Source organism: Caretta caretta, chromosome 14 (genome assembly GCF_965140235.1).
Source record: "Caretta caretta isolate rCarCar2 chromosome 14, rCarCar1.hap1, whole genome shotgun sequence".
Lineage (NCBI taxonomy): Eukaryota > Metazoa > Chordata > Testudines > Cheloniidae > Caretta > Caretta caretta.
Window position 1 is genome coordinate 14712257 of NC_134219.1, and position 141701 is coordinate 14853957.

At 45.4% G+C, this 141701-nt stretch overlaps 8 protein-coding genes and 3 non-coding genes across 14 annotated transcripts in view; 7 read left to right on the forward strand and 4 right to left on the reverse strand.

Annotated features, from left to right (window-relative positions):
* The first annotated feature begins 2486 nt into the window (after positions 1-2486).
* On the forward strand, positions 2487-31933 carry CDR2L (cerebellar degeneration related protein 2 like). Of its 3 annotated transcripts, none has more exons than XM_048817902.2 (5): positions 2487-2581; positions 23049-23161; positions 24113-24261; positions 25176-25373; positions 28648-31933. In XM_048817902.2, exons 2-5 carry the CDS (start codon positions 23123-23125, stop codon positions 29531-29533), a joined length of 1272 nt encoding a protein of 423 aa, XP_048673859.2. In that variant the 5' UTR covers positions 2487-2581; positions 23049-23122; the 3' UTR covers positions 29534-31933. The 3 variants fall into 3 exon arrangements, with proteins under 3 accessions (XP_048673859.2, XP_048673856.2, XP_048673858.2); XM_048817899.2 differs by lacking the exon at positions 2487-2581 and adding an exon at positions 4837-5540; XM_048817901.2 differs by lacking the exon at positions 2487-2581 and adding an exon at positions 4850-5540 and having other exon boundaries at positions 25176-25340.
* Positions 31934-35946: 4013 nt separating this feature from the next.
* MRPL58 (mitochondrial ribosomal protein L58) lies at positions 35947-42043 on the forward strand. The gene is made up of 6 exons (XM_048817903.2): positions 35947-36175; positions 37563-37599; positions 38843-38902; positions 39712-39794; positions 40795-40964; positions 41822-42043. Exons 1-6 carry the CDS (start codon positions 35984-35986, stop codon positions 41904-41906), a joined length of 627 nt encoding a protein of 208 aa, XP_048673860.2. The 5' UTR covers positions 35947-35983; the 3' UTR covers positions 41907-42043.
* Positions 42044-46859: 4816 nt separating this feature from the next.
* Positions 46860-46932, reverse strand: TRNAR-CCU (transfer RNA arginine (anticodon CCU)). Its single transcript has one exon. It is a non-coding gene; the product is annotated as a tRNA-Arg (tRNA).
* Positions 46933-47123: 191 nt separating this feature from the next.
* Positions 47124-82863, forward strand: LOC142069038 (5-hydroxytryptamine receptor 3A-like). Its single transcript, XM_075119264.1, has 9 exons — positions 47124-47202; positions 74008-74165; positions 75144-75188; positions 75280-75389; positions 76371-76540; positions 78299-78459; positions 79962-80172; positions 80457-80624; positions 81111-82863. The coding sequence occupies exons 2-9, from the start codon at positions 74148-74150 to the stop codon at positions 81356-81358; spliced, it is 1131 nt and encodes a 376-aa protein (XP_074975365.1). The 5' UTR covers positions 47124-47202; positions 74008-74147; the 3' UTR covers positions 81359-82863.
* On the forward strand, positions 48146-48218 carry TRNAR-UCG (transfer RNA arginine (anticodon UCG)). Its single transcript has one exon. It is a non-coding gene; the product is annotated as a tRNA-Arg (tRNA).
* Positions 58045-58117, reverse strand: TRNAR-UCG (transfer RNA arginine (anticodon UCG)). The gene has a single exon. It is a non-coding gene; the product is annotated as a tRNA-Arg (tRNA).
* Positions 65490-71296, reverse strand: LOC142069039 (ATP synthase peripheral stalk subunit d, mitochondrial-like). Its single transcript, XM_075119265.1, has 3 exons — positions 71133-71296; positions 65822-65884; positions 65490-65671 (listed from the first exon to the last, which is right to left on the reverse strand). The coding sequence occupies exons 1-3, from the start codon at positions 71223-71225 to the stop codon at positions 65549-65551; spliced, it is 279 nt and encodes a 92-aa protein (XP_074975366.1). The 5' UTR covers positions 71226-71296; the 3' UTR covers positions 65490-65548.
* Positions 82864-94564: 11701 nt separating the features above from the next.
* Positions 94565-104430, forward strand: LOC125621111 (5-hydroxytryptamine receptor 3A). The gene is made up of 9 exons (XM_048817599.2): positions 94565-94730; positions 95005-95162; positions 96330-96374; positions 96467-96576; positions 97570-97739; positions 99301-99461; positions 102848-103058; positions 103343-103510; positions 103998-104430. Exons 1-9 carry the CDS (start codon positions 94685-94687, stop codon positions 104234-104236), a joined length of 1308 nt encoding a protein of 435 aa, XP_048673556.1. The 5' UTR covers positions 94565-94684; the 3' UTR covers positions 104237-104430.
* An 809-nt stretch (positions 104431-105239) lies between these two features.
* Positions 105240-110835, reverse strand: ATP5PD (ATP synthase peripheral stalk subunit d). 2 transcript variants are annotated; one of them, XM_048817602.1, is made up of 6 exons: positions 110712-110835; positions 109728-109858; positions 108303-108399; positions 106955-107026; positions 105603-105665; positions 105240-105452 (listed from the first exon to the last, which is right to left on the reverse strand). In XM_048817602.1, exons 2-6 carry the CDS (start codon positions 109847-109849, stop codon positions 105321-105323), a joined length of 486 nt encoding a protein of 161 aa, XP_048673559.1. In that variant the 5' UTR covers positions 109850-109858; positions 110712-110835; the 3' UTR covers positions 105240-105320. The 2 variants fall into 2 exon arrangements, with proteins under 2 accessions (XP_048673559.1, XP_048673558.1); XM_048817601.1 differs by having other exon boundaries at positions 110641-110788.
* Positions 110836-111009: 174 nt separating this feature from the next.
* Positions 111010-123864, forward strand: KCTD2 (potassium channel tetramerization domain containing 2). Its single transcript, XM_048817600.2, has 6 exons — positions 111010-111614; positions 114647-114755; positions 115516-115607; positions 116727-116822; positions 118886-119011; positions 120129-123864. The coding sequence occupies exons 1-6, from the start codon at positions 111303-111305 to the stop codon at positions 120156-120158; spliced, it is 765 nt and encodes a 254-aa protein (XP_048673557.1). The 5' UTR covers positions 111010-111302; the 3' UTR covers positions 120159-123864.
* A 6014-nt stretch (positions 123865-129878) lies between these two features.
* The window catches only part of LOC125621258 (E3 ubiquitin/ISG15 ligase TRIM25-like), a 20107-nt gene continuing 8284 nt past the window's right edge, over positions 129879-141701 (forward strand). The window contains exons 1-4 of the mRNA XM_048817970.2: positions 129879-130469; positions 135066-135161; positions 135872-136105; positions 139069-139231. Of these exons, the coding sequence (XP_048673927.1) occupies positions 129879-130469; positions 135066-135161; positions 135872-136105; positions 139069-139231 (1084 nt within the window). The remainder of the gene's footprint in view (positions 130470-135065; positions 135162-135871; positions 136106-139068; positions 139232-141701) is intronic.

A 141701-nucleotide genomic window follows, 5' to 3' on the forward strand; every position in this document is an offset into this window, starting at 1 on the left:
TTGCCGCATCAATTATGAAAGTAAAAAAATTGCTTGAGCCCTGGCACATTTTTCAGTACAAATTAAACACTCCCAGTCAGCCTATCTTCAGTACCTAGTAGGATAATGGAACAAATTGTTAAACAATCAAGTGTAAGTACCTGGAGGATAATAGGGTTATAAGGAACAGTCAGCTCAGATTGACAAGAACAAATCATGCCAAACCAACCTAATTTCTTTCTTTCATTCGTTACTGGCCTAGTGGATTGCGGGGGGGGGGGAGCATTAGTCATGATATATCTTGATTTTATTTAATAAGGATTTTGACACAGTCCCACATGACATTTTCATAAGCAAACTAGGGAAATGTGGCGTAGATAATATTATTCTAAGGTGGAGTGCACAACTGTTTGAAAGACTGTATTCAAAGAGTAGTTATCAATGGTTCACTGTCAAACTGGGAAGACATATCTAGTGGGGTCCCACAGAGATCAGTCCAGGGTCTGGTTCTGTTCAATATTTTCCTTAATGACTTGGATAATGGAATGGAGAGTGTGCTTATAAAAATTGCAGATGACATCAAGATGGGAGGGATTTTGCAAGCACTTTGGAGGTCGGGATTATAACTCAAAACAATCTTGACAAATTGGAGAATTGTTCTAAAATCAAAAAGATGACATTCAATAATGACAAGTGCAAAGTACTTCACTTAGGAAAAAAAATCAAATGCACAGATACAAAATGGGGAATAACTGGCTAGGTGGTCGTACTGCTGAAAAGGATCTGGGGGTTATAGTGGATCACAAACTGAATATGAGCCAACAACGTGATGCAGTTGTGAGAAAGACCAATATCACTCTGGGGTGTATTAACAGGAGTGTTGCATCCAAGACAAGGGAGGTAATTTCCATGCTCTACTTGGCACTGGTGAGGCCTCAGCTGGAGTGTCGTGTCCAATTCTGGGTGCCACACTTTAAAAAAAGATGTGGACAAAATGGAGAGAATCCAGAGAAGAGCTACAAAAATGACAAAAGGTTTAGAAAACCTGACCTATGAGGAAAGGTTAAAAAAAAAAAAGGGCATTTCTTGAAAAAAGAAGACTGAGAGGACCTAATAACTGTCTTCAAATACATTAAGAGATATTATAAAGAGGACAGTGATCAATTGTTCTCCATGTCCACTGAAGGCAGGGCAAGAAGTAATGGGCTTAATTTGCAGCAAGGGAGATTTAGGTTGGACATTAGGGAAAAATTCTAACTATAAAGGTAGTTAAGCTCTGGAATAGGAGGTTGTGGAATCCCCATCAATGGAGGTTTTTAAAAACAGGTTGGACAAACATCTGTCAGGGATGGTCTAGGTTTATTTGGTCCTGCCTCAGCACAGGGTGCTCGACTTCATCACTTCTCGAGGTCCCTTCTAGTCCTACATTTCTATGATTCTGCAGACAACTCTCTGCCATTGTGTGTGGGCAGGGAAGGGGAGAGGGGGACTGCTATGGTCTGATATAGATCTAGAAAGTTCTACCACACAGACAGCAGGCAGTACTTTCTCCAAACATCACTATATCAACCAATTGGTATCTTTGGTAGTGAGTCTTGCAGTGTGCTCAGGGATGACAGAGACCTGGCAGTGCTATAGATCTTGGGACAAATTAACTGCCAGGTTAGGTTCAGTTCTACTGACATCAATCCAAATGCATCCACTTCTGCCAGGGATGCGTTTGGCCCCCTGAGCTCAACTGCAGGTATCAAAACAAAACGCAGCTTTTCACATACCCACCTACATGTCAGTGAGACCTCTTCCTGTTCCCTTCCCTGATTCCCAGTCAGGCCTCTAAGGATTCTCATTTTTTTCTGAATTAAATTCCCTCCACTCTTGAGGTCTTGTATCACAACCACTATCCGCTTAGCCAAGGAAGACTGGATGAACTTCCCTTGAGAGCCTGTCAACACTATTCCTTAACTGGAGCAAGGAATTGATCTTGAACAAGACAAGACACTCCCTCACCTTAGGCTCAACCAGTCAATAACTAACTCCCAGCCCACAGACTGGCATTGCCCATTATTATTAATTATTATTATTTTAGCACCTAGGAGACCCAGTCATGGGCCAGGACCCCATTGTGCTAGGTGCTGGACACAGAACAAAAAGATGGTCCCTTCCCCAAAGAGTTTACAATCATTTGAACCCAAGTCTCCTCTAACTCATAAGGGCAGACTTAACGCACAAACAGCACAAACGCTGATTGCTTTGGGGGCTCTTTGCAGACTTTGCCACTTCCTAGTTGGCTGTCTCTTCCTCGTCTATTCCAGGACATCAAAGGGAGGAGGTTACTCTCTCCCCAGTTTCCCTCCTGCCTCTCCTCCAGCAGCTTGCAGTACTTCAAGACTGTAAGGCAGGATGGACAACACTGCCCCTGGCTGTACTAGGTGAACCTGATTGCACTGTATTTGATCATTCCAGAAGCAGCTGATCCAGACTAGAGCAGGCAGGGTGGGCAGTGTCTGGCCTGCTTTTCAGTGATCTGCACAAACTTCAGAGAGCTAGAGAGTAAAAGGAAAGCAACAGAAGCCTACAGAAAATAAAAACCCTGAACCCTGAGGTAAGTGCGCGCAGCAAATGCAGCAAAGCCATATGTGATGGTTTAAATGAGTGTGTGGAAGTGATAAAGGAGTATAATTTGCGCTGATTTCTCATTCAGTGGGTGTGCAAAATGAGGGTCACCCACATGCTGAGGAGGTGGACAAGGTGCAGAGCTGGAGAAGTAACTAATGGGGGATGTACAAAAGTCTGGGGTGTGTGGAGTTGGGGTGGGGGCTTGTTTACAGCTTCCAACTTGCTGTTAAGAAGAAGAAGAATTAAAAAAACAACTGGCTGAGCAGGATTGGAGGCCTCACTCAACTTGAGGGCATTTCTCTGATTGGACGTAACACCCTGACTTTTGGACACTGCACCCAATCAATTCCAGAATTTCCGGGAATGTTCTAGGCATTGTTGGGCAAAATCCCACTGACTTTTGGGGGGATATCAGAAACCTGGGTAGGCGGCATACAGGGGACACATAATGCCTCTGCCACCTGCTTAGCCAAGCCACAGCTTCAAGCACCTCTGCAATTGTCTGTAGATGAAAGAACGGGTTGATGGCCCCAATTAACACCTTCCAGCGTAACTGTACCGCATCTCATCTCTGCCCATCCTCCCAATAGAGTTTAACATGTTGACACCCTGAACGATTTATCCCCCCAGACAGAAAGGAGAGAAATGAGAATGGGGGGCACAGAGATCCCCTGGCACAGGGTGGGGCAGAGAATGGAGGACCCTGATATGAGGTAGAAGGGGATGCACACAAAGCCTCTCATATAGAGAATATGGGGACCCTGGTATGGGAAGGAGGGCATGGGGGAATGGGGGAGTACACAGAATCCCACAGCATGGGGGAGAATGGGTGCCCCTGAAATGGAGGGAATGAGGGCACAGAGAACCATGGTATGTGGAGGAATGGGGAGATCACAGAACCCCTGGTGGAGTACCCTGGTATGGGTGGAAAGGAGAAAGGTGAGGTATAAGGGGACAAGGGGGACATGGAGGAAAGTGGGGGATGGGGACACACACATAGCCCCTGGCATGAGGGAATCCCTGAAATACAAGAGGATGGGGAGGTGGCACACAGGCAGATTGTGGGGAAATGAAGGAATGCAAAGAACCCCTGGTCTGTGCAGTGAGCTCAGCCTACAGACGCTACAAATGTGTGACCTCAGTTATTATTAAGAATGACTACAGACCCTAGAGTCCCATTGTATTAGGCACTGTACATACACACATTATGTGCCCTACAGAGCACACAGTCTAAACAGACAAAGGATGGGAGGAAGGAACTATTCTTCTGCCAAATTTACAGATGGGGAACTGAGGCACCCAGTGACTGGCCCAAAGTTAGAGCCCTGCATGGATACAACATTTGTATCCACGTCCCATCTGCAAGAATGGTCTGCGGCTATCCGCAGATTTGCAGGGCTCTACCCAAAGTCACCCAGGAAGTCTGTGACAGACCCAGGAATTGAATCCCGATCTCCTGAGTGCCAATCCGGTGTCTTACCACCACCATCCTTCCCCATTTCCCCGCTAGGCCCCTGTCACACAGTGTAACATACACCACTTGGGGTGTAAATTACACTGGTTTTGCACACCCAAATGGCTGCAAGTTACACCCCTCCTCCGCTGCTCACATCACCAGGCTCTCCTGCCCACTATCAGGAGTTTGCCTACTGACTTAGATGTCAGCTATCAGTTGCCTCCGCTGGCTAATTGGTGCTGTCTCTGCGGGGAAGAGCTTGCCCTGCAGCAATCCTTAGCGCACCTCTTCCTTATTGCCACTTCTTACAGCTGCCATGACAGTGATATTGGCACATGGCCTATCCCGGGCATGCTCCTTGCTGAATGCACAACCGCAGCCTCGGCAGTGTTTTGAATGAAACGCTCTCCCCTCCGCTGGGGAGAATTCCCCCCACCACAGCAAAGCAGCACAAATGATCAGGATGTTTTTTCCCTTTCTCTGTGCAACACGATCCCACTGCCTGCAAAGCAACATCCGTGAGGACAGCTGGAGCCAACCCCTCCTCCCTCTAACGTGCATATATATCCCTACGTCGCCTGCCTGGCATTATTACGGGTGCAGCCCCTGCGCTGGCTATCTCGGGGGAAGGGGTGGGTGGGACTTGCACGCCTCAGATCCGCCTCGCTAAAATGCCTCTGAATTGCCTCTGATTAAAGTGTGGGGTGGAAGAAGAGGGAAGGGAAGGGAGACCCCTCCCCATGCGTTGTGCATGGCTTTACATGCAGCAGTACCATGCTAGAGGTCTCCACCGAGCTGCAGAAACAGGAACTCGCCGCCTAGGAAGGTTCCTCTTTCTTTTGTGCATCTCTCAGATATCCCGGTGCAAAAAAAAAAAACCACTCACCACCCCTGCAGTCTCCAGACTCCCAGTTAATCCATACAAAACCGCCCCTCCGGCCTGTCGGACTGGGAGCAGAGGGAAGGGAAGGGACGCCTGCCACGTCTTAACCCCCCTTCCTCCCCCCCGCTTGTCTCCCCCTTACAAGGGCAGATGGATGATGGAGACGGACAGCGAGGGTGATGCAAGAGCAGAGCGAGCGTTTGGAGCCTGGTACCAGCTGTAGCAGTCCCCAGGACAGCTGCATTGTCCCAGCTCTGCATCAGCGGGCAATACCGGCCAATCTCAGCCCTGCCGCCCGGCCCCCGGTCCCTACCCGCCTCCGCAAGCAGAGCTTCGATCCGCTGGAGTGTATCCCGCCCCCCCAGTTAGTCCTTAATCACCCCTGCTCTCGCTGCAGCAGTAGCCCCTTCACGCTCCCAGCCTCTCGTGGGTTTACGGCTGTAGGGGTTTTGGGTTTTTTTTTTTTTTTTTTTTGGGGGGGGGTTTGGTTTTTAATTCTGCGTGTCCTTCTGGGCTGCGGGTGCTAAATGCTGAGCGCTGACAGGATGGAGGAGTTTCCAAGTGAGGAAGAGGAGCCCTGGTACGATCAGCAAGACCTGGAGCAGGGTAAGAAAAGGTTTGAACCCATAGCCGAGCCAGGGGGGGAACCTTTGGGAAGTGCAGAGTGCAGACATGCTGCAGAGGGGATAATGAGCGGGGAGCAAATCCTCTTTCTAGGGGGAAAACAGTCTGTTCCCCACCACCCACACCCCCCCCCCTCATTTTGAAATCTCATCAACTCTGGTGCCTATCAGATACCAGATGGAAATCTAAATGTAACCGCAGGTATTTAATAGTTCATGGGAAGAGCCAATGTAAAGTTCAAACCCTGGGTATAGTGAGAGAGTCAAATACTGCTCTGTTACACTGATATCAATCTGGTGGAACACCATGCACTTCAGTGGAGTTATACCGGTGTCAAATTGGCAAGGGCAGAATCCAGGCCAGAAAGTTAAAAAAACCTAGACAGACTGTTTAAACTTTAGAGAGATTAGATTAAATTAGAGAGAGTCAGGAGAGGCAGTTCAAACAAAAATCAGAAATGACTTTTCCCAAATTGAGGACATATGGCAAATTTTCCAAAAGCTCCTGCAAGATTTAGGACCCTACATGCAATAGGACTTAGGCTCCTTAGCCATGTAGGCACTTTTGAAGATTTTACTCATCTGCCTCAAAGGCAGCAGAGAACCGGTGAAGAGGAGAAATAGCAAGTTAAAAAAAAATTCTGACTATTCACTTGTGAAGTTTTGTTTTAAAGCAACAGTCTGTATTCATAATTCCACCTCGACATTTGCATTTGTTCCATATAGTTTTCATCCTAAAGACTGGGGGGGGGGGGGTGTTAGTGGCATTGTGTGTTTGGTGGTTGTTGTTTTTTGCTTATCTTCATATTTTGAGTCAAACTTCAGTAAATAAATGACTGGAAAAACTGCTCTCCCATTTCAGACCAAAGGCCCATGAATTAACTTAACCGACTATCTATGCTCAATGAAAATCAATGACACTAAAATAAGGTCACCAGTGTAATGTTTTGTATTATATGCATAGATTTGAGGTTTTTAAACAGTGAACGGCAAATAAATAGTTGATACGGTTGTCCAGCTGCATGTGTATCGCTAGTCAGTCATAACTACAGTAGATGGTGTTGTGATCTAAAGTTTTCACAACTTCAACTGGAGGGCAGGGGCTGAGGAATTAATGAAGACAGAGCCCTCCAAATCAGTTTCCAACTCCGCTTTCTCAGCTGCTGGAAGAGAAATATCGCTGCATAGCAGAACCTGTTTCACAAGATATGATGCCTGAACTAAACTGGGACCTGGGTGGCCCAGACTAGTCAACTAAATAAACACTATGAGTTCTTGAATATCCAGGATTCACTTAGTTGGGGGCTTCTTCCCATAGCTCCTAAGGGACCTAGGCCCTGCTATGGAACAGAGATGCACACCAAAAAACAAAAATTAGTGTAGGAAGCTTAGAACAATGAGGGGCTTGTTTATTTTAGCCTTGTAACTAGTCTGTTTCATGAGTCAGCATTTCTAATGTAAAACATTTACAACACTAAAAGAATCTTAAAACCAGGTCAGATTCACATCTCCATCACTCTGGTGTAATCCAGAGTAACTCCACTGACTCCAGATTTACACCCACATAACAGAGATCAGAATCCAGCCCTCAGTTTTTAGGGGATGGAAGAAAACAATGTTCATTTGAAGGGTTTGCGGTCTTCTATGAAAGTGGGGGCTATATACAAATATTTATATCTAAGCTAACTCTGAAGGGGAGTCAGAGAAGCCTTTAACTGAAATCAGTGAAATGGTACTGCAGGGTAATTACAACAGTAATTAATCTGTATGATGCACAAAGCTCTTCAATAAGGACGCTGCTATTACAGCATTTTTGTTACAGCCTAATAATGTATGGTCAAATCTTCAATGACAATGTGCTGGTCATGGTGCTGTTAGTTCTTAGGAGGTGGCAGAGTGGAAGGGGAATAATTCAAGATAGAGTGAGATTATTAGGCATTATGCATTACTAAGAAGATCAAAATGCCAACGGCCCAGGGGTCATGGAGAAAAGGCAGTGCGTGGCAGACAGTGAGATGATAAAAGGATATTCTACAAGACCATTTATTTGGGCAAGGGATGGGAGGCGAAAGGCAAACTAGTGCCAGGAGAGTGGAGGAGGTTTGGATGAACCCATTGGTTGCTGGGACTTTATCATGATTTAGCAGTGCTATCAAATATTTACTACATTTATGCCCAAAACTGTTTGCTAAGCAACGGGCAGCTTAACTGGGAGCTCTCGGATGCTTATGTTTATTAACTACTTGGGTACCGGTAAGTGTGGAGCGTAAATCACAACTCCAGCGCTGCTCTAAGCACCTGCTTCTTTCCCAATATGCCCTATGGAGCCTTCAGCACTTTAAAAATGTTGCTGAAATCATCTATTTTTTAAGAGAAAATAAAACCCCAATCATTTTCTTTCTGAAGCACCCTCGTAATTGCTAATTATCCACCAGGCGCCATGGGGGTGCTAACATATAAGAAGATTCAGTCTCTACCCCTAAAGAGCTTGTAGTATGTTCATACACAGACAAAACAATTCTGATGCATGATTTAGCTGATTTCACTGCAGAATGGTCTACGGTGCTGTACTAAGGTCACCATCTCCCCTAGAGGTGCAGATTCAAATTCCAGCCCTGAAATCTGACAGCTTGTAAAGTCAAGCAAGGAGATGGACCAGAGGATCTAATTGGACTGTTTCACGCCTATGATTTGTCTCTGGAGATGCCTTTGTGGTTTTTAAACAAACAACAACAAAACAAACTAAAAAGGCTATTCTGACACAATTAAAACAATGCTACTGATTTCTGGGTTGTGCTTCACCAATTCAAGCAACGCTTCCTTCCACATTGTTTTAACACAAACGACATTCCATAGGAGGATACATGCAGTTTGAGCTCAGTTTAGCTACAGCATCATGTTCCATGGCCTGGGGAAAGGCCTATTGGGGCAGGTGTCTTGTGACTTTAAGAAAGGAATAAAACAGTAAAGTATTGACAGTAAAGTCATAGAGAAAGGGGACAATGAGCCCTCCCGAGCAGCTGGAAAAGGATGATGTGGTTAAAGTGACCTCATGCTCCATGGAATGCCCATGCTGAGAGAGCTCCAGGGAGTGAGGATGAGCTGGAATTAGAAAACCCAACCTGGAGAGAATAAGGGACACCTTTTCCATTCATTAAAACGGCATTTGCACTAAAAACAAACAAATGAACGCATTTAAAGTAAATTGCACTTGGATTCAAACTAAATGGACACCGAATCCAACAGCTTTTTCTACTCCTCTCCCAGAGTTCCTTTATCTTCCTTCTACAAATCTCCCAAATAAGTCCTTCTCTCTGTCATCCCTCTCCCTAGTCCTCAGAGTTCTGCAGCTCCCCTCAGTGGACTCCTTGGTCATTCTCTTAGCTCTACAGCCAAAAAGCACACAGTGCAGTTCAGGAAGAAGGCTGCAAAGATGACATTTGCACTCCCCTGATCCTGGGCCAGATCCCCCTACTGTCAATCAGAACAGCCTGGAAGCTGCTCCAAGTTACATCAGCTGCTAACAGTTTCAAGAGGCTAACACAGCAACATGGGGCTTGAGAGAAGTTGAAGGAAGCCCTGGTCATAATCCCTTTCCCTCAGACACCTCTTCATGCTGGCAGCAGGGACGGGGGTAGCATAGAAACCACTAAGCGAGATCTCTGCCACTCTACATTCCCCTACATTGGTGCGATCCTTCCGTGGCCAGTTTTGCAGACTGTGCCGTTCTGCACCGGTAGTGTGGTGCAAAGCAGCCTCACTACAATGCAGAATCTGGGCCTTGCAGCTTCAGCATCCCTGAGATCTCCAGGCCTAAGTATCCTGCCTTATTCCTCCCCTGGGCATTTGTATTGCTTATTACATTACATACTCAGAATGAAAATTACACAAGGTGCTAAGCACTCACAGCTCCCATTGTCTTACAGAGTTGAAGGTGCAGAGTCACAAGTGTTCAGCACCTCTAAAGATCAGGTCCTATGTGTTGCCATGGACCCAAAAACATCATGGATGTGTAGTAGGATTAGAGTCTGCATTAACTAACAACCACAGCCCCTGGTGTGCCTAGGAGACCCAACCCCCAGTTTTCTATCATAGTCTACATTAAAACATGGTGGTCTATAAAGCTGCAACTACCAATCAGTTCATCCAGTAACGAACTAATCACTGCACTGGGGTGCACAGAACATCCCAAGTTCCATCCCTCCTGATGCAACAACCCTGGCTGCACAGCTTTGGAGAGAAGTCACAATGATCGCCTGACCTCCTGGATTACAGTGGTGGTTTCCTCCAAAGCTGCACAGTTGGAAGGACCCAGGATCTTTTATATTTATTTATGAGTGTGACACTGAATGTGTCTTTGGGTAATGGAAAGTTTTCGGTGACTAATTGCTGAGCCACTTGGAAATCAGATGCTTAAAACAACAAGCACAGCACAGCAGACCGGATGGCCAGATAAGATGTGGAAAAGGGAGCATATTTAGCTCTGCATCTCAGCTGGGGAAGAATTGAGATTCTCTGAATCTGAAAAGTTCCCTGTATAAAAATCCCCAAATCAGCTGTAAAAAGCAGGACAGTTGGGAGTAGGAGGATCCCACATAGAATCTGTTTAGGAATCTCCTTTCATAATCCCACATAGAAGCTCCTTTCAACACCATCTGTTAAAATTTAGGCTCATATTTCCAGATGTGGGAGGCAGTTGAATTAGAAGAGAGGAAAACCAGATTCTCTGTGTCTCCAGCCCAGCTGACCAGAGGTATTTCTCCTTGGCTAGGCTGTGCCTGGAGGATTTGCTGTATGAATGTTAAAGGACATTCCAGCCATAGCAGGCCACATTATTGCTGGGTCTAAGAAAGTCAGAGCCTAAGAGCAACCGACCATTTAGAAACAGCCCAGTCAGTCTGATGCACCATTCTCCCATGGACATGACTTCGGTTCTTCATATTTTTCCTCAGTACCAGACAGAGTTGGCTGGTGACAGGGAGATGGATTTTATCCAGCAGACTGAGGGGGAAAACCACTCAGAGCGAGAAGGGAAAAGGCCCAATCTTGCTCCCACTAAGGCGATGGGAGCTTCCAGGTTGACTTTCCACATGAGGTGGTGGGGGATCAGGCCCTAAGTTAGAAACAAGGCAACCCAGCCCAGAAAAACTAGTTCTAATTACAATATTTAATTAATATTTAACAAATTATTAGTGTTAAGATGGGGGCTCAATCCTGCTAAGTGCTGAGTTCTCATCAGTGATCAGACTCTTTGCATATAATGGGACAGTTCTGTTTAACATGTTCTGCTGTGCACACTTCCCTCGCGCATTTTCAGAGGCCACCAGCCTCCATTGCTACCAGAGTGTTAAATGAAGAAGGGCAGGGGGAAGCAAGCTCCCCCGTCTCCCTGTGGAAGCCCCTAAGCATACATTTCTTTCTGACCAGTGGGACTTAATGCCGCTTTGTGACTGCAAGGAATGCATCTTTCTGATAGAGCTGTGCTGCCCTTTAGACACACTCTACAACCCAGGGCTTTAAGGCAACGTGCAGTAGCAATGTTCAGTCTCTTCTCAAACCCAAGCAACCTGCTGGGCTTAGCTGCAAAGCTGGTGTTATATGTGCTCTTTCATCCGTGCACCCCATTGCCTGGAAAATGTTCTGGAGGAGAACGAGCTCAGGGCCTCAAATTTCTGATCTTTGCACCTAGTGCAGTTGTGTGGGGGTTTTTTTGTTTTGTTTTTTAAAGTGAATTTAAAGTTTTTGTAAAAGGTGCTGGACGATAGCCCTAGAGACTGAATTACTCTGTGTATCTACGCAATAGGTCAGCTCCCCTAATGGTATAAATCAGCACTCTTCCACTGACTTCAGTGAAGCTATATTGATTTGCACCAGTCAGGGATCTCACCCGCAGGGTACAGGATGGCCACTAACAGTGCAAGCTTCCCCTATACAGCCCTGCTAACGTGCCTCGTCCTAGGAGTGAGAGGGTTCAGTCTCCAGGCCCATTCAGTCATCTCTGACCTCTCTGCCATTTATGGCAATATTGTTATTGTAGGTGTCATGTTACACATAGTCTTCCAAGTTCGTTTTCTAAGTATGCAAGCAAATGTTCAGTCCTGGGAAGACATGCTTGGTTGTTGTTAGACCCTTGCATAACTTCAAGCTATGTAGAGGTAGTGGTCCTTGGAGGTAGAGTTTGTGCAAGCAGCAGAGGAATTTGCTCTATGCCTTGGGCTCTGGTTAGAGTCAGTTCTTGAGACAGAGCTGCTCCCTGGGCACTGGTGTTGGGCAGAGACTCCTGAAAGAAGGTATTGCCCTGCATGTTGTTTGTGTCAACCTCTGTTCCAGGACTGGGAAGCCAAACAGCAAGGCCCAGACATCTGCCACCACAAGGGACAAAAATATTGGAAGAAGGGGCAACAATATTTTTATTTATGTGGATGCTTGTCTCAGAGTTGCAGGGCTAGCTGCACTTCAGACCCCTTTTGTAGTCTCAGTGCACCCCTTCAGGTTTCTGGCCTTGTACTTTCACCTCTCACAGAGTGAAATCCCAGGATCCTCCTGCTCCTAGACTGGGTGCTTAACTACAGTAACGTATGTACCAACCATGATTACTCAACATGTCTGACTAGACTTGGGCGCCTCTGGTTCTTCCCTTTGGGAGCTGTGACTAGCAGTGAATAGAGACCCAAAACAGCATTCTCAAAACAAAGTATTGTTTAATCTTAACTGTAGAAACACGGCACAACATAAGGGAAAAGGATTTTTAAAGCAACCAAAGATCTCCACACAGCTCTCTTACCTGGAGTCTTTGGCAGGCTTAATTTTTCCCAGGTTTCTGTTTAAGACCCACTTCTCATCAGCAACTACCCACTTCCTGATAGAGAACTTTTTACCCCTAAACAGTCCTTTGTCCCAATTTTCCTGGGCTTGGATCCTCCCTGTGGTTACAAGCAGGGACCCCTTGCCCGCACTCTTGATGAACTGGTCCATTGAACTCAGCAGGGCATCAAAGGTGACACTTCAAAGTGTCTGGCTCTAGCATTGTCCCTGGGGGGTGGAAATGGGTGGCTATCTGAAGCCATTGTCCTCCTTCCTGCATATGTGCAGCCAACCTCTTCTTGAATTAACCCCTTGTATTCACACTACAACCCCTTCTTACAACAGTCAGACTTGACCCAAGGAAGCGCTCTGTGTAGCTCAAAAGCTTGTCTGTCTCACCAACAGATGTTGGTCCAATAAAAGATACGACCTCCCCCACCTTGTCTCCCAATATCCTGGGACTGACACAGCTACAACAAGACTGCATAGAACAGTCCGACAAACATATAGAATTCATTCATTATTACAGGCAGCTCCAAATCCATCACAGCTTGTCCACCAAGAACTGGACTGAGATCACTCATTCATTTCATGTAGGTCACTCAATCGCCTCCAGTTGATAATGACTTTCTGATACTAATTGCTAGGCTGTATTTGAACTAACAATCTAGAGCAGTGGTTTTCAACCTGTGGTCGGAGGCCATAGACTATGTCTAAGGCGTCTGCGAAAGGTTGTCGTTACCACAGAACAGTGGTTTTCAACCTGTGATCTACAGACCTCGGTGGGATGAGGGGGTGTCTACAGACTACGTCTAAGATTTCCAGAGCGGTATGCACCTCCATTCAAATTGTTTAGGGGTCCACAAATAAAAAAAAAGGTTGAAAACTATTGATCTAGAGGCAAATGGCTTTATAGCCTATTCGCTACCCCTGAAATAATTTATGCTAGAAGGATTGTGCATGGCCCGAGTTGGGAGGTATAGATTCAACTGTGGGTAAGGGTCCCTCAAGCCCAGGCAAAAGAGGGAGAGATTCTGGCCTTACACCCCCTGTATTATCTTTTCCTCTACTGGCCACTGACTGTAGCTTTGGACTAATGGGACTTCTAGACATTGAATATGTGGCTGTGAAAAGACAGAGAACAAAGGAGATAAATGACAGGCAAGAATGTGGTGAGGATGTGTGCACTGTTTCTTTAAAACTAAAGCAAGAAGCCAGGCAGGAGGGGTACTAAGGGAAATTCTAGGCAGATGCTTTCTGGTATAGCAGAGAGAGAAGGTAAAGTAGGGATAATTCTGTTTTCCTTATTCTTCTGTTAAAGTTCTTTGTTCAGTGCTAAAAGAAAGTGACTCTTTCTATACACTGTCATCCCATGACAGAGCACACGAGGCAATCGGAGGCAGAAGTGCTGGTAGGTAGGTGGCTTCCAAGGTTGCCACATCCAAAGGACTGCTGCTGGAATAGCGTGGGTATCAGTGTGGTCACTCATCAAGAGGCCAGCCACTAACTGCTCTGCATCCATTGTCCCCTCCTGCAAGAATGCTGCTCAGAGGCTTGGAGCCAACTCTTGCTGATTAAATGGAAGGCAAAGACAATAGGGCTGGTGGCGATGGCCCGGGAGAGCCGGAAGCACTGAAAGACATCAAATCAATGTAATACGAAGTAGAAGGGAAGGAAGAACATGCAAGACACTTGCATAGACAGCCAGAGGCACGAGTACAACATTAGGGGCATGAATCTCCTTTAAAACCAGTGCAACTCCGTTGGCTTCCTGACTTACACCAATGTAAGGGAGAGGAGAATCAGACTGTCACCGAGTGGCTGGCCCCAGTAAATGAAGCCAGTCCAGCTCCCTGTGCCAGAGCAGGTGGTTCCATTTGACCAGTTAAGAGGGTGGGGCAGCACTTGGGGGCGCCAGAAGGTCAGGGAGTCAGAGCAGACTGGTTCAGTCAGGAAGGGCAGGTGAGAGCTGCCAGAGAGCAGGGGAGTGTAGGAGTCCCAGAGTGAGACATAAAGTGGTTTTTGGCTGGCATCCGCAAGCCCACGAGCCAGGGCTGGAGAGGGCAAAAGGCAGGGGAGCAGCAGAGGTGCTAACCCTTGGTCATCTCCGGGGACAGACAGCTGGACCCATAGGAACGACGCGGGGGCCAGGGGGAGTGAGGGACACTCCCCTGGAAAGGATGCTCCCAGAAAAGCGGTTGTGGGGGCTCCTACTGGGAAGAGCAGGGCTGCGCTCCACTTTGAAGGGCTAGGGAGGCTGTGCTAGTCTAGGGACAGGAAAAGACAGACAGAGTTGGGGCTGTACTGGGGGGCGGTGAGAGGCGCCACGGCTCGCCCTGGAGGGCAGCGGTGTGGTGAGGGACAACAGGGCTGTATTTGATGCTGGGGAATACCGGACTGTGGTTGTGGGGATTTTGTTATGATTTATATGCACAGGGGCCATTTGCCCTAAGAAAGACTGTTGGATTATTTCTGGGGACACCTAGGCAGGTGCACTTGTCACATGGCAGCTTGCCACAGGAAGGTGCTCCAGGCCAGGCCACCTTCTGATGCAGACCCTTAGCAGTTTACACGGAGGTGTTTCTCCCTGAAGAATTTGTCAATGGGCAGGAAATCTTATCAGCTGATCTGGCTAGGGAAGCTTCTTCTCCTTTCACTGTAGAGCTGCCTGGAGGACACTGCACAGGAAAGTTTCAGCACCCTCTTATCTCCTGGGCAGCTGAGGGTTTTATTTCTTTATGAAACGTTTATAATAGGGGCCCGATAACGAAGAGTCAAAGTGACCAATCACTGAGCCACTTTGAAACCACTGTGCCTAAAAGACAAACACAGGCGAGAGGCTGTGACAAAGTAGATGTTTAGACAAGAGGTGGAGAATGGCACAGAAAGACACTGCTCCCATTGGAATCAGTGGCAAAACACAGGGTGCCTTCTGCAGGAGCAGGATTAGGCCCACTGGGTTTATATACGTGTGTGCACACAGGCACTCACAAAAAGAGAGAGAAAATTCCTGTGATAGGTTAGTTCCAAAGTGACCCCTGCCGGGAAAGTCTACATCTGTGACCATTCAGAGAGGAATTTCTCCATGGGGTAGAGAGTACATGGAGGGAATAGGTAGAAGAGAAGCTAATGGAGGGACAAAAGAAGCTATTTCTCTGATCCATTAGCAAAAGGAGAGAGATGGGGAAGAGGGAAGGAATATAAAGAAGGTGGGTTAGATTGCAAGAGAGTGAGCAACAGATGCTGGAAAAATTGGAGAGGGCAGATTTACTCAAGCGGCCACAGCGAGATGCAAATTATACTTCCCTGAGCCAGCCTTGCCCCTGTGCCCTGGGAGGGTAGGTTGGGGTTTTCCACTCGGTGGATGATGGCAGCTTAGGGTCTGTCTGCACTACAAGACCTAGAGCAGCAGCCACACCCTCGCAGCGTAGACTGAGCGACAGAAGGGGTTTTCCCATTGCTGTTGTAAATCCACCCGGGGGGGCATAGGCCGGCTTAACGATGTCTCTCAGGGTGGTGAATTGTTCACAGCCCTGAGCGAAGGAGCTAGGACAGCCCAAGTTTTAGATGTGGACCAGGCCTTAGTTTGTGGCTGAGGCTCCATAGTAGCCTGTCACACACAGGCTCTGAAGCACCTGGCATTGGCCACTGTCGGAAGACAGGATATTGGGCTAGATGGACCATTGGTCTGGCCCAGCATGGCCGTTCTTATGTTCAGGCCCCTGATTCAGCACATGTCCCAGCTGCCCAAGCCATGCTCCAACCCCAGCCAGCTGCTCACTTTGTGAGCTGCACTGGCTCCCACTCCTGGCGAAGGGGAGGCTGCAGCAGGAATGCACCAGCACTACCTCTCCCTCTGTGGATTTTCCACTGCCAACAGCCTCTGCCATTGGGCTGGGGGATAGCAGAATCCAACCCAGAGGCTACACAACAGGGTATGAGGGAGTGAAGGAAGTGAGGCCAAGAAAGGACAAAGAAAAGGAATGACAAAAGCAAGAAAAAGTCCCAGCAAATCTCATTAGATCAGCAATGACATCCATATGCATCAGGGTTGTTCATGATCATTATAACCTATTTGAGATGAAGGAAGGAAATCAGGGGGAGTTGGCTCTGCCTCTGGTGGATTTAATGACTAGAGCTGGTCAGAACACTTCCATTTTGCAGAGACTTATCAGTTCCTACGAGGTTTTTGTTGGTGGGGGGAGGAGGAAGACTGTGTGTGCATGCCTGCAACCTGGTAGTTACGGTGATCTGGGATGAAAAACTCTGCTCTAAATCAGGCAGAGAAAGGACTTCATCCTGGATCTGATACACCCAGGACACGGACACACACACCCCTTCCCAAATCAAAAAGCTTTGGGTTTGATCCAAAAAAACCCCAAAACCCAGAAATTTTTGCAGACACCAAGTGTTTTGGTGTCATTCCAATGCAAAACTAAACCAAATCTCAAAACCTGCCATGGAACAGAACATCCTCAAGCCATGCCCTTCTCCTGGCACTACTCCACCTGTCTCTGCCATCCCTGCCTCAGTTATTTTGGCTTTGAACTGTGCCAGACTGCACCGCACATTACACCTATTTAAGAAGCGATTCCCCAGGGCGAGCACACCTGAATCACCCTCCCCTACAAGAGCTTTATCCACCCTAGTACCCACACTGCAGATTATTCAGCGTCTTGCAGGTTGCTGTCAGCTGGAGCCTGTTCTCTCTGTACACTGGTGAGTTCCATTGTTAAGGTTTCTTGGGAGCTCTAAGCTCTTCACGTACAGACTCACTGCATCGCCTGTGGTGGAGCAGCAACCATGATAATACAATATGCAAAGCCTCACTGGAGTGGATCCCCACTGCAATAGGCCCAGAATGTACAACCCCCCACTAACATATTGGGGCAGATCCCCAGTTGCTGTAAATCAGGGTAGTTCTACTTAATTAGATTTAAAATTATAAAGACACTTATCCAAGGCTCTTGGGGCCCTAACATTGTTAATTATACAGTAAATACAATTAAATTCAATCTCATCAGCATTCAAATCATCTGTGCCAACTACCACCTTCAGCAACTAGGTTGCAGACCCTCAGCCTTCTCCAGAGACATTCTCAAGCAGGTGCCTTTTGCTGCGGGCCTGGAAAAAAATCACCAACTTTGACCTATTTCAGACCAAGGTGGGGAGCAAATTCCGGAGTCCCAGAGCCCTCCCTGCCAGATGTTCCCTCTCCCTTATAGCCAGAGGATCCAACTCAAGTGCCCTAGCTGACTGTAGCTGTGGCCACATGGCACAGAGAGAAAGCCGATACCAGGTCATAGGGCCTTACACTCCACCTGGAGACCAATGAGTGCCCTTAAATCAGTGGAGCGACACCAGTTTACACCAGCTGAGGATCTGGGCCTTTGATCCCTGTTGTAAATGGCTAGACTTCAGCATAATTCCATGATGGATGAATCTGGCTCATTACAACAAGCAGTGGGGGGTTTGGGGCTGGGGGTGGGGGGGTGGGGAGGGGAGTTAAAGCTGTCAAGCACCTGCTCCTCCCTTTGGCTTCCATTAGAATTGCAGGTGACTAGCCCCTTTGAAAAATCAGGAACTTATTATGCAGGGGCTGCTTTTTGTAGCCTACATAGCTCAATTATCTAAATGTAAAAAGAGAAAAAAAAATATCAGAACTACCTGCTCTGTATGACACGATCATATCCTCCTGCATAAGGCCATATTAATAAGGAACCCGGCACAGTTAAAGGATCACAATTCTAGCAGCAGGGAGTAGGCAAAACATCTCTACGCAACATCAGACCCCAAATCCCCCAAACAAACCAATGTCTTGTCAGATGGTGAAGGAAAATACCCCTCGGGGTTGGCCTCTGCACCAGAGTCCGTGTTCCACAGACTCGGCCCAGAGGGTGGGGGGCTACGTGACATTAAGTCACCCTTGTGCCCTCTCTATCGGTGGTTGCTGTATGCAGGCTGGTGCAGCACCTAATGTAAAGCACAGTAGCCAAGAGATGCTCAATTCTATTTCATGGTAACCCTTATATGCCGGCGATGCATGCGTCTTTGGCTATGCCAGGATACCTGTAAGAAAGAGCCACCTGGGAATGCCCCGGACATACAGTCTGATCCACCACCCATTGAAGTCAGTGGAAAGACTCCCATTGCCTGCAGGAGGCTCAAAGGGGGTTTTCCCCATGAGGCATAAGGCCAGCAGAATACCTCTACACTGCCCTCTCTTTCAGATCCCAGGGTAGGGGTACCCTAAGCATTTGGCCAGATCTGTCCTGGGCTGCTGCAATAGCCTTGGAGTAGTTTTAACTTATCCTGGAGACTGGAACATTCCCCCGGCTGCCTCCTGAATCCAAGGGGGTGCAGACTAAAAAGACAGCAGTGAGCTACCTCTGTTTCCTGCCCTGAGTTCAGCCTAGCAGCCCCTCAGAATCAGAGCCCTTCTCCCTTGCCCAGTCCCTCCACTCATCAAGCCCTGGCCTTCTCTCTGCCACTCCACACAACCTGATCATTGTTAATGCCAGAGCTTTCTCCTCTGCAGCTCTCGGCATCTGCAATAACCTTCCTGCATCTCCCAACCCCAGAGCAAAGTACACCTTCCCTCCCAGGGCTCTTATATCTGTAGAATAGCCTCGGCTACTAATGCCTATTTAACTCTGTAGCTGTATCACCTAGTTCTCTGGTAGGGGCCAAAGGAGGCCCTGAAGAATGAAGCTGTGCTGCATGAACTGCAGTGGCCATGTCAGAGCCCACTACCGAGGGCGAGCGGCAAGAGAGCCTTACGCTTGGTCGACACTTCACCGGTTTGTCAACCAAAGTCAGTCTTGTCTGAAATGCTCCTCCCGCCGATGTAACTCCCCTGCTCTGTCGACATCATAAAAGCACCTCAATGAGCCGCGCAGGGCTTATGTTGGTGTACTTAGGGTGAGTTCTTCGCATCGGCTGTTGACTGGAGCCGTGAAACTGACAAGAAAGTGGATACCCGGTCTCTGCTTCAAGGCGGGCTGCCACCCAGGCTCCAGGCTTAGGCTGCCGCTTGGGCTTCCCAGTCAGAGCCCTGCTGCCCTTGGGGTCCTGACTCCCTGCTGGAAGCACAGCAGCTGACTGGACTCCTGATGCAGATCTCCCCTCCGAAGGCAAGAAGGCCCGGGCCGCTTCCCCTCTACTCCTGGCTGGGAACGTGGAGGTGAGAAGCCTGGGGGGCAGCTGGGGTCCTGGTGGGGAGCTGCACGGAGCTGAGAGCCCTGGCTCTCAGCCCACACTGCCCCTCTTCAGTCAATGGAGGCGCTCCTGGTGAGGATGTGCACCTCCAACAGAAGGAGGGTAACATGGACATCGGCCATAGCAGTAATTAATGTGGTGGCTGTAAGTCGACTTAACATAGGTCGACTTATCTTTGTAGTGTAGACATAGCCTTAGTTTGTATCTGGATTGTTGCACCATAATTTCACACTTGCTGAAGGGGTGAGTTCTCGCACGCTGTGTGGAGAAGGGGAGTGGAGGTAGGTTTCAGTATAACAGCTAAATCAAGGAGATGTACACAACTGTTCTACTAAATCCTTGTGTAACACCAACCACCCCCTGAATGATCTGTGGACAAAAATACAACAGGCAGCTAGTTTCCAAGGTCTCACTAGCTAAGAAAAAGGGAATGGGGCATCTGAGTCCTGCTGAGCAGGAGACAAGCTTGGCCATAGGTCCAGCTGGGACCTGTGTGAAGGAAGATATTAGGGAGCTGCCTCCAGCTCCCCGCCTGCCCATGCACATCCATGTGCCAACAATAGATCTTAGAGGGAGGGAAGAGCCAAACAAGAGACCAGCTGAAGTGGATGAGAGGAGACCCAGATGTGAGAAGAACTAGAGACGAGGCAATATGGTCAGTGGCACTGCGGCTGGTGGGTGTGTGTATGGTCCCTGGATGAGCGGAGGACTATAGAGTTGAGTCAGGTTACAAGTACCAGGGCAGATGATCCTCTTCTTTCCTGCCTTGTGTCTCTTGGCCCCTTACCCATTCTCTTTAAAAACAAAACCAAAAAAATGGGGGGAGGGGACAGTTTTCCACCTCTGAGCTGTAGAATCTCTTTATACATCTCCCCAGACACTGCCTGTTTTCTAGTTCAATTATTGCTGACAGGGGCCTTTAAATTATGATGCAGGATCCTGTGAGGCCTAATCCATTTAACTCAACCCCAGCTGATTAAACTGGATGCCATATTGTGGGAAAGAGCTGATGTAATCCCGCACAGAGCGGGAGTCTCTTGCCTCATTGCCTGGAGCGCAGCGTGGACTCCTCTCTCAAGGTTTCTCTGTGCTGGGGGTGCCTTCCTTGCCAACCAGATCAGGCTGGACAGGAGGAGATTTGCGACATGTCTATGATTGGCAAAAATAGATGATCTGGCGAGGGATGGGGGATTGTCAATGGAAAATGCGGTTAACCACAAACCAAGCAGCTGAAGGAGAAGCAATTCTCTCCAGCCCAGCTGGAGTCTAACATACCATTCCCCCGTCTCTGTCAGGCGCTCAGTCCCCTGAGAGCACTCTGGAAATTGGGAGCTGTTCCGTGGCTAAAGGAAGGTGAAGGTCGTCTACGTACCAGTAGTTGTGCCGATATATTGATTACATTCATTCCAATGATTGCAGCCCTCAGACCCGGTCACTCGGATAATCGTTAAAAGGTCAGATCTCAGACTAACCCCCACAGTACAGTCCATGGCTGGAGAGCAGATTCTCAAGGAAAAGGATGTAACTGCCAGCCAACCAGTACAGGACAAGATCCAGAGAGCTAGCCCTATCTATAATTTGAGGTCTCCCAGCACAACCAGCCAAGGTGCATCGCCATTCGCCACATGCACACAATCACTCTTCCCACATAAGCTCCATTATGTCTACAGGTAAAATCAGAAACTGCCAGAACTGATTAGTAATAATAAAAAAATACCTTGCACCATCAGTGGAGCATCATTCCTCTGAAGATCCCCTAACAAGTGGTAGATATAATCCCCACTTTGCAGAGCGGGAATCTGAGAGGTTAAGTGACTTTCCCTAAGTCATATGGCAAGTCAGTGGCAGAGGAGGAAATACAACCCAGGAGTCCTGACTCCCAGGCCATGTCTTCACTACAAAATTATGTCAACCTAACTTACGTTGGCACACAGTCACTGCAGTAATTAAATCGCTTACGTATGTGCACGCTTGGCTCCTTGTGTTGGCGGTGTGCGTCCCTCACCAGGAACACTAGTATCGATTGTATTGTCAGCGTGGAGCATTGTGGGATGGCTCCTGAAAGCCAGCAACAGTGAACTTAAGCAACGCAGCATCTACGCTGACACTGCGTCGACTTAATTATGTTGACCGTGACTCTACGCCGCTCAGGGAGGTGGGCGTTACTAAATTGGCGTAGAGAGGTACTTACGTCGATGGGAGCCAAATGTAAGTGAAGACAGTTCTGCAACGCATGGCAGCTTACATTCACCTAACCACATAGTGTGGACCAGACCTTCGTCCCCTGCTCTAACAATTAAATATCGCTGCCTCCTAATCAACTGCCAAGTCAAATTAACCTCTGGAAGAAGCTGCAAATGCTTTAGGCTACAGCATAGCTATCCTGAAATTCATCCTACATTTGGTTATTTAGGGGCCAGAGTGGGTGTTGTAGCCTGTCGGGTCTACATTTTCAAGGTTTTCTCTTCAACCATGAGGGTTAGCAATTCACTTTTTTTTTTTAAAGCTGAAAGTCTCACATAATCACGTGACTCCAGGAGCTGGGGCTTTAAGGAAAAACACCAATTATTGTGAGACTCACAGAAATATTGTGAGAGTTGGCAACACTGTGTTACCAGGCTGAAAGGCAAAGGGCTTGTTTTTATTTACCACGGGGAGGCTGCGGGGGCAGGGGGAAGAACAGTGAGCATGTGCAGAGTTACCAGCCCTATTTGGGGAACTCAGCAGATGCCAGTGAGAAAACTCACTGCCCTGATTGTACCATATTAGATGCAGCCTCGCCAGCACATCTAAATCCCGTGGAAGCTGGGTGCAGTTCCATAAGAGCTAATCACAGGGAAGGCATTTGGAACAAGAACTCGCTAATTCCATTGTGAAAGCTGAGGCCTAAGAGTGTGGGGGGGAGAGCAAGAGGGGCTCTGGTCTCTCCGTCCTACCACGGTAACAGACTCCAGCAGTGATCACCCAGAGGGGCTGCTCATTAAAGTGCAGTGACAGCAAGCCAGAGAGGGTGGGATTCAATCAGTGCCAGCACTGTCCCCTCTGCATCCCGCCAGGGTCGGGAGGGATAATTGGGACAGCTACCCCTGCTGCTCTCCCAGTGACTAGGTGAGAAAGGCTCGCCTGGAAAGACAGGCAGATTCAGGAGCTAGCCAAGTGTCTGAATTGCATGCCTAGAGGATGAAGAACTTGGGAACCAGTTCAATGGCCAAATGCCAATTTTCCCTCCAGGCAGCCATTCCACACTGCAGCCTCCGATGCCCAGTGGTTTGAGCATTGGTCTGCTAAACCCAGGGTTGTGAGTTCAATCCTTGAGGGGGCCATTTAGGGATCTGGGGCAAAAATTGGGGATTGGTCCTACTTTGAGCAGGGGGTTGGACTAGATGACCTCCTGAGGTCCCTTCCAGCCCTGATATGCCATGGTTCCAGGGAGCCCCAGTCTCAGCAATTTGTCCCTTTTACTTTTCAGACCTGCACTTGGCAGCCGAACTGGGGAAGACATTGCTGGAGCGTAACAAGGAGCTGGAGGATTCACTGCAACAGATGTATGCAACCAATGAGGAGCAAGTGCAGGAGATAGAGGTACAGATGCTGCCGAAGCCCAGGATAACTCCCTACTGCTGCTGCTGCCACATCTGAGGGGCTCAGCTGTGAGAAAGCAGGGGACATTTTAGCCGCCTCACTGTAGCCAATGGGAGCTGCTAGGCTGTTAAGAGAGTGGAGGGATGTGCTGAGGGGGAGGGGAGTTAAAGCCACATATGGAAGGGATTGAACCAGTGGTGGATTAAGTCCTAATAGAGCAGATCAGCCAGTCTGGGCTCCACACTCGGAGGGTCCCTCTGCCCTCCCAATTGGGAGCCTCTGTTTTGGTTGGATTTAGGTCATGTTCAGCCTTATTCTGTTCCTAAACCAGACCCCAAACCAACTTCTGTTCAGAACAGAAGAAAGGGTGCGATCATTCCAGTGCTTCCCTGCCTGATTCCAGTTATTAGTGACCGTGTTTAGTAGCCAACTGAGCATGGAGCCCCACCGTGCTAGGCGCTGCACTCATGCAGAATAAGCGACTGTCCCTTCCACAAAGACAAGACGGATGCAGGGCAGGGAAAAGGGAGAGGACACACAAGAGCAAACAATGCAATTGCTGAAAATCTCACGTTGTGGGAAAATAAATGAATAGATTCCACAGTCCCTCATCCCACCCCACAGGCAGAGAGGAAGCATTTTAATAGCAGCCTCTTTCTCAATGGTTGGCAGCACATCCCTGTTCTTTGGCCAGCAGAGGACATTGCAGACACTCAGAGAATAGCGTTTGGGAGACAGGGTTAGAGTGAGGGTAACGTGGTTCCTTTAGGCAGATGAACCAAAAACCTGAACTTCCCTGGAAGTCAGTGGACAGTGAGGGATCTCAGTACCTTGCAGGATCAAGTCCCCTTGATGACAAAGTGAAAAGGGAGGTGGTTCAGGGATGGACTTTGTGCACAAGCACAGGTCTTGGATCGCCTCACATTTAATGGACTTCTGAATTTTTTGCAGTACCTGACGAAACAGCTGGAGATGTTGCGCCAGATGAACGAACAGCATGCTAAGGTCTATGAGCAGCTGGATCTCACAGCACGGGACCTGGAGCTGGCTAATCAGAAGCTTGTGCTGGAGAGCAAGACATCCCAGCAGAAGATACAATGGTAATGCTCCCCATTGCTTGTGCTGGATTCCTTAGGTCAGCGATCTGATTGATAGCCAAGGGACCAGGGTGTGGTAAGATGCTTTGCCTTGTAGGGCAGATGACTGGCAGTCCTGAACAAGAACAGATGAGTCTGTTCGGAAAACACCTGGAGTTCCCCCATTCCCTGAACTACAGGATCAGAGGCATGTCAAGAAGCTCTAGAGGAGAATAATGCCCACCAGTCAGTACCAGGATACTAGTTTCACCTCTAGAGCAGCCCAGACTAGGATATTTCCTGCCAGCTAACACCAGTTTATCAATAACATTTTCCCTTCTAAAAGGAGACCCTGACCAAGGTGAGTCCTTGTGAGCACCAGATTGTTACACTTGTACAACACAATATCTTTTTAAAATGGCTATACAAGCAGAAAGCTTTAGTGTCACAGATCTACATACTGTTTTACAAACTGCATTCACAACTGGTGTAGAAACCACCCCGGCCAGTCTCTGCATTTTATTTCTTTGGGAGAAAGAGAAGAAGGAATAAACTCGCTTTCATCCTACTTTAATCTTTTAAATGCTGAGATATTCTAGGATTGAGCAAATTCCCAGGAGGTTATTGTTCTAGCCAATTGATTCAAGAATAGAATCCCCAATTATTGCACTCGTCTGCCTCCTCCTCCTCTACACATATGCACCCCTCATCTAAATCAAGAGTGAAAACAGTCAGGCAGAATTCATCACAGTTAGAAGTGCACCCAAAATTTCCCCTGTCTAGGACTTTGGTGTACACAAAGAATGCAGGGTCTGCCCTCAAAGGAGTGCACTCTTCCCCTACTGTGGGAGGAGATTGTTAAACAAGACCTTCGGCAGATGAGCGCCTAAACTTCCTTGTTGCCTCACCTCACCTCTATTTCTCTCTGACCCTGGCAGCCTGACGGAGACCATCGAGGGGCTTCAGAACCAAGTGGAGGAGCTGCAGAAACAGGTGGAGGAGCTGCGGAGCTTAGAGCAGCTGCGCATACGGCGGGAGAAAAGGGAGAGGCGCCGAACCATTCATACCTTCCCCTGCCTCAAGGAGCTGTGCTTGAGCCCCAGGTATCACCATGAAGCAAGGAGAGGGAAAGGCAGGTGCGGAGACTATGGGAATATCATCAAGGTCCTGGGAATCAGCAAATACGCCTTTGCCTTAATTACCCTGGATTGTATGTGGAAAGCGTTTCCCATTAAAACTGGCATTTCTGCTGAGAGGGGAAGGGGAAAACCAGCAGCACGAGATGGAGGCAGGTTTCATTCCTACCTACCCCAGTCCATTAGAGTAGCACAAGTCAGGGAACACTGTGGGTTTGACTCAAAAAGAGGAGCAATATTAACACAGGATTTGCCATTTACCATCAGTTTAGCATCTCACCTCTGCAAGGGAGCCCAATACGTGATGCTTGAGAAAAAGGTGAGCCCCACCCACAGCTAATGCGCACAGTTGTACAGTTCTGTAGTTGGTAGGGTTCCTTCCTGGTCATATATTTGCTGATGCCTTGAATCATGAGATTGATTACCCCTTTGCGGGGGCTCATATAGCCTCTTATGAAATGGAGCTGCACCGGGGCAAGGAAAGAAGGTGCCCGGCCCAAGTGGGAGTGGTTCTACCTTTCTCGTGCACGCTGTTTCCTGAGTGCTGTAGGGAAACACATGTTAGGCAGCAGGGCTGCATCTACATCTAAAAAGCTGTAGCCTGTATTCTCCCACTGTGATTCTCCCACCACTGTCTAGTGCGTAGGAGGGCGAGGCCTCACCCCTGACAGGCTCCTAGTGGGGCAGCTAGCACAGCCAGCACCTCCCTATCAACTGCACCCAGACAGATGACGTAGAGGTGTGTGAAATCCTGCATCCTCTCCTGCTGCCACAGCTATAGTAGAGCAGCCATGTTTTTTGCACGCATATTACTGCTATTTATTTGTATTGTAGTAGCACCCAGGAGCCCAAGTAATGAACCAGGCCCCTATTGTGCTGGGTGCTGTACAAACATGTTATTGTTCATCCCACCCTGTCTAAAATCCAGCCACAGTATTAATTCATTGACCTCCTAGGGACATTTCTTGCTCAGCTTCCTACATGATGGAAACTTCTCTAAATAGAGAATCAATAAACCTGCTATCCTATAGGAAAGTATTGCACTGCCAGGGGATACAAATGCACGGCCTTCTACTGGAGCAATGAAGGGGATGTTACAAGGGCATAATCTACCTCCAGGCAAAGTCTACTCAATATCTATGTGGTTGTTTTCCCACCATGCCCCTGTCATGCTTTACCAACATTGCCTCACTGCATAGTTTGGCTTTTAAATTTGCATTTGGGTTTTGCAGGTCACTCTGACCTACAGTAATTAGGAAATCTGTTCAATACCCCCCATCACCATCCAAGGCCTAGAGGGGAAGGGATGGTATTTTATCCTTTCCAATCTGTTCTAACTCAGGTGTTTATTGGGGTGGAGAAGAAAAACAGATTTCCTGACCGCAATGGGGGAGAATATTTCATGTGGTTTCCATGCCACAGAAGCACTGAAAGAGGGGTTACTCCAGCAAGAGGCTTTTTCCATTACCCTCATTTTATAAACCTCCTCCTACTCTTTCTGGAGAGCTGGCACTTCCTGGACACAGAACAGCACAATCAAGTTTTGTTTGTTTTTCAGGGAGGGATGAAGCTCAGAGGCTGCAACACACATTCCACAATTTTACTACTTTGTTGTTTTCAGAAACACAGTTCTTCAGGGTGGGTTCTCCCACTTTTGTCCTCCCTTTTTTTTTTTGGCTTTGAAAACATTCTTTATTATTGCATTAAGTAAAAGATACCTTAGCCCAGGAAAGCAACAGGCACTGCAAGTCAGTGTATCATACGTAACGAACACAGATTCCTACTAACATTGGAACCACTGCACTTCACTCCTGTGCGGGGCACCAAACATTACTGGTGGCTTTCAGCCTCAAATTGGTGGGCAAAGCCAAATGCCAGATGAGCACAGATTCCACAGCAGCAGCTTACAATGTTAGCCTTTGGCACGGGGGAAGGGGAGATGGGTAGCAGGTTCCTAGTGCACTAACTTTGTGTATACTTTATTCCCATTATTGCCAATTCCTCCTCTCCCTCCAATCCTAGGTGCCATCAGTGCTTTGCCTTCCTTTCAAACAGAAGGGGTGGGAACGGACTAAGACCCTTCCCTGCTGACTAGGCCAGTGTTGTTCAATCACTACCGGAGAGTGGGAGGTAGGCAAATACTCCAGAAGCAAAGTGACTAGCATTTGGCTCATGTCCCCTTCCTTCTCCAGGACAGAAAGTTGATGCAATGAATCTCTACCAGCCCAGGCGGGAAAAATCTCAAGCCCTGTATTTTCAGCCCAAGTTGGTAGTGCCTTGAAGATATTACTATGAAATGGCTGTGAGGGGGCTTGTGGAAAATTAATTTGGCGGCTGTCACTCATGTTGCCAAAAGTGAAGGCCTTATCTGCATGAGAAAAGGTGCACAGGTTTAAACTAACGGAGTGGTTTCGTTTAACCAGCGCAGGAATCGGAATAAGTCACAAAGCCAGCTTAAGTTAAATTGGTATGACTCTCATGTAGACAAGGTCCAAGCATCCAAGTCACAAAAGTGCAGCCCCAACTGGCAATCCTGTCAGCAATCTTAGCAAAGGGACCAGTGACCAAATATGGGTCATGGAGGGTGAACAGTCCTCTCATCTCTACCGATAGTTCTCCAGGACAGAGTGGGGGCACATAGCAGGTGCAGAATGGGGAAGCTAACATGGCCACTGACTGAGCTATACCGAGTCTGTATACAGGGAGACAAGTTCCATCTCCAGTGCTCTTGGTCAGGTAGCATTTCGCCAGATCTGTATAAAACCCAGATCCTTTGCAAAGTAACAGTGATAAGGGAGAAGCTGACAGCTGCTGAATCCATGATACAGGTTTCCATGTGAAGGGAAAGAATAAAGCAGCCTGGGTAGGGCACTGGAGTGGGACTCAGAAGTCCTGTTCCCATCTCTACTACTGACCTGTATGTCACCTTGCGCAAGTCACTTCCTTTTTGTGTTTCTCCCCTCCTGCTCTTTTGTCTCTCGTATAATTAGATTGTAAACTCTCTGGGGCAGGGACTGGCTTTCATGTGCATGTACAGTACCTGGCACAGTGGAGCCCCAAATCTTGATTGTGGCCTCTAGGCATAACAGTAATACAAACAACGACAAAGCACCCACAAGCCAAATCTCGCTCTGTTATGCCAGTGTGTATCCAGGGTAGCTCCTCCATGGACTTCAGTGAAATTACTGGTTTAACTGAGAGCAGAATTTGGCTCCAGTATCTTTAAGGGACCATTATTTTGTCAATAACTCACTACAGTCTCCCTTTGCCACAGATATGAAGATGCGTTCCAGGTCCACAGCTCTTCAATGGAGCTCAACCAAAACCCTGTGGAGAGGGAGAATGAGCATCTCCAGGCCATGGTGACTTCCCTTAGGTCCCAAGTCAACCAGGAGAAGCAGCGGAAGGAAAGGGTGGAGCGCGAATACACTGCCGTCATCCAGGAGTACTCAGATCTCGAGCAACGGGTGTGCGAGATGGAGAGCTGCAAACTGCGCATCAAGGAGTTGGAGGCCGAGCTCCTGGAGCTACAGCAGATGAAACAAGTCAAGAAGTATCTTCTTAGCAGAGAGGACAACCTGTCTGAAGCCCTTCTGGAGCCATTAAACAATGCCCCCGAAGCAGATTACATTGACCTCTCAGAGGAAGATGGGAGTAAAACTCACAGTGCATCCATGACAGCTTCCCCAAATCACCCTGTCCGGAAAAGCTGCAGCGACACTGCCCTCAATGCCATTGTGGCCAAGGACGCCGTGAGCCGGCATGAAGGCAACTACACACTGCACGCCAACAACGTGCGTAAGCGGGGCATGTCAATCCTGAGGGAGGTGGACGAGCAGTACCACGCCCTGCTGGAGAAGTACGAAGAGCTCCTCAACAAGTGCCGGCAGCACAAGGACAGCGTGCGCCACACCGGAGTCCAGACCTCCCGCCCCATCTCTCGTGACAGCTCCTTCAGGGACTTCCGGGGAGAGGGTCACGAGCTGGAAGAGCGGAAGACAATAGAGAAGAGCCTTAGCAAACACGTGGAGGCTGTGGACAAGCGGCTGGAACAGAGTCAGCCAGAGTACAAGGCCCTTTTCAAGGAGATCTTCTCACGCATCCAGAAGACGAAAGCCGACATCAACGCCACCAAGGTGAAAAACAAGTCTAGCAAATGAATCCCACTGCCACGGTGTTTCTTTTGCTCCCACATGCAACCTCAACAACCAGCTCTTCTCTTTTGCTCCAGGAAATATCGAGCAGCCCTGCTGCCTTGAGGCCTCTCACTTTGTTTTCTTATATAGGAAGGGGGCCTACGTGGCTCAAAGGCAAGAAAGTGCCATGGAGACTCAAGTCACTTTTTAAAGTTAGTGCTCCAAGCGAACCCAGCTGCCAGGGTTTCTGAACCTGCTGGAAAAGCTGTATATTGTAGTTCTAGATTGTTTCAGAAACTTTACAATGAATTCCTGCATGTGTTGCTACAGCAGCCAGAAATCACAAACACCGGAAACTAACAACTACCCACCCTTTCAGCTTCTCCTCCAGCTACTGTGTTTGATTATCTGCAGGCAAAAGCTTGGATCTCCTGCAGCGTCCTGGAATGGCATGGGTGCAGTGTTACAAAAAAAGCCATCAGAACTTCCAGAGACTGCTTCAGAACACCCAGCCCTTCTCTTTCTCTTTGGTTTACTGCAAAGGACCCACAAGTATACCTGAGACACTTTAGTTTGACCTTTCTGTTCCCCAAAGGGCCGTATGTTCTTCCTATTTAAGCCATTCTCTTTTATCAGTCAGGTTTTTCAGAGATTTACAATGCAAACTCATTGCAACTGGAAAAACTTGAAGAGAAATGTAGAACTGGTTACTGTTATGTCTTCATCAGCCTCCCCGGATGAGTCAGTCTATAGTCTTAGGATTTTAAGCATATAGGATATCCTTCTTTTACACTCCAGGTAATCACAGCCTGGTTGAATTCATCTAATGGTTGAAACTGATGACCAAGGCTTTCCCAGAAGCCAAACAAGAAGTGCTGTTACTGGTTCAGAGAGATACCCCTCATCTCTAGGTTTGGGTATTGGTCCTCTGTGCCTTGCTGTTCAAGAAATATCATTGCCGCTCCTAGCAAACTCGTAAAATATGACTTGTCTGGGTTTGCAAAGACAGATTAGCAGTGACTCACCCGTAGAGGGATAACAACAAAGCACCACATTCTTAAAGTGTTAAGAGCAGTGATTACCAACAACAGTATTTATCACACTGTCCCCAGACCTTCACCGTTAATACTCCTGACTGAGCTGACAGACGCGGAGTTTTCTGCTGACAATAATCCAACCTGGCTGAGCTGCCTTTTCCAAAGGTTGTCACCTGCCATGGAGTTTTAAATATTCCAAATTAATTTGCCAGCATCAGAATCTCTCTACTTTCTTCACATGCCCACCAAGAGATTCAGACAGAGACACACACACACAAAAGGCCTCCCCAGTCTCAGGAATCATCAGTATCTGTTTCTCGGAAACCAAGAGTGGGCCTTGTTTGGTCAGACATTCGTACGTGGAATCTTACAGGGCTCATGAATATATGCAGATAAATAGCATTTCATTAGAGCTTCAGATACACACCCAGAGCGCTCAGCTGCATGGGAGGATGCTGACAGTTGGTATAAGTTACTGAAGTTATAAATTACTGAACAGTATTCAACATGCACTTAAAGAAACTTTGGGCTGGACTCTGATTTAATTTACATCAGCTTAAATCCCAAAGTCTGTTTTTCTGGAGTTACACTGGTAAAAATGAGATCAGAATCTGGCTTTTGGTTATTTTTTTAGCATAATTTATCTCATTTTCTCCCCTCTCACTCCCCGTCTTATTTTCCAAATTCAGGACCTGACCCCATGAGAAGCCAACTGCCCTCTGCTCCCACTGAAATTAGTGAGGATTGAGGGTGCTCAGCACTTTGCAGAATCGATCTTTCTTTGTCCTTTCTTTTCAAAAGGCTGCCATCATGGCAGTTTGCAAAGGTGCGACCCCCAAACCATCACCACTGCTGCCTCTTAGATTGGCCGGCCAGAGGGGCCCAGTTCTGCAAATACCTTCTCCCAACCTACCCAATGCCAAAAGCTTCTCTCTTGCACCCTTGACATTTTCAGATGGCCAGTGGCCCCAAACTCAGAAGTATTAGGAGCTATACACATGATTGTGGCTATCAGTCTGGTAACAGTATGGAGAACCTTCATGCCTTATTTATAATGGAAAGCAGTTGTCTAAAAAAAAGTAAGTGTCAAGTAGATTTTCTCAGAGAATTCACCATGCTCTTTGTTACCACTGTCATGATACTTGGTGTGTTGATTATTAATGTTCCTTTACTTAAATCTTTATACTAGGGGACTTTTGAACCTATGTCTGTTCTAAAGTCATCTGTTTGTTGCATCAATGTGAAGGGGATCACTATCACTTTCGGTTTCAAACACTGTAAAGTATGAACCAGCATCTCAGTTTAAGTGTACATCAGATAAATATATTTAAAAATGCTTTATTCTCTTCCTAAATAAAAAGAAACCCCAGTATTCTGAAAGCTGAAACTTCCTTTGTGGCTGTTTTTGATTCCAAGAATATCAGGTAGTGTTGTTTCTTTGAACTTCTGGCATGATGTAGGGCAAGAAAATGCTTTAGGCTCTTTGGGAGAAGGTGGAGGGAATGCAGCAGTGTGAATATACAGCTATGGTTATTTATATAACCTACATTTCATGTATCTGGGTAATTATCACCAGCCAAATCATGAAAATGCACCGCCTTATCAATTCTCAACAGTCCGTTAACTTGCAAAATTCTGAATACCCAACACAAATGCTGATTTATTTTTTTATTTATTTAAAAACAGGATCCAGAAAAATGATTCATGCAAGTGACAAGATATTAACACTTGTCTAAACAAAGGAACAGCTGCAGTATATCAGCTGCTTGTACAGCAAAGCGCTGAGAGCATCCTTTCTGTATCCAAAAATATTGTGATTCACAGTCAGTTGGGGGAGGGAATTGTTCGTTTTAAATGAGGGTTCCAGTGAACTGCATCCCTACGAAAAGGACAAAATAAGCATCCTTTGCACTTGGACAGAATCTTATATTTAAGGATCTCGAAGTGCTTTACAAATATTAATTAAGCGCCCCAACACTATTAAGAGATAGGTCAAGAAGATATAACAATCGTTTTACCCACCATTGAAACGTAGCCAGCTGTCTAATGGAAAGTGGCATCTGTGTAACACCACACAGAAACACCCTTAAACAGTTTAGGACAGGAAGTGAAGAACAGACTGTACCCAGTTGCAATTGCAGGGGAAATTTAGAGCAGCGGGATCAGAATTTGGCCAGAAAACCTAGGTTCAGCAGAATAGGGGTATTAGAATTTTTAATGACCACAAGTGGTCTAGAACTCAGTTTTACTTTGCATTTGAAAGACAGCACTTACACCCAGCCCAGCTCCATCGGCACCACTCTGGGACAATGAGTTGGCTCCAAATCAAGTCCCGAATCAGAAAAGCCTCCGTAATCAGGAATAGATGGATTTCCTTAAGCACAAGCTTAATGCTTCCAGAACTGAGACCTCAGAGAGAAAAATGCCATCTACGGCGTCAACTGCATCGCTTCCTGTAGCACCTATGGTTTCTATGGAAGTTTCCCATCCAAGTATGGACCTGGCCCAGCCCAACTGGCTTGTGAAATCTGCTAGGATCACAGTGCAAAGTGTGAATACATCTTTAGGCACATCAGCCCACCATCACAAATAATGGGATGGTTTTGTACAGCCCCTGCTCCCCAATAACATATGTCACCAGATGTAATGAACCTGCTTTAAAAACAAGCCCCAACATTGGTGGTTTAATTCTCCATGCTTCGTTAAGCCTTAAAAGCCTGGTTCTGTTTGAGTTACAACAAAGTCGAGTCTTATCCAAACCCTCTCTACATGCACACCCTGCCCCTAAACAAGAGAAAGGTGAAAGGGTGCTGGTTGTAACCCAATATCCTCTCTGCTTCACACAGGGTTCTTGTGGCAGGGCTCTCAACTGACACAAGATGGAAAAAGAGGAAAGGTCTCTTCATTCAAAGTTTGGGTTCAGTTGGGTCACTTCAGTCACCTTCGTTCTGATGTCCTCTTGGCATGCACAGCCAGTGAGACAATAATGCTGACAGGTTTAACAACAGTTGGGAAAGTGAATCATCCTGCTACAGCTATTTCTTCTCCATCCCTTCGGCTACAAATCATAAACATTTACCTGCTTGTTGCTTGAAATTAAGGTCACCAGATGGCATGACTTGGCTCTGATGACTCTGACTTTTTTTCTTTAAAAGCATTCAGTTATCAGAGCAGAAGTCCGCAGGGTCTCCATTCCCAAACAACCTGTGTTACCATGGTACACAGATCAGATTAAAGCAGTGTCCTCCATGGCCCATCAGCACTGCTTAGCATCAGCTGTAGCAGGACATAAAACATTTAACTCCTTTCCGAAGGAGCTGAGCATGCTGCCTCAGCAGCAATTACCAGAGACCCAAGCTCAGATCCCTATTACACAGCCCCTACGCATGCAGAGTAGACTCCCTCCACACCAACTTTTCAACCGTGTTGACTTCGTTCTGCAGTTTAAACTAAGGTCTCTGATACCATTTCTACTCCTGCCAAAACGTAAGGGGCTCTGGCAGTACTGTGCCCACTTTGCCCATTACCCTACTGCCAGAAGCAGTGACTCCTGACCATCTCTGTCAAGTAGTAAAGTTCCTATTTCAAAGGAAATGGAGGGTGCTCAGCACGTTGCATGAGGCTCTTAGAATCTCACAGGATTAGGCCTTATCTCTGTTCTACTGGAGAAGAAGTCCATGTGTCCAGAAAACACTTCATTATTACTATATGTAATCATTAAAGAGGGTGTAAGGACATATAACTACTTGTGATATGCACCTTCTCATTTTTACAAAAAGAAAATACTCTGGGATTTTATAGCGATTGGCCCAAGATACTGTAATAACATTAGCATATGATGTTGGGACTAGGGCTTTTACTGTAAAATATCAATGTTACCAACTCTCACAGTTTTATGCAAGATTTAATATACTTTATGTTTTTGTTAAGGCCCTAGAGCCTGGAGTCATGGAAATACACCAGAAACTCAGCTTTCATATTTAAAAAAGTTTCTAGCCATCATGATTGCAAAGATAAGCTTGAAGACAAGACCACTAACCATAGAATCATAGAATATCAGGGTTGGACGGGACCTCAAGAGGTCATCCAGTCCAACCCCCTGCTCAAAGCAGGACCAATCCCCAACTAAATCATCCCAGCCAAGGTTTTGTCAAGCCTGACCTTAAAAACATCTAAGGAAGGAGACTCCACCACCTCACATGCAAAAGCCAGAATGCAAATAAAGAATTCCAAATCATTTTTTTCCTTCAATCTCATTATTTTTAAATCAATCCTATGATTTGAGAGGGGAGAAGGGTATTCATGATTTCTGAACATTTGGGATTGCCAAAACAGAAAGATTGCTCATTGCACAATACAGGGCTAAGTAACATCTGCACACAAAATCGAGACATTTGTACACCCTGCAATACGCAACGTTATCACAGAGCCACACCACCAAGTGTCACTGCACTGTCCAAAGGAAATTAGGGAACATTTTCTGGCCTGTGTTAAACAGTCACCCTCGATCAGTGGCTCTCAAACTTTTGTACTGGTGACCCCCATTTACACAGCAAGCCTCTGACTGCAACCCCTCCTTATCAATTAAAAACACTTTTTTTATATTTAACACGATCATAAATGCTGGAGGTGAAACAGTTTGGGATGGAGGCTAGCAGCTCATGACCCCCCATGTAATAACCTGTGACCCCCTGAAGGGTCACAACCCCAGTTTGATGACCCCTGACCTAGATCATCACAAGGATCCCTTCTGGCCTTAGAATCTATGACACACCTCTGCTTGGCCACACAACCCCACCACCCTTCCATATCCAACAGTTCCAGTGGTTAAAGCCAGATGGCGCCTGTCCCCAGGAGGGTGGGAAACCCTGTCTGCCCCTGGGGAGAGGGAGGCTGCAAGGTTGGGTCCTGACCCCCCAAAGGGTGGGGGAACGGGGGGGGGGAGAGGGGGAAGGGTGGTTGCAGAGCAAGGCTGCCTGCACTCACCCCTCTGTGGTGGCTCCTGCCCCATGGGCCTGGCTAGACATGCACGCATTGCAAGCTGGCCCTGGGGTCAGGGTGTTGCTCAGGTTTGGCCCAGCCTCCCCGACGGGGGGTGGGCAGGACACAGCTGGGCCAAATTTGAGCGAGTGACGATGCAGCCCCCTGTGTAGGGGCAGGTGTGGAGGCATAGGGCAGGGGCTTGGCTATTGGGGGTCAGCGGGACAGCCCCACGCAACCAGGCCTGTTGAGCGCTGGGCCCACGCCACGCCATCCTGCAGGCGCCACGCGTCGTGGGCGCCCCTAGCGTCCGCAGCGGCTCCCACCCTGCAAACCGCAGCCCTGCACTCACAGCAGCACGGGCCGGGGGGAACTCGCCCCGGAACCCCCACAGCGCAGTTGCTGTTTCCCGGCCAGACGGCGGACACCTAAGGGGAGTGCACGCAAAGGGCCCAAGATGGCGGCGCGCGTGCTGCGGGGCCTTTGCCGAGCGAGGCCGGCGCTGCTTCCCGCCCGGACCCCGCCCGGAATCGTACACCGAGCCGCCGCCGCCGCCGGCGCCGCCCCCAGCTCCGAGTTCCGAAGCGAATACGCCCTGGACAGGCTCTATCTGGAGCAGGCCAGAAGCGACCCCGCGGAGGGCACCCAAGTGCGTAGGGCGGGGAGGAGGCGGAACGTCAGGGCAGGGGCGCGGCCAGCGGTTGAGGGGCGTGGCTTGATTGCAACGGGTGGAATCTAATTGAATTGGGTGGGGCTTGAGTGCAATGGGTGGGGCCTGATAGAAGTGGGAGGGGACAGAGGCGTGGTCAGACTGCCGTGGGTGGGGCCTGATAGTAATAGAAGATGATGGGCGTGGCTTGAGTGCAATGTGGGGTCGTAGGGGCAGCAAATAATAGGCGATGTCAAATTATATGCAACTGTTGTTGGCCCTTGTTTTATTCAAAGCAAATCACCCTTTAGCAGCTACGTGGTGCCTGTGGGGTAGTTTCAGAATGGTCCCTCTGGGCCATTGCCCCATGACATTATCCTGTGCTAGAGAAACAGCCTTGCCGCACAGCTTCATATGATGTCTCCTGGCTGTAGAAGTTACTTTGAGGACCTGTTTCTGTGCTGGGATTTACAGGGAGCAGAACCTCAACAACAAAAAACAGAAGACTCTAAGGGGTTTGTCTTCACTAGCAACGTTAAAGCGCTGCCGGCACCAGGGGTGTAGTCGCAGCATCAGCGCTGGGAGAGAGCTCTCCCAGCGCTGTAAAAAAACCCATCTCCATGAGGGGAGTAGCTCCCAGCGCTGGGAGAACTGTCTACACTGCCACTGTACAGCACTGAAACTTGCTGCCCTCAGGGGGGTGTTTTTTCACACTCCTGCGCGAGAAAGTTGCAGCACTGTAAAGTGGCAGTGTAGACCAGGCCGAAGATAAAAAGAGAGTAACAGCATCCTTGGTGATGATAGTTTGGTTGTGGTGTCTGTCTTGGCAAAGATGTCACTCTCCAGTGGGAAGCTGAAAAAACATCAAGTGACATGTAGCTTCATTATGGAAAAAGGGAGAGCAGTGGAGAGGGATAAGGTGAGGCTGTACTAGTACAAGATGTATGGAATGTCTGGATGGCATATTACAAATGACTAAAATAGACCATAAAAACAGCTAGTGTGGAAAGAGCCTATAGAGCAGGATTGTGTGAGACAACATGAGCTAATCTGTTCACAAGGGAAAGAGGAAAATATCCAGCATGGATACCACAGGTGAAAGGTGCAAAAATGAGAATTATAAACCAGGCCTCTGCAGCAACCCACTCTCAGATGCATACACTAGATAAAAGAATAGTTCTAGGTCTAGGATATACAACAGATTACAGGGATGTTTTCACAAAGCAATTTCGAACATGTCGTTTTCTGAAAGATAGAGTAGTTATGTAGCAATAGCTTCTGTAATTATATTTTCTTCTAAACTGTGCTCTGGAGACTGACTTTATTGCAAAAATGCTTTCTGGAGCATCAAACAGCAGTTGTTTCATTGTGTGTGTGTATTTTATAGGATGGGACAAAACAAACTTCTCCTGATATTCCTATGGGTAAGTCTAGCATATAAGAGAAATGCCTTTTCTTTGTCCAAGTTGCTTTCAGTGGGGTTTTATTGCCAGTAAATCAATTAAAATCTAAAAGATTTCAGTTACCTGCGCAGAAACAACAAAAAGCAACAAAAAGCAAAGTAGTAAGTCATTAGCAAAGTATTAATTTCTACAGCTTCCATTAGCATTGAAAGGTTCCCCATAAACATAAGGAATTAATCATAGAATAAGTTTTGTGCACAAGGTGTGTTGATGACTGAAAGAAGAGAGGGGAGGAACCTGACAAACTGCATTAATCCTGAGTTTATTTTGTACACTATAAGAGCTGGAAGAGAGGCTATATGATGATTGATAGAAAATGGGATAGGTGGAGGAAATGTAATGCAGAAGGACAATTAAAATTTAGAATGACTTGCATATGGCAGATAAGTATTTTAATATAAAGCAATGAGACTGAAAATCTTGCCTATAATGGTTAAAGCCTTTCTGAACCTGAGCAAGAAAAGTATTTTGGTGGGGCGGGATAAGATGGAATTCTTTAACTTTCATTTTGGGGATTAACAGCAATAAAGTAGTGGTCCAAAACCCACTCCACTGACTTCAGTAGGGTTTGGATCATGCCCTAACGGATTATCTAATCTGTAAGCATGCTTCCTTGCAAAAAAACAGTGGGTTTACACATAGAAATATCAAATACCTCAGAGGATCGTATTTATTGCAGCTACCTTTCCACTTGAGGAGCTGTCTGTTAACTCTACCAGAACTAGTCAATATGGATTGTGAGTTGGCCATCTCAACTTTCAACTTGCATTCTCTCCCCCATCCCCACATCACTTAAGTGGGTCTCAACCAGGAGTACATCAGTATTTGCCTAGTTTTACAACAGGCTAGATAAAAAGGTCAGTACAAACTAAAATTTCATACAGACAACGATTTGTTTATACTGCTCTATACGATACACTGAAATGTAAGTACAATATTTATGTTCCAATTGATTTTATAATTATATAGTAAAAATGAGAAAGTAAGCAATTTTTAGTAATAGTGTGCTGTGACACTTTTTATGTCTGATTTTCTAAGCAAGTAGTTTAAGTGGGGTGAAACTAGACGCAAGACATATCAGACTCTTGTAAGGGGTACAGTAGTCTGGAAAGGTTGAGAGACACTGATTTAGATAGTTTCTTACTGTGTGATTAGTTGTAGATCTGGCTGTGGGGTTAAGTACTCCTGTGTTCTTGTCTTCTAGACTGTCTGTCCATATCCTATTGCCGGAGCAGTGGACCCGGAGGCCAGAATGTTAATAAAGGTACAAAAAATATTCTATGGATTTAAAAATATATAGACTGTACAACAACCTGAAAACTTGGATTTCCAATGCTTTTTAAAAATCCTAATCAAATTTGAGAATGGCTTTCTGCTTGTTATTCATTTTTCATTATAGTTAAGACATTTAAAGGGACATTAAGACCTGCCAAGCTTAACCCAAAATTTAAGTGTTGTAAAAAGAAGTCATTGCAAAACTTAAGACCAGTAGAAATGTTTAATAATTTATTTTTATTCCAATAGAAACAATTTTGTTTAAACAAAACAGGTCTCTACAGTGTTTGCAACTTGAACTGTGCAGCTCTGCAATGCACGAGAACCTGAAAGTGAAACTAACTAGTCTGTTTTCGTGATACAAGCTGAGAAAACATGCAAAAAGTAATCAGAGTTTTTAAAACCAGATTAAAAAAAAAATACACCAACTTCCAGTTAACTAAGGAATTACTAATAACATATGGAGGAAAACTTTTTTTATAAATGCAAATATCAGGATAATTTTTTTTAATTAAGTATTAAGCGATTTAGTCTTTGTAATTGGAAGTAGCAGTTAGATGCTATTTGATAACGCCCTGGTGATCAGATAGTGGGGTGAGGTCCAGAGAGACACCTAGGTAGAGTTTTTCTTTAACTGTGGCATCGAGAAGAGCAGGAAAAGGGTGTAAAAAGAAGAAACTGCTGTGATCCTGCTGCGCACTCAAATGAGAATCGTCATGGCAATCTAATCACCAGCTGCGTTTAATGTGGATTGCATGAGATGAATTAAACATTCCCTTCTCTGTCTTCCAATCACAGTGAATAGTAAGGCAGAAGTTAGATTCCATTTGGCATCAGCAGATTGGATTGCAGAAGATGTGAGGCAGAAAATAGCAGTGATGGTAACTGTCAACCTTTTCCTTCCCATTCCAACCACTTTGTTTAACTTTACAACCTTCTGTCACAGTTGAGGGCAACTGCACTTGTATTTTCCGCTCATGGGCTAGGGCACCCAGTCTAGGCTTGCAGCTCCTCAGCCATCACCTCCTTTGGGTGGAGACCCGCATCTTTCTCTCTCCGGACTTCAGTTTTTTCAGGCTGCACAGTTCCCTACCTACATTGTGATTTCCCCAGCAAGTCAGACTGCCTAAGCAGGCTTGCTTTGCTTTCTCCTCAGAGGCTATAAACAGCATCATTGTTCACAGTTATAAATTACCAAACAGTCCTTTCCAAGCCAGCACATTTATTCTTAAAGTGAAAGCATTGCAAAGAAGACATTAAAAACCTACACACATGCTTCTAAGCTTACTAGAGATCACTCCCAACTTCATCAAGGGCTCTGGCAGGTGATCAGACCTTCAGACCCCACGAGGGGGTTTTCTGTGGTTACAAGTTCATAACAGCTTAAACCTAGCACACACATGCATAGGTTAGCCTTTCCTTTATGCAGGTTGTGTCTTTGATCCTCAGAGACCGTGCATAGGTAATGCATCAGATTATGGTTCTTTCTTCAGGGCTCAGCTTCAAAAAATTGGGTCCAGAGGTTGGAATTTGCATTCTTTTCTACACCATTATTTCCTAGGAAACCCACTTAACCATGTTTGTCCCAAAAGTTCCTTCTTGTCTGGCACATTGTTTAAAATAGTCCTTTGAAGCTCATAACACTTCCCCGGGGCGGATGCTGGCCACATGTGTCCCCTAAAGAAGTCACATACAGTCCCACAATAATACATACATTTTGTATTTATAATACAATGGATTTCAAAGCTATTTAAACTTAATTCAATAGATTTCCCCAAGATTTTGTAGAACATTGCCATATCTATCACAGCTTCTGTGCCAGTAAATGATACATTTGTAACAGTGTTCATGGTCAAGTATTTTCTCTCTTTTTCTCCCCAGCACAAGAATAAAATAAATAAATCTGGCGAGCTGATCATAAACTCTGAAGTGAGTCGCTACCAAATGAAGAATCTGGCAGATTGCTTGCAAAAAATCAGAAACATGATTAAGGAGGCTACTCAGAAATCCAGTGTGGTATCCAAGGAGAATTCCCAGCTCCTTATAGCCAGGTATAAAACAAAAATGGGGCTCCACTTCAACTAGATTTGGATTATCCTGACAAAATCCAGATACAATCCAATTGGAATTTGCAGGTGGTTTAAAGATAGGCTTCCCTCGGCAGGGCTATCGTGATGCTAGGAGGGACTGTAGCAAAGCTACAGCAGGGTGGCAATGGATCAGGAAGGGCTGCTCTAGCTAGATCATTCTATGTAACTAGCACTGTTCTATCACTTCTGGACCTGGAGTGTTTTAATGTAACTTTATACTGTGCTAGCCACTAACTTTTTTCATACCTGCTCAGACCACTGGTCCATCAAATCTGGTATCCACATTCTACAAGTGACCAATACCTGATGCTCTAGAGCAGCAGTTCTCAACCTATTTACTGTTACGGCGGGCCACATATGCAGCTTTCTATTTGCTATATGGGCCACATCCACACAGTATATAGACTATCTGTATAGCACTGAGGATGTCAATGGGCAGCAGCTGTATGCCGATTGGGCCACAAGCAGCCCACAGGTTCAGAACTACTGCTCTAAAGGAAGATGAAAGATCCCTATGGCCAAGTGTGTAATGTTGTTTTGGGGTGAGAAGGGCTGGAATTCCTTCCTGGCCTCTGTGATAATCAATTTACACCCTGAGACATGAAATTTTTCCACTCCTATCCTAGCATGAATAATTCATTATAGTTCAGCAATTTACTTAGATTACAATATCCAAACGGCAGGGATTGTCTCCCTGCATGCATGTACAGCACCTAGGAACATGTGGTGTGTGTTATCATAAGACAAGTGTGGAATAATAGTTGTTTTTAAATGTTTCTAGGGGTAGGCTGTTTAAAGCACCTTTTCTCTGTTTTTAGGGTGCAAAAAATGAATCGTGAACGACTGCGACAGAAAAAAATTCATTCGACTATAAAACAAAGCAGGAGGGTAGACTTTGATTGAAGACAACAACAAAATTCCCTGGATGTTGTATTTTTAAACACATTGGCCTGGAAACTGAAGAGGATACACAAATTATAAACGGTCTTTAAAAAAGTCTTTGCTTAAAACATGTAAAAATAAAATGTAATTTAACATGAGCTTTCTTGTATTTAGTAAAGTGGGTTTTCACTAACAATATTTGCAGTAGAATATTAATGTCTCAGAGAAATTGTCCATGCTTTAAAAGAAAGCCAAATGCTTAGGCTTTCTTCTGCCGTAATTTTTTTTTAATTCCTCCTGCCCCAACTGTAGACCCTTTTGTATTCATGTGTGAGAGCGATCCCTGCTTCTGTGGAAGCAAGTAAGTTAGCCTTTAAGCAGAAAAGTTGCACACCCAGAGATTTAAACAAAAAAAGTGTATTAGTAATTGCCAAGATACTTTAGCAAGCTTCGGCTGCTGTTACTGGTCTTTCTCTGCTACAAGCAGAAACTCTTCTGGTGAAGTGTCACGGTCAGGTGAAGGTGAGATTCTTTTTGCCTTACATCCCGTTATTTAAACTTTAGTTAAACAGAATATACATGAGTTAGGTTTTGTTAGATTTCTCATAACACATACCTAGTGGGTCACCAAATGAAATTAATAGCAGCAGGTTTAAAACAAACAAAAGGAAGTATTTCTTCACACAACACACAGTCAGCCTGTGGAACTCCTTGCCAGAGGATGCTGTGAAGGCCAAGACTATAGCAGGGTTCATGAATTTATCTAGTTCTTTTTTGGAGGATAGGTCCATCAATAGCTATTAGCTAGGATAGGCAGAGATGGTGTCCTAGCCTCTATTTGGCAGAAGCTGGGAATGGGCAACAGGGGATGGATCACTTGATGATTACCTGTTCTGTTCATTGCCTCTGGAGCACCTGGCATTGGCTGCTGTCGGAAGACAGGATACTAGGCTAAACGGACCTTTGGTCTGACTCAGTATGGCCATTCTTATGTTCTTATGTTTTTAATCTACCAATGTAAAGTACAATCATCTAGTTCATATTTGGATAGAACAGATTCTGGTTCATACTTACTTTTTAAGCAGCTCGCTCATTCTATCAGTCTGCTGATCCTAAGTGTTAATTAACAATTGTGCACTTTTTAAAATAAGTTATGAAATTGTCCTGGTAAGCATTCCATCAGAAGGATGATTGCTTAAGAGATGTCAGAGACAGGGACTGTCTTTTGCTACTACTTTGTGCAGTATCTAGCAATGGGGGGCCCTGACCTTGGACTGGAGTTATTAGGTGCTATGCTTTAGGTGGGATTTTTTAAAAAAATCTGCAAATGAATGTGTCTAAAATACTATCTTCCACAGAGTCTGTCTGTTGGGGTCATTCTTTGGGATCATGGGCAGTGGGTAGCATAGGCTGGGGGAGGCTGTGCATCCCTGAACAGCCAGGCGTGGCCCTGCCATGCGCCACCCCCAGCTCCTCCCTCCTGCTTCCCGCTCAACATGGCTCCAGCCTTCCTGTGGTGTGGCCCTGGCTCAGACCGCTGTGCACTCCAGGGCTCCACTCCACTAGCTCCCTCCTGGCACTCCAGGGCTGGGGGCAGTGCTCTGGCCTCTAGCCAGGGGGTGGAAGGGGCAGGGTCTTGAGCAGAAGGGGGCGGGCTGGGGGCTAGCCTCCCCGAGAAAGCAGTTCATGCACCATCCATGCAGAGGATGGTTAATGAGAAGATGCTGAGCCCAGTCTTACGCTCTTCTAATGCACTTCTATGGGAATTGTGTCTGTAAATGAATTATTGACTGGCTCTTTTTTTCCATAGCTTTTGGTGGCAAACTCTGCTAAGGGAAACTGAAGATAAGCACTTGTATGTGCCCACAGTGGCCTAACGGCCTCCTAAACCAGGGATTGTGGGGTTGCTATAGTTCAAGTGATTTTAGGAGAGAGTATGTTCCCTACAGACTAATTTGTTTTCTCACAGCACAGCTTTTCCATTTCTCAAAGTTACTCCAGCCAAATGTATGCACATACATGAACGCTATACCTGGGTAAAACCAGGACGTGAATGATTTAATTGCATCTTATTTCCCTTCTTTTCAAATCAGTTTATTTTAATACTAGGGCAGCACTGAAGTCCCCAGGAGGTTTGCTGGCATCATCTTCATATTTCCTTACATATAGGGTGAGTTTGGTATAGTAAAAGGTTTAACATTTTACCAGACTGCTGCAGTACATCAAGAACTTGAACCCTCACTTCTGTGACGTGAAGTCAGAGGAGCTATTATACAGCTCACTCCGTTAACATAAAGCCACATTTCTCTCACTGATACTTCGATGAACTTTTCAAGCAAAGAAGTGTAACTTAAGTTTTCCTCACTCAAGAAAGGCAAACATAATTACCAGCTGACAGTGGGTATCTGGGGGTTAGAAGAGCATAATGGGCGTATTTGTCATCCTTGCATGAAAAATGACCTATAATAAAGTTACATACACTGGTGTAACTGGTGCCAGCTCTTGTGATTTTATCACAAGTCTAGTAACATTTGGTGTTTTACAATCCCATCTCCTGCAAACTAGTGATTACATCAGAATTTCAGCTTTTGTTAAATAGAAAAAAAATGTATAGCCCTCATGACTGGTGGGGGGGAAGAAGCTGGAGAAGGTGAAGCAAGGGTCAACGAAAGGCTCAGAGCCCAGAAACCAAAGAAGAGGCACCCCATGGGGCTTTCTTAAGGACATTGCTTTAAAGCCAAACTCATGATTTTTTGTACAATTTGTGGTTGTCAGTACCGTAATTGTGAGGGTACAAACACTTCAGAGCAAGGGAGCTACATTTGCTTAGGGCTGTAGAAACCCCTAGCATATTGTGGGCGCTATCAGAGTCTAAATAATGAATAAAAAAAAGCAGCAAAGGCAGTTTCAGCTGTAAAGGATGTCCGCACTCGATTGATTTGGTTGCCATTAAAGTGCCTTGTGGGTATAAAGGCTATGTCCCGAGCTCTGTTAGAGGCATGCCTTGGCTGCTGCTTTTATGGTTAATGGAAAACAGGACACATTTGAATAGCAGCCAGTGAACCCGTCCATGTAAAACAGAAAAGGAAAAAATCAATAGGAGAGAATAAAGTTTTCACAAAACTCCTTGAGTGAATCAAGAAGCCACACGATGGCGCCCTGAGCTCAGAAATGGCAAGGAGCTAGCGCTAGGAACTGCAAAAAAGGAAAGAATGAAGTGAGCTGTAGCTCACGAAAGCTTATGCTCAAATAAATTTGTTCGTCTCTAAGGTGCCACAAGTCCTCCTTTTCTTTTTGCGGATACAGACTAATATGGCTGCTACTCTGAAACCTGTTGCTAGGAACTGGTCTCTCTCTGCTATAGCTTTAGCCCAGGGGTTCTCAAACTGGGGGTCATGACCCCCTCAGGGGGTGGCGAGGTTATTACATAGGGGTTGCAAGCTGTCAACCTCCACCCCAAACCCCGCTTTGCCTCCAGCATTTGTAATGGTGTTAAATATATTAAAAAGTGTTTTTAATTTATGAGGGGCGCATTCAGAGGCTTGCTGTGTGAAAGGGGTTGCCAGTATAAAAGTTTGAGAACCACTGCTTTAAAAGCATGTTTTGCCCCGAGTGAAGGGGTAGGACCAGTGAAATAGGAAGCTGCTCTACTAGAATGGCGCAGCGAGGGGCGTTGGTGGAATAGCACTGAGACTACCATGGTCCACTAGCCAGGCCCAAACTGCTATTCTCCAGAGGCAGTTGGCCCATCCCCTTCAAAAAGGCATCCCTGCTTCTAGTCCCTTTGAAGCGATTGCTGTCCCGAGGGCTCAGGGTCCTTTGTCCTTCTGTGCCTAGTGCCCAAGCGTCAGGGATGTAATGGATGGAAGCCGCACAATCTGGAGACAGCAGGATCATGCAGGGAAGGCAGCTGGGGCCTCCCAGAGAGACGGTTCCCCCTTGCCGTGCAACTCGCAGGCTTTCCTGTAGCAACCATGGTCCCTGTGAGACCTCAACAGCGCGCAGGCTCCTGTCTAGGACACCCAAATCCCTGAACACCTTCAAGGCATAGCCAGGTCCTGTGCCACCCCACGCCACGCATCTTCCCTCACCCCTCAGTGAAGGGAGGATCTGGTTGCCTCTTTCACCTCCACTGCAGAGAAGGGAGACGGAAGAAGACCGAAAACTTATTTAATGCTCATTAAAATGGGGGGGGGGGGGCAACAAAAATGAGAGCTGAGGTTAAAGCAAAGCTCACCTGCATGAAAAGGATTTTAAGATGGAAGGTGGCTGCTGAATAGAGCTATTTTCCTAGCAAGAGCAAAAATTCACACCAGAGGGGATTAGCATAAAAAAAAACCCCAAAAAACCTAGTGGGCTTGAATGATGTGTTTCAGAGTAACAGCCGTGTTAGTCTGTATTTGCAAAAAGAAAAGGAGTACTTGTGGCACCTTAGAGACTAACCAATTTATTTGAGCATGAGCTTTCGTGAGCTACAGCTCACTTCATCGGATGCATACCGTGGAAACTGCAGCAGACTTTATATATACACAGAGAATATGAAACAATACCTCCTCCCACCCCACTGTCCTGCTGGTAATAGCTTATCTAAAGTGATCATCAAGTTGGGCCATTTCCAGCACAAATCCAGGTTTTCTCACCCTCCACCCCCCCACACACAAACTCACTCTCCTGCTGGTAATAGCCCATCCAAAGTGACAACTCTCTACACAATGTGCATGAGTGTTTGTAATTCATAGACACAGTGATTGGCATCATACTATGTTGTGCTGGAAAAGGGTAATCAGTCTGCCAGGAACTGTTTACACAGATCCACAGTCCCTTGTTGGTTTACCTTTTATCTGTTGAGAAAACTGGAGACCAACAAAGAGGATCATGCTGTGCGGTTTAAATCTGTAGCCAGTAATGGAATTTAGACACCACCTAGAGATGGAGATATGGTTTACTTTAGACAGGAAAAAGAAAAAAGCTTTTCACCCCAGATGGGACTCGAACCCACAATCCCTGGCTTAGGAGGCCAGTGCCTTATCCATTAGGCCACTGGGGCTGGGTGAAAAGAGACGTCTCACACTGTTCCTTAACTCTGTGGTGGCCGAACTTTATTTCTCCTCGGTATTCTACATATTCTGCCGCTAAGAAACCATTGGACTTGTCCTCCATAAACCCCTAACATCAGCCTCGTCTCCTCGGGCGCTCCCCACCCCCCAGCCCCTCCTGAAATCAGCCACGGGGAAACAGCTTTCCTTCCCTGGCCTTGTTACGGAAGAACAACGCCTGCCCGGACTAGCGTGACGTCCCCTTGCCCACAAAGGGACAGGTTAGTAAAGCGCTGGCTGCTTGGGCCTGAGGGCACGGGGAGGGGCGGGCACGCGGCTGCCCTCCCGGCCCTAGCCTGGCGCGCGAGCCCAAGCGCGGCTACGGCGCTTTGCGTCACATACTAGTTAGCCCAGGGCGCCGGCGGCTACCGCAGCGATTCCGTGGTCTCGCGGAAAGAGCCTTCTCGTGTGAAGCAGTAAGTCAGGCGTTCGAATCCCGCGAGTCAGCGAGCCGCTTTGCATTCGCCAGTGCACGGCCAGCGGCTTACCTTGTGCCCGTGGAAAACTCCCAGGGCGGGCAGCAATAAAGGCGGCTTGGCTGAAAGCACCAGCCAGTTGGGTGCACACGCCACAGAGGTAGATGGGTTCAAACCATCAGTCACGTTCCATCTCCCTCCCTAAAGGTAGTCAGAAGGGCAATATTTTTATCCATCAGTTTCTTGGCGTGAGCTTTGACTAATAAGAAGCCGGGTGACTGTCACAACCCTGGGCAATCACCTTTACTGTTACACCAGGACAATTAGTCCTTCAATTCGGAGCACAGCCGGGAGTAGCCTACGGTAGGGTGTAAATCGTTATTTTGATTCTTAGAAAGCTAAATGAACTGAAATAATCTCTGAAAGCAAACGAGGGTTTGCCTAGAACAAAAAATAAAACTTAAAAACAGGTTTGGGGTTTAATTCATTGTTTTTATGGCCAATGCATTTTTAAAGGGCTCAGAGGAGGAGTTTTTCCCCACACCCAGTACAAATGCGGAAGAGATGCAAAAGGTATTGTGAGCTTCCCTCGCAGCACAGGCGTAGCTCTCACTAGCATGGCAGGATCCTTATAAATACGTGGAACTCCCCAGCTCTTACCTCCAAGGATCCCCGATGCAGGCGACAAGTAACAGCTGCTGGCTAGGATACATGTTCTCTTCATCACTGCTCTTCCGTTATCTAATGGGACCGCGTGGCCTAATGGATAAGGCGTCTGACTTCGGATCAGAAGATTGAGGGTTCGAGTCCCTTCGTGGTCGATTTTATTTTAATGGAGGTAATTTCCAACTAGCATGGAAAGCTCTGATGAAGTGAGCTGTAGCTCACGAAAGCTCATGCTCAAATAAATTGGTTAGTCTCTAAGGTGCCACAAGTACTCCTTTTCTTTTTGGAAAGGTTAAAGTGTTCAATGGGAAAAATGAGGCGGAGTGTGTTAAAGAGATTGTCTAGAGGAAAGGCCATGGAGATTGTTTTGAAGTGTGATTTGCCAGGAAGCAGTTGTGCACATTTGGTCCCCTCAATGCCAGGCTGAGAAAGCAGCTTCCCCAGAAGAGTAGGGAAAGCAGAGTTTAGCTCACAGACATAACCATCCTGCCCTCCTCTACCCATTCAGAACTGATCCCTATACATGAGAAATAGGTCCTATTATTATAGCCCTTATTTAACCCTATGCATTTGGGAGAAGTGCATGATGTCAGCCCAGCGTCTCTATAGAAAGGTGGGGAGGAAGATAAGAGGGGAAAACAAGAGGCGATTGGCATTGTCTTGCTACAAATGCATGTCTAAGGAAGTAACATGAAAACTACCCAGAATTTGGCCTTTGAAGATTTTGCCACCAGATGTGGGCATAATGAAAAAGAAAGCTTCAGGACAGAGAATGCGTACACAGATGTGCTACACACTTAAGTCATCATGCCCAGCCAGGCCATGTACAATTTAAAGGGCTTATGTCCAAATGCCCACCCAGAGTTAAACATTCACAGAGAAATGAGCTTGTTACTCTCAGGGTGATTCGCTTTCTTTAGTGAAAGTGTCAAAAAGAAAAAGAAAAGGGCTGGGATATTGTTCTTGTGAGCTAGGTGTGGGAAAGATGTGCTGTCTGGCTCCTGGGTCACTGTCACTCTGGTATGAAAGCAGTTACCTGGTACCAAAAACGAATTGAGTAAAGACTCTTGCAGATGCATTTGGAAGAAGCAAAAGATAAAGAGCTACTTGCAGTAGAAGGGGACCAACCGGGCTTAGTGTCAGCACAAGGCAGAAAAGGGACTTGAAAGAACAAAAATCTTCATGCGACTATATTTCAGAGCAATATGAGGAATCAAGTGGCAAATAATGCAAACTCCTTTTCACCCAGTTCTAGTGGCCTAATACAGGCACTAGCTTCCAAACCTAGGGATTAGGGGTTCAAGTGTCATCTCTAGAGAGAAGGGTTGCTTTCATAATTGTAAAAAAAAAAAACCCCAAGTGTTTTAAACCTCTCTGTCATCATTTTAGTTAGAGAACATTTTAATTGAAACACATTTAAGGCATCTTTTAGCCTAATTATTGTTTCCAGGAACAATAAATAAAACTATTTGAAAAACTTTAAGAACTAACTATTTTGGAAAGGATATCAGAATACTTTTTATTTACTACAGACCAAGATGTAGTAGATTTAGTCAGTGAGTGATCTCATCTGTCTTACAGGGATAAGCTATCCTCTTTTTATTTTATATGTTCTATTTTATTGGCGTTGCTTTCATATTAAATAATAGAGAGTCTGTCAACAGAACTATATCACTAGCCACCTCATTCACGGAGATTGGAGATCTGGCCATGAGGACTTTACTTGTAACTCTCTCAAGGCACTGCACATGATTTTTGAAGGTTACATCCTGTCTCATTTTTAAAGCAAATTTTTTTTCATGTAAAAACTGAGCGTGATGGACAGACACACACAAAACTTAACATTATTGGGGGAAGGGTCAGTGGTCACACACTTTATAGCTTCTGTGGGCGGAGATCATTGCACACACAGAGTCCTTGATGTATCCTCCATTCCCCCAAGTGCCACCCTCCCATTGCCTTCTATTTCAGGGACTTCCTGTAAGCCCCCCAATTCCCTCCTTGCAGGGGTTGTGTGTGTACCCCCCTCCCCCAGATCAGGGTCCTTCAGTCTTCTACCACCACCAGGGGTTGTTTATGACCCTACTCCCCACAGCTGTGTGTGCCCCTATTACTCCCCCCCTCCCAGAGTCCCCCTGAGAGGGGCTCTGTATTCACCCCCTTCTCATCACCTCACCAGAATCCTCCATCTCCTGCCTCCACCCACTCCCGTGTCCCCCATTCTCCTCCCATGCCAGGTGCTCTGTCTGCCCCCCTGCCCCCATTCCCACCTGGATTAGAACAGCCTTACTAGAGCACCCTCTCACAGCATCAAGCAGCACACCAGCCACTCCAACTTCATGGGTCCTCCACTGCTCCACACACTCTCTAAAGCCTCCCAGATTGCAGCTCTGTAGCTCTCCAGCTAGGCATCTGACAGCTCTACCCCTTCCAGGGTTCCCACCCACCAGCCCACAACAAGCATAAAGAAACCAACTCTTCCCTTTCCTCCAGGATACCCGACCACCCATAGTCTCCCTGGGCCCAGCCACCATGAGCACCCACCCTACACCTGCTCACCCAACCTGCCTCTTAGCAGCAAAACAGTGCTCTCATCTCCTCTTTAATACCTCCCTGGTGTTGCAGAGCAGGTGGATTGCATCTCCAGTACCCCATTAACTCTTTCCTGCCTTGGGTTAGGTTTGTATGCCACATTGCACCACCTTTCCTCCATGCTAGGGGGTTCTGTGTGCCCCCTCAGCCCCTACAAAGGTCCACCATGAGGGGATGAGGGGTTTTGGGTGAAGGGGCTCCAGGTTTGGGTGGGGGCTGGGGTGCAGGCTTACCTTGGGCGGCTTCCAGTCAGCGGTGCAGCCGGGGTGCTAAGGCAGGCTTCCTGCTTCTCCTGGCACCACAGACCACATGGTGCCCCAGAAGCAGCCAGCAGCAAGTCCTGCTCCTAGTCAGAGGCACAAAAGTGGCTCTGCACAGCTTTCACCCGCAGGCACCGCCCCCACCCCAGCTCCCATTGGTCAGGAATCAGCCAATGGGGGTGCAGAGCTGGTGTTCAGGGCAGGGGCTGTGCATGGAGCCCCATGGCCCTCCTGCCTAGGAGCTGGACCTACTGCTGACCGCTTCCAGGGTACAGCATGGTTTCAGAACAGGTAGGGACTAGCCTGCCTTAGCCGGGTGCTACCAACAGGGCTTTTAACGGCCCAGTCGGCGGTGCTGACCAGAGCCACCGTGACCCAGTGCTTAGATTCCGTGACTCAGTATTGGGTTGCAACCCGTAGTTTGAAAACCACTAGTCTAAATGATAGGCTGGGTAGGGCCCATTCAAATTGGATGGCCCATCAGGGGAACACTTAGCTCACAACAGACTGTGGAAAACACCCATCTGCATCTAACGGGCTTTCCTATAAACGTTCTAACTAAAGTATGGATAATGTCCTCTGCTATGACTAAGCGAAGCAGCCATGGGCACATGACTTGCCAGTGTAATTCTACAAGAACATGTGACCAGGTTACCTGGTACTGGACTCCATCTTAGAATACCAGAGTTTTTTTCACTGGCTAGCGTGGGAACCTAGCTTGGAGACAAAGGGTTCCTGCCCTATGCAAAAGCTATTTAAGGCTGGGGAGTGACATCACTGTGGTTCTTCACTGACTCCCCACCCACAGAGACTCTTGGAAACACCTGAGGAACAAGGACTGAATTGCGGGGAAGTGTTGGACCCAGGCTAAGGGATTTTTAGCCTGTGAAAGGAACACCTGGGGTTTCTAAGCTGCAAGCCAGTTCAGCTTGCGCCTTAAGAATCTGCAGACTGCTTGCATCATCATCATTTAGGGTGAGAATTTGCATTCATATCTGACCGATGTAGCATATTAAGCTTAGTTTGCATGTTTTGTTTATTTGCTAGGTAATCTGCTTTGATCTGATTGCTATTCCTTATAATCACTTAAAATTTATCTTTTGTAGTTGTTAAACTTATTTTTGCTTTATCTAAAACTGGTGTGTGGAAGTCATAACTTGGGACAGAAAGCTGTGGCATCTCTCTCTCCACATTTGAGGGAGAGGGTGAATTTCAGGAGCTTACGCTGTACATTTCTCTGTGCAGTGCAAGATGGTATCATTTTGGGTTTCCACTCCAGAGGGGGGTGCGTGCCTTAGGAACGGAGTAGTGCCTTAGCTGTGCCTTCCTATGCAGGGGCTGGTTAAAGAACCTGTGTGTATGTAACTACAGCTGGGTGTGTCCCTACCTGTGTATGTACTGGAGTCTGGGAGAGGGCTTGGCAGCAGTACTGTGTGAGTAGAAACCCAGGCTGGTGAGTCAGGACGGCTGACTCCAGTTCCAGGCAGGACCCCAGGGGGAACCCGTCAAAGTGCACCCTAGATCTCTCACCTAAGAGAACACTTGTAGCCAATCCTATTATTAACTAACTAAAGATGTATTAACTAGGAAAAAGAAACTAGTTATTTACAAGATTAAAGCAGGTAAATATACATACACAAATTAGCTAGTCTTGGGTTCCAAAAGGTGATAGAAAACTGCTGTAATATGCAAGCTCTATAGATCCTTTAACCAGGGGTGTGCACAAGAGGGGGCAAGAAGGGGCAGGCCTTGTCCCCCCAATAATCTGCAGAGGCCCAGAGCTCCTTCAGCCCCAGGGCCGCGGCAGGGACACAGAACATGCCCCTCCAAAAGTTATCACATTTCAATTCCTTTGTTCACCCCTGGGGCTAACACAAGCTAAACAGCCAGAAATCCTTTGCTTATGCTTTGATTGAAGTCCTGCCCTCTCTGGGAAGTCCAAACAGCATATGGATACAGTTCCTTCGTGCCAGGAATTTTTATTCCCGTCCAAGTTCAAACTGATGGGACGAGGCCTTGTGCACATCTCCTGTTCATAGGAGTTAATTGCTTCTCCACCAGCACAAAGTCTTTGTCTTTTGATATTTCACAACGGATCATTTGGTTTCAATGGACCTTCTTGTGTGTAGGACCAAACACCTTTGGTAAGAAAACCAGTATTTTACATTATGACAGGTTTCAGAGTAGCAGCCGTGTTAGTCTGTATCCGCAAAAAGAAAAGGAGGACTTGTGGCACCTTCGAGACTAACAAATTTATTTCGTGAGCTACAGCTCACGAAAGCTTATGCTCAAATAAATTTGTTAGTCTCGAAGGTGCCACAAGTCCTCCTTTTATTTTACATTATGTAACTCAAACAGGGAAGAAGCATTAAATAGTTCGAGGTTTACAACACAAACACTTAATATAACCTTAACATGGGGTACTGATGTTAAGAAAGATTAACATGTGCAGCACCCTACAAGCACTTCAAACACTAAACATATTCTTATAACTCTAATATCTATTTTACCTATACTAACACAAAGGTTAGCCAGACTGGTTTCCAGCTATGCATGTGCCAGTGTTCAGTGAGGGTTAGGGGCCTTGGCATGAGTGGACATCTGCTCTGCCAATGTCACAAAAACAATGAGAAGTAACAAAGCAAGCTTTTAAATGGAAGGAACCAGCCATGCGAGATTTTTTTTTTTAACTCTGAGCTATATGCTTTCACCCATACATTTTAAAGTCAGCATGGGTGGGGAGGAGGAAAATCCAAGCAGTACCATAAACTCTCCTACATAGAAGAGAATCAGAAGCATGAAGAATAGATGGAGGCACCTTGACAAATTGTATCTACAATCTGGTTGACAAGTCCAGCAAGCAAAATCCAGTACCCAGCCTCCGCTCTGCAATTGTGCCAGCAGCAGGTCAACTGTGGTTAGGAGTGGAATTTCTACCCAGTCACTGAAGTTAAATGGAGAAGAAATAAACCAGAGATGTGCACCTCTGCTTTATGTTGAGAACAATTAAAACAAAACAGGAAGTTCCTCAACATCATCAGTTTTAATGATCTCTGTAGAGCCAACTGTAACAGGTTCCTCTGAGCTGCCACCTGGAACTGGGGTACCACTGAACCCCCCTGACCCACCAGCCTGGGCTCCCTATACATTGTACTGCTGTGACCAGCCTGCCAAGCCCTCTCCCAGGCTCCAGTACACATACAGGTAGAGACCCATCCAGCTGTAGTTACACGCACAGAGGTTCCTTAACCAGCCCCTGCCTGGGAAGGCACAGCTAAGGCATGCACCCCCCTCTGGAGTATAAACCCAAAATTATAGCATCTTGCACTGCACAGAGGTCTGTACAGCGTAAGCTCATGCAATTTGCCACCTCCCTCAATGTGGAGAAGGATATGCAACAGCTTTCTGGCCCAAGTTATGACTCCCACACACTGGTTTTAGACAAAGCAAAAATAAGTTCATGACCTACAAAAGATTTCTGTCCCTTATAATCACTTAAAAGCTAACAGATCAAAGCAGATTACCTAGCAAACAAACAAAATAAGCAAACTAAGCTTAATATACTAAAGAGATTGGATACAAGTAGCAAATTCTCATCCTAAATGATGATGCAAGCAGCCTGCACTTGCTTACATCTTAAAAACCCCAGGTGTTCCTTTCACAGGCTAAAAATCCCTCTAGCCTGGGTCCAGCACTTCCCCCAGTTCAGTCTTTGTTCCCTCAGGTGTTTCCAGGAGTCTTTCTTTGAGTGGGGAGTTGGTGAAGAACCATGATTATGTCACTCCACTGCCTTAAATAGCTTTTGCATAGGGTGAGAACCCTTTGTCTCCAAGCTTGGGTCCCACGCCAGCCTGTGGAAAAACACTGACATCCCACGATGGAGTCCAGCACCAGGTGACCTGGTCACATGTTCCTGTAGAGTCCATGGGCAAGTCACATGCCCATGGCTGCTTCACTTAGTCATAGCAGAAGCCATTACCCATAATTTAGTTAGAATGTTTACAGGAAAGCCCATTAGATGTAGAGCGGTGTCTTCCATGGTCCATTCAGAGCCAAGTGTTCCCCTGATGGGCCATCCAACTTGAATGGGCCCTTGCCAGCCAGTCATTTAGACTGAGAGCTTTTTGCCTAGTGGGTGCTGCCCAGGAATAACTACCTGAAATACAAATACACAGTCAATATTCCTAACTTCAGATACAAAAATGATCCAAGCATACAAATAGGATCAACATATTCAGTAAATCATAACCTTTTCAATCACTACAAAAGGTTTTTTTTCTCTCCTTCTGGTAATAGCTCACCTTACCTGATCACTCTCGTAACTCCCATTGTTTCATGTTCTCTGTGTATATAAAATCTCCCCACTGTATTTTCCACTGCATGCATCCAATGAAGTGAGCTGTAGCTCACGAAAGCTTATGCTCAAATAAATTTGTTAGTCTCTAAGGTGCCACAAGTACTCCTTTTCTTTTTGTGGATACAGACTAACACGGCTGCTACTCTGAAACCTTTTCAATGATATCTCACATACTTATCTTGCATGAAATACATCATGATTATGCCATACTCATAATATTGCTATGAAGAATATGGGGTATAGTGTCACACCAACTGAACCTCCAGAAATGTGGGATGCTTTGGGAAAGGTTTGTGTGGGAGCAGTCCTTTCACACCCCACAAAAAGAGATCTCTTCTATGGATACAAGTCCATGACAGCCTCAGCTCAGAACTTGCACGCAGACTTTTGGGGCCTCAATAGACCCAGTCCTTCCAACCCTACCCTAAAGATTGGGGCTGTTGGGTGAAAAACAAGATCCATTTCAATTTAGGCTTAAACAGTTTATTTTAGCCTTTATTTTGTATGGTTTAAGACCATGCTGTTGTCACCTATGAATACGTACTAAAGCAGGTCAGGCAAGAAAGATCATTGAACAAGTTAAGTCTCCTGGGGACAGGGCAATTCTCCAAATCTCTGGTCTTCTCCACTCTCCTATTGTCCATCACCTATATTTTATCCCTTGTCCCAAAATTTTGCACAGACTCAGTTTACCTAGTTACCTCATCTGTGTACCTATGTACTCTAACCCCCTAATTAAAACATTCTCATGCATAAATCATGACAACTTAATACATTTTTGCTTATCCTAAGAATAAGAGAACGGCCATACTGGATCAGACCAGTATCCTATCTTCTGTTAGTGGCCAGTGCCAGATGCTTCTGAGGGAATGAACAGAACAGGGCAGTTATTGAGTGATCCCCCAGCCATCCAGTCCCAGTTTCTGACCTGCTAAAAATTATTTTTTCCTGTCTACTTCTGTCATCTATTCTTCATTGTCAGCCCCACTGGCTCCATCCAGTTTTTATTTTACAGGTCTGTTTTTGTGGCCTTTAGTTATTACTTGTTAAAGTATCTTTTTGGGGGGGAGAGATGGACCTGAAGTTAACAATTCCCTCAGGACACTCTGCTTCACCCTGCTATTTACATAGACCAAGGATTTTTACAGACAAGACACACAAGCCAGTTTCCAGTTTACATCGTCCTTTCTTGACTCACTAATCCTCATGCAGCACCAGGTCTGAAAGCCCAACACTTATTCCATAGGATAATGTCACTCAGAGGGCAGCTGTAGTGCTGTAGGAGCTTCAAGACTCACATGATCTTTAGTGCTTTATTCTATTAAGTGGGACATAGAAATCTGGGTGTCCATTAGGAAACCAGTGTCTGGGAATGATAAATGGAAATATCCCTAAAATCAGAGTGCCCAGGTGGTTTGTTTTTTTAAACCTCAGTGTTGTTCCGTACTTTGCCTTCCCTGACCCAACAGACACATTTATTTTTTACTTGCTGTTTTCACGGATATCTGATCTGGGATATCTGGGGCTGACAGAGATTGCCCAGGTCCCCAGTTGATCTCCAAATGGTTTTTTGAAGTGTGATCATGTTGGTGTAGTTAGGCTACAATGAAAGTTCAGCTCTCTATTGAGGACCTATAAAAGTGCACAACAGAGTGTGCTTCATACTTTTTCTATGCTAATTAATACTCCTTAGGGATGAAGGCATTACAGTCAGAGGCACTGTGCCAAAGAAATTAAACAGGACAGCGGGCTACCCAACATGGGACTTTCCCAAGGTGGAGAGTTTGGGCTAGAGTGGGTCTACCCAAATGCACTGCCAACCCTTCATCTTTAGTGATAAACTATTATGGGTCTGCGGCGCATGCATAGAACTAGAAGTCATGTAGTTTTCATTGGCAACAGTCCCAAACTTCTTAGATTCCCCCTTCTTGCAAACCTGTCCTGGTGGGAGTCCTCTCTCCACCCCACCATCTTCCTTCATTATAACTAAAGCTGATGTCTCCTTTCCTGCCATCATGGGTGCTAACTAATGCTTCTTAACTAGTCCTTCTTTAACAACTTCCGAGGGGAAAGGAAGAAATCAGCAAGTTCTGATCTGTGGTCTACAGAGGAAGACAGCACAAATCCAGGTTTTCTCACACACACCCCATACACACACAAACTCACTCTCCTGCTGGTAATAGCTCATCCAGACTGACCACTCTCCAAGTTTAAATCCAAGTTAAACCAGAACATCGGGGGGGGGGGGGTAGGAAAAAACAAGGGGAAATAGGCTACCTTGCATAATGACTTAGCCACTCCCAGTCTCTATTTAAGCCTAAATTAATAGTATCCAATTTGCAAATGAATTCCAATTCAGCAGTTTCTCGCTGGAGTCTGGATTTGAAGTTTTTTTGTTTTAAGATAGCGACCTTCATGTCTGTGATTGCGTGACCAGAGAGATTACTGTAGCTCACGAAAGCTCATGCTCAAATAAATTGGTTAGTCTCTAAGGTGCCACAAGTCCTCCTTTTCTTTTTGCGAATACAGAGTAACACGGCTGTTACTCTGAAAAGTGTGTTATTTGTTCTCTTAGGCTCTGTAATTCAAACTAGGACCCTATATAAAACTTCACTGGGATTAGCCTTCCACTTATGCCAATGCATAAAGCGCGGCTTTCTAGTGGCGCCTCTGAGATCAGTTGGGTGCACTAAACGCTCCTTCAGCAGCTAATTTTGCATGGGCAAAGACTGGTTCTGCAAAGGACATTTCTCCGAGGGGAAAAAAACCAACCGACCACGAAGGGACTCGAACCCTCAATCTTCTGATCCGAAGTCAGACGCCTTATCCATTAGGCCACGCGGTCACCGTGGGTATGGTCCTGGCACATCCTAAGAAAGAGCATCCCTGCCACCTGCACCGCAGAGGCCAATACAGAGCCCCAGGCCTGCTTCTGGCACACGCAGCTTGTCCAGTCACCCACCCACGTGCTCTCCCAGCGCCCAGCTTTGTCCAGGAAACCAGGGAAGACATTTTTGCCCTGGTGCAGAGTGGTCCACCGTGTGCCTGGTCTGCAGGGGCATTCCGGGGGGAAGGGGCGCCTGACCTGCAAACAGCCTGGGGCGGCGGGGGCGCAGCTGCCCGGTGTGGCCCCCCGCCGACCGGCGGCTTTGCTCTGCTCCGCCCTCTGTCTCCCCTCCCCGTGCCCAGAGCATCCTCTGCAACCCCGCCGCTTCCAGAGCGGGACACGGAGCAGCTGCGGGAGCCTAGCCTGGAGCTGCGGTCCCCGCCCCGGCGGCTCTGCGGGGATTTTTCCTTCCCAGGCTCTCTCTCCTCCGCCCGGAGCAGCAGGCAGTACATGGCTGCATCCCACCTCCGCCAGCCCCAGATCCCGCATCAGTTGCGTCCCTGGATGGATACCCCAGGCTGGCAGGAGTCCCAGGGCTCAGAGCCGGCTGGCCCGTGTCCACACTCTGCCCCCAGAGCCAAGGGGGTGGGCCGGCATCGGGGTCCCTCAATGGAGAGAGGAGCAGATACAAATTGGCCCAGCAGCCCTGGCCTGGTGTATAGTGGGGTTGCTGAGAGCTATTGAACCAAACTTGAATCCTGTGTGTCAGAAGTATCAGGGGATAGCCCTGTTAGGGAGTATCCACAAAAACAACGCGGAGTCCGGGGGCACCTTAAAGACTAACAGATTTATTTGAGCATAAGCTTTCGTGGGTAAAAACCCCACTTCTTCAGATGCATGGAGTGAAAATTACAGATGCAGACATAAATATACTGACACATGAAGAGAAGGGAGTTACCTCACAAGCAGAGAACCAGTGCTGACAGGGCCAAGTCGATCAGGGTGGATGTAGCCCACTCCCAACATAGATGAGGAGGTGTCAATTCCAGGAAAGGCAAAACTGCTTTTGAATGAGCCAGCCACTCCCAGTCCCTATTCAAGCCCAAATTAATGGTGTTAAATCTGCAAATGAATTAATACATCCATCCTGATCGACTTGGCCCTGTCAGCACTGGTTCTCCACTTGTGAGTTAACTCCCTTCTCTTCATGTGTCAGTATATTTATGTCTGCATCTGTAATTTTTACTCCATCCATCTGAAGAAGTGGGTTTTTTACCCATGAAAGCTTATGCTCAAATAAATCTGTTAGTCTTTAAGGTGCCACCGGACTCTGCGTTGTTTCTGTATATCAGAGGTTCTCAAACTGTAGTCCGTGGACCACCAGTGGTCTGCGAGCTCCATTCAGGTGGTCCACAGATCGTTCCCCCTAAGGTGCATGCCTGGGAGGCAGCACATGAGAGAATGAAGGGCCACACACCTCATTAGTGGAGGCGTGCAGGCGTGTCTCCACTAATTAGGTGCCTGGACCTTGGAGAAGACGCACACGTAATGTGAGGTGGTGGCCTTTGGGGGAATAGGAGGGAGGGGGCAGTGGGGTGAGAAAAGGGAGTGGGGGGAATTTGGGACATGCAGGGCTGCAGTGGCCAGAGAAAGAGGTGACTTTCCCCAGCTCCAGGGCTGCTGCTGCCGGGGAGAGACTGCCCTCCTTCCCAGCCCCAGCTCAGGGGCTGCTGTGGTGAGGGAGACCCCCCCTTCTTCCCAGCCCCAGCTCAGGGGCTGCCACGGTGGCGGAGAGAAGGCACAGCCATTGCATTAGAAAGGTAAGACTACTGATATTAAGATATGAGTTGTGTGCTTTTATTTGTAAAATAAAAAAACTTTAATTATTATTTTTTTTGAAACAGTGCTTTTATCCAAAGTGCTTTGCAATAGTTAGCTAACGGTACAAACAACATTTGGAAAGATCATTAAGTGGTCCGCCGAGACCCTCAGCAATTTTCAAGTGGTCCACGGGGAAAAAAGTTTGAGAACCACTGCTGCATATGATGAAAACAACTTCGCCTATGCACCAGGCAACTAGAAGCTGTGAAAGCCAATCCAGCCTTTTAGTCACATGACTTAGGGTTTTTTCACTGCACAGCTGTTGTGGGGGTGTTGGTATTCAACACATGCACCCCGGGAGGTTTGATTCTGCTGGGTGGGCTTTTTGCCAGCATCTCTGCTGGGTGAGGTTGCCCCATCCTAGCCCAGCGAATTCACGCCTTGGGTTTTAGAACACTGACTCCCGGGCTTGGGGGATGGAATCTGGCCCATTATGTACCAGTTTATGGTCCTCCTAGGACTCACCCTCCTTTCCAGCAGCACTCAGTTTAACCTTGGCCATGCGTGGGCTGTTTGGCTAGTTTCATCTTTCCAAGGCACCCAGGCCGAGGGGGAGAGCAGAAAAGGCTAGTCCCAACTGCTTCTCCTTTAGATCAGCCTCTACAGGGGAAGACACTCCTGGCTGGGCACCTTCTCATCCCGCTCCCAGCCCATGGAGGGCTGGCCGCGCAGTGCAGAGAGGGATCAAACCATGGAACCCCCGGTGATCTGTACCCCTCCTTTGCTGCAGCTGGGAGGAGTGAGGAAGTTCAGCCTCCAAGATCTAGCTGGGACAGAGACGTGGGCATTCTGGGCGTGGGGTCCCCCATTGGGGAGCTCTGCCAAGACCTAACAGAAGCAGGATTTGGCTCCATGGTTTACAAATACCGAGGATTTTGGGGAGACGGGGCGGGGGGAAATGCTACAGAGGCTGCATTAGAGCCTGGCTCCACTGTGGCACTTATACCCCACACACTGTATATTTACATATAGATACACATATCCAATTGAACCTCAGACATACAGGCATATGAGGCAGCTGTGTTTGCGAGACAATAAACTAGTGAAGGAGCAGTCGTGTTCAGCATGGAAGGATCTTCCACATGAAACAACAAACCAGAGAATGCAGAGACAGTCAGAGGGACCATGGCAGGCACGTGAGAGCTTTGCAAAGTCTCACTAACAACCAGTGTGCTCCATTTGCACAATTGCCACCATAGTGAGTCTGTGCAGATGAGGGCCAGATAGTAGCTACTCCCAAGTATTTATGGAAGCACAGGAAAGAGACAGCCACTGCCAACTGCTCCTCTAAGTGCTTAATTTAAAGCTCACTGGCATCAGTGGAAAGACTCCCACTGACTTCAATAGGATTTGGATCCAGGCCATAAGATGGGAGACAGAATTTAACCAAATATCCAAGACCAATGGAGTTATGAAACTCCTACTGTCAGCAGACATTTGTTCCCATTAAGCAGTGACCTTTGGGCTGGATTCTGATCTCAGACTGGTATAATTCCATTGATTTCAATGAAGTTTTTCCCAGTTTACCCTGGAGTAAGACTCAAGCTCCAAGTATACAACTAGTTCTGTTTTGGGCAAGAGATGCAATTTTCCCACCAAGGGTGGGTGGGTGGGTGATCTTGACCTTCTCTTCCCTCCTTCTGAATACACACCTGGACTATGGCAACAGATTTGAAATCCCTGTACGGAGAAAGGAATGACCTTTAAACCACTCTGTCTTCACTTTCTTTGCTCAAACAGCAACAGACCTAATTCTCCGGTCCAATCAGACAACAGATGAGGTGAATAAAAAAAGCAAACTTTATCACTTGACCAATGGAGAATGGAAGTTCACAAACATAAACATTTATACTATACAGATTAGAGGATGAGGAGGAAGTCTTTACTGGGATCATCTATGAGGTATTGCATCATTAGTGTATTGCACACACTATATACTGGATTTCATTCATTGATTTATCATAAACACACCCTTCAGAACATCAGGGCTCAGCTACAAAAACTAAAAACATAACCCAAGGAAAATCTAGTCATCTTTAAAAGGACTAACTCCCACAATTACAAATACACATTCCCCACCAGGCAAAGCACTTCATAAAGTACAGGTATTTTAACAAAAGGTCCAGGGAGATGTATATTATTTGCTTACATCCAAGAGTTAGTATTGCTATCTTAGCAACTTTGCGGGAGTCTGAAATCTCAAAACAGAATGATCTGATAAAAATGAAAGTTACATACCTCTAAATGGAGGTCTCAGAATGTGTCACCGCTGCAGCGTCTGCCTGACCCCTACAATGTAGATCTGTAGAGCGAAATCAAGAAAGAGCACGATCTACTGCTCATACCAAGTGCTGTGTTCTACAAGGAGTTCACAGGGGAAAATAGGCAACTCCCATGTCTAAATGGGAGAATTACAGCAGTCTCACAAATCCAGCAGCACATGTGCCCAAGACAACTCATGCTAGTTCCATTGCCACATTCCTAGCATCTCTCGCCTGACAATGCAGGAGAGAAGGCCAACAAGAGAGTGGAACCAAAGCAGTCTACTGTGCAAGCCCGATCATGCTTCAGCAAAATGACCTTTGACAGTACAGCTCTCATAGGAGCATATGGAATTAGATACTAATGCTGGCAAGTCGCTGGAGTCCTTCATAACTGGTACCAAAAAGGAATTCTTCATGATATAGAACTACACAGTTATGGGTCCAGATCCTCAGTAGGTACAAATGGCTATAGCTCCACTGACATAAATGGAGCTACCCTGATTATACCAGCTGAGGATGTGGTCTAAGGCGGTTTCATCTTCCTTTGAGATCTAGTATAGGCCACTCTGAGACAGCTCACTGCACTAGATGGACCTTTTTGTCCGCTCCAGTTTCAATGTGCGTCTTTAGGGGAGTAGAAGAAAAAAAACAGACAAGTGAGGGCCTATGTATTCAGTGGGCACATGTGCATGAATATTCATACAGAGAATACCAGCAGGAAAATAGCAAGAGTGGGTAGAAGAACACAGGGCTCAACCCAAAATGAGGGCCAAGAGGGTTAGGTGATGTGGCTGCAAGTAGGTGGTAGAAAGAGATGGGCAGGTAAGGAAGAGTTAGCAGGACAGGTGGAAAATGGGTCAGATTATGAAAGGAGGGGAAATTGGGATTAGAGGGCAGGGAGCAAGTAGGAAATGAAGGTAAGCAAGCAAGGAAAGAAAGCTGGGGATAGGATCAAGGCGAGTACTTATGGCTGGCACTTGAAGCATGGACTGCATCAGAGGATAGGAAGCCCACTGGGGCCTGTTCTCTCCTTTGAGTTGATAGCTTGGACTCCAACCAAGGGAGGAAGAGTCTGTCTCATCCCATTGAGATCAGCACTTATCCAGCCCATTCAGTTATTTCATGTTTGCCTTGTTCCCTCCAGATCTCCATGAAGAGACGACCCATTTCATACGTTTTGAACCTTATCTTCCCATCATGTGCTCTCTACTTATTGGATATGACTATTTTGTTCAGCAGCAGCTCTTATGAGGACAACATCAGCTTCCAGCTGTCACTCATCATTGGAGAGTCTGTGTTGGCTCTGATTCTTAAAGACATTCTTCCCACTTCTTCAGATGACCCACCCATAATAGGTACTTGTCTTTATTGAGTAAAAGTCACTTTATATTCGACATGCACTGGATATAAGGAAGAGAGCAGAATACAAACATGCCACCTATTCAGAGATAGTAAGAAGAGGAACACGTAGCCACTGCAGTAGAGCTGTAATACTATAAGTCCCTATTCAGAGCAGTTTCTGGACTTGGGGCACTATATTTCTTCTATGAACAGAAGCCCACAGTAGAAAGAACCATGGATCTAGAGGAAGGAAAGGCAGAGAGTTTATCAAGCACATTGTCTTCATCTTGTTTTGCAGTGATGTTTTTCATAGGTGTCTTTGTCCTAATGATTATGGGTGTATTGGAGACCTGCCTATTAATGCAGCTGAAGAAGAAACCCCTCCACCCTTTCCTCAAGGCTATGAAACTGCTGAGATGCCGTGAGCAAGATAGAACATCATCCAGAAACCTCCTAAGCAAGCAGGGTTGGTGTTTGGTTACCTCCATTTGAATATCCGTATCCAGTGTCAGGGTTGTGTCAGTAGGGAGCCCCTTATCTCTGGAAATCAATCATGCTAGCAGGCTTAGAACCCAAGTCCATTGTGTTTCAGGCCACATTTGATCATACATTTGCACACAGTTAAGACACCTACCTCTCAACGTCATTATGGTGCAAATATTATACAAATCAAATATATATATAGGAAACATATGTCTACAAAAGAGCTGCACCTGCTTTTATCACTACTGTTTAGCATCATCATTATTGTACAATGGAGCGGTTAAATGTGGGCTAACTGCCTTTTGTAATGCTTGCCTCAACCTCCTCCCTAAAAAGGTTTTCCTGCTTCTTATGCTTGAATTAAGCTGTATACTGCATGTCTGAATAACAGTGCAAGCTCTGCAGGGCAGGAGCCTTTTCTTGCAAGTGCTTTGTAAAGCAATGTGTACACCTAGGGCATCCCATCAGCAAATAAGTTACCTGAATAAAATACATTCATGGAGCCAGTTCCAGCTGACAGGGAATTACGGAGGAGGTGTAAGTCATCTTAGCTGCACCTCTCAAAAGTGCTGAACTACCCGTGGAGATCTGGGGGGAACAAAGCAAACATGAAATAACACAATGGACTAGATTAGTGCGGGTCTTGATGGGATGAGACAGGCTCCTCCAACTGTCATTGGAGACCAAGCTACCACTATCAACTCAAAGGAGGGAACAGGCCAGGGAGGGCTTCCTACCCTCAACTACAGCCCAGGATTCAAGTTTAAAGGAAAATAATGAGCTCCAGAGGAAAAGGTATATTTACCATAGCAAAAATCCCAACCAGTTAGTGCTGGTCACAAGACATGCTGTCTTACATAAACATACCATGTATCTGATTTTTGCAGACCACTGGAAGTGTTTGCCTTATTAGTACTGCACATTACTAACGGGAGACCTGGATCACCCAGAAATAACAAACGCCAGAATGGTCACGGCTTTGGCTGAAGGTGAAACCTACCAAGTAGAATCTTACGCTCCTCTCAGAAGGCGCGTGTTGTGAAGCTGCTCTCCTATTCATTTACCTACATTCCCGAATGCTACACACGACCTTTAGATCAAGAGCAGCATGTCTGCCTGTTCTTTGATGGGTTCATGTAACCAGTCCGTAATATTCATCTGGCCGTGCGATGGAAAAGCCCTCCCACATCCCTGCCTCTACAGCCAGGGTGGCCCTCTCCTACGCCGTGCTGAGGCAGCATGGGCTAATTGCACAGCTGCATAAGAGGTGCTGAGGCACAAGCCCATCTGGCACACTGAGGCTGTGGGGGAAAAAAGCTGGTGGAGGTTTGTAAGGTTTTGCCAGGTTTGTAACTCCTAGTGGATTTAATCTTTTAGTTTTGAGATCAAGATGAGACACATTGCTGAAGCCCTGTACAATTACTTTATTTAAAAGATTCTAGAGACTTTGACAGTCACCAGAAACTGCTTTCAGACAGATTTATAGGTCTTCAATAGGCCAGGATGGATACTTCTCCTTGTCCAGTTTGGTTTCAGGGAAGACCTCATTCAAGTCCTCAAAAGTCATCTGATCAAATGGAATCATGGTTCTGAACTTCTCAAGCTTGGAGTGGGAGGAGAGACAAGAAAATGTTAAAGTCAGATGTAAGCCAGCATTCAAATTAAACTAGATGTACAATTAGAAATTAAAACAAGGTTTCATACCAAACTGCCTTAAACATGAAATTCACAGGGTAGAACCCGTCAAACCTACCTGTTTCTCATGCTGGACAATACGGGATTTAGAAGCCTGCACATATTCAGCAGCACTCTTTGTCTGCAAGAGAACAAAGGATTTGGTGAGCCCATTAATTCTAGATTGTTTCCTGCAGTGAAGCTGTGACTCTCATCCTATTTCACTTTAACCATTCTCATCTTGCCTCTTCCTTAAAGAGGCACTGACCTTAAAATAGCATCTGCTTTAAATAAAATAGGTACAAATTCTGACAAATTCTCTGGCTAAAGACAACATCAATGACCAGAGTACAACCCCTGGAGTTTATGTTATATCCACCCTCTTCTTTCGCACAGAGGGGGAGCCCATAGAATAGAAGTCCCACTATGAAATGCTCCATCTTGACCCATGCAATCTCCAAGAACTCCAACTGCACATTAAAAAGGAGTCAGGCCTATTTTATACAATTTAGGTGCATCCTTTGGGCTCCTGACAAGGTGCCAGTAAGATCCTCAGCGTATATTTTGCCCTTTTCCCCTTGCAGATGATAAATATGAGACTGCACTCACTGCATTAAAGAATTTTTTTGTGCCAAAAGTGAATGTAGTAGCTAATCGCTACAGATTTTGCCAGTGTGAGCAGAAACCAGGGAAAACTATAATGCAGTATATTGCTGATTGTAATTTGTGACTTTGGGAATATGGCAGATGAGATGATTAGAGACCAGCTCATTGAGAAAACAACTATGCTTCATGTAAGAGAACGCTTACTTCTAGAACCACAACTTACACTAGAAAAAGCAATAACCATTGCTACTCAGATTGAGTCAGCTACAGCTGAAGCCAAAATAATGAGCATGGGTACAGGAGGCACAGTCCAGGCTGTGACTTCTTTGTAGAAAAGTTCACTACCACTGCAGACACGCAATTGCAAGAGGAAAACTAATGAAAAACCACCGAATCAGCAAATTCAAAATACAGTAAGAGCATGTTTTTGCTGTGGATCCCCACAACACCTTGCAAGCTACACAGGATGTCCAGCAAAAGTAGCTCAGTGCAATCATTGCAAAAAGATGGGACATTTTGCTAAAGTATGTCGCAGGAGACAGTTCAATCAACAGGTGCATGCAGTTACAATATCAGATGTCACTGTGGACAAAATCACTACTGTACATATTCCAGAACAGATAAAGTGCACTGTAAACATTTCAGCCATACCCTCAGGCAAACCACACTCTATTCAGCTAATGTTGGGCACTGGCTCAGCAGAATCTATACTACCTGATTCCATCTATCTGCATTACTTTAAAGATGTGCCTCTTACTGAACCCAAACTTCACTTTGTGTGCTATTTGAAAAACCATATTCCAGTACATGGCTACCTGCCAGTAACAGTTACTTTTGGTGATTGCTGTGTAACAGATGGCTGATGAATCTTGCCCATATGCTCAGGGTTTAGCTGATCGCCATATTTGGGGTCGGGAAGGAATTTCCCTCCAGGGCAGATTGGAAGAGGCCCTGGAGGTTTTTCGCCTTCCTCTGTAGCATGGGGCCTGGGTCACTTGCTGGAGGATTCTCTGCTCCTTGAAGTCTTTAAACTACGATTTGAGGATTTCAATAGCACAGATATAGGTCTGAGGTTTTTTGCAGGAGTGGTGGGTGAAATTCTGTGGCCTGCGTTGTGCAGGAGGTCACACTAGATGATCATAATGGTCCCTTCTGACCGAAATATCTATGAACTGCAGAGTTCTACATTGTGCCACAAAGGCACTCCTATCCTTGGCAGAGATTTATTGGCTGCTTTAAATTTCAGGGTAGTTAATGGATTAATTGATCTTCCTCAGCAAAGCACTCTTGCGGTACACACACCAGTTTCAGCTGGGACCCAACACCAAGTTGAGGAGAAACTCGGCTGTGCTTATGGGTTTCTGCATAAAGTTAAAATGCAGAATAATGTGATGCCTGTACGACAGAAGTTACGGCGCTTACCATTTTCAGTCAGGGAAGCTGTTTCAGAGGAACTTAGAAAACTTGTTCAAAAGGACATTATTGAAGAGATCGACTCCTCGGAATGCGTTTCACCTATAGTAGTGATGCAGAAGAAGGGTGGAGGCATTCGCCTTTGTGTGGACTTAAGGGAGCCAAGTAAAGCTATTGCGATTGACAGCCATCCTCTTCCTCACATAGAAGAAGTATTTGCAGAACTCCATGGAGCAAAGATGTTTTCTACTCTTGATTTGCAGAGCGCACACCACCAGGTTATGTTGCATGAAGAGAGCAGAGACCTCACAGCATTTATTACACATGAGGGACTATTTCGTTTTAAATGTGTTCCATACGGTCTCGCATCTGCCCCAAGTGCCTTTCAAAAAATGATGTATTGATTCTGAAGAATCTACATGGAGGTCAGTGCTATCTGGATGATATTATCATGTTTGGAAATACTTCTGAGGAGCATGACAATAACCTGCAGTGTGTACTAAACTGCATCAGCACAGCAGGCCTCCAGCTCAAGAGGTCCAAATGCAAATTTAGACAAACTGAACTCTCCTTTCTGGGGCATACAATTTCACAGGCTGGACTAAAACCTGATCCAGATCATATCCTGGCAATTTCAAATGCTCCTCCTCCAACAGGTTTGCAAACCTTACGTTCCTTCTTGGGTCTTACCTCCTGGTATGCAAAATTCATTCCCAATTATGCTTCTGTCATTGAACCATTATGGGAATTACTACAGAGAAGTTCAACCTTAGTGTGGACAACGGATGCACAAGCTAGTTTCGAAACGGTGAAAGACTTGATTGTACATAGTCCAGTACTTGCACTATTCAGTCCTGCATTGCCCACAATTGTAACTACTGATGTTTCTGATTATGGACTTGGGGCTGTTCTCACACAACTGCATGAGGACAACACAGAGAGGACTGATGCATTTGCTTCAAGGACACTAAGTAATGCTGAGAGAAAATATTCTACAGTCGAAAAAGAAGCACTTGCTTGTGTCTGGGCTACTGACAAATGGAGAACTTACCTGTGAGGCTGCACGTTCAAGTTGCACACAGACCACAGCCCTTTGACGACGTCGCTCACCGCGGAAGGACTGGGAAGAGCAGGATACCATATTGCTCGATGGTCTGCAAGACGACTCTCTTTCAATTATGAACTGGAATATAAGCCTGGAAACCAAAATGTGGTCGTTGATTGTCTTTCTCGCCTGCCTTTGCCTTCACCAGATGGTCCACCGGAGGATGAGGATGTCGTGGTTGCGCTTATTACAAGCACTCTCACTGCAGTTACAAGAGAACAATTTCAAGCTGCTTGTGCAGCGTGTCCAATTCAACAAAAACTACGGGAATTTCTGACAAAGAGATGGCCCAGTCACCCTAAAAACCTTGACCCAGTTTTGCTGCCTTATTTTAGAGTTCGGGATGAACTTTCTTTGTTAGATGGCTGTGTGCTATGAGGTACACACCAGCTCCTTGTGCCAGAAGAATTACAGTCAAAACTCATACACCTGGCACACGATACCCATCAAGGAATTGTCTGAACCAAACAGCGACCACGGGATCTGTACTGGTGTCCAGGGATGGACTCTCAAACTGAAGCACTCATAAAATCTTGTGTCACTTGCCAAATGCATGATAAGACAGCAGTGACATGTACCCCTCCATTACAGCCTGTTCCTTTTCCTGAATCTGCATGGGGAAAAAGTGGCGATTGACATTGGAGGACCCTTTGATACTGCTCCAATTGACTGCCATTATGCCATCACTTTAATAGACTATTTCAGTAAATGGCTTGAGGTAGCGTTTACATAGCAATTCTCTTCTGCTACAGTAATTAAGTTCCTCTCTTCAGTTTTCAGCAGGGAAGGTAACCCCAAAGAACTGGTTTCAGATAATGGTAGTCAATTTACTTCCCTGGAGTTTGAAACTTTTCTAGCACAGAGGAACATTTTACACAGAAGGTCATCCCTACATTACCCTCAAGCCAGTGAGGAAATCAAACAGTTTAACAGAAGTTTGAAAGAGAGTTTGCAAATGGCTAAACTGGAAGGGCTATTGTGGATACCTTTCACTACTGATTTCTTGCAAGCATACCAGGCTACATGACATGCCACAACGCAAAGATCACCCGCAGAGTTACTGCATGGGAAACAGATGAATACTAAACTGAACATTGCTGGATTGTTGAAGGCACGACCTGATGCCCCAAACAAGGATGATGTGAGAAAAACAGTTGAACAGAACCAAGCAAAGTCTAAGGCTTTCACAGACAAGCGGCGGGGTGCTAAGGAACCAAAGTTTGAGTGGTTGCTTCGTTAGAATATGAAAACCTGGAATTTTATGCAAAGGGGACCATAAATTCACAGCTCCTCTTAAAATCATAGAGAAGAAGGGACCTTACACCTGTCAACTTTCTGATGGGCGGGTATGGAATGCGTCTTATCTTGCACCTGCCTATGCACCAAAAGGGGATCATGCCAACACCCAGTCTGCATTGGATGACTTCACCGTGGTACCAACACAACAAGACATTGCACTGGAACCAGGGCTTAAGAGACGGCCTGTCAGACCCAGACGACCACCTGTCTGGACTAGAGACTATGTTATGTAGTATCTACAGTGTTTTCAGTGTAATATTTCTGCCAACATTTCATATTTGTTCCTGTGGTTAGAACAATGATGTTTATTTTAATTGGGAGAATTTCTTAAGAGAGGAGGGAATGTGGTGTTTAGAAGTTGCTTGTAATTATTAGAATTGGGAGCACTAGCTGTTGGGAGTCTGAAAGGTCAGGAAACAGGAAGGAGGGGGGAGGAGTTGAGAGGCTGGGAGAAAGTTACAGAGGGTGCAGCAGCAGCTTGGTAAAGAGGTTTTCCACTTTGAAAATAAAGTCCTGTTGAAGCTTGTTAGTACCTTGCCTGGTTGATGCAACAATATTTCCCCAGTAGCCAGACTAGTGCTCTTTGGATGTTGGGAATCAGCAGAGAAAAGGAAAGCTCTGACCATATACTCTTTCCTCAGGCCACTTCTACACCGACAGCTGGGAAAACCTATGCAGGCTGTAAGAGAAAAAAGCATTAGCTTTATGCCACTGGAGGATCCCCGTCCACTAAAATGACCCTTCCTATCATTAGCTATGCCAGCTTTTGGGCTGCTTTGTGCTAGCAGTGTGATGCAAAGCAACTGCACACCACAGCACAGGACCTGGGCCAATACCTCCTAATAATCTCACTTAGCAGCCTGCTCGAGGAAAAGTTCACAGTTCTGGGTCTTGTGCATCAGACATGAGCAGCCTCCACTTGGATTTCAAAACAGCAGCAACATCTAATTGAGGACGAGAATCTCACCTTCTTTTCAAACTCATCCACCATGCCAGCCTTAGCAACTGCAGCCTTGTAATAAACCCAGTCAATAGCCGGGGGCTTCTCTGGCAAGGACATCAACCAGTACAGGTGGAGCAGAACAGCTGAAAGCACAACCCCCAGGAATTTCAGAGAACTCCCAGTTCCACACCAGGCAACTCTGCAGTATCCACTGCCCCGCCCATCATCAGGCCCCAGGGTAGCAACTATGCTCATTTTAGTTGCCGGTATTTTCAGTCTACTCATTAACGTGGAAATGGCAATAAAGCAGCCACACAAAATTCTACACGCCTACATTTGCCTTTTTGGGGCGGCGGGGGGTGGGTGGATGGGCAAGTACAATACTCTCAGTTTTTTCATCATGAACACTGGTAGGCGCAGACAACGAGAGTTTGTGAATGGGATGGTTAGTTTTCTTTATAGTTTTGCAAGCCTGACAAAAGGTTTAAAAAAAATAAAAAGAAAGATAATAAACATGGAAACCACTTCAAGCCAGGGGGTGCAGCAGCACCCCTCGTTCCGCACCTATGGAGCAGGCAACCAGAGGCTCTGAAAGCCAATCTGCCCTTTTAGCCACATGGCTCAGGGTTTGTTCACCACAAGGCAGTTGGAGGGGGTGGGTATTGCTATTCAAGACATGCACCCCGGGAGGTTTGATTCTGCTGGGTGGGCTTTTGCCAGCATCTCTGCTGGGTGAGGTTGCCCCATCCTAGCCCAGCGAATTCACACCTTGGTTGTTACCACACTGACTCCCTGGAGGGGGGGGGGGGAGGGGAATGCACTGGGGTGGAATTTGGCCCATGATGTTCCGGTTTATGTGGGGCCAGTGCAACCACTAGGCAAACTAGGTGGCCGCCTAGGATGCCAAGTGGTTGGGGGTGGCCAAAAGCGCACTCCGGGGAGGAGGTGGAGCGGAGGTGAGCTGGGGCAGGGGGGCACGGGGAGGGCCGCCTGCAGCAAGTAACTGAGGGGGGGGCGGCGTGCAGAAGAACCGATTCCCACCCCAGCTCACCTCTGCTCCGCCTCCTCCCCGAGCATGCCGCCTCCGCTTCATTTCTCCCGCCCCCCCAGGCTTGCGGCGTCAATCAGCTGTTTGGCGCCACAAATCTGGGAGGGAGAAAAGCAGAGCAGGGTGGCGTGCTCAGGGGAGGAGGCAGAGCAGAGGTGAGCTGGGGCGGGGAGCTGCTGCATGGCTCCCCAGGCCGAGGGCGTGGTGCGCAAGGTGGAAGTTTCGCCTAGGGCACGAAACATCCTTGCACCAGCCCTTATGGTGCTCCTGGGACTCACCCTCCTTTCCAGCAGCGCTCAGTTTAACCTCAGCCATGCATGGGCTGTTTGGCTAGTTTCATCTTTTCAAGGCACCCAGGCCATGGTGGAGAGCAGAAAAGGCTGATCCCATCTCCCCCACTTTAGATCAGCCTCTACAGGGGAAGACAGCCCTGGCTGGACACGAAGTCTCACTAACTACCACTTTAGCCTCTCTCTCCACAACACCTAAGAGCTCCTCTTCTCATGCCTTTTTAGTTTTTGAAAGGGTGTGTTTTATAAGAGGGATCTGGAGTCATGAGCCTCTGGGGTTCCTATGCTTTGTATAGGCTGTGAAGCACACAAGTTGGGGATGCAGGGAATCTGAAGTCAGGAAGATTGAGCTTTAGAGCTGCACCAGATAAAGCAGGGCTGGGCAGCCGTGAAGGCGCCAAGTCTATGGAGCCTAAACAGTGCAGAGAACGGTGAAGAATGGACATCAGGATATGGCTGGCACTTTAAGCAGAGGGAACTAAGGTGGATAAACTGCCAGCAGTGAGAGACCATGTAACTTTCTTACCAGGAAGGTAGTTTGTTAACTTCATACAACTTTAGAGGTAGGTGATGTTTTTAAAAATGATTGACTTTTCGGCTGGCTGGCAGTGCTGAAAAGATAAAATGGGCTTTTTTCCTCAAAACAATCTGAAAGTCATGAAAAATTTCAGTGAATCAAAAAAGTTTATTTCAGATCAAACAAAATATGTTTAACCCAGAACATTTTGTTCCCAAGCATTTTCAAAGGGCTACATTCACAAGACTGCCAAAAGACAGCCATCCTTAGTTCTTAGGGAATTTGCCTGAGATATGGAAGACCAGGGCTCAGTTCCCTTGTGGAAGAGTGCAGCGGCAAATCTGTCCAATAAGCAGCAAGACCCACTTTGGACAAATTTAAAAACAAAAAAGCCTCAATTTGTTTTGAATAAATAAATCCCAACAACAAGCAATATCTTCCATGAGGGACTATGGGGTTAAAGCAAACTATTTCTACCACAGCATTGGTCCCGTAATATCAGATCCATTAATGGTAATTTCATGAGCTGATCCCCAGAGCCATCTGAGTGCATTGAGCCATTATCACGGAATTCTTCATAAAAAGAAAAAAAAGCCTTCACTTATATAAGGTTCCTCCCTACACCGATTAATATCAAATCACATCCGGCACCTCAGCTGCTAGCCACTGGCAACTAGCTGTAGCATCAGCTGTATCATTTGCCTCATTAGGAAAAGGGGAACGATGTGGGACGCATTCTTAACTATTCTCACTTTGTCTTTGGCAACAGGTAAGTTAAATTGGAGTAGGACCAGGGGAAAACCGCTGAGTAATTTATATTCTCATACATGTATGAGGAAGATTAAGACGGGCACCCTAGTCCTGCCAGTGTGAAAGGGGACAAAGATCTGACAGGGTTTTCTAGCAGCTACAGCCCAATGTCTTTTAATCCTCTGATGCATTCCCATTCCATAAGCTGGCTGTGTGGTGTATGCTGAGATCCTGCTCAGTATTGCTCTGATAAAATGATTTGGACATAACCAGACTTTCATTTTATTTCCACAGGTGCTGCCCCAGAACAGCTCTGTAAGTACGATAACGTTATTCAGTATCTGAATATCTCCTCTGAAAAGGCACCCGCACTACATACAATACCCAAGGAAAATTGGGAAGAGCCGTTGAAAGTGGAGGTACAATTTATATTGATGTCCATCCTCTCAGTGGTAAGGAAACAAACTCTTTATTATTCTGTATAGTAGGAAATATTGTGGAGATTGAAAAGCTGAGGCAGCTGATGATCCTAAAGTGAGTGAATGACTTCTCTCACTCATACCAGCACAAATCGGGAGTAACTCCACTGTTACTGCTGCTGATGTGAAGGTCTTCTTCTCCAGCCTTTATGGCTGTGGTTTGAAAGTAGAATCCAGAGCAATGTTTGTTGGAGGTGCCAGGAGAAAATAGCTTGTCACATCTGCACAAATGAGAGGGTTATTTAAAATTGCTTTAGTCCTCATCCCATGTTGAACGGGGTCACATTAAAATGAGCTCTAAAAGATCAAAGTCCAGGGCAAGATTAATTTCCCTAGCAGCCTCCTATCCACTTTTTAATTGGCCTGTTAAGCTGCACTGTGTTGCCAAAGCACTACAAAGTTGTCCAAGAATACTCAGGAATTTGGCCCTTGATTTGCATTTCATCTGAACTTCTCTCTTTTTCTGTTTCCTCCAAAAAAGCCTCTTACAAAGGAAACAGCTCTGCTTAGCCTCGGTAAAGGGAACCCACGATATTAGCTGGTGTTACAGCAAAGTGGAGTTGGGGGGAGAGTGAGGAGAGACTTGGTAATTCTTGTTTGGTTTTGCCCTCCTTATACATCACGGATCAATTCTGTAGGCTCAATTTCCCTGAGCCGTGTTGCAATTTTTGTCTCATTCTACTGCTCTGGATCCTGTCCCAGCACAGATTTGCATAGCCAGGTGTATTCTATCAGGCAACTCTTTTTTTCCAAACATTGAACTTGACCCTTCCAGTCTACTCCTCAGTTTGTAAGACCAAGAAAAGTACGTGAATGGCCTGCCCTGATTTTCTCATATCTCTGACACCCATCACGCCATCATTATAAGAAAAACGCTGAACAGCCTCCAAGCTCGGTACCTGCCTTAGTTAATGAAATCATGATAATCACTTTTCCATTTTGTTTCTCTAGACTGAAAAGCTACAAACTGTCACTGTCTATTTCTTAGTGACCATGGTAAGAGATTTTTTTCTGTAAAATCAAAGCTATTTCCTGTGTGCTGTGAGTCCAGAAATTGTTTCCATTCTGTGATTTTTCTTTCCTCTAGAAGTGGAAAAATGTCTTTGTGACTTGGAATCCTCAGGATTTCTGTAACATTTCCAACCTCGTTCTGCCAGTGGATACATTTTGGTCCCCATATATCATCATTTATGAACAGTAAGACTCCCCTTGGCCGATTTCAACTTGCTTCTGTAAGAAGGGTAATTATGAGGGACATGATGGGAGCCACTGAAATCAATGGGACTAACTCATCTGAGTGAGGATTACTCCATAAGCAAAGGTTTTGCAGGATGAATTGGGTGGTGGGGGATGGAATAGCTAAGAATCAATTAACTGATCTCATGACAATAAGAAAACATTCATTAAATAAAACAGGGTTTTTTAGTCCCTAAGTGAGGGGGCACTAGGAGAACATGTGCAGGGTATTGGAAAACTATCTGACAGGCAGGGAAGCCAATCAAAAGGAGACAGACTCCAAAAGTATATTTTAGAGGCTCCTGTCACTTTTTAATCTGGAGGTCCAGGAGATGCCCACTGTACTGTGATATTTGGTATTGTCCCTAAATGGTTAATTATTCATGATTATTTGTTAAGAAGCAGCTGTGTGCTCAGCACTGCACAAGACACAAATAAAGACATAGGGCCTGATTCTGCTCTTACTTACATGGTGGAAATCAGGAGTAATTCAGCTAAAGTCAATAGTTAGGGGGTGGAAGCTGTGTGAGATCAGAATTAGGCCAACAGTCCCTGGTCCAATGCGGCAAGTGGTTCATATGTCCTTGAATGTCTTTCCTCTCTCATCTAGCATGCTAATGGGGTCCACTACAAGTCTTAGCGTAGATGGGGGTTATCAGCCCTTCTCTGCGCCTCAGACTTTCTCTGCTTGCTTTCTCTCTTCCCGTCTCTTCTGTCTCCTCCCACAGCCTTTTTGTCCTCCCCTGTTTGTTTTAAATCTCTCATCCCTTGTTACTCGCTGTCACTCACCCTCTCTCTTCTGTTTCCTGTTGTATGTAGTAAGATTCACTGACCGTTCAAAGTCAGACTAACAGCAAGTTTGCAAAAAAAGATTGTCTTCGATCTGCAACAAGCGTTTTGTCATTTTACTTTTCATTGTTGTTCAATCATTGGTTCCTTCAGAGTGGATGAAGAGAAATCGCTCAGCAGGCCCTTTCTGTCCATCACTCACAACGGCATCATTAGCACAACCCAACAGCACCAGGTGACCATAACGTGCAACCTGGAGATGCACAAGTTTCCATTTGACACCCAGATGTGCAGCATAAGCCTCTTCTCATTTAATCATCCAGGTATTTCCATTCTTATTCACAACTAGACTGGATTGGCTGGTGCTGGCCCCTGTCCCCAACTAGTCAATGGACTAGATGGATCACAGGTCTGTTCGGCTATTGAATTTTTATGTTCACTACTCAATAGTGTCCGTTGTGTTTTTTAAAAAAAATTACAATGTAAGAGGGAAAGTGGGCTATGGAACCATCTCCCGCTGTGGAGTCTCCTGTATGTATATCTCTGGAAGCATCCAGGATCTGCCTCTGTAAAGCCTTTATTCCCAGGAGTGGTCAACTTAGTCAAATGACTAGTCCCACTGACTGCAATAAGGATTACTTGAGTTTGCAAGGTCTTGTCCTTAAAACGTTCATGAGGATCTAGATTAAAAATAGAACTCCAAGAGATGAAGTTGAGAGGACTAATCACATGACTGAGAAAGGGCTGCAGGATGGGATCCAGACTTACCCAGAGATTTGAGTTCCAGACTAGATCTAGTTTTCAACTGCTGCATGCTTTCTTATTTTATCCCTATGGTAGTTACAGAAACGGAGAGGCAAGACTTACTTTGAAGTATGATCTTTTATTGTTTGCATAGCACAGGTTTCCATTTAGCTACAACTATTCTAATAATTCAGTTTCACTTGAAAAGCAATTGGTTTAGTTAAAGTAAGGTATCAAATGTTTCATGACATTCCTAGACTTTAAAGCCAGAAGGGACCATTAGATCATCTAGTCTGACCTTCTGTCACAGGCCATTAAATGTCACCCACTTACCCCTGAATTGAGCCCAATAACTTGTGTTCGGCTAAAACAGCTCTTCCAGAAAGTCAGCCAGCCTCGATTTGAAGAGGAAACTCTTTGCAAGTAGTAACCCTGCCCAGTTCACATCCGGGAGTGAAACATTCCAGGGAAGGGGGCTAGCCATCTCAGTATCAAGACCTTGATATTTTTCCCAAGAAAATGCTCCATTTGCACCATTGCCACCGTAGTGAGTCTGTGCAGAAGAGGGCCAGAGAGTAGCTACTCCCAAGTATTTATGGAAGCACAGGAAAGAGACAGCCACTGCCAACTGCTCCTCTATGTGCTTGTCTACACTGGCAATTAACAGCGCTGCAGCTTTCTCGCTACGGGGAGTGACCCCTCCCCCCGCCTGAGCGCGGCAAGTTTCAGTGCTGTAAAGCACCAGTGTAAACAGTGCCCCACCTCACTGAGGTGACTTTTTTGGATCGCCGGGAGTGGTCTCCCAGCGCGACGCCGCAACACACAAGGCCATTAAAGTGCTGCCACAGCAGCGCTTTAGCATAGACTTTAGTGTAGACTAGCCCTCAGTGCTTGATCTGAAGCTCACTGGCATCAGTGGAAAGACTCCCACTGACTTCAATAGGATCTGGATCCAGGCCATAAGATAGGAGACAGAATTTAACCAAGTATTCAAGACCAATAGAGGTATGAAATTCCTACTGTCAGCAGACATTTGTTCCCATTTAAGCAGTGACCTTTGGGCTGGATTCTGATCTCATACTGGTATAACTCCATTGATTTCAATTAAGTTATTGCCAGTTTATCCTGGAGTAAGACTCAAGCTCCAAGTACACAACTAGTTCTGTTTTGGGCAAGAGATGCAATTTTCCCACCAAGGGGGGGTGGGTGGGTGATCTTAACCTTCTCTTCCTTCCTTCTGAATACACACCTGGACTATGGCAACAGATTTGAACTCCCTGTATGAAGAAAGGAACCACCTTTAAACCACTCTGTCCTCACTTTCTTTGCTCAAACAGCAACAGACGTTATTCTCCAGTCCAATCAGACAACAGATGAGGTGAATAAAAAAAGCAAACTTTATCACTTGACCAATGGAGAATGGAAGTTCACAAACATAAACATTATACCATACAGACTAGAGGATGAGGAAGAAGTCTTTACTGGGATCATCTATGAGGTACTTCATCATCAGTTGTATTTCACACAATATATATTTCATTCATTGATTTATCATAAACACACCCTTCAGAACATCAGGGCTCAGCTACAAAAACTAAAAACATAACCCAAGGAAAATCTAGTCATCTTTAAAAGGACTAACTCCCACAATTACAAATACACATTCCCCACCAGGCAAAGCACTTCATAAAGTACAGGTATTTTAACAAAAGGTCCAGGGAGATGTATATTATTTGCTTACATCCAAGAGTTAGTATTGCTATCTTAGCAACTTTGCGGGAGTCTGAAATCTCAAAACAGAATGATCTGATAAAAATGAAAGTTACATACCTCTAAATGGAGGTCTCAGAATGTGTCACCTCTGCAGCGTCTGCCTGACCCCTACAATGTAGATCTGTAGAGCGAAATCAAGAAAGAGCACGATCTACTGCTCATACCAAGTGCTGTGTTCTACAAGGAGTTCATAGGGGAAAATAGGCAACTCCCATGTCTAAATGGGAGAATTACAGCAGTCTCACAAATCCAGCAGCACATGTGCCCAAGACAACTCATGCTATTTCCATTGCCACATTCCTAGCATCTCTCGCCTAACAATGCAGGAGAGAAGGCCAAAAGAGGGTGGAACCAAAGCAGTCTACGGTGCAAGCCAGATCATGCTTCAGCAAAATGACCTTTGACCGTACAGCTCTCATAGGAGCATATAGGGTCAGATACTAATGCTGGCAAGTCGCTGGATTCCTTCATAGCCGGTAACAAAAAACATTCTTCATGACATAGAACTACACAGTTATGGATCCAGATCCTCAGTAGGTACAAATTGTTATAGCTGCAATGATATCAATGGAGCTACCCTGATTTATACCAGCTGAGGATGTGGTCTAAGGCGGTTTCATCTTCCTTTGAGATCTAGTATAGGCCACTCTAAGACAGCTCACTGCACTAGATGGACCTTTTTGTCCGCTCCAGTTTCAATGTGTGTGTTTAGAGGAGTAGAAGAAAAAAAACCAGACAAGTGAGGGCCTATGTATTCAGTGGGCACATGTGCATGAATATTCATACAGAGAATACCAGCAGGAAAATTGCAAGAGTGGGTAGAAGAACACAGGGCTCGACCCAAAATGAGGGCAAAGGGGGTTAGGTGAAGTGGCTGGAAGTAGGTGACAGAAAGAGATGGGCAGGTAAGGAAGAGTTTGCAGGACAGGTGGAAGAAGGGTCAGATTATGAAAGGAGGGGAAATTGGGGTTAGAGGTCAGGGAGCAAGTAGGAAATGAAGGTAAGGAAGCAAGGAAAGAAAGCTGGGGACAGGATCAAGGCAAGTATTTATGGCTGGCACTTGAAGCATGGACTACACCAGAGGATAGGAAGTCCACTGGGGCCAGTTCCCTCCTTTGAGTTGATAGCTTGACCTCCAAACAAGGGAGGAAGAGTCTGTCTCATCCCATTGAGATCAGCACTTTTCCAGCCCATTCAGTTATTTCATGTTTGTCTTGTTCCCTCCAGATCTCCATGAAAAGACGACCCATTTTATACGTTTTGAACCTTATCTTCCCAACATGTGCTCTCTACTTACTGGATATGACTATTTTGTTCAGCAGCAGCTCTTATGAGGACAACATCAGCTTCCAGCTTTCACTCATCATTGGAGAGTCTGTGTTGGCTCTGATTCTTAAGGACATTCTTCCCACTTCTTCCGATGACCCACCCATAATAGGTACTTGTCTTTATTGAGTAAAAGTCACTTTATATTCAACATGCACTGGATATAAGGAAGAGAGCAGAATACAAACATGCCACCTATTCAGAGATAGTAAGAAGAGGAACACGTAGCCACTGCAGCAGAGCAGTAATACTATAAGTCCCTATTCAGAGCAGTTTCTGGACTTGGGGCACTATATTTCTTCTATGAACAGAAGCCCACAGTAGAAAGAACCATGGATCTAGAGGAAGGAAAGGCAGAGAGTTTATCAAGCACATTGTCTTGGTCTTGTTTTGCAGTGATGTTTTTCATAGGTATCTTTGTCCTAATGATGATGGGTGTATTGGAGACCTGCCTATTAATGCAGCTGAAGAAGAAACCCCTCCACCCTTTCCTCAAGGCTATGAAACTGCTGAGATGCCGCGAGCAAGCTAGAACAACATCCGGAAACCTCCTAAGCAAGCAGGGTTGGTGTTTGGTTACCTCCATTTGAATATCCGTATCCAGTGTCAGGGTTCTGTCAGTAGGGAGCCCCTTATCTCTGGAAATCAATCATGCTAGCAGGCTTAGAACCCAAGTCCATTGTGTTTCAGGCCACATCTGATCATACATTCACACACAGTTAAGATACCTACCTCTCAATATCATTATGGTGCAAATATTATACAAATCAAATATATAGGCAACATATATCTACAAAAGAGCTGCACCTTTGTTATTTATGGAGGCTCAGCTGTAAACCCAGCCCCACGCAGAGTCCAACAACTCTGGCCAGCCCCACAAGCCCATTCAGCGAGAACAGTCCCTGAGATTTTCTGATGGAAAAGTGTATGAAATTTTAATAAAAACTATCAAGCAAATAAGGTGAAGTTTAGCATCATGCAGGCCTCAGCTCTTGTCCACAATTTACCCTTATGTATATTTACTTTTGGCTGCTGTTCTGCCCATTGTAGGAGATTCGCTGACTGAGATGGCCATGGGACAAGAGGATAGGAGGGATTCAAACCCACTTGGAAAGGGAAATATAGAACTACCCATGCTTACGGGAAGAATCAATGCAGAAGGGCAGAGAAGTGGGACCCAGGCAGAGCTACAGGAGTATGAGTCAGCTCTGCTAGTTCTGGATAAGGTGCTATTTTGCTGTCATTTGCTTTTGTCACTTCTGTTTATCATCATCATTATTGTACAATGGAGCGGTTAAATGTGGGCTAACTGCCTTTTGTAATACTTGCCTCAACCTCCTCCCTAAAAAGGTTTTCCTGCTTCTTATGCTTGAATTAAGCTGTATACTGCATGTCTGAATAACAGTGCAAGCTCTGCTGGGCAGGAGCCTTGTTCTTGCAAGTGCTTTGTAAAGCAATGTGTACACCTAGGGCATCCCATCAGCAAATAAGTTACCTGAATAAAATACATTCATGGAGCCAGTTCCAGCTGACAGGGAATTACTGGAGGAGGTGTAAGTCATCTTAGCTGCACCTCTCAAAAGTGCTGAACTACCCGTGGAGATCTGGGGGGAACAAAGCAAACATGAAATAACACAATGGACTAGATTAGTGCGGGTCTTGATGGGATGAGACAGGCTCCTCCAGCTGTCATTGGAGTCCAGGCTACCACTATCAACTCAAAGGAGGGAACAGGCCAGGGAGGGCTTCCTACCCCCAACTACAGCCCAGGATTCAAGTTTAAAGGAAAATAATGAGCTCCAGAGGAAAAGGTATATTTACCATAGCAAAAATCCAAACCATTTAGTGCTGGTCACAAGACATGCTGTCTTACATAAACATACCATGTATCTGATTTTTGCAGACCACTGGAAGTGTTTGCCTTATTAGTACTGCACATTACTAATGGGAGACCTGGATCACCCAGAAATAACAAACGCCAGAATGGTCACGGCTTTGGCTGAAGGTGAAACCTACCAAGTAGAATCTTACACTCCTCTCAGAAGGCGCGTGTTGTGAAGCTGCTCTCCTATTCATTTGCCTACATTGCCGAATGCTACACACGACCTTTAGATCAAGAGCAGCATGTCTGCCTGTTCTTTGATGGGTTCATGTAACCAGTCCGTAATATTCATCTGGCCGTGCGATGGAAAAGCCCTCCCACATCCCTGCCTCTACAGCCAGGGTGGCCCTCTCCTACGCCGTGCTGAGGCAGCATGGGCTAATTGCACAGCTGCATAAGAGGTGCTGAGGCACAAGCCCATCTGGCACACTGTGGCTGTGGGGGAAAAAAGCTGGTGGAGGTTTGTAAGGTTTTGCCAGGTTTGTAACCAGGTCCAATGAGTGTCTCATGAACAGGTTAGAGAGAGATGCTTGCGCTTGTAATACAGAAAAGGGCTGAAAGTGAAACTGGGCTGGTCATTTGGTTCGCTGAACTGTTATCTCAGTCACCCGAACAACCTTGGGTTTAACCTGAACAGCAAGAACAGGGAGAGTATTCTACAAACACTAACCTTGGCATCCTGCTTGGAAGACTCAATCCTGTCCTCCTTCAGGAACTATCCCCACCCTGTAAAGAGTGCAGAACCTCCAAAACCAATTGCCTGCTTATTTCACAGCATTCATCACCCACTTAAAAAAATCCAAAAACTCCTAGTGGATTTAATCTTTTAGTTTTGAGATCAAGATGAGACACATTGCTGAAGCCCTGTACAATTACTTTATTTAAAAGATTCTAGAGACTTTGACAGTCACCAGAAACTGCTTTCAGACAGATTTATAGGTCTTCAATAGGCCAGGATGGATACTTCTCCTTGTCCAGTTTGGTTTCAGGGAAGACCTCATTCAAGTCCTCAAAAGTCATCTGATCAAATGGAATCATGGTTCTGAACTTCTCAAGCTTGGAGTGGGAGGAGAGACAAGAAAATGTTAAAGTCAGATGTAAGCCAGCATTCAAATTAAACTAGATGTACAATTAGAAATTAAAACAAGGTTTCATACCAAACTGCCTTAAACATGAAATTCACAGGGTAGAACCCGTCAAACCTATCTGTTTCTCATGCTGGACAATACGGGATTTAGAAGCCTGCACATATTCAGCAGCACTCTTAGTCTGCAAGAGAACAAAGGGTTTGGTGAGCCCATTAATTCTAGATTGTTTAATGCAGTGAAGCTGTGACTCTCATCCTATTTCACTTTAACCATTCTCATCTTACTTCTTCCTTAAAGAGGCACTGACCTTAAAATAGCATCTGTTTTAAATAAAACAGGTACAAGCTCTTGACGTCTTTAGCCAGAGAATTTGCCAGCCTCAATAACCTGAGTACAACCCCTGGAGTTTGTTACACCCACCCTCCTCTTTTGCACAGAGGAGGAGCCCATAGAATAGAAGTCACACTATGCAATGCTCCATCTTGACCCATGCAATCTCCAAGAACTCCAGCTCCACATTAAAAAGCAGTCAGGCCTATTTTATGCAACTTAGGTGCATCCTTTGGGCTGCTGACAAGATGCCAGTAAGATCCTCAGTGGATCGGTTTGGCAGCCTTTGTCTTACACTAATTTCAAGTTTATTACAACAGAAGAGCAAGCTGAACTGCAATCGAGTCCCAGACCCTAAATCCCCAAGTGTGGTCATGTATAGGTAGAGAGAACCTATTCTTGCTCAAAAGCTGCCTGTATGCACAAACCCAGACTTTGCAGCTCTTGTACCTCAGCACAATTAATTACCCACCAGCAGACTCCAAGTCAGAATTATTCTATTCCACTACAAAGATCAAAGAGAAACCATGTGGCAGGGAAGAGTTTTTAAATACTTACAGCTTCCTGTTCCTGGGCATTTATCTTGTCTGTTTGTGTGTCCACAGGCTCAAGAACCTTTAGAGCATTGTACTGTAAATTCAAAAAATAAATTCTAAACATGTTGCCTCTCAATTCTGTTGAAGCCCTGCATGCTCCCAGAGCGAATATTTCCCCAGTAGCCAGACTAGTGCTTTTTGGATATTGGGAATCAGGAGAGAATAGGAAAGCTCTGACCATATACTCTTTCCTCACCTAGCAGCCTGCTCGAGGAAAAGTTCACAGTTCTGGGTCTTTGACATCAGACATGAGCAGCTTCCACTTGGATTTCAAATCAGCAGCAACATCTAATTGAGGACGAGAATCTCACCTTCTTTTCAAACTCATCCACCATGCCAGCCTTAGCAACTGCAGCCTTGTAATAAACCCAGTCAATAGCCGGGGGCTTCTCTGGCAAGGACATCAACCAGTACAGGTGGAGCAGAACAGCTGAAAGCACAACCCCCAGGAATTTCAGAGAACTCCCAGTTCCACACCAGGCAACTCTGCAGTATCCACTGCCCCGCCCATCATCAGGCCCCAGGGTAGCAACTATGCTCATTTTAGTTGCCAGTATTTTCAGTCTCCTCATTAAGGGGGAAATGGCAATAAAGCAGCCACACAAAATTCTACACGCCTACATTTGGTTCTCTCTTTTTTTGGCTGGATGGGCAAGTGCAATACTCAGTTTTTTCATCATGAACACTGGTAGGCGCAGACAACGAGAGTTTGTGAATGCGGTGGTTAGTTTTCATTACAGTTTTGCAAGCCTGACAAAGGGTTTAAAAAAAAAAAAGAAAAGAAAAGAAAAGAAAGATAATAAACATGGAAACCACTTCAAGCCAGGGGGTGTAGGAGCACCCCTAGTTCCAGCACCTGTGTACCAGACATCCAGAAGCTCTGAAAGCCAATCTGCCCTTTTAGCCACATGGCTGAGGGTTTGTTCACCATACAGCTGTTGGGAGCTGGGGGTCGGTATTCAACACATGCACCCTGGGAGGTTTGATTCTTCTGGGTGAGGTTGCACCATCCTAGCCCAGCGAATTCATGCCTTGGTTGTTACCACACTGACTCCCTGAAGGGGGGGAGGGGAATGCACTGGGGTGGAATTTGGCCCATGATGTACCAGTTTATGGTGCTCCTGGGACTCACCCTCCTTTCCATCTGCTCTCAGTTTAAGCTCAGCCATGCATGGGCTGTTTGGCTAGTTTCATTTTTCCAAGGCACACAGGCCATGGGGGAGAGTAGAAAAGGCTAGTCCCAGCTCCCATTCCTTTAGATCAGCCTCCATGGGGGAAAGACCCCTGGCTGGGCACCAAGGCTCATCCCCACACTGGCTGGCCATGCAGCACGGTGAGGGGCTGAGACGTGGAACCCTTCCCCCCCACCCCCCTGCTGGTCTGGGCTGAGCGAGGGAGTTCAGCATCTAAGATCTAGCTGGGTTAGAGACATGGTCATTCTGGGGGTGGAGTCCCCGCCCTTGGGGAGCTCTGCCAGGACCTAACAGGAGCAGGATTTGGCTCCATAGGCTACAGAAGCAAAGGATTGGGTGGTGGGCAATGCTACAGAGGCTGCCGTAGAGCCTGGCTCCACTGTGGTGGCCCTTACTCTCTCTATATACACCGGTTGTTGGATCGTATTAAAGAAGTTCTGTATTAAAATCACAAATGAGTTTGATTCCCCATAGTTTAAATTCCAGGGAATTACTAATTAAGAGGTCTCTTGGTTTTTGATACTGTTTCTCTCCCTCTATGTGTGAAACTTGCAGAGTCTGTTCTCAAAGCAATTCACAGAGAGAGAGAGACCCAAAGCAATACTCTAACAACAGAAACAGCACCCAGAGACTCCCCCCCCCCTTTTTTTGTATTAACAATTGTGATTAAAATAGAGATAGAGGATGTATGTGGATGGATGCTTGGTGTGGATAATAACTGAATGATCAGGGAGGTGCCGCCTAAGAATCCAGTGTCCATCGGCTGAAGAAGGCATCAAGTGGAAATAACCAGAGGACCCCAGGGGGCAGATTGGAATCCACCCAGCAGCCTCAAGAATGGGAGAACCAAAGAACAAGATAACATCTAGCAGCACGGAGCCGTCAGGAATGTGCTATCTGCTGATTGATTCAGCAACAGCATGAAGCAGCAATTCCCATAGACTGGCATAGGAAGAAATTCCTATAAAAATAGACTCTAAAAAGTGAGAACTTTGGGGTCTGATTCTGCAAACCAACTTCCAGGAGCATCAGATGAGCATCTGACAAGGCCCTGCTCCCTCCTCATGTCCAGGCCACCTGGCCAGTGGTTTGGCATGAGCAACTCTAAGGCTGGTAACTATGATAACAACCTTGCAGAACCTGTGTGTGTGTGTTTGTATGAATGAATGTGTGAATGAATATGAGATTGAATGGAATGTTATAGCTATAACTAACTGCTTACTATGATTCTTTCTGTATTCACAATAAATGTGGTATTTTGCCTTTTTCCCTTTAATAAGATCCTGCTGGTTTTTAATTTATTGGTATAACACAGTGTGGGGTATGAGCCTATTTACATACATATAGACACACATCCCCAGTTGAACCTCAGACATACAGGCATATGAGCCAGCTGTGTTTGCCGGCCAATAAACAAGTGAAGGAACAGCCGTGTCCAGCATGGAAGGATCGTCCACATCAAACAACAAACCAGAGAATGCAGAGACAGTCAGGGGGACCATGGCAGGCACATGAGAGCTTTGCAAAGTCTCACTAATGACCAGTCTATCCTCTCCCTCCACAGCCCCTAAGGAAGAGCTCCCCTCCACAGGCCTTTTTAGTATTGGATGGGTGTGTTTTATAAGAGGGATCTGGGGTCATGAGCCTCTGGGGTTTCTAAGCTTTGCTTAGCCTGCAAAGCACAAGCATTGGGGATGCAGAGAATCGTACGTCAGGAAGGGTGTGTTAGAGCAGCACCGAGTGAAGCAGGGCCGGGCAGTTGTGAAGGCACAAAGCCTCTGGAATCTAAACAGTGCAGGGAGCGGACGGGTGGTGAAGAATGGACGTCAGGACGCATCTGGCACTTTAAGCAGAGGCAGCTAAGGTGGATAAACTGCCAGCACTGAGAGACCATGTAACTTTCTTACCAGGAGGGTAGTCTGTTAACTTCATACTACTTTAGAGCTAGGTGATGTTGTTACAGCAAGAGATTGGGGGATGGGGGTGGAAAACACGTTATCTTTTCAGCACTTTATCTTTTCACAACAAAATCCAAAAGTCATGAAAAATGTCAGTGAATCAAAAAATTTTATTTCAGCTCAAACAAAACATGTTTAACCCAGAACATTTTGTTCCCAAGTGTTTTCAAAGAGCTACAGTCACAAGACTGCCAAAAGACAGCCATCCTTAGTTCTTGGGGCACTTACCGGAGATATGGAAGACCAGGGGTCAATTCCCCTGTGGCAGCGTGCAGCAGCAAGACCAACTTTGGACAAATTTAAAAACAAAAAAGCCTGGATTTATTTTAAATAAATAAATTCCACCAGCAAGGAATACCTTCTATGACACACCTCCAACAAGCCTAGAGTGCACCACCAGATCTTCCCTCCTGCAATTCTCTCACTCTCAACTGGAAGCTGATTTATAAAGGGCTTCCCTACCCAGGACGCTTTGTAGGGAAAGAAAGTCCCTCCAGTGTCTCTTTGTGCGATTGACAGCCCAGGCGGCCAGCCAGCTCTCTTTCCCCTGCTCCTGGTTTGAAAAGAGCTTCACAACATTACATCCTCTGTACTTTCACACCCCATACATTTTGGGGTGCTCCACTTTTCATAGGTTGCCCCCTTTGTCTCATTAGCATCTCCTTAGTATCTAGGTAAACGTGTTTACCTAGATACTTTCAGTAAGAGAAGAACTTTCCATAATGCTACAGTCAGGTGTCTTGTGGTCTAGACAGGTACAGGCAGCATATTTCCCTGACCGTCACCTATTGGCACATTCTTTACATAATCTTGTAACTTGACTGGCAAAGGGTTAGTCCTAGGTCACCTTTATATCATGCCTCCTTAAGCCTGAGGCCTAGCATGGTTAAGCTAAACTCTTACAAACCTTAGCCTGTAGGCCTTGCATATTACAGCCTTGCTTTACTTATATACGCAATACACACTCATCCAGGCCTACCAACAGAAATTCCGGTCCCCAGGGCCAGAGCCGTACCTAGGTGGGGCGGGGCCCAAGTCACTTCCGGGACCACCACGCAGGTCCGTGGGGCCCCCCAAAACATGGGGCCCGGAGTGGTCTCACATACCTACGTGCCCTGCGGCCCACCTAGATGACTTAAAAGGGCCTGGGGCTACCACAGCAGCGGCCAGGGACCTCTGAGCCCTTTTAAATCACCTGGGCCCCTGGCCAATAGCCTCCTTTGCCCCCCCCCATATCGATGGGCCTGTACTTATCACACTTAACTGCTTATCAGTCTCACACTCCTATGATGCTATCTTACTTGTATCTCTACCTATACCTACAACCTATATCTGTTTATCACACATTGATTACGTAGGGACTAACAGAAGAGTTTGCCATGACAATAGATAACACAGTTAAATGATACAATGAACTAATTGGCTACATAATGCATCGGCCAAATCACCCCTAATGTAACTCCATGGACTTAAACGCTTTCGGAGATGAAACTATATCCTGCTGTTGCTTCTCCAGCTCTTGCCAAAGTCTCCCAGGGGTCAACCACAGTAGACATGTAGAAGTTAGATGGATTTTTTAAATAAAGAAAGTGACATAAAGGGAAGTGACAAACCCGCACTGGGAATTAGGGCTAGGAAGTTTTAGGGAATGATGTCTAGGTGCTGAAATTGTCTGTTCACCCCACAAAATGTAAAAGAGATAAGGGTGGAGTGAATGTGTAAAAGGACTGATGGTTTAGAAAATGGAGAATTTCTACCACAGGGTCACTCATTCCCCCCCACCCCGACCCGAGCAGCCTACATATGGGGACAGGAATGCAGAGAGATAAAAGAGAATCTTAACTGGGCTGTGTAGCCCCAAACGATGCTCTGTCAGACCAGTGAAAACTTAGAGGGACTCCATTTCCAGAGAAAACCCATGCAGGTCAGTGGAGGGGGATCAGATTTAAACCCGACACATAAAAATGCACAAGATTTGGCCCTTAAAGGACTAAAGCTTTTAGCATTACACTTTGTGAGGCTGAATCCTTCCTTTTTTCTCTCTGCATAAGGGTTTTTTGCTTTTTGCCTGGGGGCTATGGGATTAGTGGTGAAAGTCGAAAGGAAGCCACTAGCATGAAGACTGAAGTGCTCAACACCAAGACAAAAACCAGACTTGGGTTTTGGAACTTACGGACATTGTATGAAACAGGGAAGCTAGCTCAGGTCACAGCAAGATGAGACTCTACAGCTGACACATCTACAGCTGTCAGCAAGAGCAGATAGACGGGATCAGGAAGATTAACAACAGCCTCCGGAGAAACTTTGCTGTATTCTGGACGGGATGATAGACAACGCCATGAGGGTGTTGCCATCCTTTTGAAGAAGAGAGTGAAGCAGTCCCTGCTTAAGTGGAAGTCCATCAGTAGCAGACTTATGAGAACCAAACTGAAAGGGAAACACAATAATATTGCCCTGGTTCAGTGCTATGCTCTGACAAATGACAGTGATGAAGAAGCAAAGACAAATTCTACCTTACATTACAGGCAGAGTTAGAGAGAGTACCATGCCACAACCTAACTAGCATCATGGCGGACCTGAGTGCCAAGGTCTATAAGGACAACACAAACAACAACAGAGCAATGGGAAGACATGGGTGTGGCACCATGAATGAAAACAGAGAGAGGCAATATGAACAACCTAGTCATCAGCAGAACCGTAATTCAACATCGTGAAATTCACAAGCTGACATGGTGTTCCCCAAATGGCAGACATAAGAGACCATATGATGATCAATGACAAATGGCGACGCTCACTGACAGATGTGAAAGTGAAAAGGGGAGCAGATGTTGGCAGTGACCACCACCTTGTGACAGATTCTATCAAGCTAAAACTGAGATGTGTGGGTCCACCAGAAGAAGGACATAGATGTTATGACGTTGTCAAGCTCAAGTCCCCCAAAATACAGAAAGCCTTCATTCTGTAGTTAAAGAACAGGTCTCAGGTGTTTGCAGACCTTGATGAAGAGGAGGGGAATGCAGATGAGGAGGGTGACGGGTTAGACTCCCCCTTTTCGGGGTGCCATCTGATGTGCTGGGGTCTCACTGAGCCTGCCCTTTCCATCAGCCTGGGTTTCCTCACCCTGTTCTTGCTGTGCTAGGCTCTCAAGCCTTCTCCAGCACACACACAGGTAAGGCCACACCCAGCTGCCGACACAGACTGAAATCAGCTGTGTGTGGGAGGGCTTAGCTAGGGGAATGGCCAGCACTCACGTGCACACCTCCTTTGGGGTATAAAACCCAAAATAATATTGTCTTGCTCTGTATAGAAAGATCTGCACAGTGCAAGCTCATAAAAGTTTGCCCTCTCCCTCAATGTGGAAAGAGATATGCACAGCTTTTTGTCTCCCCATGATATGAATTGCACAAAATGGGTTTTGAACTAAACAAGAAATAAGTTTATTAACTACAAAAGGTAAATTTTAAGTGATTATAAGGGATAGCAAACAGAACAAAGCAGATTACTGAGCAAATAAAACAAAACACAGAAACTAAGCTTAATACACTCAAGAAACAGGTTACAAAATGTAATTTCTCACCCTAAATGTTGTTTTAGGCAGGTTGCAGAGTTTCTGTAGCTTAGAGTTCCAGTTATTTGTCTTTACAGACTGGACCCCTATCTCAGCCTGGACTTAATCCTGCCTTTCCCTTCAGGTGTTTTTAGCAATCTTTCTTCTTGGATGGGGAGGCAATGGAGAAGAGTCCTGATTGACTTACTCCCCAGCCTTAAACATAAGGTGGGAATCTTTTGTTTCCCAGTCTGATCCCCCATCCCATCTTAATGGAAAAACACTGAAAGCCCAAGATGGGTGTCTAGTACCTGGTGACACAATCACCTGACCCTGTACGGTCAAAGCAGCAACCCCGGGGAACTGCCAAGTCTTATTGTTCTTCTTAATGGACCATTGAGGCTGCTGTCTGGTGGGCGTTCCCCCAAATACACACACAGTTGTAATTGTTACATAGTCAATATTCAGATACAGACATGATACATGTATACAAATTGGATAGGTTTCAGAGTAACAGCTGTGTTAGTCTGTATTCGCAAAAAGAAAAGGAGTACTTGTGGCACCTTAGAGACTAACCAATTTATTTGAGCATAAGCTTTCGTGAGCTACAGCTCACTTCATCGGATACATACTGTGGAAAGTGTAGAAGATCTTTTTATATACACACAAAGCATGAAAAAATACCTCCTCCCACCCCACTCTCCTGCTGCTAATAGCTTATCTAAAGTGATTACTCTCCTTACAATGTGTATGATAATCAAGCTGGGCCATTTCCAGCACAAATCCAGGTTTTCTCACACACACACCCCCCCTACACACACACAAACCCACTCTCCTGCTGGTAATAGCTTATCTAAAGTCTGGGGGGGGGGGGTAGGAAAAAAACAAGGGGAAATAGGTAACCTATTTCCCCTTGTTTTTTTCCTACCCCCCCCCCCCCAGATGTTCTTGTTAAACCCTGGATTTGTGCTGGAAATGGCCCACCTTGATTATCATACACATTGTAAGGAGAGTGGTCACTTTAGATAAGCTATTACCAGCAGGAGAGTGGGTTTGTGTGGGGGGGGGTGAGAAAACCTGGATTTGTGCTGGAAATGGCCCAACTTGATTATCATACACATTGTAAGGAGAGTAATCACTTTAGATAAGCTATTAGCAGCAAGAGAGTGGGGTGGGAGGAGGTATTTTTTCATGCTTTGTGTGTATATAAAAAGATCTTCTACACTTTCCACAGTAGGCATCCGATGAAGTGAGCTGTAGCTCATGAAAGCTTATGCTCAAATAAATTGGTTAGTCTCTAAGGTGCCACAAGTACTCCTTTTCTTTTTACAAATTGGATAATCACATTCAGCAAATCATAACCTTTCCAAAGATACCTTACATGACCCATCGTGCATAAAACATATCTCAGTTATGCCATGTTCATATCACAACAATATTTCCATGAAGAAATGGGATGTAACATCACAAGGAGATCAGCAAGAACTGGGACAAAGTAACAACAATCTATAAACAGAGCAGTGAAGCCTGTCTAGGCAACAGGCAGAAGAGAAGAAAGGAGTGGATTACACCCAGCACTTGGAATGCCATAGAAACCAGATGAGCTCTGAAGAAAAAAGTTTTAGACACAAAATCCCAGAAGCTAAAGGATAAATACCACAAGCAGTATAGCCAGGCACACTGGGAGGTCAAAGGCCTTGTGGGAGCAGAGAAATGACATTATATTGATCAGCTGGCAACACAAGCAGAGGATGCAGCTTCTCATGGTGAACAAGGAACTGTCTACAAAATGATGCAGCTTATCAGTGGTAAATGATAGAGACCAACAAACACTCTCATCAGGGACAAACAAGGCCACCTACTGACAACAGAAAAAGAACAAGAAATGCGCTGGACAGAACATTTCAGAGAATTGCTGAACAGGGAGCCACCTAAAGAGGAAACAAACATCCGGGGGGCAGAAGAAGTTCTTGATATCAACACAACACCACAACTAAGGAAGAGATCATTCAAGCCATCAAATCCTTAAAAAATGGGAAAGCTCCTGGCAAGGATAACTTGAATGCAGAAGTGTTCAAGGTAAATCCTGAGGGCTTGGCTACACTTATATTTTATAGCGCTATAACTTGCTGGCTCAGGGGTGTGAAAAATCACCCCCCTGAGCGCAGCAAGTCAGAGTACTTTAAAGCGCTAGTGTAAACAGGCTCCGAGAGCTTGGAGCTAATCCCCTCGTGGAGGTGAAGTACCAGGGGCGCTGGGAGAGCTCTCTCCTAGCGCTCGCGTGCGATCACACTTGCACTTCAAAGCGCTGCTGGGAAGCATTCCCGTGACAGCGCTTTGAAGTTTCCAGTATAGCCATGCCCTGAGTTAGCAGCATCTATCCTGGCCCCTCTATTTATATCAGAAAGGGGGAAAAGTGCCAGATGTGTGGACCAGTGGGGTTATAGTGAAGATATCAAAGGAAGGAATTCTCAGTGATTGTAATAACTGGCTTGGTATCACACTTATCTGTGCCAAGCAAGATATTGTGCAAGATCATAGTCCAGTGTATATCAGAGGCAATTGATAGCATTCGAAGAAAAGAGCAAGCCGGTTTTCGGAAAGGGCGTGGATGCACAGAGCAGATCTTCACTCTATGAAACATAATAGAACAATGATTAGAATGGCAACGGCAACTCTACATAAACTTCATAGACTGAGTGGGCTTTTGACAGCATTCACAGGTCTAGCCTATGGTACATTCTGTGGGCATATGGGAGCCCTCTCTGTAAACTCAACTTAATCAAAAGCTTCTATTCCAACTTTACATACAGTGTTGATCAGTTCTGAAGTCAAAACAGGAGTACATCAAGGGTGTATCATGTCTACAAGCCTCTCCAACATTGCCATTGACTGGATAAGGTGGCATACAACAGTAATATGACAAGAGGTATTAAATGGACACCCTTCTCATCCCCTGAAGACCTGGACTTTGCAGATGATCTCGCTCTCCTAACACATACCCAACACCCTATACAAGAAAAAACAACTCGATTCAACATGTTCAGCCAGCAAATTGGATTGAAAATCAACCGCAATAAGACAGCTGTCATGACCTTTAACATTACCTCACTATCACCAGTACAGATAGAGGATCATGTTCTCACCAGTGTAGAAACATTCACATACTTGGATAGCACCATCAGCCAGGATGGTGGAACAAGCGATGACATCCAAAACAAAATCAATAAAGTCAGGAACACCTTCAGGAGCTTAAATACAGTCTGGAAATCATCAAAATACAACACCAAAACCAAACTCAAGATTTATCAGAGCTGTGTACTTTCAATACTACTTTACAGTGCAGAATGCTAGGGAATGAGAAAGCATGACATGTCCAAACTATCTTCATTCCTTACAACACGCCTCAGAAAAATCCGTCGTATCTTTTGGCCCCGAACAATCTCAAACCAAGACCTGTTCACTCAGTGCAGCCAAGGGGATCTGAGCACCATCATTGCTAGGAGTCATTGGAGATGGATCGGTCATGTGCTTCGGATGGAAACTGATTGCATCACCAGAATAGCATTAAGATGGACACCTGAAGGAAAGCGAAAACGAGGCCTCCCGAAAACAACATGGCAGAGAGCTGTGGCAGTTGGACTGAGAAACCTGGGGCACAACTGAGGAACCACTGAAAGACTTGCCAGAAACAGACAGGAGTGGAGGAGCTTCGTTGCTGCCCTAAATGCCAGAGACATAATGGGAACACGATGTGATATGATGGGGTTAAAGCAAATTATTCCTACCACAGCATTGGCCCCATAACATCAATTCATTAACAATAATTTGACGAGCTGATCCCAAGAGCCAGCTGAGTACATTGTGCCATTATCACTGAATTTTTCATAAAAAAAACAAGGCTTCAATTACATAAGCTTCCTCCCTACATCGATTAATATCAAATCACCAGCTGCATATCAGCTGATAGCCACTGGCAACTAGCTGTAGCATCAGCTTCACCATTTGCCTCATTAGGAAAAGGGGAACAATGTGGGAAGCATTCTTAGCTATTCTCACGTTGCCTTTGGCAACAGGTAAGTCAAATTATAGTAGGACCAGGGGAAAACCCCTGAGTAATTTATATTCTCATACATGTATGAGGAAGATTAAAACGGGCACCCTAGTCCTGCCAGTGTGAAAGGGGACAAAGATCTGACAGTGGTTTTCTAGCAGCTACAGCCCAATGTCTTTTAATCCTCTGATGCATTCCTATTCCATAAGCGGGCTGTGTGGTGTATGCTGAGATCCTGCCCAGTATTGCTCTGATAAAATGATTTGGACATAACCAGACTCATTTTATTTCCACAGGTGCTGCCCCAGAACAGCTCTGTAAATACGACGACGTTCTTCAGTACCTGAATATCTCCTCTGAAAAGGCACCCGCACTACATACAATACCGAAGGAAAATTGGGAAGAGCCGTTGAAAGTGGAGGTACAATTTATATTGATGTCCATCCTCTCAGTGGTAAGGAAACAAACCTCTTTATTATTCTGTATAGTAGGAAATATTGTGGAGATTGAAAAGCTGAGGCAGCTGATGATCCTAAAGTGAGTGAATGACTTCTCTCACTCATACCAGCACAAATCAGGAGTAACCCCAGTTACTGTCACTGATCTGAAAAAGTAGAACCCGAACCTTAGGTCTTCTTCTGACCTTCTCCAGACTTCATGGCTGTGGTTTGAAAGTAGAATCCAGAGCAATGTTTGGAGGTGCCAGGTGTAAAATAGTTTGTCACATCCGCACAAATGTGAGAGTTGTTTAAAACTGTTTTAGTGATCACATATTGGACAGGTGTCACATTAAAATGAGCTCTAAAAGATCAAAGTCCAGGGCAAGATTCATTTCTATAGCAGCCTCTTATCCACTTTTTAATTGACTTGTTAAGCTACACTGTGTTGCCAAAGTAATGCAAAGTTGTCCAAAAATACTCAGGAACTTGATCCTTGATTTGGATTTCATCAAAACGTCTTTCTTTTTCTGTTTCCTGCACACGCATAAAAAGCACCTCTTACAAGGGAAACACCGCCCTCTGCTTAGCCTGGGTGAAGGAAACACACATTATTATCTGATGGTACAGCAAAGTGGAGTTGGGGGGAGCGGGGAGAGTCAGTAAGGACTTGTGCAGTTCTTGTTTGGTTTTTCCCTCCTTATATACCAAGAACCTGTTTGTCAGAAGCTGGGAATGAGCGACAGGGGATGGATCACTTGATGATTACCTGCTCTGTTCATTCCCTCTGGGGCACCTGGCACTGGCCACTGTTGGAAGACAGGATACTGGGCTAGATGGACCTTTGGTCTGACCCAGTAGGGTCATTCTTATGTTCTTATGATCAGAGTCTGAAGACTCTATTTCCCTGAGCCATGTTGTAATTTTTCTCCCATTCTACTGCTCTGGATCCTCTCCTAGCGCAGATTTGCATAGAGAGGTGTACTCTATCAGGCAACTATTTTTTCCAAACATTGAATCTTACCGTCCCAATCTACTCCCCAGTTTGTAAGACCAACAACAGTAAGTTATTGGCTTGACCTGATTTTCTCATATCTCTGACACCCTTCTGAACAGCCCCCAAGCTCCGTACCTACCTTAGTTAAGGAAATCATGATAATCACTTTCCCATTTCGTTTCTCTAGACTGAAAAGCTACAAACTGTCACTGTCTATTTCTTAGTGACCATGGTAAGAGATTTTTTTTCTGTAAAATCAAAGCTATTTCCTGTGTGCTGTGAGTCCAGAAATTGTTTCCATTCCGTGATTTTTCTTTCCTCTAGAAGTGGAAAAATGTCTTTGTGACTTGGAATCCTCAGGATTTCTGTAACATTTCCAACCTCGTTCTGCCAGTGGATACATTTTGGTCCCCATATATCATCATTTATGAACAGTAAGACTCTCCTTGGCCGATTTCAACTTGCTTCTGTAAGAAGGGTAATTATGAGGGACATGATGGGAGCCACTGAAATCAATGCAACTAACTCATCTGAGTGAGGATTATTCACACAAGGAAAGGTTTTGCTGGGTGAATTGTATGTGTGTGGGGGTGTGCGAAATAGCTAAGAATCAATTAACTGATCTCATGCTACAGTAAGAAAACATTCATTACATAAAACGGGGATTTTTAGTCCCGAAGCAAGGGGGCACTAGTAGAGAAAGTTTTCCCATAGGCTGCACAATCTGACAGACAGGGAAGCCAATCAAAAGGAGACAGACTCCAACAGTATATCTTAGAGGCTCCTGTTACTTTTTATTCTGGAAGTCCAGGAGATGCCCACTGTACTATGATATTTGGTATTGTCCCTAAATGGTTAATTATTCATGATTATTTGTTAAGAAGCAGCTGTGTGCTCAGCACTGCACAAGATACAAATAAAGACATAGGGCCTGATTCTGCTCTTACTTACATGGTGGAAATCAGGAGTAATTCAGCTGAAGTCAATAGTTAGGGGGTGGAAGCTGTGTGAGATCAGAATTAGGCCAACAGTCCCTGGTCCAATGGGGCAAGAGGTTCATATATGCTTGAATGTATTTTCTGTCTCATCTAGCCCGCTAATGGGGTGCACTACAAATCTTGGTGTAGATTGGGGTTATCGACCCTTCTCTGCGCCCCAGACTTTCTCTGTTTGTTTTCTCTCTTCCCGTCTCTCCTATCTCCTCCCACAGCTTTTTTGTCCTCTCCTGTTTATTTTAAATCTCTCATCCCTTGTTACTCGCTGTCACTCATCCTTTCTCTTCTGTTTCCTGTTGTGTGTGTAGTAAGGTTCACTGACCATTCAAAGTCAGACTAACAGCGAGTTTGCAAATAAAATATTGTCTTCGATCTGCAACAAGTGTTTTGTCATTTTACTTTTCATTGTTGTTCAATCATTGGTTCCTTCAGAGTGGATGAAGAGAAATCGCTCAGCAGGCCCTTTCTGTCCATCACTCACAACGGCATCGTTAGCAAAACCCAACAGCAACAGGTCACCATAACGTGCAGCTTGGAGATGCACCAGTTTCCATTTGACACCCAAACGTGCAACATGAGCATATCCTCATTTATGAATTCAGGTATGTCCATTCTTATTCACTTTTTTACAACTAGACTGGATTGGCTGGTGCTGGCCCCTGTCCCCAGTTAGACAACGGACTAGATGGATCACAGGTCTGAGCTACTATTGACATTTTTATGTTCACTACTCAATAGTGTACATTGTGTTAAAAAAAATTATGGCGCAAGGTGAAAACAGGGCCATAGCATGATCTCCCACTATGGAGTCTCCTATATATATATGTCTGGAAGAATCCAGGACCTGCCCCTGCAAACCCTTTATTCCCAGGAGTGGTCATCCTAGTCAAATGATTAGTCCCACTGACTGCAGTAGGGATTACTTGTATAAGAGTTTGCAAGGTCTAGTCCTTAAAATGTGCATGAGGGTCTAGATTAAAAATAGAACTCCAGCGGCTGAAGTTGAGAGGACTAATCACATGACTGAGAAAGGGCTGCAGGATGGGACCCAGACTTAGAGCTCTGAGCTCCAGGCTAGAGATCTAGGGTCTGGACTGCTGCATTCTTTCTTATTTTATCCCCATGGTAGTCGCAGAAATGGAGAGGCAAGACTTATTTTCAGGCATGATCTTTTATTGTTTGCATAGCACAGGTTTCCATTTAGCTACAAATATTCTAATAACTCAGTTTCACTTGAAAAGCAATTGGCTTAGTTAAAGTAAGGTATCAAATGTTTCATGACATTCCTAGACTTTAAAGCCAGAAGGGATCATTAGATCATCTAATCTGACCTTCTGTGTATCACAGGCCATTAAATGTCACCCGGTTACCCCTGAATTGAGCCCAATAACTTGTGTTTGGCTAAAGCAGCTCTTCCAGAAAGTCAGCCAGTCGCAATTGGAAGAGGAAATTCTTTGCTAGGAATGCAAGTAGTAAACACGCCCAGTTCACATCTGGGAGTAAAACATTCCAGGGAAGGGGGCTAGTCATGTCGGTATCGAGACCTCGATATTTTTCCCAAGAAAATGCTCAATTTGCACAATTGCCACCTTAAGGATCATCCTTCTGTAGCTAAAGGAATGTGCTTGCAACAGTGAGTCTGTGCAGAAGAGGGCCAGATAGTAGCTACTCCTAAGTATTTATGGAAGCACAGGGAAGAGACAGACACTGCCAACTGCTCCTCCAAATGCTTGATCTAAAGCTCACTGAAGTCAGTGGAAAGACTCCCACTGACTTCAATAGGATTTGGATCCAGGCCATAAGATGGGAGACAGAATTCAACCAAGTATCCAAGACCAATGGAGTTATGAAACTCCTACTGTCAGCAGACATTTGTTCCCATTTAAGCAGTGACCACTGGGCCAGATTCTGATCTCAGACTGATATAAGTCCATTGATTTCAATGAAGTTATTGCCAGTTTATCCTGGAGTAAGAATCAAGCTCCAAGTACATGACTAGTTCTGTTTTGGGCAAGAGATATAATTTTCCCACCAGGGGGATCTTAACCTTCTCTTCCCTTCTTCTGAATACACACCTGGACTATGGCAGCAGATCTGAACTCCCTGCACTGAGAAAGGAACCACCTTTAAACCACTCTGTCCTCATTTTCTTTCTTCAAACAGAAACAGACATTATACTCCTGTCCAGTCAGACAACAGAAGAGGCGAATAAACAAAGCCAACTTTATCACCTGACCAATGGAGAATGGAAGTTCATGAACATAAACATCATACAACACACAGAGTCATTGGAGGAGGAGGAGTTTGCTGTGATCACCTATGAGGTATTGCATCATCAGTGTATTTCACACACTATATATTTCATTCATTCATTGACTTATCAAAAACACACCCTTCAGAACATCAGGGCTCACCTACAAAAACTAAAAACACAACCCAAGCAAAATCTAGTCATCTTTAAAGGACTAACCCCCACAATTACAAATACACATTTCCCTCACCAGGCAAAGAGCTTTATAAATTATAGGTATTTTAACAAAAGGTCCAGCAAGATACAGATTATCTACTTATGTCCAAGGCTTAGTATTGCTACCTTAGCAACTTTGTGAGAGTTTAAAATCTCAAAACACAATGATCTGATAAAAATGAAAGTTACTTACTGTACCTCTAAATGGAGGTCTCGGAATGTGGCACCTCTGCAGGGTCAGAGTATTGTGCCAGGACTGCCTGAACCCTACAATGTAGATCTGTTGAGCTAAATCAAGAAAGAGCTCAATTTGGTGCTCATGCCAAGTGCTGCATTCTACAAGGAGTTCATGGGGGAAATACATAACTCCCGTGTCTAAATGGGAGAACTACAGCAGTCTCACAAATCCAGAAGCACATGTGCCCAAGACAACTCATGCTAGTTCCACTGTCACATTCCTAGCATCTCTCACCTAACAGTGCAGGAGACAATGCCAAAAAGAGTGTGGAACCAAAGCCAGATCATGCTTTACAGTACAGCTCTCATAGGAGCATATGGGGTCAGACACTAATGCTGGCAAGTCACTGGATTCCTTCATAGCTGGTAACAAAAACATATTTTCATGCTATAGAACACCACAATCCTGGGGCCAGATCCTCAGTAGGTACAAACTGCTATAGCTCCACTGACATCAATGGAGCTACCCTGATTTATACCAGCTGAGGATGTGGTCTAAGGCAGTTTCCTCTTCCTGTGAGATCTACTATAGGCCACTCTAAGACAGCTCACTGCACTAGATGGACCTTTTTGTCCGCTCCAGTTTTAGCGTGTGTGTTTAGGGGAGTAGAAGAAAAAAAACCAGACATGTGAGGGCATAGGTATTCAATGGGCACATGTGCATGAATATTCATACAGAGAATACCAGCAGGAAAATAGCAAGAGTGGAGCAAGAGAAGAACAAAGGGCTCGACCCAAAATGAGGGCAAAGGGGGTTAGGTGAAGTGGCTGGAAGTAGGTGGTAGAAAGAGATGGGCAGGTAAGGAAGAGCTAACAGGACAGGTGGAAGAAGGGTCAGACTATGAGCGGAGGGGAAGTTGGGGTTAGCAAGGAGGAAATGAAGGTAAGCAAGGAAGGAAAGAAAGCCGGGTACAGGATGAGGGCAAGTGTTTAAAGGCTGGCATTTGAAACTTGGGCTGCGCTAGAGGGTGGGAAGCCCACTGGGGCCTGTTCCCTCCTTTGAGTTGATAGTGGTAGCCTGGATTCCAACCACAGTTAGAGAGTTAAGCTGTCATGGGATAAGAGGGAAGGTCCCCTCATGGACAAGTAACTGGTTAAAAGATAGGACACAAAGGTTAGGAATAAAGGGTCAGTTTTCAGAATGGAGAGAGGTAAATTGAGGTGTCCCCCAGGAATCTGTACTGAGACCAGTCCTATTCAACATATTCATATATGATCTGAAAAAAGGGGTAAACAGTGAGGTGGCAAAATTTGCAGATGATACCAACTACTCAAGATAGTTAAGTTCCAAGCAGAGTTCAAAGAACTAGAAAAGGATCTCACAAAACAGGGTGACTGGGCAACAAAATGGCAGATGAAATTCAATGTTGATAAATGCAAAGTAATGCACATTGGAAAACAATCCCAATTATACATATAAAATGATGGGGTCTAAATTAGCTGTTACCACTCAAGAAAGATCTTGGAGTCATTGTGGATAGTTCTCTGAAAACATCCATTCAATGGGCATCAGCAGTTCAAAAAGCGAACAGAATGTTGGGAAATCATTAAGCGAGGGATAGATAAGACAAGACAGAAAATATCATATTGCCTCTATATAAATCCATGGTTTGCCCACATCTTAAATCAGGGGTGGGCAAACTTTTTGGCCTGAGGGCCACATCGGGGTTCCAAAACGGTACAGAGGGCCGGGTAGGGAAGGCTGTGCCTCCCCAAACCCTAACCCTATCCATCCTGTCCCACTTCCCACCCCCTGACTGCCCCCCTCAGAACCCTGACCCATCCAACCCCCCCAACTCCTTGTCCCCTGACCACCAACTCCTGGGACCCCCTGCCCCTAACCACTCCCCCAGGACCCCACCCAACCCCCCTTGCTCCATCCCCTGACTTCCCTGACCGCTATCCACACCCCCACCCCCTGACAGGCCCCCCTCTAAAGCCCCTTTCAGAATGCAGCCCTGCAAACATGGGCGGAGGACTCAGGAGGAGCAGGGGCAGCCACACAGCCGGAGAGAAGTGGCAGTTTCCCATTCAAAGTGCCACTTCTCTCCAGCTGGCTGCACAGCTGCCCAATGCTTCGCCCTCGCCACCCGCCTGCTCCCCTGTGGCTGCAGGTGAGCCTCCCTTCCTGCTCTCCCCTGCAGTGCAGCCCCCTCCCACGCTGGCAGCACTGCGAGCTGAGACTGCGGGGGAGAGGGGCGAGCCGGGGAGGGGCCAGGAACTAGCCTCCCTGGCTGGGAGCTCAAGGGCCGGGCAGGATTGTCCCATGGGCCGTAGTTTGCTCACCTCTGTCTTAAATACTGCATGAAGATGTGGTCGCTCCATCTCAAAAAAGATATATTGGAATTGGAAAAGGTTCAGAGGAGGGCAACAAAATGATTAGGGGCATGGAACGGCTTCCATGTGGGGAGAGATTAATAAGGCTGGGACTTTCCAGTTTGGAAAAGAGACGACTAAGGGGGGAATATGATACAGGTCTATAAAACCATGACTGGTGTGGAGAAAGTAAATTAGGAAGTGTTCTTTACTCCTTCTCATAACAAGAACTAGGGGTCACCCAATGAAACAGCAGGTTTAAAACAAACAAGAGGAAGTATTTTTTCACACAGCGCACAGTCAACCTGTGAAAAACTCTTTGCCAGGGGATGTTGTGAAGGCCAAGACCATAACACAGTTAAAAAAAATAGATAAGTTAATGTAGAATAGGTCCATCAATGGCTATTAGCCAGGATGGGCAGGGATGGTGTCCCTAGCCTCTGTTTGCCAGAAGCTGGGAATGGGCAACAGGGGATGGATCACTTGATGATTACCTGTTCTGTTCATTCCCTCTGGGGCACCTGGCACTGGCCACTGTCAGAAGACAGGATATGGGGGGCTAAATGGTCCTTTGGTCTGACCCACTACCACCATTCTTATCTTCACAGTTAGAGGCATCTGTCTTATCCCATCAAAACCAGCACTAATCCAGGCCATTCTGTTATTTCATGTTTGCCTTGTTCCCTCCAGATCTCCATGAAAAGACGACCCATTTTATACGTTTTGAACCTTATCTTCCCAACATGTGCTCTCTACTTACTGGATATGACTATTTTGTTCAGTGCCAGCTCTTTTGGGGACAAGATCAGCTTCCAGCTGTCACTCATCATTGGAGAGTCTGTGTTAGCTCTGATTCTTAAGGACATTCTTCCCACTTCTTCTGATGACCCACCCATAATAGGTACTTGTCTTTATTGAGTAAAAGTCACTTTATATTCGACATGCACTGGATGTAAGGAAGAGAGCAGAATACAAACATGCCACCTATTCAGAGATAGTAAGAAGAGGAACACGTAGCCACTGCAGCAGAGCAGTAATACTTTAAGTCCCTATTCAGAGCAGTTTCTGGAATTGGGGCACTATATTTCTTCTATGAACAGAAGCCCACAGTAGAAAGAACCATGGATCTAGAGGAAGGAAAGGCAGAGAGTTTATCAAGCACATTGTCTTGGTCTTGTTTTGCAGTGATGTTTTTCATAGGTGTCTTTGTCCTAATGATTATGGGTGTATTGGAGACCTGCCTATTAATGCAGCTGAAGAAGAAACCCCACCACCCATTCCTCAAGGCTATGAAACTGCTGAGATGCCGCGAGCAAGATAGAACATCATCCAGAAAGCTCCTAAGCAAGCAGGGTTGGTGTTTGGTTACCTCCATTTGAATATCCGTATCCAGTGTCAGGGTTCTGTCAGTATGGAGCCCCTTATCTCTGGAAATCAATCATGCTAGCAAGCTTAGAACCCAAGTCCATTGTGTTTCAGGCCACATTTGATTATACATTCACACACAGTTAAGACACTTACCTCTCAATGTCATCAAGGTGCATATATTATACTAATGAAATATATTTACATACACACACACACAAAAGAGCTGCACCTTTGTTATTTATGGAGGCTCAGCTGTAAACCTAGCCCCACGCAGAGTCCACCAACTCTGGCCAGCCCCACAAGCCCATTCAGCAAGAACAGTCCCTGAGATTTTCTGATGGAAAAATGTATGAAATTTTAATAAAAACTATCAAGCAAATAAAGTCAAGGTTAGCATCATGCAGGCCTCAGCTCTTGTCCACAATTTACCCTTATGTATATTTACTTTTGGCTGCTGTTCTGCCCATTGTAGGAGATTCGCTGACTGAGATGGCCGTGGGACAAGAGGAGAGGAGGGATTCAAACCCACTTGGAAAGGGAAATATAGAACTACCCATGCTTACGGGAAGAATCAATGAGGAAGGGCAGCGAATTGGGACCCAGGCAGAGCTACAGGAGTATGAGTCAGCTCTGGAGAAGATGTTTTTCTGCAGTCATTTGCTTTTATCACTACTGTTTATCATCATTATTATTGTACAATGGAGTGGTTAAATGTGGGCTAATTGCCTTTTCTAATACTTGCTTCAACCACCTCCCTAAGAAGGTTTTCCTGCTTCTTATGCTTGAATTAAGCTGTATACTGCATGTCTGAATAACAGTGCAAGCTCTGCAGGGCAGGAGCCTTGTTCTTGCATGTGCTTTGTAAAGCAATGTGTACACCTAGGGCATCCCATCAGCAAATAAGTTACATGAATAAAATACATTCATGGAACCAATGTTCCAGCTGACAGGGAATTTTTGGAGTAGGTGTAAGTCATCTTAGCTGTACCTCTCAAAAGTGCTGAACTACACATGGAGATCTGGGGGGAACAAAGCAAAGATGAAATAACACAATGGACTAGATTAGTGCTGGTCTTGATGGGAAGAGACAGGCTCCTCCGACTGTGACAGGAGTCCAGGCTACCATTAACCAGAGCCAATGAGCGTATCATGGACAGGTTACAGAGAAATGCTTGTTTCAGAGTAACAGCCGAGTTAGTCTGTATTCGCAAAAAGAAAAGGAGTACTTGTGGCACCTTAGAGACTAACCAATTTATTTGAGCATGAGCTTTCGTGAGCTACAGCTCACTTCATCGGATGCATACTGAGCTGTAGCTCACGAAAGCTCATGCTCAAATAAATTGGTTAGTCTCTAAGGTGCCACAAGTACTCCTTTTCTTTTTAGAGAAATGCTTGTGCTTGTAATACAGAAAAATGATGAAATTTATAATGGGCTGCTCATTTGGTTCGCTGAACTATTATCTCAGTCACCCGAACAACCTTAAGTTTAATCTGAACGGCAAGAACAGGGAGAGTATTCTACAATCACTAACCCTTGGCATCCTGCTTGGAAGACTCAATCCTGTCCTCCTTCAGGAACTATCTTCACCCTGTAAAGAGTGCAGAGCTTCCAAAACCAATTGCCTGCTTACTTCACAGCATTCATCACTCACTTAAAAAACCCCAAAACTCCTAGTGGATTTAATGTTTAGTTTTGAGATCAAGACAAAGACACTTTTGTGAAGCCCTCTACAATTACTTTATTTAAAAGATTCTAGAGAATTTGACAGTCACCAGAAACTGCTTTTGGACAGATTTACAGGTCTTCAATAGGTTTGTGTGGCCAGTATGGATATTTCTCCTTGTCCAATTTGGTTTCAGGGAAGACCTCATTCAAGTCCTCAAATGTCATCTGATCAAATGGAATCATGGTTCTGAACTTCTCAAGCTTGAAGTGGGAGGAGAGACAAGAAAATGTTAAAGTCAGTTGTAAGCAAGCATTCAAATTAAACTAGATGTACAATTAGAAATTAAAACAAGGTTTCATACCAAGCTGCCTTAAACATGAAATTCACAGGGTAGAACCCATCGAACTTACCTGTTTCTCATACTGGACAATACGGGATTTAGAGGCCTGCACATATTCAGCAGCACTCTTAGCCTGCAAGACAACAAAGGATTTGGTGAGCACATTAATCCTAGATTGTTTCCTGCAGTGAAGCTGTGACTCTCATCCCATTTCACTTTAGCCAGCGAAAGGGAGTCACCATTCTCGTCTTACCTCTTCCTTAAAGAGACACTGACTTTAAAATAGCATCTGCTTTAAATAAAACAGGTAAAAGTAATGTCAAGCCCTTTATCTGCCCCTGATTCTCCTTGCCATTTTTGTGGGTTTACAATAATGGTTTGTTTTCTAATACAAGTTCTCTGTCCCCTGTTGCTATGTGAGATATAAGAGGGAAATTGACTAAGTGCATAGGCAGTTTAATCATTTCCCCAAAGTATTTTCAAAAGCACAAAAGAAACTGAAGAAACAGATTGTTTTTTTATTACAACAGAAAAAAGCTAGTTATCAGTAGTTGTTACAAGTAACACCTACTAAGTAATTTTCTAGACAAGTGATTTTGCCCCCCAAAGCCTGCAAAGATGGAGAGAGGTTTGACGTTACCATTCTTTGTTGCACTGATCGGTTAGGATGTAGATTCAAACACTTTTTAAAGGGATTGCAGTGAGAATCTGAAGTCAGGTAAACTCCCAAAGCCATAGGCTTCAGCCTCTGCTGCTAAGTGTTAAAAAAATTAATATAAGCCACTTTGTTCAAACTTGTTTTGAACAGCGGGTTTACAAGACTCTAGTGACCTAGAAGTTTTTAAGCAGACACATTCTGTAACAGAGGAAGCCACAAGGAGCTTGAGGCTGACAAATTTTCTGGCTAAAGACAACATCAATGACCTGAGTACAACCCCTGGAGTTTGTTACACCCACCCTCCTCTTTCAGACAGAGGAGGAACCCACAGAATTGAAGTGACACTGTGCAATGCTCCATCTTGACCACTGCAGTCTCCAAGAACTCCAACTGCACATTAAAAAGGAGTCAGGCCTATTTTATGCAATTTAGGTGCATCCTTTGGGCTGCTGACAAGATGCCAATATGCTCCTCAGTTGATCAGAGTTTGGCTGCCTTTGTCTTACACTAATTTCAAGTTTATTACACCAGAAGAGCAAGCTGAACTGCAATCCAGTTCCAGACTCTAAATCCCCAAGTGTGGCCATGTATAGGTAGAGAGAACCTATTCATGCTCAAAAGATGCCTATAAGCACAAACCCAGACTTGCAGCTCCTGTACCTCAGCACAACTATCCACCAGCAGACTCCAAGTCAGAATTATTCTACACCACTACAAAGATTAAAGAGAAACTATGTGGCAGGGAAGATTTTTTAAATACTTACAGCTTCCTGTTCCTGGGCATTTATCTTGTCTGTTTGTGTGTCCACAGGCTCAGGAACCTTTAGTGCACTGTACTGTAAATTCAAAAAATAAATTCTAAACGTGTTGCCTCTCAATACTATTAAAAGCTCTGCATGCTCCCAGAGCTAATATTTCCCCAGTAGCCAGACTAGTGCTCTTTGGTCTCCCCAAAAACACTCTCAGACCCTTCCAAGTGAACTGGCTTCCTGTAGTAGGTCACCAATCAACTCAACTTGATGCCAGCTTCACAAATAGCGTTAGCTGGCTCTCATATGTACATAACATACTCAGCACTGCATTGTCACTGTCGTAGTCTTGTACAAAGCCAAAACATGTTAATGCTTCCATACAGCACCAACAATCTAATGCCAAAGGGTTACTATCTTGTCCCACAAACCAAGTCAAGTTATACAGATGTAAAAGAAGCTCCCGAATTCCTCTAAAGGTCAGTGGGTCCTTATGGACTGAGCACAGGACCAGGAGCGAAGAACTGCTACATTCTAATTCCAGCTCGGACACCAATCCCCTGTGTGATTATTGATTATTTGCCCAATGCCCATTTATAAAAAAAGGTTAACATCCACTTCAAAGGATTATTGTTATTACCACACCACTTCGGGGTGTTAACAGTGCTTTTTACTTCCTGCCCTTCAGTGGCAAGGGTTGAAGGGATGTTTGAACAGTCTCTCCCCAGACAGCACAGAGTTATTTCTCAAGCCATCACACGTGATTCAATAGTATTTGCAAAATTTTACTCCAGTAGGCTTCTGGACCAGGTCCTTGGCTACAGCCAAGGAGAACACAGCACAGCTCAGAATGTAATGGAGGTGTACAAAGGTGGCCCTTTTCACTCCTGATACTGGACCAGCTGCATGCAGGCAAGTATCAGAGCATACATCACACTGCTCTAAATTATGCAGACTACTAAAAGTCTCAAGAGGCTAATACAGCAGTTGGGAATCAGCAGAGAATAGGGAAATTCTGACCATATACTCTTTCCTCTGGCCACTTCTACACCTACAGCCAGGAAAACCTATGCAGGCTGCAAGAGAAAAAGCATTAGCTTTATACCACTGGAGGATCCCCCTCCTCTAAAATGACCCTTCCTATTTTTAGTTATGCTAGCTTTTGGGCTGCTTTGTGCTAGCAGTGTGATGCAAAGCAGCTGCACACCACAGCACAGGATCTGGGCCAATACCTCCTAATAATCTCACCTACTAGCCTGCTAGAGGAAAAGTTCAGAGTTCTGTGTCTTGTACATCAGATATGAGCAGTCTCCACTTGGATTTCAAATCAGCAGCAACATCTAATTGAGGACGAGAATCTCACCTTCTTTTCAAACTCATCCACCATGCCAGCCTTAGCAACTGCAGTCTTGTAATAAACCCAGTCAATAGCGGGGGACTTCTCTGGCAAGGAGGTCAACCTGTACAGGTGGAGCAGAACAGCTGATAGCGAGTTCCACACAGAGCAACTCTGCAGTCTCCATTGCCCCGCCCATCATCAGGCCCCAGGGTAGCAACTATGCTAATTTTAGTTGCCAATATTTTCAGACTCATCATTAACATGGAAAGGCAATAAAGCAGCCACACAAAATTCTACATGCCTACATTTGCTTCCCCCACACACACACACACGCACTTTGGTGGATTGGCAAGTACAATACTCTCAGTTTTTTCATCATGAACAAGCAGGCAAGGAGAGTTTGTGAATGGGATGGTTAGTTTTCATTATAGTTTTGTAAGGCCGACAAAGGGTTTAAAAAAAAAAATAAGCAATGGTATTTTAGCTGTATCTACACTACAGAGAGGGGCAGCAGTTTGTAGAAATGTTGGTGGTGCCCAGAACGCCCAGAGCCTGCCCCCCCAAACTCTGCCCCCCATCTGCCTAAGGCTCTGGGAGGCAGTTTGGGGGCTGGAGAGGGTGTGTGGGAACGGGGCGGGGGTGCAAGTTCTAGGATGGAGTTTGGGTGCTGGGTGCAGGCTCCGGGCTGGAATAGGGGGTGGGTGTGCAGGAGGGGGTGGGGGCTGTAGGCTCTGGGATGAAGTTTGGGGACAGGAAGGGGTGCGGAGGGAGGGGGACCATAGAACTCGCCACCTAGCACTACAGAACCTGTGCGGGCGCAACACTTCTGGCACAGCCCAGTGTAAACACAATGTACACAAACAAAAGAAGGTTTTTTTGCCAGCTTAGGAACACACCTCCCACAGCGATGCTAGCAATGCTGACAAAAGGCCTCTTCAGTCAGCATAGCTGAATCTACACTGAGGGTTTTGTCAGCCTAGCTATGTCATTGGGGGTGGTGTATTTTTCACATGCCTGAATGACACAGCAATGCAGGTATAAATTTTAAGTGTAGGCCAAAGTCTTAGCTGCCATGGCAAACAACATGTGCGTCAAGCAATAGCAAATCTAATGTCCAATAGGATTCACTATTGTTTATTGCTGCCAAATCTTGCTAATCGAACACTTTTTAAAAGACTTTTTTGATCAGACCAAATGTAACCTCTCTCAGAACTCCCACTAACATTATAGTTGACTGTAGCACTATGGAGAAGATCAAGAAAGAGCAGAATTTGGCTGTAAAAAAAAAAAAAGGCAGGCTTTATCGTGAGGAATTAAGACTCATTTTAACATCCTTATGGCAGGCACACAGTTATGAGAATGCCACTTTACACACCGACTGCCAGTGCTGAATTGCTAATGCCACTGCCTTCTCACCAGAGCAACCTTTTCACACTGAAATATACTCACTTGGCTGAAAGTGCATCGCTGCGTGTTTTCAGGGCATTAAACATAGCTCTCTGATTGGGAGGCACTCTCTCTGCAAATGCCATCCAGTCAATCGCTTTCAGAGTAGCCCTTCGACCTGCCATTTTTGTGTTCTAGAAAAATAAAACAGCAGAGAAACTTAAATTTTAAGAGGAATTCTGAAGAACAGGCACGTTTATTTTTATCAATGTAAAAGTCTGGGTATTTCATCAACTGAAACTTCACTTCAGCTCTCTCTTTGCTGCAATTGCACTCATTCTACTAACTAGCACACCAAGAGTAATGCTTATAACAACACTTCACATTCCTTATGTTGCTGAGAAGAGGGAAGCACTTTACAAGCAATAACTGAGCACCTCAGTACTTCACTTACCTAGATAAAATATATAGAGTTCATTTCAACAGGACTCAAATGCATTCATCCCCAGAGTGGATCATGGCAGCACCCAGCAACGCTATCAAACTGTTTAAGACGAAGTAAAGGCTACTCCACCCAGTTACTGGAATTATAACCACCCATGTGTGGTTACCTAGCCACAGAGTCAGGCTCCAGACATCACCCTGCTCTTGGTATGGGAACTTGGATTGTTCCTGATCCCTACATTGATTTAACAGAATTATCATACAGATCAAGGGCTGGAAGGGGCCACAACAGACCACCAAGTCCAGCCCCACGAAGTCACCTCTAACGCCAAGCTAGGACATCATCGGAGGTTTGACTCGGGGGAGAAATTGCTCCTCGACTCACCCCTCCCCCCCAGGCACGCGTCCCCCATAACCCGGCATAGCACGGGGGAGGTGACGGGATGCGAGCGCCCGCTGCGAGGAGGAGGATGCCGCCCCCACCGTCAGCGGACCATAGGGATCCCCACGCAAGGCCAGCTGGAGACATCACCTTGCTGGGCAGAGTCCGCCCGCCCGCGCCGGGGTCTCCGTCCCAACCCAAACCACCCGGGTTGGTCTCACCTTCAGCGACCGCAACCACCAGCACCACCCTCCTGCTAGGCAACCTCCGGAAACCCCGTCCGACGCCAACCAATCATAGCCCAGTGGCCCCGGAAGGACTCTCCCGCACTCTCCTCCCACCCCGCCTTAGACAACCCGGAAATGATTATCAACGGCTCTTCCAACACCAATGCAATTTAAAAAATTCTTCCCCTCCTGTTTACTCTTCATTTCAACCGCCAGCCTCCAAAATTCCCCGTTTTCCAGGGACATGTCCCCCCATTCACTTCCGGTTGCTCCGGAAGTAATATTCCACTGTTCCTCATAGGTTGCCCAGTATATTGTATTCCTGTGTTTTTCTTTACTGCCTTGCGCCTGGGGACTCCCCCCTTAGCACAGAATAGCCGTTGGGTTACGTGCGACGCGTGAGGAATTTGGTGTGACTCGGAGGCCGCTGGTGACCCGGAAGTCAAGTCCGGCTCTTCCTGGGAGGGGGAGAGGGGCAGTTGTGAGGGGAGCGATGGCTGCCGGGTGCCGGACCCAACTCTCCCCCCAGCGCTGAGCGAGGGTGGCCGCCCTCGCCTGGGACTCCCCAGGAAGTCACGGTCCAGGATGGCAGAGCTGATGGCGGCGGGGGATGGGCCGGCCCGGGGCCGTACGCCCAGCCCGGTGCTGGGGGGCATCCCGGTTCCTCCCGGGCCGCCGAGCCCTCGCCTCACCGGGCCTGCCTGTTCCGCAGGGGGGCTGTCTCCGCGTAGCTCCGAGCCGCCCGTCCCGGACAAGCCTGGGTCCGGCTCCAAGTGGGTCCGGCTCAATGTGGGCGGCACATACTTCGTGAGCACCCGGCAGACCCTGTGTCGGGAGCCCAAGTCCTTCCTGTGCCGCCTCTGCTGCCAGGACGGGCCCGAGCTGAGCTCGGACAAGGTGAGGGGCTGCGCGGGGCGGGCAACGGGCGCCGTAGAAACCCCCGACGCCGTGTAAACTCATATGGAGACTACACTCCCCATCGCACCCTAACGGAAGCTTCATCCCTCCCCCGACCCGACTCACCTGCCCCCCGCTAGAGATCCAGAGCGGTCCGTGCCTCCCCTTCCGCCAGGAAATAGCAGGACAAAACTACATACATACATACAAAACCACACTTAACCCGTGTGAGCCATAACCACCAGCACGCCCAAATAGTGGGGGGCAGCGTCTCCTTACAGACTCTAACGCCCCTTCCATTCACAGCAGGCTCCTCTCAGGCGCACACACACCAGTCTAGGCTTTGTGCTACTTCTGCTGGTGGGAGGGGACCTAGCTCTGATCAGACAGTTTAAGGGGGTTGAAGCTGTGGGCATTTATTCACCCAGTATAAACACCAACCGTACCCCTCTCATCCAGATCATCTGCTGTGAGCATAAATCTTTCCTCTGCTACATCTCCTGTCATAAAAGGACATAGACACAACCTATTACTGTCCCCTGTACTATTCCACTGCAGCTATACCCACATCACAAAGCTAACTACCAGCTTTTTTTCCCACACCCTCCTATACTCAGCACAGATAAGTTTGTATCACATGCCCCCAAATCCTTTAGGCTGCCACCTAAACAATGACTTATTTATAAGGACTAATGAGTTTAGGTAAGTCCTCATCTATTATAAAACACTTGTCTGTTCTCTGGATCAAGTATTTAGTAACTTTTCTCAGCCTAGGAATATATTTGTCATTTCTCCTTTTCTTTATATTCATCTGTGGTTTGCTTTATTACTTACTAAGTGTATTATATATCTATTTACTTTGGTCTGTGGCTTTGAAAACTCAGATTTCAACCTCTCACCCCTGCTGGGAATTTCACAAATAATTCACAGATTTCATTATGTTGGGAACCGCAATCTTTATTTTCTATCATATTCTTTATATAATTCTCACAAAACACTTTAGAGAGAGATTAGATACAGAATTAAAAAACACTCCTTCTTCCCAACTACAAGATTAATCAGGAGTTAAAATTCCTGCCTGTCAAATAATCTGTTTATTAATTGTTATATTTATTATAATTATTATTATAATAACTCCCATTACCTTAGTATCTCAGTACAGAGTAAGAAGGTTAAATTTGTTAGTCTCTAAGATGCCACAAGTACTCCTTTTCTTTTTGAGAGTAAGAAGGGGCTTTGGGGGTGAGGGGACACACATTTATTCTGCTGTAAAGCAGACTGCCCCAATCTCAGTAGCACCTAATTTGCTCAATGAACAAAATAAGTTGAACCAGTCTGTGGTGTTTAAAAACAGGACTGTGCCCTACTTGTAATGATCATGAATGCTTGCTGCATCAAAGTGTATTTCAAAAAGGTCTGTGCTGTTATTGTGTGTCAACACGTTAAGCTTGGTTCAAGAAATGTTTTTTTCACCTGTTAATTGTTGATAATTTTATAATGTTGTGCACTGGGAAAGGCTCAACATAGATCTAACTTATTATTGCAATGTTGATTTTAAGAAGTGGAAAAATAAGGAGATGCTCGAAGCGTCTGTTGCATAGTTTAGAAATCAACGTGTCCAGAGGAGATGCAAACCATTAATAATTTTCAGTGAAGCCTGGGTTGTATGTGTCTTTTATTTTTCTTTAATTTCCTCAGAAACATTGTTTTGTTTTCTGATTGAACAAGTCACAGAAACAAAAAGCAGACTGACATAAAAAGACTGCAGTTTTTGTAGGAGCAATAACGTTTGTCCCTGTTGTCACAGTGCTGCGTAAGTGCTAATCTGACCTATATTTTTATTTATTTTGACTTACAGGAAAAAACATTTGTCCTTTAAGGTGCCTAGGTTTCATGCCTGCTGCATGGATCCAGTTATAGGATTTGGGGCTTAGTACATAAACAGTCAAATATTTTTAAAATTTCAACATCAATAAATATTGGAACCACCAAGACAAACATGTTACCTTATTGTAACCCTGCCCCGAATCCTACTAATTGTTTATTGCTGTCTGTTATCACATTATGTCTAATTATTGGGCCCACTCCAGCAAATATTCATAAGAGTAGTCCCCATTGCCTCCCTTGAGATAGAGTTTGCAAGATTATGTTCTAAAGTTGTAATATATTCAGGTCACAGACTATCTTATTTGTCTGTAAAGGACAGTAGAAATATTATTTATTTCTAAACCTCATCAGTAGCATTTGGTGCTTTAGGAGAAGATATTTGTGCCAGTAGTTGCATCTAAGAGATTAATTGGTACATACAGACATGCTGAATCCAGCATGGTATGTAAAGATAGAGATTTGAAATAAAGATTAACAAGGACTGTCTGTCTATGGAAATATGATTTAGGGAGAGAAATGAGTAAAATGTTAAATCTGTATCTTGAGTAATAAGCTGAGATTTGGACTGTGTTCAAGGAAGTTTTGTTCAAAAGATATATTTTATGGAACAAGAGCCATTTCAGAGTAGTTGAATTTTAGAGCTGATGCTAATTTGCATTGTGGAGATTGCCTGATTCCCAAAGCGTCCTTTGGCCTTGGTGTAATTTTCAGATAAATGAAATGGCATTTAGGAGTTAGTATAAGGTTTTGAGATTGGTATTTACATATAAACAGAAGGATATTTAAAAAAAAATTGGAGTTGCCTCTTTTTACATGAAAGAAAACCTAATTCCTGTGATCAGGATGATCTATTTCATGCTATTGCTCCCACACACCAACTTCTCTGGTTCACTTTAACAGGTACTCATGCTGCATCAGAAGTTGCAGAAAGAAAATTAGTATAGACAGGCTCACTTGCCATACTGTACATTCAGACCTTCTCCACCCTGAACACTACTCAATATTGCGAACATGGGCCTGTCTACACTACAGACATTTTGCAAAGTTTTCTCATCATTAACACCAATACAGCTTCAGGGGGTTAGTAATTTTAGGAGTCCCAGTGTAGGGGGGCATCTAGCTTGACTCCCATGTGTGTTTCGCAGGATGAGACCGGGGCATATCTCATCGACAGGGATCCCACTTATTTTGGTCCGATCCTGAACTACCTCCGACATGGAAAACTCATAATAAACAAGGAATTGGCAGAAGAAGGTAAGAAAATTTATTGCAGAGTGAACAACTGTAAATGCCCCATTGGCATTGTTTGACTTGCCAGTCATTACCTAGAGCTAGTCTGGGTGTGGAGGCTTCCTAATACATTAACATGGTGCCTTGTGCGTAAGCTCCATTTTGCAATAATACTGTGTTTTCTTTTAGATTCCCACTAAGACGCTCATGAATAAGATGAAGCTGATATATACTGGAAGCAGAAACCTCTAGATCGTAATGCAGGCTATCCTTGCTATGCTTAACTCATTGGCTTTGAACAGCAAATTGTACTTTTTGAGAAAGAGGAGACATTCTCTAAGAGTGATCTCTCCTGTTCTCTCTTTTCAAAAACTGCAGTCCTGTGTGTCCAGAGACATTAATGGCTTTTTGTAATATGCTGAGATAATGAAACAGGTTGATTTGAGATGGCTAAACCTATTTTGCCAAAAGCCTCCAATAAAAGAGTAGTATTTCCCTATTACAGGCTGGTGGATTACTATAATCCTAGAGAAGGGGGAGTATGCTTCTGTTAGATAGCATATGCTTTCACATAAGGAGGCTATAACCATCTGAGTACAGCATTTTCTTCCAGACTTTGATCAATACCACTATCTATTCTGCATCCATTTATTGTACCACATGCAGGCTAGATTGCAAATATAAAGTTAACTACAAATCGATACCATGCACCGCATCCTTTTGATAAAATTGTCCTTATTCTGTTGATTAACAGAATTCCTTCCTCTGCTTTGGATTTTTGTAGGGGTACTGGAAGAAGCAGAGTTTTACAATATTGCATCCCTGGTGCGTCTGGTGAAGGAGCGGATACGGGACAATGAAAACAGAACCTCTCAAGTAATGCATGTTAAAACTTAAGTAGAAAAACTCAGTCATCAGGATTCAGTCATTTATAAAGGTGTGACAGAGGGACAATGCACTGCAGGGCGAGACATATGGCAGCAGACTTGGTGTTTAGTCTCTCAAGTAGTTGTGTGTCCCTACTTTCTGATGGATCCAACATATCATCGAGAGTGCGCATCCTTCATGGCTACTGGCACAGGCTCTCAAATCTGCTCCGCAATATTTGCAGGTAGAGGTCAGGAGCAATTGAATAGAAGGGGGCTGGAAATAGGGTCAGTTGAAACAAGGCATGAAAATGAGGACTCAAAGGCAGTAGATGGGACTTTGGGATCCAAAAAGCAGAATAGCTACCTGACCTACTAGAAGATCTTATGAGTATGTGGGCCATGCATCCCATTTAGAGAATGGGAGTTGCTTTAATATGTTTTATTACATTGGCAGTTAATAAAAGTGCAGTGATACTATTTTGTTAGAAATTGTTAAGTTGCATAAACAGTTTGTGTGAGTGCCTAGTGTAGTCTATCTCCCTTTCCTTGGGATGGGACGTTACTGAATTGGGGGTGGCTCTTTCCCTAAAGCCAACCCTAAGAAAGGAAACTTGGGTGATTTTCTCTCCCATTATATTTACAAAATGAGCTCTATGGGTATGCTTTTCTTGTCCCTCCCAGACAATTTTAATATTTCCATCAAATATAAGCCTTTTCAGAACAGCATCTTCTCTCAGCATTTCTTTATTGCAATTCTTTTTGCTGCTGAACTGTTATTTTTAATTTGTAGACTCAATACTAGAAGAGTAAAATTTTCAAAACATACCTGGAGGACTTGGGCTCCTATCATTTACATGCTTTTGACAATGTCACCTCAAAATCCTCACTACCCTCAGCAGGAAAAAAAATTCAACTATATAATGTAGACTAGCTTGGGAAAGTCTATGCAACTCACTCTTCCTCTTCTATTATAATCCTCAAGGCACAAAAGAGATCAGGTTTCCTTACAAGAAGACACTAAAGCCTCAGCTGTATTTGTTTGAAAGCAAACACAGCTAAGCCAACTCCCTCTCCTGATTTTAAAATTCCTGCTTTTTGGTTTTTTTCCTCCCCCTTGGTGCTTTAGGGACCTGTGAAACATGTGTACAGAGTTCTGCAGTGCCAAGAGGAAGAGCTTACACAGATGGTGTCCACTATGTCTGACGGATGGAAATTTGAACAGGTACTGTTGCTAATGATTGCCATTCCTATATCCAAAGAAAGGGATCCCCATGTGGGAACAGCATATGGAATGAGTTTAGATTTCTGTTTAACTACCCCTCTTACGACTCCTCCCTGTTGGGGGCGGGGAGTCTGTATCCAGGATCAGTCCACCTTATATGGAATAACTGGTAGGGGAACAACAGTAGCTTACTGAACCCAGAACAGGAAATAATGTTTCCTTGAGATCTATTGTATCCTTGTCAGACTCTTGAGTAATTCTTCTCTCCTCCCACTTTTCCTGGCCCCACTGTGGAGCTTTTATCCAAGGAGAATGAATGGGATCCAGGAGAAGTAAAAACTACTTTCTTCAGAGCCCACCAGCACAACCCCTTCACAGAGAAGTGTTGAGAGACATGAGAAATACCTTTCCCTGCAAATGCAAAACATGCTGCATTTTCAACACAAGTTTGCTGGCCATGTTTCAAGGGAGTTGCCGAGGGCATAAATCAGCTGATACCAACTTTGGTATCAGAAATCACAAACAGTTCTCTTGTGTGGATGTACAAAGGACTTAAGCCACCAAGCTAGTCTATATATCATGACAGTTCCTGAACTGTAGCCAAGATAGATCTGCAACATCGGCTTGCAATGAAATATGATGACACCAAATGGCTCATAGGACTAATAGATTACAGCCTTCACTTCTAGATCTGTTCAAATCCTGCCCAGTTTAATAGTGACCAAAAGCTGTAACTGGACATTGCACAGCTAGCAGACTGTGAAATGTGATGGTCCAGTGTCCATTTTCCAGTGGACAAGCATCCATATCACATTTGGCACTATTTACTCTTTGTTAGCAGTCTTAACACAGACACCAAGGATTGACTAGGGTGAGGAATTCAATTCCCCTGTCATCCCTTGACAGGTTCTCTCTATGGCTATGAGCTAGGGCTATGATTCCTCTGCTTATGTACACATATTCCACTAGCTCAATGAGAGCTAGGGCGAGTATAAATAGCAGTGTAGCTGAGGTAGGACAGATAGCAGCTATATATCTTTCCTAGTTAACATGCATTCTATGTATCCACAGTGATTTGTGGTCTAAAGTGCAGCTGTTTAAGTTCATTATAGTTTAGACAATCAAGTGGTAAAATACAAAGGGAAAACACAATCCATTGACATCCTAAAACCAAGTCTTTTGTCCTCAGTAGTGAATCAATGCCACCATTCATTGTACAAGCCATTTGCATTATTATAGCTTGGCTAATCCTCCTTCAGACCTGCAGAATAATGAATATGATTATTATATTAAGGGGACAGTGATCTGCATCTATCCCTTGTTATAAGTGTGAGGTTCTCTTTTCTAAAATCCTTTGTGCAGAACTAGTGTATCCATTAAAATACACATAAGATTCATACTGTTTTTCTTCAGGATGTGAAATCCAAGGCTGGTCTGAAGAGCAGGGCTGAGAAATACAAATTACTGCTATGCTGTTTACTCCAGGCTGTCACTTTAATGTAATAATTATAAAGGAATTGTGCTGGTTTACCAGGTGTCCTTTAGTTGTTGGAATATGCTGTTCTACCTTTGTGACAAATAAATTGCCTGTCCTGTGTTTCTGCATCAAAAAGTCAGAAGCTGTATTCCTAGAATTTCGTTAAATAGGTGTATTGTCTGGATGGAGTGACTCCTTCTTGAGAGCCTACGTTGCCTGGCATATCCATTCTCTGAAGTATTTGGCTAAGGGTTTGTATTGCAAAATGTGATCAATATTTTCAATTTTTTCATGAATTGGAAAATTGATCATAGCTTTCCATGTTACCTTTTCATGGAATTTTCTCCAAGTTCAGCCACCACCAGGGGGCTCTGTAGCACTTCCAGTCATGGACCAAGAATGTACATACTATTTGACGGGAAAGCTTATTACACAAGTTCATACCCCAGAGATTTGTCCTGTTGAAACTTTAGTTCTGACTGGGTTCAACCAGCCACTCACAAGGTGATAACAAGGACAAAGCAAAATCCATTGGCTATTGCTGCATTAATCCTTACATCCTCTCTGTTATTTTCCTATTCTTCAGTTAATCAGTATTGGATCTTCCTATAACTATGGAAACGAGGACCAGGCAGAATTCCTCTGTGTCGTCTCAAGGGAGCTCAATAATTCTACCAATGGCATTGTCATCGAACCTAGTGAGAAGGCAAAGGTGAGGAGCCTAGTTAAGAGAGTTGTCTTTAAATGCCCCTGTACACAGAAAAAAAAAATTCCTCTGTGCTCTAATGATGCCATGAGGATGATAGTAGTAATTCATTGCACACACTTATTCTCTTCCACTTTTCCCTCCGCCCCCACATCCTCCAGTGAGATTTGCAGTTTTACTAGATGACATTACAGCAAATCTATCCAGATCCAAAGCTCTTTGTACATTTCACCTTGAGCCATAGATATATGGGAAAAAGGGATGAACTTTGGTTTTTTTTAAATGTGTAAAAAGGAGGGAAGAAAGAATTAGCACAACTAGGAAGACTGAAGCAGATCACATTTCCTAGCTGACAGCTATTGCAGGGAGTGGAGGTTGTTTGTTTGTTTTACTTTGATCAACCTTTGATCAGGATCTTAAAAATATGAAACTATCCTTCTGAACTTCCTGCATGCAACTGACCTGTCTCTAGAAGAGGCTTTATCATCTCTTATCTCCAGTTTCTCTAAGGGTTCTGAGGGAGGCTCAAAGGTTATAGTGGTCTTGAGTACAGACCTTAGAACTAGTGACTCCACTTTGAGCTCTGCCATACACGCTCTGTAGCAGGTCATTTAAAATCTGTGCCTCTGTTTTCCCAGCTGTAAAATGGTTATAATGCTTACCTCACAGAGGTGACTAGGATTAGAGTCTTAACATTTGTGCAGTACAATATATACTTTTTAAAAATCCTTCTACAGTTCATGCTGTTGAATTTGAGTGGGTGAGGTATCTGGGTAGAAAAATTGAAAATTGCATTGTGGACCAAGACTATGCATCTTTAAACATGCACAGATCACACAGCCTCAAACAATACAAGATTTTGTCAAGGTGCAGCAGAATTTTATGCCTTGCTGTGACCAAAAGCCAAATGTTTTTATCACAGGCCTGTCTTTTCCAAGGAAATCAGTCATTCATAAAAGTTATGTAAAAACCAGCAGCCACTCTGGATGATTCTTTGTACATTCCCCTCCTCCATCAATTTTTCCTTCCCCTATTGACACAAATAGCATTTTTCAAAACATGAGAACTAATATCCAAATTTGTCCAAGTTCAACCTTTATTACACCGGTCCTTCTCTTTTCAGATTCTTCAGGAGAGAGGATCCCGGATGTGATCCACGTGTCTGATTCTGTTATACTCCAAGATGTCAAAAGGGCAATCTAGCTGGGCAGAGCGTTTCTTCGCAGTTCAGCCTTGTTCTTGTACAATAACCAAGCTAACGCAAAGCAAAGCTGAGCCTGTCCTGCCAACAGAGAATAATTCTGGTCAAAACCAAAGGCTTCCCCCTAATCCCAGGAAACAAAGGAAAGAAGAGACTCTTCCAGTTGGATAGTCCCTTTTTCAAATGTTTATTTTTGTTTTCTTGGCCGGCGCTGTATTGAATTTTTCCAACAATGGCTGGGCCGGATTCCCAGTCAGAGCCTTTGGGAGGGTTGCTCAGGTCCATGAGCCCGTGTAGTCCGCCCAATCTCCCGTGGGGTGGAGTGGGTGAAAGAGGATTTGTATTAGAGCTGTGCCATTTTGTGCACCCAGGTTTATCAAGTAGAAAACTTGGAGATATCCTGCAGCGTTCCTCCCCACCAGTTGGCCCCACACACAAATCAGGTGAAAAGGGTTTAGAAGTGAGGGACAAAAACAAGAACTTGTCTTTTTTTTTTATACTGAAACTTTTTTCATTCTTGCTTTGTATTTGTTACTTGTCAGGTTCCTGAGAGCTGAGTTAGATACAAAATAAGCCTAGTGGGGAGAGGAATTGTGTTTCTGTCTAATGTGGGCCTTGGGAGGGGTTTACTGCTAGCACTATTATATATGGGATCTTGGCATATCCCAAAGCCCAGTGCTCTTCGCGCATATTTAAAAATCTACATTGGCCCATGCTAGTGACACAGTAAATGGTTCTGTCCTTTATTCTCTCCAGGTTGGATGAGAGTGGTGACAGGGATCCTGTCCCACTTCCCCTCCAGTCCCTTGCCACAGCTCTATCTTAGCCTGGCATGATGTTGTTACTTGATTTACCCAGGTTAGGGACTTGTTGCTGCCACGTTCAGCTTTGCCTTGTTTGTCTCCAGCAGCATGGACTCCCTTGATCTCCTGCTGTCTTCTCCCAGCAGGAGGAGTTAGGGGAGGCTTTATTTTGTACTGTAGCAAGCAGGTAGGTTTGTTTTAAATCCAGACAGTTTGGGGAGGAGAGCCCCTATTTACATATGGCAATTCCACATCTGCAGCCCTCTCAGTTTTCCACCTTCAGTAGGTCAGCCTAAAGTACCAAGGGGCATTGCAGAGACTTCGGAGGGCTTGGTGAAAGTTGCCAAAGTGTTGTAATGTTTCTTGTCCAAAGTGACGTGTCGACTTTTGTGACTTTTTTTGGAATGCCTTGAATGGACGTGCAAATGTTCGTTTGTGCCTCTCTCTTTAATTCTAATCTTAGCCAAACTGGACTCACTGGTCCCTTCAATGAATGGGTGCCATCCCTAAGCAGTGACATGTCCCTCCTATCTGGTAAATGGAATTTCGTAGGAGTTTGCTGCATGTTTTTCCCTTCGTCCTGGCTTTGTCCTTTGTAGCCCAGTGATCTGGCACCTGGGCTGTTGAGTAGAGTCCCAAACTGCTGTTGAACCAAAGTTCCAGGTACACTGGAATTCACTGGCATTGGCAAGGCCATCGTGGAAGTTCCTGGATTAGGCTCATGAGCACAGAATTCCTTGTTTGGATTGTTGCGTGTGGGATTCTCCCTGAAGGAATTGGGCTCACTGTGGTCTTGTCAGTGTTTTGTGCATAGGGAAGTTTCCCATCTGGTCTTCTTGTTGATTTGGGGCAGAGGGCAGCAAGCAGTGGCTTCTGAGGGTATGGATGACCTTTTCAATGAACAAGGTGCAGGAAAGAAATTCAGAGGGATACCCCTCTATGCTCTCCAGTCCGACTTTTCCCCACACTGCTGTCAGTGTACCTCCTCCAGTGGGGTCTTCACCTCTTTCTCAGGAAGGAGGGTTGATTATCTGTAGTACCTAGTCTTGGTAACAGACTGTGCCAAATGTCTTTGAACTCACATTGTGTCAGTTTTGGACTGTTGAAATTCAGTTGGTGTGGCACCATACTCAATAATCCAGCTCTCCTACTCCCCCATTTTCCCGGTCTGTCATGTGATGAAATGGTGTCAGTGTGATTGGACTGGATGCCTTGGCTGGGCCTAAACAACACTGTGATGTGTACATATAGCTCTTATCTATGGGTAGCTTGTAGCCCCAGCCTTTGTCAGTTTGTGGTCACAGCTGAGAAATAAAAAAATGCATTATGCAGTTTAGCAGCATAAAAGCCACATATCACACTAGCCTTCAGACCATCATCTATCTTCCTCTCCCCCACCCCCCGCCAGGGAGAAGGGGAAGTTGGGAAAGTCAAGAAAGATCAGACTAATGATAGCAGGAGTAACTTAGCTGCCCTGTCAGACACAGTCAATACAAGCCCAATTGACTTGCTGTTCAAGCTGGTGGGTACGAAGCAGTGCTAGGTTTGCTTGGAGGGTGATGTTTTATCCAGTACAGTGGGAGCTGACAGAATGATACCTCATTGCTTTTTTTTTTTTTTTGGGTCATCAAAACACCATGCCTCATGAAGCCCATTTGAGGGGTGCCTGCTGTCAGAATAGCAGTTTGAAAAATATTACCGCCCTACCTTCTCCACACCAGAACGGCTCCAGTAAAACAAACCAGAAGAAGAACCTGATAGTTACAACAGGCCAAGACCAGTTCATTGTGTCCTGTATAAGTTGCAATGGACTGAACATTTCTGCCAGATACCTGGGGAACAGACTATAAAAGTTAAATCCTGTTCTCTCCCCAACTTCCCTCTCCAATGAGAATTGTTAGAGCTTGTCAGTGGATTTAATGCCCCACTGGAACCCAAATTGCCTTTTCTTCTTAAATCCAATGGAATGAGTTATCTTGTAGAAAATGATTCCTGTCATTTGCATCCTCACTGGATCTCAAGTTCTTTGGTGATACAAAGGGACTGTTCTAGTCTCCTGGGAGGCTATGGACTCCTGTAGGTACAAGGACTTGCAGTCCATCTAGAGCAGGATGCTTTCCCAGATCACCTAGCTGGGAGTTTCTCCTCTTTACTGTCTGTCATAGGTCACCTTTAGCCCTATGAAAGTCTGAAGAACTGGTCTCGCTTGGTCTCTACATTCCAAACTAGTTGCATCACTGCACTGCTGGAGACAGGGCTTTTCATTCCAGTTCTTTTTGCTCAGTCGCAACTATCTCCTCAAATTAAAACTGGCCGGGGGTGGGGGGGATCACATCGAATCACTCCTGTTGACCCTAGAGGGCAGTATATTATGGTGAGTGGGAGGGGGGAAGCAGTGGTAGGAGGTCTGATAGATAGCTGTGGGGTTTTGTATCTCTTGGGAAGGTTCACTTAAAGCATTAGCACTGGGAACGGATAGTGAGTTTTATCTAATTTCCCAGTGGCCTAAATCGTTCCATTATGGGGAGACTGGAATTAACCTTCTCTGAAAGTGTCTTTGTTTCTGCACATTTTTAAATCAATCTTCTCAGGGGTGACTGAGTGGTCCGAGGGGAAGTGGGGGGGTTAGCCACAGGGGTGGGGGCCCAGCTCCTCAGACCTCTGCAGCTTGGCCATGGGCTCCTCACCCTCAGGTTTTGCCTGCAAACCCAGAGGTTTTGTACAGTTTGTCACATGTCAGTGCCCTTTGCTACTGTTTCTCTTTGTTTATTAAATGTGTTTGAATAATGATTCAGATGCTGTGATTAATTTTTTTTTCAATAAAGATTCTGAAATGGGTTGGAAGTTTGAACTAATGTCTTGTGTCCTGCTGCATTGTTTGTATGGAATTTTCAACTTGGGCTGTCGTCTTTTCAGGGAACTTTCTGAACACCTGTTTTACTCCACTGCGTAACACACACTTGGAAGGAAGGATGCTTTGGTGTAAACTCACAGTACACAGCTGTAGAGGTTACATGGTAAAAAGCAAAGGGGAAGAATGACCAAAAAACCCTCAAACACCACCACCTCTTAGACCTCTGTACATCATGAAGCACAAAAGACTAAAAACACTTTCTCTCCCCCCCCCCATAAAAGTGGTGATCTACAAGTGTCCATTTGGAAAGAGATTACACATCAGTGTTTAACAGTAAAAATGGTCTTCATTACTTCTTGAAGGTATTTTAAATAGTTATTACATTACCCCTATCATAATGCACCCAGCATTTTCCTGATTTGTCTCTTAAGCAGGATTGATGGATTAGCAGAGATTCAATTTGTTTCTTGTTTACAGGGATTGATTTTCAGAAAGGCTTGAAACACAGAGGAACCAACAGATGGACAATCTGAGTGGGGGAGAGAGCAGGGAAGGAACTAAATTAGTTTTAAAAATTCAGTCCGCCTGTAGTGAGCCTGAAAGCCAGTGTGTGTTTTGTCTCAGGTTTCCAAACAGAAACTGCCCCTCAGAAAATAAATGTCTGAATTTTGGAGCCAAGCTGTTGCTGCCTCCTACATCTGTTCCAGATGCTGCTCTGGCTCTCTGCTTAGCACTAATACCTCTGCTCTGGTGAAAGCCTACCTCCAAGAGCAAGGTCACTATCCCCTTTTTTCCTTTCATGGCTTTTGCTTCAGGAGATCAGCATGTGGGAGTTCGGGGCCGTCTTAAAACTTCTGTCTATGTTCATTCTTGTGCTGGGATCTCAAAGTACTAAATGTAAAATAAGCCTCCCATCAGTACCAGAACGGAGAAGTGATTTGCTCAAGATCATGCAGAGAATCAGCAAAGCTGGGAAAAGAAACTAGGAACAAGGAACTGCTAGGCTCTTGCTCTAACCACAAAACTATATTCCTTCTTAAGGTCCATTTCTGAGCATGTGTGTAATCTGCCACCAACTCTGTTCCTGCAGCTGGCAAAGCCTTGACCACAGTAGGGACTCCCCGCAAGTTTGCCTCCACTGGCACATGTTTGGAGCCTTAGAGGGAGGAGGACTGCTGGAGTTTTGAACGCTTACCTAACAGTGTCTAATCACCGTAACATTAGCAGCATCTATCAGGTCATCTATGTTGGGGTTCTGGTTATGAAGATCTCTTTAAACTAGACGTCTTAAATTATTTCGATTATGGTCCAGGAGCTGTTGGCAAACTGAACTCAAAAGCTTTTCCCAAGCCCCTGACCTGCCTCGGAAGGTGACAGATCACAGCTAGCAATAGTTTCAGGTTCAAAATGCCAACTGCTTTGGCAGAATAGGAAGTTGGGTTGTGTCTGCATGTACATTCATTGTATGCAGTGTTGCTCCCAGGATGAGCGATGGAATATCTTTTATTGGACCAACTTCTGTTGGTGAGAGAGACAAGCTTTCGAGCTACCTGCAGAAGAGCTCTGTGTATGCTCAAAAGCTTGTGTGTCTCACCAACAGAAGTTGGCCCAGTAAAAGATACTGCCTCACCCACCCTGTCTCTGTACATTCATTGGCATTCACAACAAAGCAAGCTCTGCAAGCAGCATTTCAAAATAGGAAGTCCATTTATAACTGCACCTCAATTGCTCAGCTTTTGCCCGCTTAACCTGTCAAAGCGTTTACGGATTCTGACTCGTGTGAATACAGTATCAGAAAAATAGTTCAGAATCTTTGTCAGCCAGGTAGATGGTTTTCCACAACTAACAGTTTAATACGGCTGCATCAGACTGAAAATATATGGTCACTAGGTGGGTTGCTGTGGAGACCACAACTTGGTGGAATCTGGGGAAGAAATCTGTCCCTTATGATATTAACTATCCTCAAACTTGAGCTATTCCAAATATTTATCTCTGTGTTTTCAAGCCATTTCTTTGCTCCCCACAGCAGGCATGTTACAAGATCTATTGTGAGCTATTTTTTAACCACGAGATGAAAGTGAACCCATGTGAAGAAACCCGCTCTTACTACTACATACATACAGCTCTTACTATTTCTGCATGGGCATAGGCTCTGAAGTTTTCTAACATTCAGGAGTGTTCGGATCCAGTGCAGTAGGGGAGGGAGAACATAAGAGCAGCCACACTGAGTCAGACCAAAGATTCATCTAGCCCAGTATCCTGTCTTCCGACAGTGGCCAATGCCAGGTGCTTCAGAGGGAATGAACAGAACAGGTAATCATCAAGTGATCCATCCTGTCGCCCATTCCCTGATTCTGGCAAACAGAGGTTAGGGACACCATCCCTGCCCATCCTGGCTAATAGCCATTGATGGACCTATCCTCCATGAATGTATCTAGTTCTTTTTTGAAGCCTGAAGGAGGGAGTATAGTTGGGCTGTATGTTGCAACATAGCTGGCCTCCAGTTACAGTCTAGAGCTTTGCCCAAGAGCTTTTAAGAAGCAGAACTCTTAAGAAAGGAACACTGCCACATTTCTGTGCCTGCTGCTAGTCTAGTGTCTCCACTCCCTGTGCAGCTCCTCTGAGGTTCATTCCAGCACCCTTCTTCCAAGGAAATGGACGAGTAAATTCAGCCTCTCCAGTGGATCACGCTGTCTGATGGCATCATAATTGGAATATTCAGTGAAGCTTGAGTTTGGATTATGAGGTCATCCAGAAGACTTAGCTGTCTCATGAAGGGCTGCCTACTGGAAGGGAGTCCTCAGGGGGAGCTGCTAAAGGGCCAGGGAGAACAGAAACCAATCAGTGACTTGTCATTGGAAGGGGCGCCAGGCTGTCTAAGTGGCAACTGTCAGGGAATATCCTTTGGTATTGCCATGTAACTGCTTCCTCATTGGCATGGGGAGGCATGAGTGACCTCATATCCAAATAGATCAGGTAAGTATGGGGCATTTGACACAGTCTGGTTTTGCGATAGAATGATCACTGTCCCAGAATTGGTAGGCCCATAAAATCCGTTCACTTTGTAAATCTTTGGATTGGTCACCACCTACCACCCACTGGAATATTCTATAGGAAATTAACAAGATTTCATGTCTTTAAAAATATAGTAATGACATGATGAACTATCATCTTCTACAGGCGGTTTTTGCCATGTCAAGAGAATGGCCCAAATTCAGCCCTGCCATAAGCCAGTCACTGTTGATTGCAATGGGAGATGAGCTCATTTAGTCCAAAACTGAATTTGTCCGGAAAAATAGTTCTTCCCTGAGAGTCTTTCAGCCCAATGAATTTGAGTATCTCAGCTGAATGAGGAGGGTTGTCTCTTGCCTTCTCCAAAGTAGCCTGTTTGTGGTCCTTCAGACTTTCCAAAGGGACATACGGTCTCTGCACCTGCTCAACTGTGCTAGAGAACAGTCCACACCTGGGTTGGGGTCCTGCATTTCCTCATGTTCCCCTTGCTCTGATCCCTTGTGTCTTTTTGGTGGGCTGCCAATAACCCAAAAAGATAGACTTGTAGTAGCCAACCTCTATGTGGCGCTACTGGGAAAAACTCCAACTATGACTGTTCATGCTGATCTTAGTGTCTCTGGTCTTGTTATTGTGACCATCCTTCTCCTAGCTAACAAAGACTCAACATTATGAGTTCTTGTACTATTCCCTCACTATTATCACACAGCAATAGAGTATGCTGTCCCCACAGGCCCTCCAAGCTAGGAAGCAAGGAAAGAGCCATGTAGGCAGATTGATCTACAGAAAGGAACTGCTCAAGCAGAAGCGTATTTGCCTAGATACAGAGAAGTACATCTATCAATAGTGTAGGACATGGGACCTAGGACTCCCAACTATCATTCCCAGCTCATATGTCTACACTGTGATAAAAAAAACAACCCTGCAGCACTGATTTCAGAGCCCAGGTGAGCTGATGCAGGCTCAGGTTATAAAGTAGCAATGTTGATGTTCACATTTGGGGTAGAGCCCAGGCTCTGAGACCCTCCCCCCTCACATGGTCTCAGAGCCCAGACTCCAGCCCAAATATCTACACTGAGCCCTGCAGTGTGGGCCAGCTGCTGTGTAGACGTACTCTCAGTGACTGTGAGAAAGTCACTCGACTGTTCTGTGCTTCAGTGTCCACTTCTGTAAGCTGGAGACAATGACAAATACTTTATTTAGTGATTGTGAAGCTTAATTAACATCTGGGAAGTGCATGGAGATCTTTAAATGAAAGGGACTAGAGAAGGGCCACATGGTTGGTTGGTTTGTTGTTTAAAAAAAAAAAAGAAGAATACACACCCATGTGTGGGGGTGCAAGATAACTGAAATGAGAGGACTCTAACCTAGCAGATAAAGGAGTAATGAGATCCAGCAGCTGGAAGCTGCAGCTACACACATTCACACTGGAAATAAGGTGCACATTTTTGACAGTAACGGTAATTCCTTCACCCACTTACTTCCCTGGTCCTTCTCGCATGAACAGAGAGCAACAATACCCGAAGTCCAAAGGTGCAAACAATTCGATGTTTATTGGGGTGAACTTCCAGCAAGCATGATTCCAGTTTCCTTCCTTAGTGTCCCCCTTCCCAGCTCTGACACCACAGAGCCTTACACCTGTGTCCCTGTTCCCATTCCTGCCCTTAGCCAAACATGATTCCAATTTCCCCACCCCCATTCCCTGTTCCCATTTCCCCCACACACATCCACACACCTTGATTGACTGCAGACTATATAGTAAAACTTGAGTTCTGCTTAGCTATATCTTAACCAATCATTTTACTGAAATTTAACTAACCAATCCTAACATATTGTAACATGATTATTTAACCAATTATAACCCACCACCTTCATTAGTTTACACCCAGCAAAATTAATTATACAGCAGACAGAAACAATCACAGAACCAGACAGAGATTATACAGACAAACAATGGGGAAATGGAGACTACAGTGATAGAACAGGTTTCAGAGGAACAGCCGTTAGTCTGTATTCGCAAAAAGAAAAGGAGTACTTGTGCCACCTTAGAGACTAACCAATTTATTTGAGCATGAGCTTTCGTGAGCTACAGCTCACAGATGCATCTGATGAAGTGAGCTGTAGCTCACGAAAGCTCATGCTCAAATAAATTGGTTAGTCTCTAAGGTGCTACAAGTACTCCTTTTCTTTTAGTGATAGAACAAACACAGAAATGAGGATTTCACATCCCAGCTATTGATAAGTGAGTTCTTGCCAGACAGGATGCTATCAAACTAAGTTTCCTTTTACATCTTCTAGGCACTTCCCTTTCTCTGGAGGTGATAGGAATACAATCCTGTCCTGATAATGCCTAACAGCCATTAGCACCTTATTTCAATGTGACTAGTTTGGAATGTGAGGATGTGACCGGTCGCTTCCCAGCTTATGGCTGCCTCTGTTGCTTAGCCAAAGGCCTTAGCCTAAGCACAGGGCCTCAGACTGTCACAGTAAGAGAAGGACCTTACACTGGCAGACAGTGATTTTGATTCTCTTTTTTATACCTCTATAACTAGCCAAGTGATAAGAATACACCTAAATTCTTAGCATATAGGCCTTTACAGACAGGCCTGAATATCTATATCCTAACACCCTGTATACGATGGAAACTACTTCAAGCCAAGGGGTGTGGCAGAACCCCCAGCACTCCTAGTTCCAGCGCCTGTTACCGACGGATGTTATGGATTCTCCATCAATTGATATGCCCAAGTTCCACCAGAAGTACTGACCTCCTGAATTATCCAGGCCATACTAGAAAATCAGAACGGTCCCTTCTTGCCTTAAAAATCTATTAATGATCTCTCACATCAGAATATCTAGCTTCATAAAAATGATACAAATCTATTAATCACTTTCCACAAAGTGTCTTGAAAGGTGAATACAATGAGCAAACCTGTGTCTGTTCATGTTTCCCAGAACTCTAGATACCCAGATCTGGGAGGGAGCATCCCAGCTGAGGCTTCTGTCACCATGAGCAACACAAATTTTTTTTTCCTTGAGGACAACATCGTGTGCCCGATCTGCTTGGAGGTGTTCACAGACCCAGTCACCACCGCCTGTGGGCACAACTTCTGCATGGACTGCTTGCAGGATTACTGGGACCACCAAGCTGTGATTGGGGAATGTCCCTACTGTCCACAGTGCCGAGAACCCTTCAGCTCACGGCCTCGACTCCGCAAAAATATAAGCCTTGGAGAAATAGCAGAAAAGTTCACCCGGGAGGAGGCTCAGGCGACAGCCAAGCTTCCCATAGCGGGTCCAAATGACGTCCCTTGTGATCTTTGCTCCTCTAGGAAAGTGAAGTCCATCAAGTCCTGCCTGCAGTGCATGGCTTCCTTGTGTGAAAACCATACCCAGCTGCACTATGAAGACAAAACTTTTAGGAACCACCAGCTGCTGGAACCCATGGGTGACCTGAAAGCCAGATTATGCCAGAAGCACCACAAGCTGCAGGAGCTGTACTGTAGGACGGAGGGTGGGTTAGTTTGCTACACCTGCATCCGAGAGGAACACAAGAACCATGATGCAATCCCACTACAAGAGGAGAGAGCCAGGAAAGTGGTAAGTATGGATGTCTCTCTTCCTCTGAGCCCAGACTAAGGGGGTGGGGTGGGGGTTTAATAAGGAAGAAGAGTGGGGTTATCTAGAAAAGCAGCTATCTAGATCTGAAATAAAGCCCTGCCTACACTGCATAAAAAGCATGGGAAGGAACCATTCTTTGGAACTCCTTGTGCTTGCAAAGACTTGCACCCACACAAACCAGCCACCCCAGACCTCTGGTCATAATAATTAGTTCCAACACCTATGTCAGATCTTTAGCAGAAGTCTGGTTGAACCAGTACGAATGGGAAGCTGTCCTGGTTCAGAGAATTCTAACACCAGCCTACAGTGGAGTACTTCACTTTTGAAAATTACCCAGAAGCTCTTGTTTTCAGCCACAGTGCTGTGCATTATGGGATAGGCGTTTCAGGAATCCCCCAGAATGCACTGGTACAACCACTGTTGTAAGGTGCCCTGTGCATGTAATGCACCAAAATAATCAAACACATCACCGTGCAGATGTGTGACCATCGCAAGGACAACCAACCCGGCAGTTAGTGACTTTGCAATAGTTTCTTCACTCACAGAGTGATACAACACCCACTGGAATCCATGGGATGACTATGGGTGTAATCATCAGCTATCAATGATGCTATGCTGATTTTCCACATGGGAGGGTCTGGTCCATTGATTTCAAGGAGAATTAGATCAGGCCTTTAGTGGAGACACACCCTCTGTATAGTCAATTCCCAGTCTCCTTCCAGGGCAGGCAATTCCAGGGATATTAAAGTAGGTGGCTCTCTTGAGAGAACAAGTAAATTTGTACCTAACTCCAGAGCAGCTTGTCTAAAATGCCTGCAACAAGTTGCTAACTGCTTGGATCTGTCCCAAGATTTAAAAAAAAAAAAAAATCTGGGATGCAGAGACCTGAAATATTCCCTAGGAAAAACTGATCTAATCAATCCATGCCTCTGTCTACTGGGGAACATGTATGCCCGGCTACACCACCAACCAGATGTGAGGAAAATGCTTTTTTCCCCAGCCTTATTGAAGGGGACGTAATGCTTCTTACTAAATTGGATCAAAGCACTCCACCTCCACTTGGCCTCCAACATCTTTATCCTCTGAACAAATGAAGACCTCTGAGACAATTGAACTTGATGAGGGTGGAAGCTAAACTCTTTGAGGGGGGGGAGGGGAGGGAGCCCTAAAGACAGGCCCATCTGCAAGTGAACATAAGAAGCGTCGAGGAGGAAACCGTTGAATGGAATTTTGCATTCTTGGTGGTGATGTAACACTGACAGACCCCAGTCATCGGTGGGCTGGATCAAACCTGGGACCTCTGGAGCTAAATGCGTGAGCCTCCACGGCATGAGCTAAAAGCCACATGGCCATTAGCTAAGGCTGTAGAGCAAACTCATTAATCTCTCTCTAAGTGGTCTCAGTACCACTTGATGGGACAGAGCACCACACCCAGGAGGTGTATGGGTTACAGTGGGAGGTAATCCCATTGGGTTCTCCAACAGCCGTGTCACTTCCTGATTAGTTTGGAGTAGAGAATAGGGAAAAGGGAGGGGGCAGGGATTGGAAGGAATAAATCTTTTCCGTACTTCAGAATACTATAAAGAGGGGAAATAATCATAAAAAGGCACCTGGTTAAGATTCAGCAGCCTGGTATAAATATGTTGAATAGGATTTTCAGAAGCACCCCCTGATGGCCTCTCTCTTTGCTCCCATTGAAGTCCATGGTAAAATTTCCATTGAGTTCAGTCAGAGCAGAATTAGGCCATTGCTGAGAGCTTTGGAAAAGAGCTCACAGAAGCATCCTTTCTTTTCAACAGTGTGTGCTTAAAGCTCTCCCATATGCCGGTTGTCATGTGCCCATTTCTTTTACCCATCTATTGCTTCCTGCCTGCTGTATCCATGTCTTCAATGCCAAGTTTTAATTTTAAAAAAATAACATCTAACTATAATGTCCTGAGACATGATACACATTTAGGAACAGAGATTTTCAAAGGCTCTGAAAGTCGATGGGAATCGGGCATCTACATGCCCTTGAACAACTCCCCATAAGGTCCTGTCTCTGGCAGTGGCCACACCTGATGCTTCAGAGGAAGGCAAAAACCTCTCTTTAGTGGACCTGGCCAACCAGGCAAAGAGACACAGGGATGGAGGCTGTTGAACTGGCCTTCCTGGGCTCAGCAAGGAGTTCAGCTGCCATGCTGAAGCACAAGATTTGAGCATGCTTATCTTGTCATGGAACAACGGCAACCGCGCACAGCGGATTCCTGACAGTCATTGCCTTCTCTGCGGAAATCGGATAGTGCTGGAGGGAAGGGTTAATAGAACTGATGCCCACGTAGCACTGTTATGGGCGCCAGGAAGAGCCCATAGAATAGGAAAGAGCTTTTGCTCAGCTATAAATACGTGGCAGAAACCGATTGTAACTCCGGATATCATGCCTTTGCTCTTTTATATCTGTATCGTGGGCCAAGAGCCTCAGCTAGTGTAAATTAGCCCAGCTCCACTGACATCTGAGAAGCTCTGCTGACTTGCAGCAGACGAGGAGCTGGTCCTGAGCGCTTAGCAATGAATAGCCCAGTATTCCCTGAGATGCATGTATTCCTCTGTCTGTTCTATTTCTGGTGGTTTAGAAGTCAATCAGTGCAGAAACAGACAGAATGAAACTGCTGAAGCCAAAGCAGGGCCATTTGTTGATCTGATCCTTTGGAATAAAGTTAATTTGCAGTGGATCTGTCATTTGTAATAGTGTCCTAGGAGAGGCTTGGCTGATGCGCCAGTTGGAACATTGGGTTTTTGATAGTCTGCGTTTTGATAGTCTGCAGGGAGCTGAGCCGAGAAATTGCCAGATGCTTTTCTGCGGTCATGCTCCTCAGGGCTGTGAGCTTGTTAGAGCTCAGACTAAGAAGGGTGAGGCCTGGGCAATACGTTCTTGAAGGCAGGGAACATCTCTTACTGTAGAGCACCTTTTGAATTCAAGGCCCTATGGGGGAGTGAAGAGGTCTGTGTACAAGGAGCTTTTTGCAGGACGAGACCATGTTCTGTAAAGCACAGTGTGAATTTATGGTACATTTATTATACTATTACTGTTAATCACACTTGTATGTGAGACCACCCAGGAAACACAGGCTGCTACCAGAAGCTGTGAAGCTGGCATTCCTTCATGGTTACTACTGAACCAACATCCCAGGAAGGTGTTTGTGTGTAGGACTGTGCTGTTGAAAGTACCACCTCTCTGATGAGATGTAAATTCAAGGATCACTTGTGGTCATAAAAGGCCTCTTTTGATAAGAGTTAGGGACATTAGCCCCTGTCTCCTGGGCAGGTTTTTTCTTTGACCAGTTACATTCAGCCAATCTAAATACCCTTTCCAGTTTCAAGTGGATCTGGTAATTTTCACTTTCCTACCTGACCTGTTGTGTAGTGTTAGCTGTGCACTGTTAAACAGCTGCCCCATTCCACTACACAAGGCACTTAAATGATCCTTCAAGCTGGCCAGAAAATGGGCTTCCCCAGGAAATTTCAACTTTTCAGTGAAAAAAATCAAAATCCAAAATATTTCAATTTGGAAATTCTGCAATGCTTCATGGGAGTTGTAGTCTGGTTACTTCATGTCTGAATTCTCTTCTATGGGCTAGGCTCCCAAGCAGACTACATTTCCCTTAATGCATCACAGTCTTCCCAATGTTGAGGAGAAGGCAGTGCATCGTGGGAGTCCTGGGCCCTGGTGCATAATGGCAGCGTGAGGCACCTAAACCACCTCTTCCTTGAGGCATGGCTGGAGCATATCTGAATCAAAATATTTCAGTTTTCAAGCATTGATTTTTTTAAAATTGAAAAATCAATTTTTCCCATGGAAGAATTTTTTTTTTTAAGTCAAAAACCCCATTTCACTCTATAAAAAAAAATTAATGGAAGATTTTTGATGAGCCCTACTGATTCCTGCTTCTAAAATGCTTTGAAATGGAAGCACTATGTAAATGGAAAATATGTATTAATAGACTTATGCTGCTTTACATTTGTTGAGGGACTGGCCAATTAGCTGGATATTTTTATTAGTGATTAGCAGATAACTCACTGACAATATGGATATGTAAATTATCCTCTTTAGGTTTCAGATTGAACACTCCCTTGATGAATGAGAGTAGCTGACAACTCAGAACTATTGTTACAGGCTGTCTCAGGTTCAGGACAACACTGCATCAGATTTCCAAGTCTTCCCAACCATCGGAACTTGATTTTTTTTTTATTTTTTTTTTTTAAGTGAAAGCTGAGATTCGGGAGCACAATTCTTCAGTGACCAGTGGCTTCTGCAGAGAATTTTGCATTTGTGTAGTCATGGAATGCTACATGTAGGGTGAGAATATATTTACAGTGAATGTAAATATGTTCATGTGGGGGAAGGGATAGCTCAGTGGTTTGAGCATTGGCCTGCTAAACCCAGGGTTGTGAGTTCAATCCTTGAGGGGGCCATTTAGGGATCTGGGGCAAAAATTAGGGATTGGTCCTGCTTTGAGAAAGGGGTTGGACTAGATGACCTCATGAGGTCCCTTCCAACCCTGATATTCTATGATCCTATGTTTCTTCCTTTCCCAGGTGGAGGCCAAGAGAATACAAGCCAATGTGGAAAACCAGATCCTGATGATGGCATCAGACAGTCACAAACACAAAGGGAGGGTGATCTATCTCACGGTAAAACTGCTGCTTCCACTCTGAATACATTAGACTCAGCATGAACCAAATTATTTCCCAAACGGCAAACTGTCAGAGGGTCTTTAAGATGGTGGATCTTAAAATAAGAGCCACTGTATCACATGAGATCCAGAGATTTGGGGGGCGGGTCTCTACCCTCAGAGGTACCTAGTATTAGGGTCTCTCCCTGTAACTGAGCTAGCAAAGAGACCCTCAATTCAATGGCATTTGTGTACATTACAGAAAATATTGGAAGATTTTCCAAGGAAGGAACAAAGTTACTCTTTTTTTATTATTGTTCATTTGTATCACCCCGTAGCCCCAACAGTGGCCCATGATCCACTGTACTAGGGCCTGTACAAACACAACCAAAAGACCGTCCCCGTCCAAAGGAGCTTACAAAGCAGGATCCTCAAGGGGGTCAGATTCCGATCCCCTAACATGCTGAGGAGCCGTGGGAGCGATCCCCTTGCAGAGTGAGCTACTACTCAGCATGAGCTAGGGTCAGCAGAATCTGCCCAAAGGTACTTTAACTATCCTTGTAGGGCAGAGGCCTTTTCCTCTTGTTATCCTATTTACTGAGCCAATAGCCCAGAACCTGCTCGGAGAGAGTGAGGGAGGCCCTTTTTGGGAGCACATCAGGTCTTGAATCCATGTGCGTTACAAAGAGCAGTGACTGGAGTGCGTGTGTGTGTCTCCTTCCCACCCAGAAAGTGGTCAAGAATTCAAGAGACGAGGTGAACCAAAGCTTTGCAGAGATCATAAAGGAGATCAAACGAATGCAGGTGAAGGTGTTGGAGTTTTTGGACAAGGAGGAGAGAGCAGCCCTGATCCATCTGGGGAATTCCATTCAGCAAAAGCAAGGGAAGCTTGCTGACCTCAACAAGCAGAACCTCTGGCTGACAGACCTCCTTGACAATGCAAGTGACCAACAGTTCCTGCAGGTAGAGTTCACCCCTCCAACCTGTGACCACAGTAAACTGCACCCATCAGTATGGCCCAGTTGTCCTTGTGTAAGAGGTCTGGCCTGATGCTTAGCATCCACATCATCAACCACTGCCCCCTGCAGTTACTTCAGCTACAGGCAAGAAGTACAGTAGTGGTGAATTTCCTATACCAACTTTTGGTGAGTAGAGGCTATGGCTGGAGTAGCTGAGAAGGGTCTCACAGACCGCTTTTCTGGATCATTCCTTACAGCACCTTCTGCAGGGAGAAGCTGGGGTGGGATTCCCAGCTTGAGGATACACAGGGCAGCTTGAAGAGCACTGGCATGCTAATAAAGCCCCACCACCTTGAGTACACACCTAGGGTCGCAGTTGGGCACGTACACAGAACGCCCATCCCTGCCACTCATGCTGCCCCAACTACGCTCTAGTTGTAGCGTGCTAGATCAAGGAGAGCTAGCACAAGTACACCTCTGAGCTGAGAATCACACCCCCACCTCCAGGTGCAGATGTACTCTCAGATTAGAGTAGTTATGAACACCCTGTAGCCATCACTACTGCACCGATTTTTATTGATCATTTTCACTTTATCAGCCAAGGAAACAGAACCATGGGGACGAGGAACATAAGGGGGAATATTATGGCATGCAACCGTTATTCATTATAATCACAAACTAACAGTTACAGTATCATCTTTGCCCTCTGATTGATGTGAAGGGGTAAAATAAACTTCAAATGCGAAGATCATCTATTTGCATTTGCTTTATTTTAGCTAAAGGCTGACAGATTATTATACTGAGAGTCTTTAAATCAAGACTGGGATAGCTTTCTAGAAGAGAAAAGGAGTACTTGTGGCACCTTAGAGACTAACCAATTTATTTGAGCATGAGCTTTCGTGAGCTACAGCTCACTTCATCGGATGCATACTGTGGAAATACATCCGATGAAGTGAGCTGTAGCTCACGAAAGCTCATGCTCAAATAAATTGGTTAGTCTCTAAGGTGCCACAAGTACTCCTTTTCTTTTTGCGAATACAGACTAACACGGCTGTTACTCTGAAACCTTTCTAGAAGAGATGCTGTTGCTCAAACAGAAGGTGGGAGCATGAGGCAGAAATTACTGGGCAAAAGTTCTATGGCCTGTGTTATGCAAGAGGTCAGACTAGACACCAGAGATGCCCCTTAATCATAGAATATCAGGGTTGGAAGGGACCTCAGGAGGTCTAGTCCAACCCCCTGCTCAAATCAGGACCAATCCCAATTTTTGCCCTAGATCACTAAGTGGCCCCCTCAAGGATTGAACTCAGAATCCTGGGTTTAGCAGGCTAATGCTCAGACCACTAAACTATCCCTCCCCCACTTCTGACTTTAATCTGTGAATCTATTATTAGAGAAGCACCTAGAAGCCCTAGCCAAGATGGGAGTCATCGTACAGGACCTAGCACCCCAGACACATAGAAAGTGACAGCCCCTGCCACAGAAAACTTACAGTCCAAATAGTCTCGGAGTTATCCCCATTTTACAGATGGGAAACCAAGGCATGGAGAGTGTAAATGACTTGACCAAGTTCACACAGAGGCTGTGGTACAGCAGAGATTGAACCCAAAACTCTGGAGTCCAAGGATGCAAAATATTTAATTCATTACTAAACGTGTTTAAGATTAGCAGGTTCTGGTCTGGCCAAGAGAAAGACAGGAAACCAATACAAATCATCCCAGTTGCTCTGCAAAAACCTGGTTCTGTCTGACTGATGAAGGTAGGGACAAGAGAAACACACTGAATATATTTTACTGCAGGCTTTATATGGAAATCAACAGATGGGAATCCTCTAATTCAAACATTTATGAGGAATATTATGCACTCAAAAGCTAAGCCACGTCACGCTGGGTAAACATCTGCCTGGTTCTGAATTTAATAGGGTACAAAGTAGGGGGAATTTTTTCCCACAACTCCATTTGAAGTTTTGGAACCCTCCTACAATCAAAGCAACAGGACCATAACCACCTTGAGACTGAATGAGCCAAAAAGCCAGCCCCGTGGCTAGTGTAAATCAACATCGCCTCCCCACCCCCAACCCCCTCGGAAGCTAACAGTGAGGCCAAATTTCCCAAATCGAAAGAGGCTTAAAACTCACTTTGTTTTTAAAAAACCTCTTTAGCTTTGGAAATAAATCGTCCAGTGAGATGGTAACAAATTGGACCATCACAGTAGCCACATAGAGCTGTTAAATGTTCTTTCTTGCATATGCTACTAATCCTTGCTTTAAGCGCAACTGTTTGTTTTTTCTGGACTGCATGCTTCTGTTCTGAGGCAGCGGGGAACTTTTCTTAACACCAAAAAAAGAAGTCAATGTTTCAGTGAAATCCAAGAGGATTTACTTGGATAATAAAGACTCCAGCAAAATGGAGGAAAGGATCTTGTCTGGCCGTTCGAGTGGCTATAAAGTCTGTTATTTCATCCAAACAAGTCCTTCAGAAAGGGGCAATTCCACCCTGTGCCACGGCCTGTGCACTACTTAAACCCTATTTTGAGGGCATAAGTGGAACTTAAGTGGTGCATAGGCTGCAGAGTAGGTCTCTGCACTGAGGCAAATGTCACCCAGCCCAGGGTGCTGGAACAATGTGTATAGTGGGGGTGCCGAGAGCCATTGAACCAAACTGTAAACCCTGTATATGATGGAAACCACTTCAAGCCAGGGGGTCCTCTTGACATGTTACCCCTTCATACATACACTCTGGATCCTTCCTCAGAGCAGATTGGTGAGAGGGCTGAGTTAGAAAAATTCATTATGGGTCAGATTCCAGTGTGCTTACCCCAGTTTAGGGTCTCCTTACTCTCCAAGAAGTCCCTTTCACTCTGTGGAGTCCATGGAAGGAAGGGGATCAGATCTCGTCCCGTGGCCTGGTTTCCATGAACGCTGAGGAGGTTTCTTTTAAAAAAAAAAAAAGGTTTCTGTCCTGCTAGGAATTCCCAAAGCTCAAGAAGTTGGGAGCCTGCACTGAACCCGTCGTCAGTCTGAAGTGCGAGGAGAGCTCGAGCTTTGTCAGCCTTAGACAGACTCTGGGTGACCTGAAGGCTCAGCTAGCGATGGTTGGCCTCTGCTTCATCAATAAAATCCTCATGAAAGGTGAGTGAGCTTCTTCCTTTGAGATCTGAATGTTTTTCCCCCAAAGGGGGCATTTTCTGTGCAATGCATTCCCAGGTTCCAGTTCCTTTGGATGGCTAGGAAAGCATCCTGCTTACTGATCTCCCTGTACAGAATTCTGGCCATGGCATATACATTTTTAGTGGCTCAAACAGGGAATACCCCACCCTCACCAGGTTTTCAGTGGGGAATTCTGTTTTGCCATGGACTATAGACCAGGTCGGGACTCCAAAATATCCCCTGCCTCTCCGGTCTAGGGTGGTCACCATTTCCTCCCTTGAACTCCTCCTCCTCTCACGAATGACTGTGAACTTATATCTGGCTGGTCTAGACAATAGGTCGGTTGACTCCCTCGATGCTGCTTTGCAGAGCATTCAGAGATTGCATCTATGGATCTAGCGCCACCAGCCTTCTATTGGGAGCCCAAGTAGAGACCCTTTATGGAGCAAGAGACTGGAAGATACATCTGATGAATAGTTTCTTGAATTGCTTAGCTACCTAGTCACCCACTGGCTTTGAACAACTTTGTTCCTCATAATTTCATGTATCCAGTTTCAGGGGTACTAACCTCCCACTTCCGTCACAGGGTTTTATTGAGGAACCTCCGAGCCTGTGAAGTCTCATCTCTGGGCTCTTGTTCCTACACTGAGTCCTATTGTCTCCTCCAGCTCACTTTCCCATTTAGTGCTCATGCTTTTGCCCGTAGAATGTGCTATCAGCCACCAGCGTCTTCCCATTAACTTCTCGATTGGGGCACTAGAAAAGGGGGCTGGAGTCCATGGTGGGGACTCCCTCCTCTAGCTCCAGTCAGAACAGACTGTCCCTCCAGTTCAGTCACCAGGGACCAGACCCTTGACTGGCATAGGTCAGAAGAGCTCCATTCACTTCAATGGGTCTATGACAATTTCCACCACTACCTCTACATACCATCCTCCAGTGGCTATCAGCTAACCTGGGGGTAGCTGGTGTTTTCTCCAGCCTGGCCAGCCCTAGCTTTATCGATGCTTTGCTGGTATTCACTCCTGTTTATGCTTTACTGTTTCTAGTTCCCTTACCTGAAATATGCAAACAGAAAACAACAAAACTAACCTTTGACTGTTCCCAGCCACTTAAAACTGTGACCTGGGTACTTAAAGTATGAATCTCATTTCAGATAGCGAGCAGTGTATAAATCCTGCTGACTATGCCACTATGGCATTTTGAGATGCAATCAGACTGGGGAGGGGCTGTGTCACCCCTGCCCTGCAACTTTAGAGGCCTCTTAATGCTTTACTTCTGTAGCTCCCACCTGGGTAGCTCACCAACAGCCTGCCAGCATGCAGGTAAAACCCTGAGCATGTGTGTGTGGCTACAGCCTCTCTTCAGTCACATGCTGGCTTCCACCAGGCTTAATTACCACTTGTAGGGGGACTCCACCACACTCCCAATCTCAGCCCTTCCCCAAAAATGTGTATTTTGTTCTGCATTGTCCAGTCCTCTCCTGGACAGTTCAGATAACAAAGGTTGGTTGTCCCTGTAAGGGACTAATATACAACAACTTGCCCCTTTTAAATGGAATTACCCACACTGGATTAATTTTGATTAAAGAACAAAAATGTTTCTTTAACTACAAAGAGGTAGACTTTGAGTACAAGTAATAAGGCATTAAAGGCAAAAATGGTTACAAGAAACCGATAAAACACTTCCTAGTACTAAACAGACTAGATGTGGTTCAAGGTGAAGTTCTTACCACAGGTTCCCAGTATCACTGCTGACCAAATTTCAGGTCAGGATCTGCCCCCAAAGTCCATAGGCTGTTTCTTTTGCATTCTTAGGTTGAAAAGAGATGGATAGGGAGAGAACTTGGGGTATTTCTGCCCCTCATTTTTAGAGTACAGTCACCCTTTGAAATGCATTTCCCTGAGTGTGACCCCTAGATAAAGTTCTTTCCAGCTGAGCAAGGAGACATGGAGTCTTGGGGGTGGGAAGAGGTTCATGTGGTTCCTTCTGTCCCCTCTGTTTGCTGAGATTCAGATTTTCTTTGTGGTCTTCCTTTTTCCTCTCACTGTCTGAGGACTGTATACAGCATACATGCAAATTGAGGTAAATACACACCCCTGTGATTAAGACCTGCTTGACCAGTTTTATCTAATCATAGAATCATAGAGTATCAGGGTTGGAAGGGACCCCTGAAGGTCATCTAGTCCAACCCCCTGCTCGAAGCAGGACCAATTCCCAGTTAAATCATCCCAGCCAGGGCTTTGTCAAGCCTGACCTTAAAAACCTCTAAGGAAGGAGATTCTACCACCTCCCTAGGTAACGCATTCCAGTGTTTCACCACCCTCTTAGTGAAAAAGTTTTTCCTAATATCCAATCTAAACCTCCCCCACTGCAACTTGAGACCATTACTCCTCGTTCTGTCATCTGCTACCATTGAGAACAGTCTAGAGCCATCCTCTTTGGAACCCCCTTT

Coding starts and splice junctions, on each gene's coding strand:
- CDR2L (XM_048817899.2), top strand. CDS start 5,462: ATGCTGAGCGCTGACAGGATGGAGGAGTTTCCAAGTGAGGAAGAGGAG. Junction 23,162..24,112: donor AGCAAGTGCAGGAGATAGAG/GTACAGATGCTG, acceptor AATTTTTTGCAG/TACCTGACGAAACAGCTGGA. Junction 25,374..28,647: donor GCAAGGAGAGGGAAAGGCAG/GTGCGGAGACTA, acceptor CCTTTGCCACAG/ATATGAAGATGCGTTCCAGG.
- MRPL58 (XM_048817903.2), top strand. CDS start 35,984: ATGGCGGCGCGCGTGCTGCGGGGCCTTTGCCGAGCGAGGCCGGCGCTG. Junction 37,600..38,842: donor TTCTCCTGATATTCCTATGG/GTAAGTCTAGCA, acceptor CTTGTCTTCTAG/ACTGTCTGTCCATATCCTAT. Junction 39,795..40,794: donor GGCAGAAAATAGCAGTGATG/GTAACTGTCAAC, acceptor TTTTCTCCCCAG/CACAAGAATAAAATAAATAA.
- LOC142069039 (XM_075119265.1), bottom strand. CDS start 71,225: ATGTCCTTGCCAGAGAAGCCCCCGGCTATTGACTGGGTTTATTACAAG. Junction 65,885..71,132: donor TGGATGAGTTTGAAAAGAAG/GTGAGATTCTCG, acceptor GTTCTCTTGCAG/ACAAAGAGTGCTGCTGAATA. Junction 65,672..65,821: donor TTGTCCAGCATGAGAAACAG/GTAGGTTTGACG, acceptor TCCCACTCCAAG/CTTGAGAAGTTCAGAACCAT.
- LOC142069038 (XM_075119264.1), top strand. Junction 75,189..75,279: donor TCTATTTCTTAGTGACCATG/GTAAGAGATTTT, acceptor TCTTTCCTCTAG/AAGTGGAAAAATGTCTTTGT. Junction 80,625..81,110: donor AAACCTCCTAAGCAAGCAGG/GTTGGTGTTTGG, acceptor TGCCCATTGTAG/GAGATTCGCTGACTGAGATG.
- LOC125621111 (XM_048817599.2), top strand. CDS start 94,685: ATGTGGGAAGCATTCTTAGCTATTCTCACGTTGCCTTTGGCAACAG. Junction 96,375..96,466: donor TCTATTTCTTAGTGACCATG/GTAAGAGATTTT, acceptor TCTTTCCTCTAG/AAGTGGAAAAATGTCTTTGT. Junction 99,462..102,847: donor TTGCTGTGATCACCTATGAG/GTATTGCATCAT, acceptor TGTTCCCTCCAG/ATCTCCATGAAAAGACGACC.
- ATP5PD (XM_048817602.1), bottom strand. CDS start 109,849: ATGGCAGGTCGAAGGGCTACTCTGAAAGCGATTGACTGGATGGCATTT. Junction 107,027..108,302: donor TGGATGAGTTTGAAAAGAAG/GTGAGATTCTCG, acceptor TTGAATTTACAG/TACAGTGCACTAAAGGTTCC. Junction 105,453..105,602: donor TTGTCCAGTATGAGAAACAG/GTAAGTTCGATG, acceptor TCCCACTTCAAG/CTTGAGAAGTTCAGAACCAT.
- KCTD2 (XM_048817600.2), top strand. CDS start 111,303: ATGGCAGAGCTGATGGCGGCGGGGGATGGGCCGGCCCGGGGCCGTACG. Junction 111,615..114,646: donor CCGAGCTGAGCTCGGACAAG/GTGAGGGGCTGC, acceptor TGTGTTTCGCAG/GATGAGACCGGGGCATATCT. Junction 114,756..115,515: donor CAAGGAATTGGCAGAAGAAG/GTAAGAAAATTT, acceptor GGATTTTTGTAG/GGGTACTGGAAGAAGCAGAG.